The sequence below is a fragment of the Calypte anna genome, chromosome 2 (assembly GCF_003957555.1).
Source record: "Calypte anna isolate BGI_N300 chromosome 2, bCalAnn1_v1.p, whole genome shotgun sequence".
Lineage (NCBI taxonomy): Eukaryota > Metazoa > Chordata > Aves > Apodiformes > Trochilidae > Calypte > Calypte anna.
In genome coordinates, this window is record NC_044245.1 from 21,513,954 (window position 1) to 21,624,815 (window position 110,862).

General features: G+C 37.8%; 1 protein-coding gene across 1 annotated transcript; it reads left to right on the plus strand.

The window, feature by feature from the left end:
* Positions 1-6,188: 6,188 nt before the first annotated feature.
* On the plus strand, positions 6,189-106,904 carry ITGA8 (integrin subunit alpha 8). The gene is made up of 30 exons (XM_030445969.1): positions 6,189-6,479; positions 6,702-6,826; positions 17,502-17,602; positions 20,383-20,506; positions 22,730-22,791; positions 23,776-23,821; positions 24,787-24,912; positions 26,048-26,092; positions 29,066-29,109; positions 30,124-30,180; positions 30,365-30,417; positions 35,757-35,962; positions 37,552-37,743; positions 50,172-50,217; positions 51,392-51,499; positions 56,362-56,417; positions 56,903-57,057; positions 58,189-58,326; positions 58,800-58,867; positions 59,855-60,002; positions 65,878-65,970; positions 69,617-69,696; positions 72,600-72,680; positions 76,273-76,378; positions 77,804-77,962; positions 84,052-84,177; positions 87,458-87,571; positions 98,780-98,881; positions 104,967-105,089; positions 106,337-106,904. The coding sequence occupies exons 1-30, from the start codon at positions 6,283-6,285 to the stop codon at positions 106,421-106,423; spliced, it is 3,168 nt and encodes a 1,055-aa protein (XP_030301829.1). The 5' UTR covers positions 6,189-6,282; the 3' UTR covers positions 106,424-106,904.
* The last annotated feature ends 3,958 nt before the right edge of the window (positions 106,905-110,862 follow it).

Here is a 110,862-nt window from a genome sequence, read left to right on the forward strand (position 1 = left end):
GTTTCACTCACATTTTCTCACTCCTCTCTCCCAGCTACCAGTGGTTTTTACCTTTTCTTAAATATGTTATCACAGACACCAGCAGCTTTGCTGACAAGCTTAGCTTTGGCCACTGGTGGGTTCATCCTGGAGCCAGCTGGAACTGTCTCTGTGCCACATGGGGACAGTTCCCTGTGACTTCTTACAGAGGCCACTGCTTCAATCCTGTGTCCCCACTGTCCCCATCAAATAACTGAGCAAGTTTGATCAGAGCCTGTTTAATAATCTAACTTCTAAAATTACCACAACAGTCCCTTATTGAAGAACAAGCAGCAGTGGATCTTACCTGTTTTTGAGATTTATTTTCTAAAAAAATAATTACTTTTCTTAAAATGCTCAGCAGTGATAGGTATTTGCCTAAGCCAGTTTTGTGCATTGAGGATAACTGGTTTTAGGCAGACTTGCACTGACATCCTGGAAGGTGATGATTCACTCCTTCTCCTGGATTCTGGTGTCTGTCTTGGCTTGTATTAGAGTATCTCACAACAGAACATGCACTGAACCATAGCTTGAGTCTGTTAGAATGAACAACCTTTTTTTAGTCCACTGACAGATGTAATTTATTTTCTGTCTCAGAAAAAAGTAATACAGAAAGCGAGCTGATGCGAGATCTATATATAAACCTTCATCTGGATTAAAACTTATGTCATACTCTGGGGGAATTGAGCTGATGCTCAGTATGGTATAAGAAATCGTATCCCTACATTTTTGTTTTTCCTTCCTCCAGCTGTTTGAGGCCTGGCTTCTGGTTTACTTCACACATTTTTGGACTATAGAGGCTAAGTAACAATACTTAATGGAATTTAGCCAACTCATCTTACAGCCTCAGCCAAGGGCTGTCTTTTCCTCCCTGATGGACAAGATGGGAAAGATTCTGACTCTGTGGAAATTCACCTTTTGTCCTAGAGGAGTTTAGTTATTTAGAAGACATATTTGCAATACATGGGGCATTAATGTCACATACTTTTGATTTGCTTCCATGGGAAAATAAGCAGAAACCTATATAGTTTTCACAGGTTGTTCTGCTCTAACTGCTATATATATAAGCTAAATATATATATGCTACATATACATTTATGTATATGTATGTGTTCATACTACAGTTAGCAAACTGAGGCCTAGTCGATAATACCAGGGCACTCTATGGCACTCAGTACATGACATCCAAAGCAAATTGCTAATGCTAACAAAAGGAGATCACATGAACTAAATAGGCATTTAAATGACATTTTGAGTGATACTCTAGGTGAACGATTTTTATGTATTGCACAGTGGTTCAATTTTAATTGCCAGGAAAAGGTCAGTGTCTTCTGGGACACGAGGACTGCCCTAGTTGGCAACATGGTACAGTCAACAGACCATTGAGTGGGTGGTCTGGAAAACAAGAGTCCTCCCTCTCATGTCTTGAAGCCTTGTGAGACAGAAAAAATGTTCAGCTACCTGTTGGCGTCTCAGCTCTAAATTCACTTTCATAACAGAGAAGAAAAAATGGTCCTGGGGTCATCTGCTGAGAAATTATTTCCACTTCAATGCATACTGAAGTTTGCAGTTACATGTTCTAAATAAATTATGGAAAGACTACTTTCAGTGCCTCATACCAGCCCAGATGAGTTAAGATTTGTTAAAGCTAACATGTATTTTTGCTTTGTTAGATCTTGAGCTGTTCAAGGTAAGAAGCCAGTACAAACCCCAATGTAAATATCGTCTCATAATCCACATGAAGAGCTTTTTGAAACAGTGAATCACTTAAGTACTTGCAGGCTGCTTAGGGTTTTTTTTTTTAATACTTTTTTTAATACTTCTGTTGAAATTCTTGGCTTTATCTTTCAGAAAGTTATAACTTCCATTTATGTTACCCACCTGTATGCTTTTTTATTCTCCATCCTTCATGAGGATGAATTTAGGGCAGAGAAGTCCAAGATGGGCCTGGATGGAGCAGGCAAGTAATGTGGGAGTAAAATCCATTCTGGTATTGAAATGTCTGTGTCTACACAGGAACAAGACATTCTGCTAGTGTGATGCATGCTGTGGTGCATTTGCATTCCAAATAGATGTCTGTCTGCAGAGAGCCTGTGGATAGTTACTCTGCACGCTCTCAAGTGTACATGGAGCTGCTGAGCACATAGCATCAGGCATGCTCTGGAAAGCACCTTCAGGCTTTATTGTGGGTTGCTGAGTATTTTGCTGCAAGCCTGCTGACTGCAATAGCCTGGGAGGTGCAGCAGTGCTGAGAACACCCACAGCATCCCCTGCAGCATCCCTATTGTTCCACGCTTTAGGGTGCTCTAAGCAGCCAGTCTGTGCTGGCACAAAGGTGGAAGGCTGGCTCATTAGGTTATGGCTTACATTGATACCATGGGACTAAACTAATTCACTAATTCACTTATTCACTAAGTGAAGAAAAGTACACTATTTCCATCAGATCTCTTGAAACATTTTTTTCACAGTCTGTAAGTTTAGGTTGCTAGAAGGCTTAGTCTGCTCACTCTCAAATTAGCTATAATGCTTTTCACATACTAATTACTTGCTAATATTTTTAACCTGGACAGTGTTCACAGAGGAAAGGTTCAAAGCTGAATGCTGCACACCCCTTGTTGACATTTCAGCCTGAATTCAGATCCCACTGACTAGCATTTGGGCAAAGAAGAAACAGAACCTTGTAGTAGTGAAGTTATTAGTCCAAGGGGACCTAGCAAACCTTGAAGTCCAACTTAATGAGTTTGCTAATTCTTAACTGTTCTGGACACAAGCAAATACTTGTCAGGTTTTTTATTCCTAAATGCAAGAAAGCATCAGTACACAGATGAAAACCACAGAATGAACTAGACCACTTCACTGTTCTCAGATTGTACATGGGCTAAAACTCATCTGTTTCAGTTAAAAGGGACAAGCAAGTGCTCAGATCCAGAAGTTGGCAAGAACAAGGTTGACAAGAAATTCCTGGGTGTTATATAGCATGGTCACACCCTCATGCTTTTCAACAGGATAATCAATACAAAATACTGTCTGTGTAACAGTAATTTTAATACTCCAGTTACAGTTCAGGAGAAGGCTTCCTGACTATAGAAACAAAACCAGCTAACAAAGAGAAAAGGTAGGCTTTCCTGTGGGAATCAGACACTTAGACTTCTGTACAGCCATGTTTAGAAAAGTTTTAACAATAAGTTTGCCATTAATTTTTACAAGATTTACGTTAAAATCTCATAAATTAAAAAAAATATTTATTCTTTCTCTGCTTCATAAATAAGATTAAAGCTTCATAACAGTTTTCTATGAAACACTAATATTTCCATAGAAGCTTTGACTGATCTATTTTTAAGACTGGAAAGACCTTAACGATATATTAACTTCACCAACTGCATGTAAGTTGTAGCAATCCACACCATGAATCTTGTATTTTTCTGTATAAATTATTTGGTCCCACATCTAACCTTCCAGTTATTCTGTTGGGTAAATTACTTTTGGACTCTTGGCTAAATGTTCTTATAGAAGCTCCCTGTCCTGGCTCCAGGTCAGGTTTCAGAGACTATTAAGACTTTTCAATTAAATATTCAAAGCAGTTAATCTGTTTGGACACAGGTATGCTAAAGACTTTGGTCTTCAGTCTACCAAAAACTGGGGCAGCTGCTCACCTGCAGCAAGGCAAGACACAACATCCAATCTAAGGAAACCAAGACCTGGAATAAGCTTCCATTGATCAGAAATAGTCCATGTTAGTTATGGAAATACTGCAAATCCTGTGAAAAACTAGAAGATTTTTCATTTTGTTTCTCTCTTTCAATTGATTTGGGATACTACACTCATGTCTCCCTCATTAAAAAAAAAATTTAAAAAAAATATAGAGGAAAAGGGTAAGGGAGTAAGAGGATTTTGAAAGATATTTCCTTTTTTTCATTCTGCCCTGCTCTCTATATAAGTTTTAGCACTGATAGACATTTGAAGCAGTTTTTTTCCTTTTTTACAGCAATTTGAACCAACTTGGTTAGGTGGCATCCATTTCAAACTAAAGGACTGGTACAAGGGGAGCATGTGAGAACTGCTAATATTCTTGCTATGCCTCTACTGCATTTTAATTCTGTGAACACTCACCTGCCTCCAGCTGTGCTAATTGCTGAATTTTGACGCTATTTTGGATAGGTCTGTAGAAGATGGATACAGCACCAGAACATCCTGCCTCCTCACTTCCTGAATTACCGAGGTCTGGTGTGCTGAGTTCGCAGAGACCCTGTGACTCCATTGTGATGCTCAGCACTGGAACTGACTGTCATGCTAAAACCAGAGCAAGGCATTATTATTACTTAGTATAAGGTAATATATCTTTCAAATGCCTTCTGCTGCCTTACAACTCTATGACTTTTAAGAGCAGGCATTAACCCCACAAGTCACTGAGGTACTCCATGTATCTCTAAGAGATACTTGTTAAATGTAAAATAACAAAATAATGACAGTGGTGATGTTTCACTTTCATAGCAAGAGTAAAGTCAGTGTAATTGTATGGCGAGCAGAATGAAGGAATATTACAAGCCTGTGGGGACAGCTAAGGGTCACAGTTAATGCTGGAAATAAACACACTGTTCTATTTTCATGAACAGGAATGTCAGTCTTATCTGAATAATCATGCCATAAAGTACTTAAAATAAACACAAAAGTAAAGGAACCAGGACCTCAGAACAAAACGACTTTCTGTCAGCAGTTTTCATAGGTATGTTCAACCATAGCATGTTTATAAATGGGTTCTCTATTCTTCTGATTTTTATGATATTGTTTTAGACATGTGTATTTCAGGATTTATAAATTCTGAAAAGCAATACTTTTTTCCTCCCAAGAGAGCTGATTTAATAGAAAATAAAGTGTTTTTCCTTTTCATCCTACCTTTGAGTTGGCCAGAAATAATACCAACAAGAATACTGTCTTCTCACAGTGTGGCTGTGATGCCCCAGATAGCTTTGTAGGGAAAGGGAACGTTACAGGCAGAGTCAGTTTCTACATAGCCTTTACAAAAAACAAACAAGAAACCCAACCCAAACCAAGACAACAAAAAAACCCAAAAAACCCCAAAACCAAACCAGATAGAACACTATTGTGGGGCTCACAGGGGTAAAGCAATTTAAGGCAAGAGTTAGACAGCTTCATTATTAAATAGTTTTATTAAGAAATTATCAGAGGAGCTTTATAATTCAATAAATTCAATTCAATAACTCAATTCAATAACTCATGCAATAAAGCAGTACTGGATGCTTCTGTAGAAGAGGCATGGCACCTACTCCTGCATGGAGCTGTGGTCAGGGGATGTAGTAAGGTTTTCTTGGGTGCAAGTGTAAGGTGCACTGGCATATTAAAACTTTATGCACCCAGGCAAGCACCAACAGAGGAACTTGAGAGGATGCACCTCCTTGAGTGTTCTGAACCATGTGGGTTTATGTCTTCCCTGTGACTAGAAGGGGGTTTTGGTTGTTATTTTATAGCCCTACTGGCAGTCATATTGCAATGTGATGAAGGTTAAGTTTCCTTAAAGTCATCTTCAACCATCAGACTCTTGTAAATGCTGGAAGTCGAGAGAAATTCCAACAGAAACCACAAGCCCCGACTCTGCCACTCTCCCCTGCAAACATGGCTGCCCAGGTGTAGCCATGGGGTGAGTCTGCCGGACGGAGTTAAGGGGATATCCTCCATAGCATCCTTTTCTCCCAGCTTCAGCCCTGTGTTTTCTTCATGAAAATCTTCATGAAGAAAATCCTCATCACCCTTCCCAGATACAGCCTGGTTAGTGCAACAAAACCACCCCAGGCAGCACCTTCAGCCTCCATGGAGGCACCTTGCCCCGGCCCTGGCGTCGCTCCCTGCGCGGCCAGGTTATGGGTCCCCGACCCACCGCAGTGCTGTGAGGTGGCATGAGGGGGTCCCTCCGGCTGAAACGCTGCGTTGTAGAGGAACAGCTTCCCCGCCGAGCCACCGCGCTCCCGAGTCCCCTTCCCAGCACCTCCCAGACTCGCCGGCTGCCGGCGGCACCCGCGGGTGCCGAGCGCGGGCCGCCAAGGGGCGCCCGAGTGCACCTCGCCCCGCGGCGGCTGAGGCGGAGGGTGAGCGGGGCCGAGCCTCCCCCGCCGCCCCCCGGCCCGTCGCCAGCGCACGGCGCTGCCAGACCGCCCCGGCACCGCACGGCTGCCGCGCAGCTGCGCTCAGCTCCCCTGCCGGACGCTGCTGCCTGCTGCCCAGCGGGAGCCGGCCGCGGAAAGGGCGAGGATGCTGCGCCTTGTCCGCGGGGCCGGTCACTCCCGCCGCCAGCAGCGGCTGTCCCCGCTGGTCCTCCTGTCAGCGCTGCTCTGGGCACCGCCGCTGGTGGCCTTCAACCTGGACGAGGAGAAGCTGACGGTGTACAGCGGGCCCCCGGGCAGCTACTTCGGGTACTCGGTGGACTTCTACATCCCTGATCACAGCACGTGAGTGCCGCCGCCGCCGCCGAGCGGGCCGCTCCCCTCAGCCCCGGGTCGGGGGGTCCCGGCTGTGCCCGAGCGAGCGCCGCCGGGCTGGAGGGGGACACTGAGGGAGGCGGTGGGCAAACGGCGGGCGGGTCGCCAGGGTGACAGCCCCCGGGACGCTGTGCTTGGGGTTGCCGTCCGTCGGTCCGGATCGTCCCGGTGACTTCTCGGTGTGTTTCGTAGAGTCAGTGTCCTGGTGGGAGCTCCCAAAGCCAACACCACGCAGCCAGACATTGTGGAAGGAGGAGCGGTGTACTACTGCGCCTGGCCCGGCTCCCAGTGCCGGCAGATACCCTTCGATAACACCAGTAAGTCAGCTCCGGACATGGTGCGCGTTGCCCCCTCGCCCGCAGGCCCCTTCGGGCACAAGTTCCTCCCGCGCTCGGTCTGGCCGCGTCACTTTGTCACTGTGATCTGAATACCTGCAGTGCGCTAGAGAAATCCCGCTCCTGGGTGTCCGTATGCTTGGGCTCTGGTAGCGAAGGGTTTAGTGGTCACCAGAGAAATAACAGGAGTATGACCGTCAGGATCTGTGCGTAGTTCATCTTCATAACTGTTCCTTGTTTCTTTATTTCTCTCTTTCTTTCCATATCTCACACACTTCTCCGTATCCTGGAAGTCACAGGATTGCCAGTCTTAGCTTTCATTTTCAGCAGGGCATTTTCTGTCTGTGTGGATGGATGAAGTACATCTCATGGCATACTTAATTCTTTTCAGAAAGCAAGAATTTTATTTCAGAATATTGGAAGCTATATGCAAACTGATTTAGGCACAATGTAGATAGATTATACCCGCTTCCAGAATACCAAGACAGATGTTTCTTATTTATAGGGTACACACGTTTTAAACAATTCAGGCTGTTTCTGTTTTCTGTTGTCTCTTTATAGGTCTTGAAAATAATTTAAGCCTAGTGTTTGCAGGGACTTCAAGACTGGTTGTCTTTATTTTGGCAGACTTGGACAGTTTAATCATGAAGCAAAAGTTACCATTCTTTAAGTTATATTTAATCTTAACATTTGTGATCTATTTAAATACAAACACAATACAATTTTTTTTTTTTCTGAGAGCACAATTTAAATTGGAAGAGCTTATTTGAACGCGGCATGTAAGCAGTGCAGTTCTTCACCCATTCCAGCCTCCCACACATCCTAGTATTATGTTAGTGTCTAGGAACTCAGGATGACTCTGTCATCATGATGGCCATTTTTCAAAACTGGGTAAGAGTTGTTCCTGTTGGTGTATGTGACTACTTAGTCATGGCATTTAATGTGCAGCATATGGTTACATATAAATGTTACTGTATGGCCACAGACACTATGTATACAGTATTGTTATGATGTGCCCTGAGTGTACATATTTAAAATAAAATCAGTTTAGGAAGTATTTCTGTCTTTCCATCTTATGATGAGATAGTTCAGGTAACAGTATTGAAGTATGTTATCTGTATAAAATAATTTTAATAGAAAACTCTCAGGCCAAATGAAAATTTCATCACACTTTTTAAAAGGATGTTTTGAAAAATGAATGAAAACCTAGTGATGAAACCTAGAAGGATATCTGGCTTTCCTGTGAAAAACTCCAGAAAAGTTGACTGAAAAGACTCAGGACAGCTCTGTAGTCCTGGCAGAGATGTCCTTTTGCAGATGCCATGTTTTAAATAATGGCACAACCATGGGATGGTGAGTAGGTATATCAACAAATCTTTGGACTGTATCACAAAATTATTCTTCTTGTAATCTCCAAAGTGTGGTTCATTCAATCTACCTGAGACTGTTTTTTAATGTCCTCTGGATAGATGCCTGACTTCTAGACAGATGAAGGTAAAGCAGGGAGAGTCCGTTGTGTACATATAAATGTAGTGAAATGAGGCAACCAGGTGCCACTAATTCCCAGGGAGTGGCATGAGCTGTGTTAAGCTCACCTGTGCCTGATTAAGGCAGGCCCTAACTGCGCATGAGCAGGATTAGGTCCTGCCTTAATCAGGCACAGGTGGTCTTAACACAAGTTCATACCACTCCCTGGGAATTAGTGGCACCTGGTTGCCTCATTTCACTACATATAAATTCATTGTACTTGGAGGAGAGACTGCAGTATAGGTTTAGCAGTGTTCTTATGAGTTGTCTAATTCCTGTACAGAGGCCAGTAAAGGTGTCGTTTCACTAATACCAGCAATGGCCAGCTGCCTTCATAGACAGGGTCCCAGGAAGGTTTGCATAGCTTGTACCAGCACACATTCTTCATGGCCAGCAACGTAAGGGCTACCTCTCATACATCTTAGTTATTACTCTTTGCTGACTTATGGATGTTTATTTCATGATACTTTTTCTCTCTAAAACACATTACTTAAGTGAGTTTTCCATCTTTTGCTGTCTTCCCCCAAACAGAGCCATCCTCTTAGTCTCTAGGCTGGTCTCTAAACATTTCAAATAGTCTGATACATACATACACTTCCTTTTGAAGCCTTTGGCTGCTGATGTTTGGTGGGACCTAGAAAGTCCTTAGTAAATATGAGGGATATTTTCAGTTCATGGTTCTTTCTTATACAGATACCTTGTACTCACTATTACTTCTCCCTACAACATCACTCAGAAATGCTGCTATTCCCATTTTATATTTATAGCTCCATTTTTATATTTATTCAGACATAAAATTCAGTCTGGGTTGTCAGGGATCATACAGGAAATTGGTGATGGTACTGGGAGCTGACTTAGGATTTTTTCTTCTTCCTCCACTGCCTTAACCACAAGATCAGCCTTTCTCCCCAAGAAATCCACCCAATAATTATTATAAGACTGGAAATTCAGCTCTAGTAGCTTTAATTTTAAAGATTAATGCTCGTGCCTCATAGGAGATTTTTTAAAGTCTTGGAAAGCTTCGGGAATGTTTTCTGAAACAAAACAGAAAAACAACAGAGGCTGCTTCAGAGCTGGAAGATTTCTTTTAATTTTTTTGTGCGAACCTTCCTTTTTGAAGAACTTTTTTCTTTACTCTAACCAAATAATATCAGCTTTTCCAATTAGATTCACTTAGTACAATAAAAGAAAAAAATGCTGAATAAGTGCATTTTCAACCAAGATCAGAAGGAAAATTGAATGGACTTTGAAAGAGAGAGTATAATGTAACACTTAAAAAGCAGTGTGGCCCAACAAATAGATAAAGAATTTAGTAAATCAGCATTTAATGGAGGACTTCTATCAAGAATTTATAAAAGAAAAGCAGAATCACATATACTGTATCTCAAGATACCATGACACAGATATGTGGTATTACTAACTGAGATTTCCACTATTAACATAAAAATTCAAGAGACTAATGTGTCCAAGTGGTTGAAAACCACTGGTTTAAATTCTATATGATCATGAGGGCTCATGTCTTCCATTTCTGAGGGCTGGAAACACAAATGAAGCTTGGGTATGATGCATTCAATGGAAGTTATGCTATAGCATAGAGTGTTTGGGTGTTACTTGGACTTCTACTGCCACAAATAAGTGTGTAAGCAGGTACCTCATTGAAAAAAAAAACTTAAATAACTGTACCATTTATTTCTTTGTTTTCACAAAAACATTAGATCTAATTTCAAGAAAGTTTCCTTTATTTGCAAATGCTTTGATGTTTGTTTTTTTAACACTATTAACATCTCAGTCCTACTAGATTAAAACAGTGAGGGCATTGATTCTTACTCTGTGATGGCTTCCACTAGTAAAAATTCTGGATATTTTAGAATATGGTGGGAGAGATGTGGAGTTGCTTTGTACTAATTAATAGCTATCCTGATATTGAGATGTTTACTGAATAAATGGATCGATATGCCTTGTTATAGGTCTGTTATACAAACTAAAAAGGAATAAAATCTCTCTCCACAAGCATTTAATGCTTGTTAAGAAGCAATGATGAACAAGCTCATGAGTCATGGAAGGAAGCAAGAAAAAATGTGAAGCTGCTTATGAAGTATATCTTGCCTTAGATGGGATGCTTTTTCAGAAAGTGATTTGAGGGAACTAAATAAATGATAGACACCTTAGACTTTCTAGGTTAATATTATGGTGGTAAGCACTGAGCTAGAATGGTTGTCTTTGGCTCTGTAAAGACTTTTTGTTTGAAGAGTTTTGTTTTTCTCTGTAAATAATACATTTCTATCTTTAAAATAACTCAAGTTTTAGGTTAAAGAAAGATATTCTATATGTGCATGTCAAGGAGTACTGAAGGGAGAATGCAAATGCTAAGCCTAAGTGGACCTGACATCCTGACTGGTGAAAGACAACTGGGATGTTCCTTAGAGCATCTGACACTGCAAGGGTTGCAGATAACCTCCATGACATTATGCAGGCTGTGATACTCAGAACTAAACTCTATTTGTTGTGTCATATAAACCTTAAATGACACAAGACAAATCTTTATGGCTGGTGAAGCTCTGTTCCTCTTTCTTTACTTTTGGTTTTTTTGATGTTTTTTTTCCAGGAACCAAGAGTAGGCATTGCACTGGTTACTAATGCAGAGCCAACAGGAACATTCAGTATTCACACAATTCCCAGGGGATGATATGAAAACACCTTTAAAAATGTGTTATTGCTTCTGAGTACCATTTTCTAGCTGTCAAACACAGATTGGTTCCTTATTACTAGCAGAGTAATAAGGATGCAGAGGAGCAAAAGGGAATACAGTTTTGACATGCTGTAGGATTTGGGCTCATCCATCCACAAGCAAGTCATGTAACTGAACATTCCCACATGGGTTGGCAAGCGATACAGCCTCCAGCTAGGAAGGGGCTTTAGCAGGAACTCTCCATGTTTCCTGGTCTAGATACAGCACTGACTGCGGTCCCATGTTTGCAGTGCTTAAAAGCTCCCTAAACCTGGGTGCCAGGGCCAAGACTCTGGGAAGAAGCTGAAAGCAGTGCCCCTGAAAGCACAAATAATGCTTTAACCTGCTCCATTGCAGCAGGGAACTAAGATAAAGTACAATGGAAGGGCTTTTAGTATCCCCTTACTCCAGGAGATGCAGACTGAGGGGCAGAAACTCTTCTCACTTGTTGCCCTGCTCTGTAAAGCTGTCCTGTTGCATTGCAGTGTAAGGCTATGGTACTCTTTGAAACTCAATGAGAGGACAGGGGAACAAGTGTTGGCATTGTATTAAAGAGCTGTGGTATGTCTTTTCTCTCTTACCTACACAAAGCTTACTTCTCCTTTTCAGTGTCTCCATTATGAAATGAGGTTTTACTACTTTACTATTTCTGCTTTAGCGTCAAGGTAGAATTACCAAATCCTTGTATTTAAGCTGGATGCTCTTCCATTCAACTGCCAGGAGAGGTAGCAGGAGAGCAATATGAAGAGAAGTTCTCCCAGCTTGAATAACTGGGGAACTTCTGAACCACGCCAAGCATCTTGCAGCCAGAAGGAAATTTAAATGCCCCCTGAAGTGCACTATTGCATTTTAGATCTAATAAAAAGGTAATAGTTCATATTTCAGAAACTCATTAAAGTGGTCACTTTTAATTGTAATACTTAAAACAGACTGTAACAAGGTTTTATGTTTTAAATTAGCCCCTAACAGCAGAATTTGAGATACAACTTGTCCTGCGTTTCCAGAACCCATTGGGATTGTCTTTGCTGTCAGTTAACTTTACCAGTTTTAGTAAAACAGGTTAAATTTTTCTGAACTAGCTGGAGAAAATTTGAACAGCCTCTGAATAGGAGCAGGGGAGGGGGATGTATATCAGTTCTGGCCAAGCGTGCAGTTGATGAAAAACATGAGCTAATCTGGCCAGCAGTTGAGCTGCTTGTAACAGAACCCAGGTACTGTATAAGAAAAGGATGTATAGTGGGACTCCAGAGGTTTACTTACATGAAAAAATCACCAGCTGTAAAGATGGTAAGATTTTAGGGAGAACTTAGAATTCTATGATAAAACAGAATTTTTATCTCAAGAGAAAGTGCTGAGGGAGAATTTTTTGTACTTTAAAAGTTGACACATTTCATTCTACTATGCCAGTAAAACCTTATCTAGAGCCTCATGGTTCACTTGTAGCATTCTAATTTATTAATAGATTCTCATAGGTTTCTTTTATAAGTCTCAGCCTTATCTAGAGAAGGGGAAAAATACCCTTATCTGTGTTAGTTCAAACCCTGAGGTCTTCATTTGTTCTTGATCAGATTGTACTTAAGGAAAAAAATACCACTGGGTTTGATGATACTTTTTTTTTTCTTGATTCATGGAATGAAAGTCCAAATAAACCTCTCTAGATATGATCTATTAAATTAAAATAACTCATATTTATAGCATCCAAGGCACAATAAAAAACCAGAAGTTAAATAGATATTTGCAGAATCCGATAAATCTAAAAATAGAAGCAGCTTTTCTCATCATACCAGGGTTCTACATGTCCTTACTGGCTCTAAACAGCATTAATGTTGAAGGCAATTGCTTGGCTTGGTTCCCTAGATCATAATCTTTAGCTTTACAGTTGCATTCTGTCTCTCTGTTGCAGGTCTAGTATCAGTGACCCTGGTAATGTTTCTGACTTACTTATGCTTAGTAATGGGTGGTATGATTGGAATCCTTATGATGAAAAAAAAAAAGTACCACTGCCATGGTAATAGGGTTGACAGGACCCCTTCTCTCCCCTCAATTCCAGAATACAGGACCATGTATGGCAGTACAAACCTTCCCTCTCTTCCCTGCTGTAAAGGAGGACCATAATGATGCATCAGGGCTGATTTCAAAGTTACATTATGTTGCTCAGAGCCTTGTGTAGCCAAGTTCTTAATCTAACCAAGGATAGAAATGCCACAGCCTTTCTGGGAATCTCTTCCAATTCTTAATCACCCTCACCATGAAAAGTATTTTCTTTGTACCTAATCAGAAATTACTTTGCTGTAACTTCTGTCTTTTCCTATTTTCCTTTTGCTGCATACCTCAAATGGAAGTTCGGGTCTCTCTTCTCTCCTCTTACTGAACACTGGAGTAAGTGCTAACAGATACTCTTTCACTTTTTGTTCTTCAAGCTAAACACCTGCAAGTCTTGTACTGGTGTCTCAAAACTGTATGTAGTATTCCAGGTGTTGTCTCCATGTGAGAGGGATATTCACTTTCCTTGACTTACATATATTTATATAAATACGGAAAGGTTGAGGTATTATTCAACTCTGTGTATATATATTAACCAAAAAGAATTGCAGGTGTATTACATAGCCAAATACAGGCTTTTTGCTTCAATTAAATGTATTGTTTGCCCATGTTAAATTTGATAAAAATAGTTTTATTTGCTTTTGTTCATTTGAGTATTTTCAAATTATAATAGATGCTGCATTTTTACTTCTAGTTTTCAAGAGCTGAATGAATCACAATGAGCCACTACTGGTGTTTGCAAATAAATGCAGATCCTGATTACTACAACAAAGAAATATTTGTAAAAGTAATGTTTGATTCATGCCTGTTAACCAATTTATAATGTGCTGACTCAGTGAGAGGAGACCAATGCCTGTAGAAAGCACTAAATTGAGTCTTATATGTGCAAATAATGGATTTGCATTAACACTCCAAGTTCATGCTTTAATTCCTAAAAATTAATCACTGCACTGTTGTTCTTACATAGGTTTGCATTTTACTGTCTGGAATAAAATTTTTCTACTACTGTCCAGCTACTACTTTGGCAATTTGAGGAGCCTTCTTCTCTTTGGTAGCCTCTAGGTACCTCAAGACTGAAAGATTGAGTGTAGGAACAATGATTTTGAGGATCATGTTTCACCATTTCCAGAGCTGCTTCTGCAGCTGGATCATGGGACAGTACTAATGTATAGGAGCCTTGGCTCCTGCACTAGGGAATGAGATGCTTTGGGGTTGCTGAAATGTAGTTTAAGGATATCCTTGCATCTAAATTTATACATCTCTCTGCTCTGTGTATATTCCTGGTTTTCTGGTTCGTTGTCTGTGATACAGCCTTAGGCAGCACAATTAAGATCAACTCCAGGGCAGAGTTTGAAGCCAGATTTGTGAGTCATCCAGGCTGTTGACCATCTGGAACAGCTCCTGGGCTGGCTCTGAAGCAATCCAGCTGGTACTCAAGCACTCCCTGGACTGCTCTGTGGACAGGCTCAGGCGTTGAGCGCCCAGCCCAGCTGCTGCCTTGTATTTGAGCTATCCTTGCACAAGTGTCACGTATTGTAATACAAGATAGCCTGGACTTCTTCATAAAAGGGGCCAGGCATTCTCTTCCAGAAGAGAAGATGAATTTGAATCCAACCTGAATTCAAGCCAAGTTTTTCTGCTCGCAGAAATACATCTTAGCTTATGGGTAAGGTACAGAGCAGACAGTGCCCCCTCACTCAGTTCCCCATAAATAGTATAAGGAGAGATATTTCCCTGTCATAAAATGATATTGTCAGGATACAGATACGTTATTTTTTAAAATGCTTAGATAACACCGTTTTGAGGGATGTACCAAACCCAGAAATAACAACTCTTTTTTAAAATTTTTTATCAAAGTAAATTAATAGTTTTTGTCTGAGTCATCCATGGCTATCTACAGTTGGCAAAAAAATAAGTGCTTTAGGCTGCAATTCTTCTGACCTTCTTAGACATTCACTTTAGCAGAAGAACTGTGCCCTAGATCATGTGGTCAGTTGTAAGTGGATGACTAGCTCAGAAATAGGCATTTACTGTGGCATCATTCAGAGCTTTGTCAAATGAATATAGTCAGGGCACAGTAAGGTAAGGACAGTTCACATGTATTCAGACAAGTTAATTGTGTTCTTCATTTTGACAAAGTTATGGGGAAAGAAGTAGCTGGTTCACACCAATATGAAATACTGAGTGGTGGTTAAAAGATTGAAGTGTATTTTAAGGTACAAACTCATAAACTGGGGATATGACTCCATAGATCCAGCAAGGACCCTGAAAAAAAAGTGATTAGAGAATTTCTGTCAAAAGGGATTTACCCTAGGGAAAAAAATCTATGTATTAAGTTCTTTGTCTGTTACATTTTACTGATTATATTATAATGAAAATCCCATGCCACATGATGAAGGATTTATACAACACTATATGCTACTAAATAGGGTGGATGTGCATTTACAGTTCTTGCAGAAATTACTAAAATTACTAGTTTTAAAAGATAACTTCTTTTCCAATTTTACTATAATTTGCTGGTCTACAAATGTGCTGTTTTGGTGGCAAAGATGAGTTCTTTTTAGTTAGAATACTGGTTGTGAGCATCCTGACATCCAGACTAGCTGTAAGATGACCGTGGCTGATTTTCAAGCTTCAAATGCTTTGTTATTATCAAGGCCTTATATATGGACATTGATCATGTTCAGATCTGCTGGAGCATTAAAAAAAAGAAACATTTGAATCTTGAAAAAAGTCCAAATTGGTGTTGCCAACAACTAGGTAGAAGGTAGCAGCTCCTACAATGCATTGTGTTCAAAGTCACTGTCTCCTCCACTCTTGAAGTTTGGGCCTAAGTTAAATAAAATGTAGTTGAGTGATTTTAAATTATTCTTCCTGAATTTTTAGGATCTTATTTATCTAAGCATGGATTTCCATGCTAGCTCCTGTAACTAATGCAGCTCAGAAAGAAAAATTTGTGTGAAGGAAGCAGTTCTAGCAGAGACATTTCAAACTTTCACAGATTCATTCTCATTCGACTTAACCTTCATGTTTATTAGAAAAATAATAAACAGAGTATAAAAAAAAGAGACTATAACAGAGTATAAAAAAAATAGAGTACCTTTGTTCTCCAAATAAAATGCATTTTTCTTTCTAATTGAGTTTATATCTGTTACATTTATGAAGTTACCACCAGCTGGTCCACCATCCTAGAAAAGCCTTCTATTCCTGTCACGCAAATCCCAGGAAGTGTTGGCTTTTATAAAGGTGACAATTATACCAGCTGCATTTTTCCTCATGTTTTAAAAACTGCATGTAAATCCGTACAATATAATCTGATATTTTTTTCTTCCCTACATTCCAAGGTAGACAGTGTATGGTTTTATTTTCACTGAGAGTGAATAAAAAGGATTGATTCTTGAGAAATGTCTCCTGATACAAACCAGAAACAAACATAAGGGAATGCAGATACAAGGGGGAAGAAGTAATACCCTGCTTATGTATAAATTGAGAAGTTCATTAGGAATGACTGGTAAGGAAAGAGTATAGCTCGTGAACACATGGGAAATCAGTTTACTTCAGAGAACTGAGGGTGAAAGGAAGGGATGTCTGCTTTTTATTAAAGCCTGAAATGCATTCTAATTGGCCTGAGTCTTTGCCCAGATGGCTTCTCTTATGCTGACATCTGCAAGAGTGTATATAAAGCAACATTAAGAAGCTGTCTCTTGTGACAGTGTGTACACATGTAATTCTGTTAAAAACTAAGTCCTTTGCTATCTGTAGTGTTGGTCTTTGAATAAGCATGCTGAGAAATGTCATTTGTTTGACAAAAACTAATTATGGAACATGCTTTTTTTCACATGGAAAGTTTCTACCACCTATGAGAAAAATTCTTAGGGCTTTTCACCTATTTTTGTTGCCTCTTGTTCATTTTTCATCATAAACTCCAGGTAAACTCTTTTTTTTTTTCTTTTTTTCTTTTTTTCTTTTTTTCTTTCTTTCTTTTTTTCTTTTTCTTTTTTCCTTTTTCTTTTTTCTTTTTTCTTTTTTTTTCTCTTTTTTCCTTTTTTTTTCCTTTTTTTTCCTTTTTTTTTTCTTTTTTTGTAGAGGAGTAGCACAGGCTTTCTTCTTTCAGTGCTTGGAGTTTTTTTCTGAAGTTTAAGTATAATTATTTTGAATATTCACATGTGATTTTAAACAATTTTCCACTAAGCATTGAAAAGGTTGAATAACACTAGTATGCCCATTTTTTATTAAGTGCTCGGACAATGACTAGTGGATGCAATGTAACAAATAAACCTCTTCATTTGTCTATGTAATTCACAGGGTAATACTTTTTAAAATAAGCTGTCACCATACTGCTTTTTTTTTTTTTGTCAGACAACAGGAAAATTAAAGTCAATGGCACCAGGGAACCAATTGAATTTAAGACAAATCAGTGGTTTGGGGCAACAGTCAAAGCTCATAAAGAAAAAGTTGTGGTAAGTCTTACGCATTTGTTATTCTTTTAGAGATAATATTTATTTTTCTTGAATGTGTATCTTCAGTAGCTCTCTGTATGTAGATAATGGAAAGAACTGTATGATTTTGCATGAATTATGAGGCTGATGATGGTATATGTAACTCAGACAACAAAGATGTCCATAAAATCAAATTAACCTGATCAAATGAAGTTGATCCCACTGCTACGTGAAAATAGCAGAATGCCATATTATAATGAATATGAATTATTTTTTTTTAATAAGAAATGGACATATTTTAGAAATAAATAGTAACTGATGTTGTAAAATGTTTTGTATTATGAAGCTTTATTTGGAATGTTAAATGCAGAATTTAATGGAAGGCAAAAAGCTGTGCTGAAGTTAGGCTTTTTTTTTTTTTTTTAGTTAGGCTTTTCTCAGTGGTGACCAGTGATAGGACAAGGGGTAATGGGTGTAAATTGGAGCATAGGAGGTTCAAGTTGAATATTCGGAAACATTTTTTTACTGTAAGGGTGACAGAGCCCTGGAACAGGCTGCCCAGGGGGGTCGTGGAGTCTCCTTCACTGGAGACATTCAAAACCCGTCTGGACACGTTCCTATGTGATGTACTCTAGGTGGCCCTGCTCTGGCAGGGGGGGTTGGACTAGATGATCTTTCGAGGTCCCTTCCAACCCCAAGGATTCTATGATTCTATGATAAGTTCACTTACTAAAAGAAGGAAATGACCTGGTTCATGACACTTTTATTGTTTTGAACATCTATGTCGTGGCCATGGCACAACAGGTGTAAAAAAGTCATGAAAAAAATCTCCAAGATTCCTGTCAGAGTGCAGTGTCTGTTTTCCAGCTTGACTGAATGGTCTACCTGTATTGATAGAGGACCCCAGCAGAGGGGAAGTACTTCTACTGCTCAGTAAAGTAGTGGTGATGCTGCTCATACACTGACATTTTATGTTTGCAGTTTATACACTAAGGTTTACACTGCAATATCGCTGAAATAGTTGTGATAAGAATAATTAGTTTTATTAGTTTTCACAAAGCAGTAAGTTGTGTCTTGAGGTTTACTTAAAACTTCCGATTATTACTTCAGAAGTAATCATAAGGGAAGCAGTACCCAAAGGAAATGCTTTACCTTATATAGTAAAACTTGTGGTTAGCTAGGGGAGGATTTTGACATAAAGCTAATGAGTGAAATATCATTTTATTCTGTTACAGAGTTGGGTAAATGGAAAAATTCTAAAAAATTCTAAATACAGATGAAGATTTTTCACTTTATGTACTCTACTAAGCAACTGTTCACAAACTGAAATAGAATAGTTGCCACCATTTGGTGAATCTTAATCAAGGGAGCAGAAAACCTCATCATGGACTGATGGGCTGTGCCTGTAGTGACCAAACTATGTTATGCTCCTGATAACTCTGACTTCCTGAAACAGACATAGTCCACACTTCTCAGGCAAAACTTGAACAGTGAAGATAGAAAACTTTGTCTCTGAGATTTGTAGACTGAAAGGAGAGAGAAAGAAAATAGCAAGCTGTCAGAAACTTCTTTTTTACACTACGAATGTGATAGTAAACTGCATTATTGCAGCATTATGAACAGGTCAGTGTTTATTATTACACTGAGTTCTTGGTCAACCTGTTTTCCTTAATGTCAAATGTACCTAAAATCACCCTTGCAGGACACATACTCTTTGTTATACTCCAGTTTTGCTCTCTGGTATATTTTAATGTCTAAGGTCTTCTAGACAGGGGCATGTTGACCCAGTTCCTTAAACCAGTGTGCCAGAAGCTCTAACCTGTGGTAAGCTCTGAGTAGCACAGGGATTCATCCATCTGGAACTGATTGCAAAACTAAGGCTTATACAGTAATGTGAATAATAACTATGTCTTTCCAGAGGTAGATGGATTTCTGATTGGAAAATGAGACAAGGTAGGACATGAATGAAGGGTTTGTTTGTCTCTTTCAGAGGCAAAGTTGTAAGAAGGGAGGCAGTGTCTTCACTCTGTTCCCCCAGCCCCAGCAAACTGAAAAAATTTTAGAGCACAGGAACTCCTGAAGAATGACTTGTATATCTGACATCTTATCTTCTTTATTTTTCCAATTATCTGAATTAATTTTGATAATGCCTTTCTCTACATAACTTTTATCTATTTTATAATACAGAAGTTTAAATATTAGTCAAAACTTGCTTAGCAAAAACCTGTTGACTTGGAGACAGTTGAATGCATTATATATGTATCATCTCTCCAAAGGTTTGAACCAGGAGTTTACAAGATGGCAGACAGTCTGATGGTTATATCACATACAGTATCACACAGCACCCTTAGATTCTGCAGAGCAGAATCATAGCAATTCTGCTGGACGAGCCACTACCTTACTACCTGTCAGCACCAAAGTACGAATGTCTTCAGCCACATGCATGTGATCTGTGTCTTAAACTGTGGGATCAAGTCCTGTGCAAAGAGCAGGGATACAGCAAACATATTACTTGTGAGGTAGGCTTAGGGGCTATCCATAACATAGGCTTAAATGTGAGCTGTAGCCCTTAACAAATTTCACCTGCCAGGGGCCATAATTGAAAGATCAGACTGTGTTTTTTAGGTTATAATGAAACTATAAGAAGCAATGGTCCTGCATTTTCTTCTGTCAGTTTTGATCATTGCTATATGGATGACACAATACCAGAGAGACTGATTGTACACAGTTTATTAAAAGCTATTTGCCAGATGTGTGTGTGAGTGTGAAAAGTACATCTGACATAATTTCTGTTTTGGTAGGCTTGTGCTCCCTTATATCATTGGAGAACCCTTAAAGATAGCCCTGAGAAGGACCCTGTTGGCACCTGCTATGTAGCAATTCAGAACTTCAGTGCCTATGCTGAATATTCACCTTGTCGTAACAGTGAGTATTAATAAGAACAGTCCTCTGTTGGAAGAAGTGTTTCATTATTTCAGTCTTCACACAGTCTTGACTAAATGAAGTTTACTGCATGGCATTCCTGCATTGGATGAGGGTTTAAAGAAAAATAAACATTAAATTATATGGTTGGATTCTTTATTGTTTAATTGAAAGAGAAGAAATTAAATAAATTTAGCTTATGCAGTTATAGCGATGAGATAAAATTGGTTCGATTTAAATGGCTTTAAAATATAGCAAACAGATCTAGATAAGAACCAGACAGCATTTTAAACCAATTATTCATGCTTAATGATGAGTATAAATCTCTCATCACAGGATCATCTGAAGACCAGACTCTGCACAGAAGCACACAAGCCTGTATCACCATTCATGCCAATATAATCCACAATAGCTCATTTATGCAGGACTTACAGCATAGCAGAAGTCATACATTTTAGCACTGCTGTTCCACACTCTTCTCTTTGCTGTTCTGAGGGTGTGGTAGCCACCTGTGGGCCATGCTTCTTTGGGGAATAGTGGAAAACCACGTGTATATTAGGAACTAAGTCCAATTACCTAGAAGGCTGCAGTGGCATACATTAAATTGTATCAGTTCTTCATTAGGTTCAGCATCCTATGTCTAAGTATTTATTATGATTATTAATACTCTCATTACCCTAATGCTTCAAATTATTAAAGTCAATATGAAGTTTCCAGTGAATTTAATGAGCTTAGGGCTGGGAAGGGTCTACAGCAGTTTCTGCACCCACAGATCAGTGAATTTTTCTTCCAGTTGCTTTGCTAAACTTGGTGTATATAGGACAGAAAACATGATGGGCTTAACTATCCTTTCCAGGGGAAAGCCTCACAGCAAAGCTATGATGTTGTTCAGTTTAGCTGAGATGGGTAGCTATTTAAGTTGTACATGCCAGCCAGTAACACAAGAAACCTGAATGTAGTTCCTTGTCACATTATGCCATGTACAAAGACCCTGCTCTTGCATGTGCACATGGACTGATTTCAAAACACAGTTTAACTTTTCCTCTGCTGCAAACTGTGCTCCTATTTTCAAGTTTCTCATGGACTATTTTGCCAAGAAAGTAACAGCCATTTTACAGAAAAAGTAGACAGTTCACAGAATTAAAAGGTCTCTTTCCTGTGAAAACCTAGAGACAGGATCACATCATGTAGCTAGATTTTCCTGACATCTGATAGGTGTGTGATGGTGTGTCCATGGTATACTGGAAAATATTCACACATACAATAATGTAAGATATTTGCTTGTACATTCACTGTTACTCTGTGCCTTTTTTCACATTTAGTACACCTCTAAACTGAGTTGTGCTCTCAAGTCTTTCTTTTAAAGCCTAAGCCTTGTCTCTGGGTGGATAGGTACAAAAAAGAAGGTGAATCTGTAAGAAATGGTGACCATAAGACCTCTTTCACGTGATATCTCAGTGGGGCTTCACCAAAGGCTTTTGCTATTTGAAGAGAGAGTTCAAGTCACCACATCCCTGTTCTCTGTTTCCCAGTCCTGCAAGTTGCTAATCCTGAAGATTCGAGCACTCCAGCACTCATAGGAAAGCCTCAATATACATGCAAACACACTTCATACAAATATATAAGGATTTGGAGGCTAGAAACAGAAATGGACAAAAGTTGGAAGGATGTTCCTGCATGTACAAATGTACATCCAAAGTTATATTTCGCTACAGCCCTCATTGAGCAAATGTGTTTCAATTAAAGGCCTGGCCCTTGTGAAGGGGTAACATAGCAGGAGCGACAAAGAAGTTGTCTGAACATTGACCCATGCTGACCCATCCATTATGTCAGTATTTTTTTTAGTATGCCTTAGTAAACACTTATTTTTTGTGCTTATGGCAGAGCAGACTGTGGTGTCCATTCTAGGATTTCTTGTTTACTTTTGTAACTGCAGCCAAATGTAATCTGAATCCCTCGTTGTTGCAAGGGTCCATCCTTGGCAGTGGCAGAAGAAACTCCTGAGTAATTGGTGCTTTATTCATAATCTTCACTTGGGGGTTGCACGTTCAGGGTCCTGTAGAAGGTCTTGATTGTCTCTGATCTAAAAAAAAAAAAAAAATTGCACACATCCTTTCATGTATTTTTGTAATATTGCATTTACAACCTTACAGCTGCAGAGGTGCATAAGCTGTCTGCCACATGCACTATGAAATCAATAAAATGCTTATACTTTCATAATTGCAGGTAATGCAGATCCTGAAGGACAAGGCTTTTGTCAAGCAGGTTTCAGCTTAGATTTTTACAAGGTGAGATTTTGCTTCTGATGTACTTTGAGCATAATTCTGATATATCCCCAGTGTTCAGTCACTCTCAGGGCTCAATAGTTTATCCTTATGCAGTTGCATATGAAAAGTTTTGTGAAGTTTTTGCAATTTCTTTCCTCCTTCATAAACCTCAAACCTTCTGGTTTCATTAATAAATAAGTACTGCATTCAGCACCTGTTAGTATCTTTGCAGTGCTCCATTCTGGCTATTCTCAGTCTATCTTAATAAGGAATTATGCAAAAAAATGTATGTGCTTCTGTCTCAGTGTGCCCCACACACACTGCGTTCTAGAGACCTGACTTTCCAGCAATTGTGTGCAGGCACCATCTAGTCTTAAAAAGATAAAATAGCTTGAAAGGATGCTTTTGGAGGCAGACTACTTACTAAGGCCGTTTTCTTGTGGAAGTGAAAGAGGAAGTGCTCAAGAGAAACATTCACTCTACATGCCAAGAGGGTCCAGAAACAACATTGTGGTCCAGAGAATATACTTTGCCACTATTGTTATTATTTGTACCATTATTACAGCACCAGGAGCTCACACAACTTTGATCATTGCCATCGCTTTTGGTGTTCTGGAGCTACATTGCTACACTACAAATAGCTGTGGAGTAAAGACCTCACTGTAGGGTAGATGAAATATATTTCTCTATGAAGTATTCCTGTTATTTCACTGCATGTGAAGATGCTCTTTTATGCTAATGTTGTTTTGTTACAAATAATCAGCAATTTTTACAGTGCTATCTTAATGCTAAATTAAAAAAAAGGCTTTCATTTACATGAAGATGTCCTTAATGTTATTTAACTGAGGATTTTTCTGCACATCCATGCACCTCCATCCTTTCCTTTAACAGAGCTATTATCTTTTCATGATTCTGACACTCTTTTTGTCACTTTTTTTTTTTACCATGCATGCTTAATTTTGTCTTCTTTTGTTGTGTAATTTTATTCAATTCTGCTTTTTGTAGAATGGAGACCTGATAGTGGGCGGGCCTGGTAGTTTTTATTGGCAAGGTATGTTCTTCTGGCTGCTTAACTTGATCTAAGAAGTTAAGCATAAAGTATTTGGAAAATGTTTTTCTAGATTTCCATTGTTTTCTCAGCTTAAGATAACCGGTCCCTGGTCTTATTTTCAAAGAATACAAATCAGAACAATGGCTTTACAAGCAACTGAGCATAAAAACAAGTCAGGGAAAATTCAGGATGTAGGTTGTAAGGGAAGTGAAACAAATAGAAATAAATATTTTCTGTTGGCATTTCAGCACATTTGCAATTTAATTAATAAGCTGACTTTTTTCCTGGAATACTGCAATTTTAAAAATAGCTAATTTTGTCACAATATTTGTCACTGTTTCTGAACCAAACCTTTTATTGCTATCTGTATGTTTTAAGTTCATTTGTAGCATCACTGTAGTTTCCAAGATCTAGTTTCTCATGTAGATAAAACCTGACATGGTTTTGGTAAAGGGTAGAAAAGGTATTTTTTCTTTAACCTGTTTGGACATTATGATATAGCTGATTCCTGGGCTGTGCCTACCCACTGCTCATGTCAGCCTCATTGATGTGGGGTTTTTTTTTTGCATTATGATCAGAGGATGATCTAGTTGATTATTATTGCAGAGAATTCATCTTTGAATTTCCTATTCAGAAATTACTTCTATTGGACTACTACATTTGTACTGTACAATGTCAAAGGTAGCTGAGCCTGAAAATGATTGACTTTAGTTTGAATCAGCACCTTGAAAAGGGTCTGAAGGTGTCTTTGTGATGGTTCACTGAAGTCTCAATGCTTTGTTCTATTGACTTTTATGTAGTCTTGAGACTTTCAGAGTAATAATGGAGAAAGATTGAGAGATGCCTACTCTTTATGTCTGTGTTACATTATCCTTTCAGCCCTGTTCTGGTGTTCTGCTAAGCCTGTTTTGTAGAAGCTGGCTCTCCTTTATGTCCCTTTCACTTACTGAGTTGTCTGATTCCAGGTCAGGTAATCACTGCAAGCATCGCGGATATTATTGCAAATTATTCTTTCAAGGATATTCTGAGGAAGTTGGCACGAGAGAGGCAAACAGGAGTGGCACCACCCTCATATGATGACAATTATATGGGTAAGCTAAGCAGTATGTCTGTTAGCAATATGTTCCAAAAGCATGGGGCTTATATAAATGCAAAAACAAGCTCTAAGTTACCAGTGTGCCAGTTCTTAAAGGATTTAAACATGTTTTCCCTTAAGCACAACAGCAAATCTGTAGTTTACTAGTTATGTCAATGAACTTACAAACATTCTTAAAATTATGCACAGCAACAGAGTTTGAGGGTTGAGATCTTTAGTGATTCATTAGGTTTCTTCTTACTTGATCTTAAATAATTAAGCAGAAATCCAAAATTTTTCTATTTATATCTTCTTTCATTCCAAGTCAATAGATTGAGTAGAAAATAATTCAATTTGAATAGATAAAAAAATATACTAAAAAAATATAGTATAGTATTTCTTGAAGTGCTGCACAGGTACTCAATTTATTCTCATTGATATATAAAAGATAAAATTAAAGGAAGCAAAAGTCAGTTTGCTAGTTATTCTGTAGTCAGTCTATTTATTCTGTGATGCATAGAAAAAAGGCTCTTTATATTCCTTTGTACTGATGTCTAAGAATTTCCATGTTATTCACATGTCCCTGCATGTATGACAGGTTTTTACTTCACAAAGGTGCATCCATTCATCTCTGCCCAGGGGTTTGGAATTGCAGTCCCTGACACCATCCGAAAGTCTTTACTCTGTCAGTAGCAATCTCCCAGGTTTACTAAAGCTCCAGGAGGTACTTAACTACATCTTTGGAAGTCTATCTTCCATATAGAGCCAAAACAGAATAATCACACATTACAATAATGTATACCCATATAGATCTAAAACAAGATACACATTGCAGTTCAGTAATGAAGGCCTGAAGTGTGTCAGTAGCTGTTAGGGCAAACACCGTAGTACCTGCTGTTTTTTTCAGGTAAATGATTAACTATTAATGATTTAGAAGTTAGTTTTTTTAGAAAATAGATTTATTATACATTCAGACCTACAGTTAATTTGGTCATAATTATTTGATAAACAATTATTTTTTTCACACAGATTTAGTATACTAACATTAGAAAATTTGCATTCTGGTGATCAGATGAACAGAAAAATCTGATTATCCTCATATATTTTCTGAAACAAATAGTTTATTTGCTTGTAATTTTATCTTTGAACAGGATACTCAGTGGCTGCTGGGGAATTTACTGGAGATTCTGACCAAGGTAAGAACCTATATACCTAAATGGAAGTCATATGGCTGTGCACCTGTTGAATTCCTCAGTCTCTATGCAGGAACAGGCCTTTTACATGTTTGAAACACTGATGAGACATAAGCTACCTGTACCCTGTATTCTGAGAGGCAAATATTTCCTTAGAAGGTATAGCATAACAGAGCAGAATTTAAGTAACCCAAAATTCTGATTCTGTTATGGTATTGTGCCCATGCATTTGTTTGGCAGTGTGAGCTGATAAGTGGAGCCATCCAAGCTGACTTAACTTAGCCAGTTTACTGATCAGTCGTAGTGAGTGGAGCCAGCAGTGCAGTCCTGTGCAGTCTGTCAGTCCATACACAAGTTACTTACCTGCACAGAGCCTGCTGAGCCTCAGCATCTGGCCAGCCAGACGCAGTGTGGCTTTGAAGTGTCTGTGTATGCTGAAAGCACACGACTGACTGCCACATAAATATCACAGCCCAGGCTAGGAAATAACATTCAGCTGCTTCTGAACAGAGGCTTGTGTCTATACCAGCATGGTAGCTCTTGTTGGTGGAAGCAGCTCTTGGCTCTATGGAAGTTTCTTTAGTTCCAGTTCATTTCTCGAAGGGATGAGGTGTCTGAGACAGTTCATTAGCTGACCATTTTCATACACTATGTTTTCCTGCACAGGAATGATGCAGTAAGGAAAAGTTCCCTTGCTGCTACCCCAAGCCTTGTATTTAGCAACACAAGACCCAAGAATTTGGTTCCTTTTTTAAAAAAAAACTGGGTTTCCAGGGAGAGAAGGCATTCTACAGGAAGATGAAGTGTTCAGTTAGTCCTTTGAATTGAGAAAAGCTGAGTGCACATGAATGTAAATGTCCAAACATAGAATCACGCCTCAGAATTTTTAAAAGTTCTTGGATCAAGTGAATTTGATATTTAGAATAATTTGCATTCAGATAGCAACTCTCATAAAAAAAAGAAGCAGACATCTCAGACTTAAGCATTGCTTAAAGACATCACCACTGTCAAAACGTCACCTGAAATGTTTCATGATCTCTAAAACACCACCTTCTAGGATTCTCCATTCATTATTAGATAAAATTGAACAATGTGCACTGATGAACGGGTTATAACCAGAATTACAGGATTAATACTTTTTTAATGTGTAGAATGTCATTATATAACTTAAAATTCACACTGAAATTCAAGTTGTTCTCTCTGGCAAAAGGTGACACAGGATACTTATTAATTTCACATGGCCAGTGAAAACTTCCTTGAAAGGTGACAGCTCCAGTAGTACAGTTCTGTAATTTTATAAGGACCAAGTCAGAGCAATCCGTCCTGCAAGGGCTAGGTCAGTTATTTCTGGAATACCACCAAGGCTTGAGCTAAATACTGTCAGTACTTAAACCTCCCTTAATTGGTGTAGTGAGCTCATAGGACCAAGCACTGTAGGAGGAGAGCTAAAACTAAGCTGAACCTTGTCAGATTTTTAAGTTGTAAAATAAGTTCTATGGCTGTGTTAGAAATTGAACACTAATTTTCCTGTCTTTGCAAGTTGAATCCAGTGTACAAGAAAAGCTCCTGTCACAGCTATCTTTTTATTAGATTATGTTAAAAATTAATCAGTTATAAATAGAAATTTATTTAGCTTTTTTCAGTTGTTCTGAAATTGTAAAGGATTTCAAAACATATAGTTAGCTGAAAATATCTGTGATCCCTGGTGTTTCATACCTTAGGAGCTGTTTCTTGTGTAAGGCTGGTTGTCAGAAAGGCTTGAATTACTTAAAGGCTGGCTTTCTTCAGAGGGTGAACAGCTCCACAGTCTTACACTCAGAAAGTAGGTAGATATATTCTTCATTTCTGCAAATGAAACAAGCTCCTCACAACTGCTGCTTAATTCCTGCACAGTTTGTGTTTCCTGTTCTCTTCCCCTAAGGATTTAAATTTTGATCTGCGCACTATAGTGTGAAAAAAAGATGTATATCCCTGGGAATGGAAAACTGCATCCACCTTTTGGGGGTTTTGCGGTTTTTTTTTTTCCTTAATGCATACACACAGTTTTATAATGGCTGGTTCCTGAATCAGTGAGTCACAGGAATGATTGGCACAAAGAATTGCATTGTTGTCTGACCCAGCAATCATCTTGTGTCCTGTTCAATCCTTCATTACTATATCCATCCCTTCCTTTGCCAAACACATTCTAGCACAGTGGAGTACATAAACCCAGAGGGGGACAGAGGAATTCTAGGTCAGTACAGGAGGGTGTCGGAGGTGCTTTGGGATCTGAAGTTTGTGCTATTGTCTTCTGATGTCAGTATCCTTGTGAGGAAAGGTTTAGACAGCAAGACTGCAGGCTGTGACTTGGTTCTTTTCTTCTTTCCCCCTCCTCCCCACTTTTTTCCCACTGGTTCTTTAGGATTTCTCCATTGAGCAGAATTACATCCTAGAATGTTTCATGTTCTTGTTAAAAGGATCCTCAATGCCACTCACAAAATTTCCTTCTAATGCTTTTAGTTAGCATGTGCAGATCTTGTCAAACACATACATTGCATCAAGCCAAATAACAGATGAGACAAACTGTTGTGCAGGCAGAAAGAAAAGGAATATCTGTAAGGACAATTGTGTTTAGCTTCTGTACTCAAGCATGTGATACCACAACAGATTCTGGTTCCATCAATGCACAGCTGTTGGGATAACAAGCTAAATTGTACTGAGGGCTTTATTATACTGTACTATGCTAAGTAGGAGATCTAGGGAGAAAAAGATTGCTGGATGTGTGTATTCAACAGTTAGATACAATATTTCATGTGACTAGATGCACTGAATGAATGTCAAAATCTTACGAATTAATACCTTGAAGTGATTTTCAGTTGTTCTGATACAGATAAGTCAAATTCCTAAGATTTATAAGGAATAAGTGGCACGGGATGCATGTTGCATGCAGCACTAAGATAACATAACCAGTTCACTGATGATCATTTATCTTTTCAGAGTTGGTTGCTGGAGTCCCGAGGGGAGCACAGAATTTTGGCTATGTATGTACTTGACCCACATTTTTACCCTTTTACAGTGAGATGGCAGTTTGAGTATTTGGAAGACTAAAGGCTACATTGTATTTTGTGCCTTTTTGATCCTAAAATTTCTTATCAGAGAAAACTGCCAAACTGCCACTGCCTTTCACCCTCAGGCTTACCTTGCTTGGTTGAAATGTCTCACTGGTTTGGGCTTTGAATATTAAGCATTTAGTCTGTTCTGAAGTCTGTTTTCAATAGCCAGTTACAAGCATGTTTTGGGTATGACCAATACTGCTATATCCATCCAGGGTTGTCAGACCTGAGCTTACCTGTACCTTAGCATATTTCATGTGCAATGCTGTGTCCATGGTGGAGAAAAGTCCAAGTACAGATTATTCATACCCAGGCCTTATTTTCAGTGCTCTAAGTATAATACACTGATTACTGGGTACAAAGTGTCATAGAAGGGAGAAAACAATATACGTATGTAGGTGCATCTTTAACCCCATAGGAAAAAAAAGAGTCAGCACTAACCTGACTGGGAAACAGATATCCCAGCCACAAATCCATTCTCTAGTTTTGTGATCCAAAATACCCTCTGTCTCTGGAATTTACTCATAACATTTTTTCAGAGAAAAAAAAAGTATACATATGTTTTTATTTATGTATTTTTATATTTCTTTGCTTTAAGCTCATGTTCTCATGCCTAATAGTTTTAGTCACTGATGAACAGATAGCTTTTAATTTGTTGCTGTTTTGTATCCAGTAAGGAAGGAAAATAGTCTTTCCTCTTTTTTTTTTTTTTTTTTTTTTTTTTTTTTTTTTTTTTTTTTTTTTTGTGCGGACCTGGGATTCATAAAAACTTAGTGATTTGTTCAAGACTGTACAGGAAAACTGTGGTGAGACAGTAAAGAATCAGTGTCTTTTTTCTTGGCCACTTGGACCACCCTTCAATGTGTAAAATTGGTTTGCAGTGATGTTATGCTGTATCATTTCCATGTAGGCTTGAAACTTTCTGTGTTTTTCTGTCACCAGGTCTCAATTATTAACTCTTCAGACTTGACCTTTATCCAGAACTTCACTGGTGAGCAGGTAATGTCAAGCAACTACATGAAAATATTTTATCTCTAGAGGATATAATTTCATTAACATAGTTTCAAGAATATATACAATATTTTTTTAGAATTAATAACCATAGAAGCAAAGAGGATTATCAATTAAATTTCTAAAAAAAAATTTCTGATATGAAAGCCTATCTGTTGTTTTTTATTTCCAGATGGCGTCTTATTTTGGGTACACTGTTGCAGTATCTGATGTTAACAATGATGGGTAGGTTACCAAACATACTCAGTTCCACTGAACATTCATGGAAGCAATGCCTGATATTTCTTAATAGAGGTTCTCAGGTGCTTCGTACCTCAAAATGCTTCTCTTCGCTTCTCTGCTTTTCTAATTCTAATCATTCATATAGATTTGTCTTTGTGCAATCACACTGGCACAAGTAGTAGCAGACCTAGTTTGAGTGAATTTATCTTCCTTAATTCAAAGCATTTTGTCAGTGAGAATGTCCAAAATCTTAGGAAATATACTCAGGTAGAGGGGTGAATAAACAGTGCTGGCCACTGCTGGGAAGAGAGAGATGAAAGTCCAAAGTTCATTCTCCTGTTCTCAAAAGCAGGTAAGTCCTCTCATTTGTGGACCATCCACAGCTTCACTTCTTAATTTTAAAAGCTTTCCAATGTCATCACCTCCTTTTTTCAGCACTTGCTGGCTGGCCATCCTTTTCACTCTCTTCAAGACTAAAAAGTGTCTAATGGTCCATAATTGTTGTGAGAAAGATTGTTCTTGTCTGAGAGGGAATTCTGCTCAGCTCCTGGGGTCTAAGACACTCAGATATTTCAGGCCCTGTGGAATAAAGTGCTTGCTAACTTTTGAGTTCATGTAAAGTCTGATTAAATGTTCTAGAAGATATGACATTAGTAAGTGAATATTAATGCTAACTTTCCAGTTTAAATCCTTGAAGCTCAGAGTCTTGGAAGTCTGCATAGGATTGTACTCTGAGCTGTGGCATACTCTTATCTATTGCAAAATGCCTCCAATGTGTCTATTTTTTTTTTCCATGTGATTATTTCTTATTAGTTGCTTAAACATAGTGCATTAAATAATTATTCTGGGCTAAATCATTTGTTTCCATCAGTGACTACTGACCCTTTGAAGAGTGAGGAATACAAGAAAAGATAAATGTAACAAGGTGATAAACTGTTACTGCAGTTCCAAACCAACCCACCAGCCAAAGAAAAAGAAAAAAAAAAAATCCTTTGCTGTTTCTTAGGACAGTTTCTGTCATGGTACCAAAGTTTTTGAAAGTTCCTATATTTATGATATACAGAGTTAGGATTAATTTATTCCTGCCATAAAACATTACTCATGTGAAAGGGTGTAGTAACATTGTTCTAAGTTACAATAGACACTCATTAGACTTGCAGGGTACTTGTTCCTTAACTTCTCACTGAACCCAACTATTTCCTTTGCAGGTTATTTCCTGTGAACCATAGGGTTACTTGGCAGGTCAGGTATTTTCTGTGTACATCTGTGACCACAGTTTATGTCAATAATATAATCAAACTGCTGTTGAGACGTGTGTGGTCTCCCAGTCTATATCTTAAAAGAAATCTAATTACTCTCTCTGTGATCCAAACAGCTCACAGAAAACAAAACACAAAAAGATATACTTGATAAACATGTCTGAATAGATATGTAGTTTGTCTTTGCTGGTTTGCAAATAATAGTCAGTAGAAGTATTTATCTAAAAGTGAGAGTAAAACAGGGAGAGATTAAAAAAAGCAAAAGGGAAATGACCACTTCAGATTCCCTTATGGGTTGTTTCTTTTGTAGCTAAAGACAAAGGAGGTAGTGAAGATTTATCAGTAGGAAAAACCTGATTGTTATATAAAAATATATTAGGAATTAATAGGAATGGTGCTTTGCTGTAACAAGACTGAAGATGTGGCTAAAAGATTAGGCTTGTCCTAGGAAACAAGTTCTGTGGACCTTCTGTTGAACTGCTGGAGCAGGTGTTCCAGGGTAACTCTCAAGTTTATCTGCACTACATCAGGATTTTAAGCAGAATAGGGAAGTAGAGGGTATTATTTGAGCTACCATTCACTCACCTTTGGTAATAAGAAATCCACAACTAAACTTGACAAATCAAACTTTGCCATCAGTTTGAATGCTACATTTCTAGTAAAGAGGAAAGAAAGGAGAACACTTTTAATTTAGACTGAAACAGTCCAATAAAAATAGTGGAATAAACTGTTTACTGGTCTTTTATTTGGCCTATATCAAAGCTTCCCATAGTTATACTTTGACCTTGTGACATTTCCCATACTTCTCCTTTTTATTGCTTGGCAGGATACAGGGGAACTGCGTACGGTCTCAGCAGGTGGTCAGCTTGTCTCTTTTAAAGTTTTTGGGTTTTTTTATCAGAAGGGAAGCAATACTGGATGGTTACCTTTCTGTGCTGGAACAAAAATAAACATATGATTTATGTTAACTGCAGCCTCTTAGGCCAATAGTGAAATAAATATAATAAAGAAGTTCAAAATACCCCTACAGACTGAACTGCACTTTATGGTTTAATATTACTGTTCAGGGGCTTTTGCTTTGCTCCTGAGGCCTTTTAAACAGGATAATATCAACCTGAATTTGGCTCTGATTTTGTAAATATCAGCTCCTATAATTATAAGCCAATTGAAATATCCTCTCTCACCAACACAAATGAATAATTCTAATCCCATAGGAACATATAACCCTGGACTATTTGATGTCTAAATATTTAAGTTGTAGGGGCTGGAAAAAGCCAGGTCAGCAGCAATTGCTCATTTATTACCCACTTGGAAAGAAAACAAGAATAAGTAAATGAGGGTCAGAGAGAGCAGGGTAGCTGCTGTGACAGTGAAAAAACAAAACAAACAAACCCCAAACTCTAGAATTCCATGCTATTTTTCCAGGGGACATGCTGAAGCAGCTTGTGTTGACCTACAGAGCTCAGCACTGACATAGGAGGGGGGAAACGAAGTGGGTCAGGAAAGGCAGACTTAGTGTGGGTGGAACATGCCAAGACCTGGTAGGTGGGAAGGTAAACCAAGTGTTGTAGTTGTTCAGCTGGCTCTGCTGCTCTTAAGTGGTTTAGAAATATATCAGTGTAATTCAGATGGCTGCCTGCCTCCTACCTTTCCCTCCTCACATCAGAAGATGAGCCATCTTAGTTACAGGCTTCTGGGCTTCTGGCCCCTGCTCTCTGGACTATTCATGCATTTTGTACAATCATTGTACTTTATTGTAACGAAGCAGGTTTTTCTAGCAAAACAACCCAGCACTGTGCACTTCCAGCTGAGTTGCTGTTATCCCTGTACAAGCAACTCCAACTCCTGTCCTTCTGCTTTCTGTCTCACCTGAGGAATCTTGTATTTAGCTTAGGCTTCTGCTTAGAGAACTTTAGGTCACTGTGGATGATAGATAGTTTGCCTTTCTCTTTTCACCATTTTAGGCACCCTGGATACTGCTCTATGGACCAGAATTTTAAAGGTATCTAGGTATCTACTTATTTTACATCAATGTACTTGGAGCTTCCTGGCTCTTAATCTTTTGGTTCCTTACCACCATTAAAAAAAATCTTCCCTTTGTCTTACAATCCATAATTTGTAACATATTGACTGGAGCCTAGTTTTACTTTATGGTTTATTCTGCACATAACACCATTGAGTCCTAATTGTACTGGGAACACCTGGGCTGCAGTGTAATAAAAAAAATTGATGGTAGTGCTACTGTGTCATGCTTTTAGTGGATGGCATACATAAAATGACTTGTAAAAAAAAAGAGCATTCTTTATCTTTTTTTCGTTGTTGCTATTGTTTCATGGCAGCTGTTTCAGCTGACATTCTGTCCCAATCATGAACATCTTCCATTACTAGAGGAACACTTTTGACGCTTAGTGTGAAAGGAAAATCACACCTTTGATGTCAAGTCAGCATCTGCTTTCTTCCTTTTTTTGTTATTCATACCATGGGGTAAAATCTGATATATAAAGAACAGAACAACTGTACCAAAGTGACCTGGCATTTCAAATTACAGCTTCCTTTATGGAAACATAGTATAAAACTTAATAGGAAAATAACATTTCTACAAGTACTTTGTCACGATTTATAGAATGTCTGAGTTCAACAATGGGATTAAAAGGCTACTAGATGAGATATTCTTTACTAAATTCTATGGTAGATATCAGAACCATATTATATATCTGTGGTAAAGTAGTAGCTGAGCTATTAAATCGTAAGGGTTTTTTCTCTATCAGGATTGGAAAAAACAATGTAGTGCAATTTTACTAATTGGTTTAAATTAGATAAAGTCTAATTGGATAAAGTCTTTGTGAAAACATTACTTTTGTCAATATGATTAATTGAGAGCAGAAAGTCCTCTACAAATTTTACAAAGTTTCAACAAAGTTTCATGTTAAGAGTAAGAAGGGTTGAGTAGTACTAGTTATTTGCAGTAACAGAGTTCCTAAATATGAATGACCAATATTCACTGACTATAATAGGAATTGTCCTAATAGTTTATACAGGCTTCAGTGCTTTCAGCAATTAATCTGATACTATAATTTCATATCTCAGAATGATCTATTAAGAATATTTCTGCTTGTTACATATTGATCAATCTTGCTTGATTTTTTTTTTTCACTGTTCAGTGAAAGGGTTTTGGGTTTTTTTTTCATCTAGATAAATCTTGGTGACATGTTTTGAAACATCCCCATTTTATAACAACATTCAAAATAACCTTTGATTAGTCTATCTTCTTTTACTGATTGTTCTTGGAGCAGCAAATGGACAGAAGAACTTTTTTATCTAAACCTTATAGTTTTGTGATTTTATGATGTCCTTTCATACTTATGTACAGCAAACTATGTGAGCACTGAAACTACTCAACAGAAGTGTTTTCAGAAATAAGGCTTTGGCTTTGTCTCCCAGCTTCCATTTGAATTACTGATGAGAAATTCCCTGCTTACACAGATATATATTACTTCATGTATATTACTTCTATTACTTCATGTATATTACTTCAAAAACCTGCTTGAAAGTGGCTATTTTTGTCCTGTTGTTCACTTACTTAGGTATGTTTTTTAAAAGCTACATTTAATACTACAATTTGTCTCTCACTAACACTGTTAGCAGGATAAATCTACAGAATTTGTCCTAGTAACATAGATCCTCTCTGAGTTAAACTCTTGACTTCTGGATCATTAGCTACAAAGTATAGTGTTTCAGTGTCTGTTGTGGGCATAAATTGAAGTGCAAGAAATTCCATTTAAACCTAGGAAGAAATGTTTTTGCTGTGAGGGTGATCAGACACTGGAATCAATTGCCCAAAGAGGTCATGGCGTCTCCATCCATGGAGATGTTCAAAACTGGAGTGGGCATGGCCCTGGACAGCCCTCCCTAGTTGACCATACTTTGACCAAGTGTTTGGACTAGAAGAGCTCAAGAAGTGTCTTCTTTCCTCAGTTAGTCTATGACTATGATAATCATCAGCTTCCTGTTAAACAGATGTGTGAACTGTGTTGATTACACTCGCCCTTACAGTGACACTGTTTTTTTGTTTGACTTTTCCAGTTTAGATGATATCTTAGTTGGTGCCCCTCTCTTTATGGAACGAGAATTTGAGAGCAAACCTAGAGAAGTTGGGCAAGTTTATCTATTCCTGCAAGAAAGTGCTTTTCTCTTCCAAGATCCACAAGTTCTGACAGGCACTGATGTGTTTGGTAGATTTGGCAGTGCAATCACGCACCTTGGAGATCTCAATCAAGATGGATATAACGGTAATTTACATGTAATATAGTAATATGTCTCTGTATAGAATGTCTGTGCAGTGCCCGAAAAAGGCTTTTTAACATGTAACTGCCTTTGAAAGTCACATAATCCTAATGACACTGATATTGAGGGCCAATGAGAATCTTACCTATAGGAGGAGAGTCATACTGACTACAGGGCTATTTTTTACTAAATATAAGCATGTTCATTTAAATAAAAATATCTGTTGTTTTATGGCTATTATTGCCTTAAAATGTTGATTTGTTTAAAAGCAGAGTTCTTTCTTTAAATACTTGGATGAGTTTGAGAACTGAATGATGCTCAGTAAACAGAAAATTTTGCCCACAATGGAAGACTTGAGCAAGTACATGTGTATTGTTTTGGAATCAGACAGTGAGGAGCCATAGAATTGCACTGGGGTTCAGGATACACAGTATCTGAATATGAGCCTGTGGGTAGAAGCTACTGGACTGTGGCTGCAGAAAATACCCTCACTGGGTTGTCCTGAAATCCTACCATGGCCCTGCTGGACCCCAGAGTGCAGGCTTCCTGTTTCCTACCTGTAGCAATAGCAGATGCCCTCAGGTTCTCTGGGCAGGGCAGGTTGGTATCTCTGCTCTCCAGTATTCTGGTAAGGCAGGTAGGAAAGTTTGCTACTTTTCTCTGTCACTCTATAGAGAAAGTTAAGAAGGATCTAGAGCCAGAATATTAAACTGGGACTGAACATGCAAGTCACAGACCTTTTTTTAACTTTTTAAATTCTGCTTTATAGCTAAGGTAGAAATACCAGGTGCTTAAGTAAATTTCAATAAAGAAGTCCAGTAACAGCTTCTAGATCAGAACCTAAGAATGAGAGCCAGAGAAGTACATATCCTCCTCTTGTGTCTCCTGTTGTCTAGCTCAGCTGATGCAGCTGATGAATCTCAATCTAGACTCATGATTCTCTCCATCACATGCACAGAATCTAAGAGAAGCATTGTAAGTTCTTCCCCCTGGATGTCACAGCTCATTTTTTAAGGACTATAGTGCTTAATTGTGCAATGCCCAAGGCCTTCTGTCAAATTCCTGACTTGGAACTATCCCCAGTTCTCACGAAGATGTTGGCTAGGTGTAGATGAAAACATATTCCATTGTTCCCTTTTCATACTAAAGCACTGGATGTTTGAGAAGTGTGGGTTTTTTGTTTATGCTGAATATTTTATCTGGAAAAAGAAAATCTAACAGCTGTTCCTTATTAATGAGATTATAGAGGAAATCAAGAAAAAATTATGTATGTTTAAAGATCTGGAATTGGAAGCAGGCATTCGTTAGATGTTGGTTTATTAAAGCTTATTAAGTGCCCTGGAAAAATGGCAGAGGCATCTAGTGTGGACTGGCCATCAAGTACAATGCAATAACCCCTTCAAAAGATCATTTTATAAGCTTTTGTTGTGAAAGTTTGACATAGAAAAGACACTACAAACATTTTTCTATATTTGCCTTAAAACTATAATCCATACAACCGTGAAATTCATGTCAATTTATGTCTGTTTTCCTGCAAGGACTTAATTTTTGTTTTAATTATGCCCATTCTATGTGTTCTTTTATTGCACTGCAGACATTGCTATTGGTGCACCATTTGCAGGAGAAGACAGAAGAGGAAAAGTGTTCATTTATAATGGATATAGTAATGGGTTAAATAGCAGCCCTTCCCAAGTTCTCAATGGAGCCTGGGCCTCACAGTCCATGCCTTCGGGATTTGGCTTCACTCTAAGAGGAGATTCAGATGTAGACAAGAATGATTACCCAGGTACGATTTTTCCATTAAAAAGGGGGAATTTCATGCTTCCATTCTCTGGAAAATGTATCATGCCTAAAATGCTCTTTTTGGAAAACATAGGTCAGAATAATAGACTTTTTTTGATAGTTTTAGCTTGTTTTCCTGAGAGTTAAAATCAGACAAAACAAATACTCCTTTTCCTGTCAAAAGACATGATCAGAAAGGCAAGAAAGGGCTTTAATAGTCACATTAACATAAAACATGTGAAGTTTACAATAGAAAGCTTAACCCTTTCCCCCCACTTCCAAAAACTGAATGCTCTCAGCTTATTGAAATTGTAAGGTCTCCTTCATCCTGGCATTCTGTCTTAATTAAAAACATGTTGTGTTTTAGAAGAAGGGATTGACTTGGTCGTGTTGCTGAATTCTTTTGGCTGTCCAAAGAGACACTGAGCTATACATAGGTTCTTAAAAGCTTTGATTACATTACCGTAAAACAGAGAGAATGCAAAGACATTGCAAAGGCAGATATTTCATTTGGGCCTTTCTATCCCTTTTATGTTTTCATTATGCTCTAATGACTTTCCCTTTTGAGGTTAGCTTTGATTCTTTAGTAGTTTACCTGACATATATTCAAATTAATCAAGCTTGCAACTTAAATGGAGTTTCATTGGGGAGGTTTTCTAGCTTTTTTAAGAGCCATCTTTGTAGCATTGTAAGTAGTCTGGATGTTATGGCTCCTTTGTATGTGCTTGTGTTTGCTTTCTCTTTTAGAAGAAAATCTGTTCTGTTTCTTGTAATCACAATTCAGAAGGTTTAGCAAGAGTGTGCAGTAAGGCATCATATTTTGTTATTGTAAAAGGTTCATTTTCAGTAAAATATGAAGTCTTTACTTCCCTAACTTAATGTGAAATTGTTCTGGTTAGCCTGGGTTATTTCAAGGCCAGTGTTTTAAAAGTTGTACTGTTTCAAAAGTAAAAATGGTGATTTCCAAAAAGGCAAAAGTTGGATCTCTCTTACCTTTTCATGATGGATTGTAAAAACCTCTAAACTGTCTTTTGTCAAAAGCAGAAGAGGGTATCTGGAAAGGGCTGTTTAAAGTAGAAATTACGGTTTTACAAACAGAAAAGCTGACTGCAGAGTAATAGTGAGGCTATCACAAGACTGAAGTGAGAGGATCTTCAGCATTTGAGAAAAGAAAGGGCTTTTAAACACTGTTCTGACTTTTTGTTTGCATATTGTTGATGTTGCTATTAATAGTCTTTCATTGTCCATGACTAATGAGGTTCTTTTGGACAACAGAGCTCTTTATTGAAGTTTCAGCATTTAAACATTTCCTAAAGCACCCACAAGGCCCCCCAGCAAAACCAAAGAAAACAGGATATTGCATTCCTGACATTTTTAAGATGGAAAAGATAGAGGGAGGGAAGGGATAGATCATTTCAGGTCCTTATTGCGTAACATGGAGAAGAAAGAAGAGTAGAATTCTAGCTAGTGTGTTAGCATACTTTATGTGGCATATCTTTTAAAGTAAGCTGTGAACAGGTCTTGATTTTTCTTAATATTTACTTAGGAACTGCTATAATCAATTGAGGTATGAGATTTCTTAGTTACTCTGCTTATCATTGTTGGCTCCATTATGCATTCTACCTTTAACTGATATATTGTGATACCAGTTCACTGTGTGTTAGATGGTTGGATTTATTACATGAATTACTTATTTTATTAAAAAAAAAAATCTTCCTGCATTTTCTATATTTATATTTTCCCTCCACCCTCAGCTGAATATCTGGATGAGCAGACCAGAGTACTGGTGAAAAGCAGTCAGAAAATGACAGAAGAAAAAAACTTTACTGACAGTCAACCATAACTTCCCTAATTCACAAAAACCTGTAGCATCAAAACACAGCTGTAAAAATAGCACAACCATGGCATGTTATTAGCACAAAAATAGAATGCCTTCCTATGGGAATAAAAAAAAAAAAAGGTAATATTATGGGGAAATACAAGTCCAGGACAAAGATGCCAGCAATGAAGTAATCCTTCTTGTGTCAAAGAGCTTTTCTTCTTCACCTCCTGACGGAAATGCTGAAGGGCACCCTTTGTACAAGGAGGAAACAAAAGGGCTGAACTTGGAGGGGATAGGAAGGACATTTTATTTTAGATGTCAGCTGAGGGGCATAATATTTGCTGACTATAAAAAGTCTAGGAAGCTAACCTTTAATCAGTGCTTTCCAAACTACTGGTCATGAATGTGAAAACTAAGTGAAAAATTAGAAAAAAATCTCAATTTTTTCATTTAAGCTTTTTAATGTGTATTATAAAAATGCATATGTATATATGGTTATAATATATAATAAATAATATAATACATTTTAATATACATTAAAATAATGTATATTATAAAATCACCATTTTGTAAAAAGAAAAAAAAAGTAAAAAACATGATTTATGTTGGCTTATCACTCTCTGAAGTTCAATTTCCATAGACTGGGAAGTGAGAGCGATCTATAATGTCTGGCTGCAGGTATAACCCATGTATTGCCATAGTCTAATGTGAAATTCTACATGCAAGTAGCTTTTCCTTGGCTAGAGTTCAAGTGAAGACAAATGAGTTCAAAAAGGTATTATGCTTGCAAGAAGTTCAGGGCTGATATCAGTTTGTGAGGACTCATAAAACTACAGCTGTGCTTGTATGATTTACTCAAGCCCTTGTGCCCTACACTGTTCATGAGGCAGGTATATGAGAGGCACACAGATGGGAGTTACTCTGCCATTTTATTTTTAATATACTGTGTAGTATTTTCAGAGCCTATAGAGTTTCAGACCTTCTTCTTTAAATCAGACCATGTATTAATACTCTTGGAATAGGCCACTCTGGGTGTCAGAAGATATCACCTCCTTATGTGGTTTCTTACCAGAGAACACAGAGCTTCATGCTGGCCTTGCTGTATTGAGCCCTGGAAGCAGTGCTCTTAGAGACTGAATTATGATTTGGGGAACACAGTCCATAAAAAGTGAAGATGAATTACAGTGATTTTTTTTTCTCCTATTGGACTAAATAAAGTTAAGTGTTCTCTTGGTTGGGAGTTCAGTTTAGGCTAAGATGTACCTATTAGCCTTCTGGAGAAGAGCAGCCATTTGGCAGAGGAGGATACATCTTTCTCTCCTCACCCAAATCCCAGCATAAGCTCAGGAACAGAGAAGAACATAGGGAGCAGAAGAAGGCTGCCAAATACTCAATGCTCTCCAGTGGGTGAATTGGTTTCTTGTTCCTCCTCTTCCTGCAACTGCTAGCCTCCAAAGGGAGAAACTATCTCCTGCTTCCTGGTCTTATCTAGAAAAGACAGAGGAAGACAGGAGTTCCACAGAATCCCAATTGTGTAATAAATCTGTGAGAAAACTGATCACAGATTTAATGGTAGAGTAGCAGAGCAGGCAGGGAAGGGCATATGACAGTTATACTGCTGCAGACAAAAGATCTGTCTAGCACCAGAGGATGTCTCCAGCAGCCAACAACAGTTACACAGGAAATTGGACAGCTGTGATATGTCCCAGAATATTCACCCAACTGGTGAAGGAAGGTGTCTCTGGGTTAGAGGGGGCATCTTCAAATTTAGTAACCCTTGACAGCCTATTCCATCATGAATTTGAGTAATCAGTTGTAGAACATGTGAACTTTTGGCACTTGGAGCAATCTGTGTCAAGGGGCACCACAGCCTAAATGCATGTTTTGTGAAGAAGTTATTTTCATGGTATCCCATTTGACTTTTGAACGTTCTATTGGACAGTTACTTTGGATGTGCCATAGTTCTTATAGTGAAGGGACAGTAAAGGATTCTTCTTCAGCCTACTCTTATTTTACAGACCTCTGCCATATTTCTTGCCTCATTCATATATTTTAGCAATGCTGTGGAAGGAACTCTAATTAACTTAGTTGTTTCTTGTGCAGAGGGAAATTACACATCAGTCCAGGTGATGGTTCACTCTTGCCATCACTGCTGCCTCTTCTTCATACATTTTTATGTAAAGAACAATGGGTAAAGCATGACTTATATCTGGCTAAAATACTGCTTCTAATACAGATTTTACCATTGACATGGGTGTCAAATTTACCTGACATAAAAAATGGCTGTATCTTCCCTGTTGAGAAGAAAATCAGAATTAGTACTGTAATACCAAATCTTTTTTGTTCATATCAGTAACGATGTTTGTGAAAGAAAATACTGAGCCAGGGACTGTAGTCTGGCCTTGAGGCTACATGGCACAGCACACATCATCATCCAATGAAAAGCTCGTGCCCACTGAAACAGCATGGCCACATCCAGTCTGCCTTTTGGGAAGGTCCCTGCCTGGCCCAAAGCTATTCCCCAAGTCTTTGCTGGCTACTATCTGGACAGTACTAACTTGCACACACTAAAATCAGACCAGAGTCCATGCTAACAGTGTAAAATCTGGACCTTACCGACACTGTGCTCAAGGTCATGCCCTGACTTTATTTTCCTTTCACTTGTGTAACCACTCACTGCACAAAGCAGAGGATACAAACAGCTAAATGGCCACTTAGTCAACATCATACCTAAACCCAAAACTTTCTCTAGTTTGGTCCTCATGCAGATCATGTTGCTTTTCCTTTTCAGTGCAAGTCCTTCTCAGTGTAATGACCATCTGCCTTCAGATACCCTGGCATAGATTATCACTGTAACAGTAACAGATCTCTAAGCACTGTGAAAATACAGAGATTTTTCTAACCTTTCAATAGGAGTTTCTGTTATTAAGCACAACCCTTTTTTTTACATTTCCACATCTTCTCATTGAAGGACTCCTATAAATTGTGTCATATGTGTAGACACTCCAGATGTTACATACCTAGAACTGTTCCTTTATCAGCATAGACAGGATTGATAATATGATGGTTTCTGCTCTGCAGGCTCAGAGGTAGTGGGAAACTTTAAACCCTGGGAAGCAGCAGAGGCAAAAAGCTGTTCTGATACCAACAGCTGTATCACTCTAAAAACACACAGCTGGTGGTGTTCATCACCTTCAGCCCTGAAAAGAGCAGTTCTTCACCTAGCAGAAGAATTGCAATGCCAAACAGCAGTGATGGTGGTAATGAATGAATGGATGGATGCTCCTTTCACTGCAGTCATGTAAGAGTTAGGCAGAACTTGACCAAACTTTGGAGTCAGAAAAGTAAGGCTAGTGAGTGAGAGGGAAGCAGTAAGAGAAAGCAGATTAAGCGTGTCAGTCAAATAGACTGAATATACTAAGCCAGCTCTGTTTTTTTCTGATGTGAATATTCAGGGGAACAACATGCAGCTTTTCCAGTCTTCTGAGCATGACACTGACAAGCTTGTACTGTATTTACCTGAGACACTCAGTAGCTCTGCAGTGTATAATATGTACCTGGTATTTGAAGGAAAAAAAACAATCCTCTTGAGCCATGTCTACACTGGTAAAGTAAATATGCTGGTTTTGCTTCTGTGCTATCACTGAGCAGTCCTTGTCTGTACTACCAAACTCACCTCTTCCCAAAACAGAGTTCCTAGGGACTAGCAACTGCATAAGAGCCATTCTAATGATAACAACACAGACAGGGCAGGTTCAGCACACAGGGGCATTCTCTGGCACTAATTAACTAACAATGACATCATTGTAACATCTTTCAGAAGATGATCTATTTCACAGTTTTCTGATAATGTATGTTCTAAAGTCTTACTCATTTGAAGATCGATATCACTTATGCTGCAGTAGTAAATACTGACCTGGTGCCATTATTCTGGATTACAGTCACGTAAAGAAAATGAAGAGAATTAAGGAAATAAAGGGGGAGAGCAGTGTATGGAGTGAAAAAAGTGCAAAAGATGGGCTTTCTTATAAGTTTCAGTGTAAATGCAGTGTCAGTTGAGAAGAGTTCTTTGTGACACTTTTCAGTGCTGAGGTTAGGACATGCAAAGGAGCATCTGTACTGGCAAGGCCCAAACGCAGTTTATATACCCATGGGTTTCTCTGTAATTGCAGCTCTTCAAGGTTTGCCCAAGATACTCTGGAATTCCTGTCTCAGCACAACCGTCTCCTACATGGGAACATCTGAGCAATAAAACGATAACTTTTAATACAGTTTCCACTCCCCAGCAGATCTGAGGCTTTTTAGGGCCCCTTTGCTCCACCCTGAGCTTTATTTGTGGCATCAGGGCCTGGAGCAAGGAATGAAGCTTCAGCTTAGGCACGTAATTTGAACTGTAGTTTGTTTTATTTATAATTTTATGTATCTTTTCCTATTACCATAGTTTAGCCTTTACAGGAAGAAAAGAAAGCCATAAATGTGTTTAGCAGGAAAGAAATTTGTTTCTTTTGGCTTCTGGGCATCCGTTCAAAGCCGGTCCCCACTGACTGCTCAGAGTCTGTGATTATCTAGGTGATGGTGCCACACTTCCAGCTGGTTCATCTATCTGAGCAGAGCTCAGGCATTTGGAAGCTGTAAGGTTTCCACCCTCACATTTCAGCATATGTTCAGTTACTTGATGTCTGATTATAGCTGAGCAAATAGTTTATAATGAATAGCTTACTCAACTCATTAAGCTTGCTTTCTTCTTGTGGCATATCCTCCAGCAGACTGTGGTTTCTTCAAATGTGTTTTTGAACCAGGATGATTTAATCAGTTTCTGCTATCACTGTGGCTGGATTTAGAGCAGTGCTCTAGACGAATTTGCTATTCAAAGACTGCTGATTAGTTAATTAGTTAATTGCTCAAATAAATTATGTACTATTGTTTCTGCTCCCTGCCTGTTTAGATGCTTATGTAAGTCTTCCTTGTTAATTTATAGAGTTCCCCTGGAGTCAGTGCCACCGAAGCATCATCTTCACTTTTATACAAACACAGCTGTTGGTCTGTTCCTTTGGTTATTCATTTTAGTCAAGTCATTGCCAGCACAGGGGAATGTATAAAGGCATCTTCACGCCTTGTTATTTTGGACTCAGTTATTATCTTAACAATTGCACATAGTTAATATAAACATATTACTCTAGAAATGTTTTAAGAAGGAAACAAGTGTGATAATCAGACAAAATGTCCTTAGAACTTCAGTAATCCAGTCTAATCTTATTAAAATAGGAGTATGTAGCAGCTCCATCTGCTAAGAGCATTAACTCAAACAGCAGGAAGAAAACCCTCAAGTTTCTTTCTGACAGGCAAGGGTTCTTCAGCGTTCATAATTTTTTTGTGAACAGTAGGCACTGTGCCAATAATATCAAAAATCATAATCTTGTGATGATTAAGTTATGAAGCTGGTCCAGGAGATTATATCAGCAGGAAGCTGCATCTGCTCTGCTAAGAGAGGACTGCTGAGTATGGGAGCCAGAAAAAGGGCATGGGTTCTGCCAGCAAATGCAGAAAAGCTGAAATGGTTCTACTACTAATTATGTTTTCATGTGAATAATCAATCAAAATGTAGTGACAAGCCAAGAATGTCCTGCAAATAACTTAATTTTATGGCAAATTATTATATGTGTAATTTACAGGTCTAAGTTTCTAAAATCCTTTTAGGTACTTAATGAAATCACAATATTGTGCCCCATGGAATATAAGAATAAAGCAATTAATCCCAGTAAGAAGGGATTTACTGAAGTGACAGAACACTAACTGCTCTCTCTTTTGGATTTTTTTCTGCTATAATTAATTTAATAATAGCATTGTATTATGAAAGGGGCTCATTCAGACAAAATAGAAGCAGTGAAATGAGGTAGCCCCGGGTGTTATCCTTAACAGACCCACTACCAGAATGGTAAAAAAAAAAAAAAAAAAGAGGATCAAAATAATTGAGAATGGTAGGATTAGAAGAAAGTGACTCTGTTTTGGATGGTGGTCGTTTGTGGTATTTGCTAAAATTCTTGAGTAAAGTTGCCTGAACTAGACAATCCTGTATCCTTTTTTTAGGGTCAAGCCTGAAGTAATGTCCATTTAAAGGAAATTTTATTCTGGACCTTTTCTACTGTGATTTGGGAGTGTAGTGGTCTCTGGAATACTTAAAAAAAAAGAAATCTGATCGTTGGCCTTTTTGGCACCTGATCTACTGAAGGAAATAAAAATCGAAAAGGCTCACAAAGATTTTTAGGAGAGTTCTCGGTTATTGCAGTTTTCTCACTACCTTTTATGAAATTTCCACTAGCACCTGTAGTCAGAAAGGATTCTAATTGTTTTTCAGTTCCCATTTATGCTATGCAACTAAACTGACAGACTGCACAAAGTGATATTTAAAGCTGTCACCAAATCATTTTGAGTCCATAAAGTAACCGCTTTCCTGCGCTTGTATCCCAGTAGAGTTGCAGTGGGGAGGTGACTCAGCTACCTATTGTTTCATTTTTGGGTTTCTAACAAGTGAAGTGTGGGCCAATTATGAAGTCCTGCTTTAGCTCTTGTTCATGGCCACTGTCTCCCATGAACCAAGAGGAGATACCATGCCTGGAGAGTTTCTCTTGGGACTGCTGGACAGACTCCAACCAAGTGTGAGGGGCTGAGCACACTCCATGTTCAGAGTCCGTGGGACTGCATCTCTCACAAGGGATGGAGCTGGCAAAAACATTTGATCTAGTTAGTAAATTCACTGGATTGACACTGGATCTAGGACATAATTGATCTTTCTAATTCCTCCAGTTGGTTGAAAGTTTAGTCAGCATAATGAGAAGTTTATGCCCTTTATCACATGGTCTTTCAGGCTTGGCACAGGCACATGGCAGAAGGTGCAGGTAAACAGACCATTTTATAACATCCAATGTACCTTTCAGTGACATTTGTGAATGTTCTTTCCTTAAATTTTATGATTTTCTTTTCTCAGAAGATGAATTTTCTTTACCAGACATCTTGCAAGCCTTCCCCTCAGAGCAAAGTAAAATTTGAAATTCGCATGACTATTGTTTAACTTTGAACAGTGCTCCCTGACTTAATTGCATGCCAAAGACACTTGTTTCAGTATTAAGCTCTGTGAACTGCCAGTTGGGATTTTTGTGCATAAACCCCTCAATCTATGTTGAAACACAAGTTGAAAATTCTTTTGGAGTCACTCTGTGCTTGTTTTCTTAGTTTTTGCCTTGTGATTGTGGTCCCACAGCTCATTTATTCCACGACAGCAGTGAGGCAAATGCACAAGGCTCCTCCATACATATCTCTGCTTCTCTGAAGCTTAGCAACTGCTAAAGGATCTTCTCAATGAGCAAAGTGGTCATTTACATTAATCTGTGAGGTCCCTCAACTTCCTGAGAACATGAAGTATGAGAAAAGAAGGAATAAATGAGATTTTGTGTATTCTCTCTTTTTCTCTCTCTTTTTCTTTATACACATTTTAATCTGGGCTTGAAAAAACCTCACAAATGGCAAGGAGCAAAAGGTTTTCATGCACTTCAGGCTCTGCTTGGAAGGGTTGTAAGGAGTCAAGCTGGCTTTTTTTGCTATGTAATTTCAAATTGCTTTTAAGCCCTTATTTTTCAGCAAGTGACCTTTCTATCTTGTGTGCCTAGCATTAACAAGCAATGAATAAGGACAACTTCTCTCTATTTTTAGGAAGGGAAGGTTGCCAATTTTCAGATAATTTAGACATCTCATGGATTTTTAATAGAAATTAGTAGTAACTTTTCTTCTGGAGAACACACAACAAATTCAAACCTTCTGCTTATAAAAGCTGTATGATTTGATGTGTATTCCGATCAAAACTGGTTTTCTCCAGTAATGGATATTGCACTCCACAAGGCAATGAAAGAAAGAATTGAAACTACTGCTCTGTAACAAAACAAGTCGAAGCAAAACAAAATCTGTGGTAGATATTCTGATGATCACTCTGCTTGAATATGTAATGACTTGGTCCTTAAATTAGATTGTAGATGTCACCACTGGGTATAAGGATGTTTTATTGTTTACATATTCAGTCTTAAGCATGCTTTTCCTACTGAGTAGTTTCACTCCTTCAAGCTTTTTGGGTCAAAAATAAGTATGGCTTAGACCACAGAATAAAGGATGTGTCAGGAAAAATGTAAGAGCTTCTAAACTGGACTGAGATGAGCACTGTCCTGGCTGTCCTTAGGTTATGCTAAAACAGGGCCTTTGTGGTGGTCCCATGATTAAATAACACAAATTTTTTACTGTGTCTCCAAATCTTGCTGAGATAGCAGTGAAGAAAGACTGCTCATTTAAAACCATTTTTTGGTGGATGGGAATTACCATTGCTTCTCTAGACCATTTATCTTGTTTTAAAATAAGCTGGGCTCTGTCCCAGAGAAATCAAGACTTAATTATTAAACAGATGTACAAAATCCCTTTTAATATTAAAGTGGGGATGCTGAGATAGCACAGCTGTAGATACTAAAATTAAGAGTTCACTCACACCAGTGAGGCTAACTGCCTGGCAGCCTCATTCTTTTTACCTTCAGGTTCAAACAATCTACATTTCATTAGCTTACTCAAGTTGTGTGTTCAAGCTTTTCCCTTTGCTCATGAAGGGCTGGAGTGCTTTATATTTTAATGAAAGATCAGATTATGAAATCATCACAAGACCCTGATCTGGATAAGTCTTGGATATCTATCTGGTTTGTCTCTACTGTAGGAAACCCCTGTGTTGAAACCTTTGAGTTATCAAGTCTAGTACTAAATAGTACATATCCTGAATTAAGTCTGTTGCAAAATTATAGGGTAAAACATAATGGAAACCCCTTCCTTCTTGTCTTTCACTTTCTGGTCATAGCATAATGTTTCTTTTTTTATTTTTTTTTTCTTTAACAAAAACACCAAAACCCTGAAAAAAAAAGAAAGCAAGCACAAAAACAACAACAAAACCAAACTAAAACAAAACAAAAACAAGCAAACAAAAAAAACCCCAAACAAAAACAAAACAAAAGAAAACCACAAAAACCAACCCAATTGTTAATATTTTGGAGTTACCATGAGTGCTGCTATTGGGGAGCTGCCAGAGAAAGTTCTGGTTCCAGCAGCATCTGTTTTTTCCTCTTTATAGCAATGGGTATGTCTCAGTTGTTTATTTAAGAGGAAACTATCTTCAGGTTTTGATGCTGTGTGCAAGTTGTCTATAAAAGCTGCTAATGAAAATGACTCGTAAATAACCCAAAAAGGAGAGAGTAAAAACACTTATTTTCTTCTACCATTTATAAGGTTCCTGACCCTGAAAGATATTTCTCTAAGGCCAGTGGAGGGAGAAAAATGTAAATGTTGTACAAAAAAAGGATCAGACCCATAAATAAAGTCCATGTCTGCTCCTATTAAGACATTAATCAATGGGATTCATTGTAAGACAGGCTGTTGCCATGTAGAGTACTTGTTTAAATTTGTGAAATCCTGACCATCTGCCCACCCAGCTAATTAGGATCCAAGCTTTGTATTTGCATCATACTTGATGACTTCAGGCCTTCTTAAGCAAACCAGTGCTTACAATGAAAGCAACAAGTAAGGGTTTGTTTATAACTCTGAGTTCTGGTTTAATTTACTTAGTTCAGTTTAGGTTGCCAGTCTGTACCACCACAAGCTCTGTCGTAATCAAACTGTCTCATAACAACAGTGGAGTGAAAGAGGTGCCCAGATGGACACTGGGGGGTTGGAATGGAGCAAAGTTCTTTCCTTTTCTTAAGCTGTGCTCCAGCTAGAGGTAGCAGGAATGGTGATCATTTTTCCTCACTGCATTCTTCCAGCTTATCTCCAGCAGGCTTGAATGGTCCAGCAAGACAGTCCGGATCTTCCCAGAGAGCCCTGTGTGGAGATCCAGGCAAAAAGAGGAGATATTTGGGCCCATAAATTCCCAACCCAGGCCAATGTCCAGTAGGAAAGATGTGCCCATGGCCCGGTGTAGCACTCATGTTGTTGGCTACATCTGTTCCAAGTTATGACCTATGGGGAAAAAGATGGCTTTAGATGGATAACTGTAAGCCTTAGCACATGCTGCTACAATGCTGAAAGCATTAGAAACTATGAAATCAGCCATCCTCACACCTGTGGGTTGTATACACAGAGATTTAATGCTTAAATTAATGAATATATTACTTAAAACACAAAGAAAATTGTCAGGAAGGAACACCATACATTTTCAATTTGACCTATATGAGAATGATGACAACATGGTTTGCATCTTTTTGTTTGATGGACAATGAATGGTTTGGAATATATAGGGGTTAATGACATCTTTTTTACCTTTTAATGCAAGTTAGAAAGAAGTGAGATTGTGGCATGGGTGACCTGTTAATTAGATTGTCAATTATTGGATACAACCAAGACATTTAGGAGCCCTCTGACATTGTGGAACATTCTCTTTCAGGTCCACTGTTAGAAAAATTACTTAGAAATTACTTAGGAATTATCACATTTGTTTAATGTTACTTCCTTTATATATATAAATAATCTAATTTAGACTGGAAAAAATGTATGAGAGGCTTCTATGTAGTTCTGAAGTTGTTTTGTTTTTCCAGATTTAATTGTAGGTGCATTTGGGGCTGGAAAAGCAGTTGTTTACAGGTACGTGATAAATTTCATGTATTTTTTCTTTCACAGCTTTGGTGGGAGATCTTCAAATAAAAAAGGTCCACATTCCATTGTTTCCCTGGTGCAATGTGTAGAAGATGCTTTGTACAGATGATATATTAAGCATCTTGTGAGAAACAGATGCTCAAAAGTCATTTTCCATGAAAATTTCTATGCTTATGGGTCAGGATTAAAGGGAGCGCAAGGGACATTACAGTGGGGAAGGCTGCAGGCAATCTTACCAAGAAGACCAAGGGGATGAGGCCCTTTATGGAGAGATAGGAGTAGCCTCAAGCCCTGCTCCCCCTGGGGGTTTACCACACCGATACCCATTGGAGGGATAACACAGCAGTGCATAAGTAATCTAAGGAGATTCCTGGAATGCATCGTTGTTAACTTCCTTCTCCAAGTGACAGGAGCCAATGAAGAGAGGTGCAATGCTGGGCATTATTTTCACCAACAAGGAGTGGGGAATGTAAAGCTCAAGGGCAGCTTTGGCTGCATTGACCATGAGATGGTGGAGTTCAAAATCCCTACGGTAGGGAAGAGGGTACAAAGAAAGCTCACTACCCTGGGCTTCAGTGGAGCAGAATTTGGCCTCTTCAGGGACCTGGTTGGTAGAGTATCATGGGATAAAGCCCTGGGGCGGAAAAAAGCCCAAGAAATCTGGTTAATACAAGTTTTACCTCCTCCAAGCTGAGGAGCCGTGCATCCCAACAAAGAGAAAGTCAGCCAAAAAAGGCCTGGAAGAACATGGAGCTCCTAGACAAACTAAGGCATAAAAAGAAAGCCTAGAGAGCATGAAAATGAGGACAGGTAGCCTGGGAAGAATACAATCAAATTGTCCAAGCAGCCAGGAATCAGGTTAGGAAAGCTAAAGCCCTGATAGAATTAAATCTGTTCAGGGACATCAAGGGCAACAAGAAAAGATTCTCTAAGTATTTTGGTGGCAAAAGAAAGACTGGGAAAAATGAGGGCCATCTTTGGAATGGAACGTGAGTCCTGGTTACCTGGGATATGGAGAGGTACTTAATGACTTTTTTAATGAGTTTTCTCCAGGTAACATTTCCAGCTGCTTTGTGGCCATCTCAGTGAAGTGTTTTCTCTGCTGCAGCATAGATACTAATGTGGTCCTTCTGAATGCAGTGAAATTATTTCTGTCCCTCAGGGCCAGACCTGTTGTGACAGTGAATGCTCAGCTCATTCTGAACCCCATGATTGTGAATCCAGACAATAAAACCTGTCAGCTCCCTGGCTCTGAGCTTTTGGTGGCCTGGTAAGTTCTTGATTAGACAAAACACATCCTTACCTTCTTTCTCAAATAACTTGCTATTCCTTAATTTTCTTGCAGTTTTTTGTTGAACAAGTTCAAAGTTCAAAAATAAATAGACTATGAGTGCAACTAAAGAAATAATATATAGAACACATTGGTGCTTCATAAGTTGAGTCCTCTGATGAAAGAAATATGAAACAGCTCAGAAAAACACAGAAATATTGACCTGTCAAAACACACAGCTTTGTTGAGAAAATGTAACAGCAAAAGTGATACAAGTTGCTGATGGGCCCACCATATTCTGTGAGAGAGAGAGAGACAGGTATCTCAGTCCTTTGTAGAAGAGAGAAAATACCTGGTTGGCCATCCCAAGAGCAGTTCAAAGGGTGTTGTTTATGGATACCTTGGTCAGAGGTACAACCTTGGTACAGTACAATGTTGCAAATGCCTTTAAAAGAGGGGAAAAAAGAGCTTTTAAAAATTAAAATTAAAATTAAAAAATAAGTGCATTTTAAAATTTAAAAATACTTTTAAAAGTAGCATTTGATTTTGACAAGAAAAAGTACATTTGAAAACTTGTAGCTAATTAAAATAGTTTAGGATCAGTTACAAATATAAAATGTGTGCAGATCTCTTGGAGGCTATCTAATAGCACATAATGCCAAATAAAGACTCTTTTACTACACTAGAAAAAAAATCACTCAGAAAGCACCCCAGGAGCAGTTGATTGAAGAGGCTATTACAAATATAAGGTGCTGTTTAAAAGTGGAAATCATAACAAATCAGGAAACTAAAACCAAAACATACCATAAACACAGGCAGGCTGAATAAAAAATACTAGTAAGTCCTGCCAGAACTAGTCATACCATTTTATTTAAACACATTAGAGGCAGAAAACCTGCCAGGATGTGGGCTGGATGAAAAGAATATCAAGAATATCAAGCAAAGGAGAACTTCAGCAGATAAGGTGATTGCAGAAATTTTGTACTGCTTTTAAACCAAAAGTGGTAAGGGATTTCCCAAACTGGAGACATTCTTCATAAGATATAAGTTTTTCAAATCATCTCAAATGTAAGAGTCATTGAAAGAGTTCTTAGAACAAATTGATGAATATTAACCATAAAAAATAAACATGACCAGGAGCAGTTTGCTTAAGAGTGACAAAGGGACCCAACTCTGATATACTTAAGTGACAAAAATATGGGCTTTTAATGCATTTGATGCAATTTGTGACTCATGAAGTTCCTGAATCTACTGATTGTGAGAATCTGTGATGATGCTATCAACTTTTGCTGTATTCTTTTACACTTCATGATGGTTCTCATATTTATCATAGGGTTCTTCATTTCTGCATCTTGTGTAGAGAGCCTCCCATCTGCAGGACATGTGGCAGGCACTCAGTAGAACTCCGCAGTCCCAGAACTTTAAAAAGCTTTGGCCTTTCTGGAATAGCATCCAGGTCCAGAACCATCCTGATTCTTTTGATTCAAGCACTTTTTTTCATTATTTTTCTTTTTTATTTTACAACAAGCCAGAAGATGCTTGGTTCTTACCTCTAAGAGTTTTAATAGGAATATAATTTAATTTCTGCCTCCTTTATTGTAAAACACTGTTCCCTAAAGATTTGGTTCATATTATGAAATGACTGAAGAGCAGCTGCTGTTTTTCATGTCATAATTTTTCTTCTTAGTTGATATAAGCTTGTACTGTACACATGAAAACAATTAGCAGGGAAACTCCAAAAGGCAAAGAATTTCTTAGTCCCATGGGATAGATTTCTGTATCTCTTAGCCAGCTGTGCAGATTGTATAAAATGTCTACCAACCGACACTGCACAATTAGAATGAAAGGAAACCTCCTACCAGAAAAGTTTCAGGAAATGTGTGTGTTGGAATATTGTGGATAATTGTACATTTTCAAGTATTAAAAAAATACTCTTTTTGGCATTAAATAAATCGGAGAGCTAAAGCATAGAGAAAACATGCACAGAAAGTTGTTTTTATACATCATTCTAAAATAGTTGGTTTGAACTTCTCGAAATGTAATTCTTTCTCTGCTGTCTTTAAAATGTGGCTATTTCTAATTTCCCCAAATTATCAAATTTGGAACAAATTGATGCTGTTAAAGAAAATTTGAACAGACCTTTTTTTTTTTTTAGAGTGTGAAAAATGCAGGTTAATATCTGCAAAAAGGGGTAAATAAATCAAACATTTACATTTTTCAAAAGCTTTGTCCACATCATATGACTTATTAAGTCCAAGACAGGGTTCCAGCTATCAAGAGATCTGATTTATCTGTGCATTTCTGTTTTTATTATCATTTGAAATCTGATTATGTACTTCCCTTTATGGCTACCTTGAGCTTAAACTGTACCAGCAAATTTTATTTATTCTACTAATCACTCAGTTAAGATAGTCTGCAAATATTATTCCTCCCATTTGCCAATAAGCAAGACGTTAGAGATGCTACCTGAGTTACCAGAAGTTAGGTAGCACAGAAGTCCAATTATTGTTAAAAGTCAATTTGCAGAATGTATGTTTTGTTAGTGCTTTTCAGGTTTGGATGTCTAATCTGAGATGTGCCTTGCAGGTTTCTTTAGGGAACCCAGCTCTCCACCTTCAGTAAGCCCACTAAACCAGAGGCAAACTGCTTAATATTTCTTATTCTCAACTTTGTACAATCAAAAAATAGTATGAAAAAATTTGGTCACTTTTTTATCTCCAAATATTTATAATCTTGAGTAAGCTAGATTAGAGAAGTGAAACGTATGCCTCAAAGAAATATAGATGCAAATTTTCTACCAAAATATAAAATCCAAAAGTAATCATGTTTCTGCCCTTCCTCACTGCATCCTTTCTACTGTTAGTATTTTATTTTTCCATTGACTTAATTTGAAACTGGATTTGATTGGTGCCCCATTGGTACGGACCCAGGGGCTTTTATACTTTTCATACTTTGTTGAGATGAGCATGTGTGAGGTTTGCCATAGACTGTTTGCCAGCCTGACTCCAGGAGTCAGATAGCAAAATCATATGACCCAGAGTCAGAAGATGACCCAGAAGTCACATCTGAAGGGCTGATGGGAGGCGAGTGGTACAGGTAGTGTCAGCTGCTACCCAAGGAAGCCCATTGCTATTTTGCAACACTCTGCCGTGCTAGGAATGCAGCTGGGTGATTTGATGGGCTTAGCTTTAGTAGCTTTAGTTTTAACTTTAGTTTTAACCTTAGTTTTAGATGTCCAAAAGACAGTCATTTGAATTATCCAGCAGCCCTTGTGTTACCACAACCTGGCCATGTTGTGTTTCCACAACCTAGCCAGGGAGAGCTCCATGTTGGTCATTGTGGGTCACTGGGTTAGGCTTTGGAATAAAAAAATCAAAAAGCAGGCCAAGTGTCACATTAACATAATATAAATATATTGACTTGTTTTTATGTATTGTTCTTCATAGAGGAAACAAGGTGTTTAAAGGTCATTCATTAGTAGATAACAGCTTCTGCTGTTCTTTGGTAGAGGTTTCTGCCTCGCAGGTTGGGTATCAGCCTCACATAGAATGTAAATCCATAGCATTACAGCTTAAAGGCATTATTCACTCTTCCTCTCAGTGTGCAATCCTGTATGCTCAAATAACAGTGACAAGTTTAATACACGATGGCAGTTCATGAGTTTACATTTGAGAAAATACATTCTTAAGTTATGACATGCGAGATTGGCCCATGAAGCCTGATATCTAAATGGCATTTTATGCAATTATACAATCTTTTCTCATATTTGTTGTTCTTGTCCTCGTGTATTAGGAAATAATAGCTTCTTTATCTGCTAACTCATATATGTAAAGAAGTAGGAATATGACTGAATTTGCCATTTCTGCATGGAACATGAATCAACACTTGTAATGTCATTTGAAGGCTACAGTTAACTGTAGTTTAATGGCACAAGGCAATTTTTTGCCCAAGAGGAAAGCATTTAAGAAGGTCATGAGAGTTCCATGAATTCCAGATGTGGCACAGTCTCATTACATTTGTCAGAGGAAGCAAAGACACAATTAGAATGTGATTGCAGATTATTTTAATGATTATGTTACTGGTTCAGACTTCACTGGACGGAGAAGTTAGTATGTAATATAACAGTACGGAGGAGATTAAGAGCAACAGCTAATTCAGCTGTTTTTGTTTAACCTAAGCTAATTTCACTTCTTCCAATGCTGAACTACAGTCCTTGTTTTGCTGAGTCTTGCATATACAAACCAAAATATTTTCTGAAACCATGGCAATATTCTATAAGAATGACTGCTAATTGGGAACACTTGGAAGTTTTAGGAAGTCCCAAATCTTTCACACGATTAATGTTCTTACAATATATGGGGATTCTTTGTGAATAATGGTGTGGAGAAATAACTCCTTGTGGAGCAAGCAGAAATCAAGAGGATCTTTCCAGTGACATATTTCTTGTTTTGTCAGCCACCAGGGAAGTATGCCCTGCATATATATGCATATATGCATCAACAAGTGTCAGTTTAGCTGCTTCTCTAGTCATCCAGGATAATTCTTGAAAGCTTTTTAAAGATGCAATTCAGTTTTTTTTATTTATTTTTGTTTCTCTTTATATAAGCTGTATAGATTGATTACAGAGTGAAACTTTTCTGTAAGCATAGATAGTTTTTATGGGTTTAAAATTAATTTTTATTCTAAGTCTTGTTAGAAGATACTATCCAGTAAGATTATAAGAGGATTCTTCTATCAGTTGTTTAGTATAACTGCCAATCTATTACTTGCCTTACAGAGTAGTGGAAAAGACTTGGGAACTGTTGATTCCCAGGTCAGCTCTCATTCTGCTAATAATGACTTTTTTTTTTTTTTTATAATAGCTTTACTGTAAGAGTCTGCACAGACTTTGACGGTCAAAGTATTTCAGATCAGATAGGTAAGAAATGTTTTTTATTGCTATAATTTATTCTGGCCCCCTTCATTTCAGATGTATTTTGTCTTACACCTTGAAAAGTGGTAGGAGTAAGAACCTCCTAAGACTAGAGTTGAGAATATATAGATCCAGATACATGACACAAAGCTTGTATTATTCACTTAAAGGATTTTTATTCAGTTTAAACCATTTTCCTAACAAATCCAATAATATGCCCTGTTGAAGAATTTGCTCTTTCAAAAAAAAAATCAAATATTTGAAATAGATGGAAGTCCTGCACATGTATGACCTATAAATGAAACGAGGAAGCTTAAATTACACATCCTATATGCTGGATCAATAACTAGTGTGCTGCTAAGTACACTTAAAGTGTGGATTAGTTTTACCTGGGAGACTTTCTTTGAATAATTAACTATAATATGTAATGAATTGTTTACTCTTCTTTCTTTCCATGTTAAATAAATATTTGATTTACATGTATCCTTCAGTGCTGAAAGGTGAATTGCAATTAGATTCTTTGAAACAGAAAGGAGCTGTTAAGAGGACCCTCTTCTTTGATTACCATCAGTCACATCATTACTTCTCCATTGTGATGGAAAGACAGAAACATCTTCATTGCCAAGACTTCCTTGTTTATCTCAGAGTAAGTTGGTTAAAATATTTTGGCCTGTCAATCATCATTTGGTTAGTATCAGGGACTTAAAGACAATAACTGTAAAAAGGAGATACTAGAAAAGGAAGAACTGTTTCCATTTTTCTTAGATCTAAAAATAGCAGAAATGTGAGACAAGAAAGGCCTCATCTGGGTGTCCAGAACATTCTTCTACCTTGGCAAAATTTCCTGTTTAAATCTTTGGTTCATCTTTTGTCAATGTAATTACAGAAAAAAGTCTTCCTTTGAAGAAGAGTATATAGTTCCTCTCTGTACAAATACATTCATTACATGCACTTCTGGAAGTTCTGATTAAATACTGCATCTCCGGATACCCAAAATTCAAGATTGCTGTCAATATAGTATGCACAGTAGGATAATCAGCTGAACATGTTAAATGCAATGTCGGTTCAGTTCCAACAGATATTTTAAAGGAGTTTCACCAGCAGTATTGCATAAAACTCATAGCTAAAAATATTTTTAGGATATTTTAGAATGTTTCTTAAAAAAACTACAACCATGGAACTGATTTGTGAAGGAGAAAGGATCATTAGTTACTTGCAGCTGGAATTACCTCATGCTGTTGAAGCAGATTCCAAGGATGGTCCTAGAAACACAGTGGGAGATGAATGGTGAAGTCACAAGCAGTATGCAAGGAAGTATTTATCCAGGCAATAAAGCTGGCAGAGTTTTACCATTGCTAATCCATATAAATTCTTGGTTATGGAACAAAACAGCAATATTACCTCCACAAATCCACACATGTCCTTCCTCGGTTCCAAAAGGAAGGTGGGAAGCAGCTGACAGGAGTTGGTTTTGTGTGTCTCTTTTAAGCAGCTTCATTTTAGGCTAATGCTTTTAAAAAATCTCAGTCTACTCATCTTAGCCAGCTTCTTGCAGATGTGGGGCTGTGGAGGCAATGTGTTCTGGGCATTCCAGTGACTGCTGAGTCACTTTGCTTTCCTAATGACATTGCATATAGCCAGAATTAAGCCAGCAGCTGTATAAGAGCCATATCGTTACCTTCAATAAAGACTGAAGTCTGAATCTGTTGTCGTACCATACCAATCTGAAATAATTATATTAAACTAATTGTTTTTATTATGTGTTTGTCACTCACAGGATGAAACAGAATTCAGAGATAAATTATCTCCTATCAATATAAGCTTGAATTATAGTTTGGATGAATCTGGTTTTGAAGATACCTTGACTGTGAAGCCAATGCTGAACTATTACCAGAAAAACTCAGTAACAGAACAGGTATGAATTTTGTATGCCACATTCTCTGTATATAAATGTGAAAGCATTTACAAATACAATGTGTGTCAACTTCCATAGAAGAGAATATCATGCCCAGAAATGACACAACAAGCATTTAATTGATTCAAAATGTAGATTGAATATATATATAGAACCAGGAGTTCTTTAAAGGATTTCCAAAACTTTGTTGTGTTCATTGTTTTGATTGCATTTTGGAATATTTAAGCCAAGTTAGTGTGGAAAAGGGCCTAAAAGAGTATATTGTTCTGCTAAGGATGTAGTTGACAGTCTAAATAGTCTCCAGCTACTCATGTGGAAAGGAATTTATAGAAAGGAAAAAGAGATTAATTCATTAGGGCAATGCTAGGGATGTTTAAGACATTTAGATTAGTGATATTTAATTAAATTATTCGGACTTTGAAGTGTTGGACTGTGAATATTAACTGTATTATTTTTATGTTGCAACAATACAGGCCTACATTCTGGTTGACTGTGGAGAGGACAACTTGTGCATTCCTGACTTGCAGCTTTCTGCTATGCCGTAAGTAAAATAAAATAAATTATTCTGTGTATAGCAAAATCCAGAAACTTCTAACTGCTTTATCATAATGAAATATGTAGAACACAGTTCTGCAGTTTGCTATAGTTACTTGTTCTTACCCAATTTCTGGATTTTAATTTGTACGTCTGTTTCATCTAGGAAACCAAGAAATTGAGTCATATATACTTGAAAATATATCTTTGTCAGACAGATAAATTATGTTTAACATCTATCAGAGAAAATACAGCTTTCAAGTGTTTGTCGGGAGTGATTCTTCTTCTCTGAATGCCAGGAGATAATACAAATTGCTGTTCAAATGAGATTTTAAATTCCTTTATTTCAGTGTGCCAGTGTCTTTGAACGTGGGACACGGTTCTCGAGAACTGAGTATACAGTTGAGTAAATGCATTGCAGAATAAGTTTCAAAACATGGCAACAATTCTTCCTGTGAAGGAACAAATATACCATGCAGGACCAGTAGAGAAACTCTTAACAGTTATCTGACTCTGTACCATGAAAATCAGTACATAGCTATGAAAGGAAAGGGCACAGTGCTATTGCAGGTCTCATGAGATCTTCTGCCATTGTTCATTTTACAACAGGCACAAGAGGAAAACTGGAATCCCACCACCCTTGTGCCCTCCAGAAAGCAATGTTGATGAGATCCCTGTGGCAAGTGATTTCTCCACTAGATACTTCTTTCTGGTTAGAAAGTAGTCAGGCCCTGAAATTTTATGCAGTGAAATTTAAGTTCTTTAGTAGTTCACTTTGATGGTTCAAGGTGGTGTTTTCTCTTGATGTCTTTTATGCCTGGGTGCTGGCATACTTTCCCATGGAGTCATTTTTTATGAAAAATGTGTTTATTCTGTTTTCATAGACTATTTTTCAGAACAGATGCTATTAGAGTAAAATGTTCTTGTAGCTTAATCAAACATAAATCATAATTGTGTATGTTTTAACTCCTGACAAGTAATATGTTCTATATAGAGATAAAGATCAGCTAATAATTGGAGAAGAAAACTGTGTCATGCTCATAATAAATCCAAGAAATGATGGGGAAGGAGCCTATGAAGCTGAGCTGCATATAAAGATTCCACCTGAAGCAGATTACACTGGAGTTGAACGCAGCAACAAGGTAAATGAAAACCAGAATGTTAGTGATAATAAAGCAGAAGAACTGAGAAGAAAGGTAACCTACATAGGCTATTCCAGATGATAGCAGCAAGTATTAGGAAGGGAGGTACCATTGACTGTCAACTGTCCTTGCTTACACAGTCCAGGCTAAAGATTAGCCAGAAGATGGAAAGGCCAGGATCATTCTGTTCAGAGCCAGCTCAGGTTCAGCTCCTTGCTATTAACTTAGTTATAGTAGCACACAAATACTGTCACATTTCTTCTAAGTATTCACATCAATCAGATTTGGAAGCAGTAAACCCTGCAAATACCTGGGAACGATAGTGCAGAATCCCTTGAGTGCTTCCTACCGTCAATGCTATGGTACCAGCTCTCAGTCAGAGTTAATGAGCTCCATGAACCCCAGACACTTGGGCATCTCTATCTCATGTTCCCAGCACACCAGTGTTTTGCCATTACTAATAATACCCCAGTCTCTGATATCCTAAATAGTTGAATATTAACTGCAGTATAAACTTGAGAGAATTTATTTCCTTTGTAGTCAAATATTTTATCTTATGGATAGGCAGAAAAGCAGTTCCATCGTAAAATGTGCTGGTGTTCACAGAAGGACTAAGGTTGACTGAAGTCCTGCTGAGCTGTACTGAGCATACAGTGTCTCCTTTTTTGGTCTGTTTGTTTTTTAAGAGCAAAATCAAAACACTGCCTTGCAAACAAGCAGAGTGTCTATGGATTCTCTGTTGGAGAGCAAGTCTGAATTGCCTCATCTGCACATAAATCTCCCAAGCTGTTGCAACATGAGCTTGCTTTATTCTATCAGTGCCTGGAATGTTCAGAAAGGCCTCAAGGGTGAGAGTGGGAGAAAGCAAGTTAATTTCCATTCTAAAGACAAATGTTTTTAAGGAAGTTGAAAGTAACTTAAAAGGCATTTCCTTACTCTCCTTCTGTCAGTGTCTTTTTAATGGGCTTTTAACCAAGTTTGAAAAAAATTACAGGAATTAATGATGTCAACAAAGATGAAAATAAAGAAATTCTCTGCAACCTTATTCCTCAGAAGCATATCTTTGTGCACAAAACAAATAGGTAAAGCTGCCAGACAATTTCTTTTATTCTCATAGTGTAGCATCTTTTTTGGACTGTGATCTACAAAACTTAGATAGCCGAGTTCTCTTTAATATGCTACACCTGGTTATATTTTTCTTACGTTTCTCTTTAGGAATATTTGGCTCTTCTTTTGCCCATTTCCAAGGATGTCAGGGAAAGCACTTATTCCAAAACTCACAACACAAATTGTTTAGTATCTATAATTTCAACTGGACAGAAATCACTCAGGTTTTCATTATTTTAGAAATAGGGAATTGTGTAGTGCCAGAAGGGTGGTCTCATGGGGAAAGGAAGGATAAAAGAAATGGGAGATTCTAGTGCTTTGGAAGACTAAGAAGAATCTTGAATGGGTTCTGAAAGAGTCTTAATGTTCTTTTGCTTTCAAAAATAAGTTTTAAAAGCCCAGGAAACATAATGCAAGTTTTTTATTTTATTCAGATTTCATGGAAAATAGAATACATTTTTTACAAGACTAGTTCTGGATCTTTCTGAATTTATGTAAAAAATGTTTTGTTTTGCCTGCATTTACTTCCTTCACTACAACACGTAATTTATTTCTTATTCTCTTGTCATTATGCTCTCCCTGAGAAGGATCAAAACAATAGTCCTGCTAGCTATGTCATTCTTAGTGCCCTCCCTTCCACATTGCAGGTCTGATTTAAAAGATTGCACATGTTACTGAAAGCAAATTTATTTTTTCTACTGCTTTTAAAATGTAGTATGTATTTTTAAAACTACAGTCTTCATGGTTTTGTGGTTCCATTAAATAGACTAAAAAATTCACTCCTAAGTGCATTTGGTAAAAATTTATATTGTGATTTTATTCAAAAAGACTTGCTGGTATTTAACTGCTGGTGGAGGCTGGTTCTTGTTATGTATTCAGTTGCTTTTCTGTACTGCCATATGTCGCTTAAAACGGCTGTAAACATAAGAGTACAGTCTTTGTAATCTAAAAAGAAAATTTTGAGAGGAAAAACAAGTTTTTAAACTCAGATATAATTTTATAATCTTCTTGTTCTGATTTCTATTTATTGTATACTGTCTAAATGTACAAATTAAGTAATTTGACCATCTGTATAAATTTACAGTAATTAGAGCACTCAAACCAAGAGTTATCAGGTTTTTTCATTTTTTACCCCCAGAGTGATCAGAATCCTAGGTATCAAAGTTCATGTTACCAGGACAAGCAAATTCTTTTGGGGCCTAGTATAAATGAATATAAATGAGAGAAAAATTCAGTTAATTCAATGTACGAATCTTTTAAAAAGACATCAATTTGAACTGCTTGACTAAAGCAGAGAAGAAATTATCACACTGCTGTGCAGTAAACACTGAGGTATACAGCAGAAAACTCTCTTGGTCTGTAGGTACTCTGAGGCATGGACCCACAGACCTTTGGGATCAAATCATTGTATTATGCTGCCATCATTTCAATATAAATTTACTCATTCAAAGTAACTATACTCATAGAGTATATTAGGCTACTTATAGTGGGGCTACCATTGATTGAGTCTGTCTGCTAGAGAAACATATTTTTCCTTTAAGTGCTTCCTGTCCAACCTTTTTTTTTTTATTTTGGGGGGGGGGGAAGTTATTTGGTATCATTCGAATTACACTCAGAAATTGCTGAAGTCAAGAAGTTGACTGAAGATTCATAGGCAGGTGGATAGCCAAGTGAGTGCATGTGATCTTAAAGTTTGAGGTCAAGGATGTGATTTTGAAGTTTTGTTGATTCTTGGACATATTTATACTTCCACCTGTCAGAAGTTGATTAATGAAATACAGTGACTTACAGTTAAATCAAATGTGTCATATTGTAGAAACTCTTAGAAAATCCAGTGACCAGGTAAATGAGCAAATAGCCACAGTTTTAATTAGTTACAAGGAACTCCTGGGCTCACAATAGCTATCCATATGCAGTAGATGTGGAGTTACTGGAATTAGCTGCAATGAAAATAGATAACACATTGTATTACCTCACATTTCCATGGCCAGCAGTAGATCCAGGTAGTATACACATTCTTACACTACAATAGCCTGATTGTATGTTTGAAGCCAAAGCCATTGCCTAAATACCGTGCACTAATCCTTTGCCCAGTGAGAGGGTTCCCCATGTTGAGCAGTTCAGTCCTGCCTTAGTAGCAATGGCTGGAACCAAAATTCATGTGAAATAGTTGGTAGAAATAAATCAGGCAGATACAAAGCCCAAATAGGTATTTATTCCACATTAAAAACCATAATGTATTTTAGCATAACTGTCTCTGTGCAGGCCAGGAACTTCGGAGTTGTTGCAGATCACAACCAGATTTATATATTGCCATGGATAAAGACTGAGCCATTATTCCCATGCCTCTCCCATAAAACAGGAACAAGACCTGAAACATTCTTGTCTTACCTGCAAATTCTTGGAATAATACGTTGGCTAGCTAGATTGAAAGTGATTTGAGCTTTAAGAGGATGAACACTTATTCTTCGTAAATCAGCTAGATGAGAAGCTAGATTGTGGCACCTGGCACCTTATAAATCCACTTTTCCTCGGAAAATAAGATTGGAAGGTGTTGATCAAGGAAAGGGAGGAGGTGTTGCACTGAAGCCTGTTGTGCTTAACTATTCTGGTATCAATTAGTAATTCATCATGAAGACCACCAGTTTCAGCTTTGTAGGCTGACTGGATTACTTAAAGCATCCAATCATTTTCTTAGTTAAAATGCACTCTGGGAGCACACATGTTAATTGTTGGGGTTTTGCTTCTGCTCAAGACTGCCAAAAAGACCATGTGTTGCTATAAAAATATAAATTGCTACCAGTGGCAGGTAGGAGGGTTCTGTGGCAAAACCTTCTGTCTGGCTGAGTTACATGTGAACTCAATGATACTGATAGTACTGGGTGTGTGAATCTCTGCTCTTGCTGGCTTCCTGCCTGGTTTTAATTTTCATGTTTTGTACTTAATCACTTCAGAAAGGTGATCAGTGAAAAAACAAAAGCAATAAATCTCAGTAGTGAGAAAATACTACTGCAGCTGACACTTTGTCACATCTTCAGGCTGCAGAAATTAGCTTTTGTGATGCTGATCATATAAATTCTGTAATTCATTTTCAGTCTAAGAGCATGGCCTCCAAATTGCAGAAAGCCTACTTGCAAAACTCTTGTATTTGCTCAGGCTTTTACAGGACAAAAGATTGCTTGATAAGGGCTGATTTAGTCTGAAGTGATGTGCAGTACAATATTAATAAAGAAACTGCAAAATCTCAAATTTAGATGAATATTTAACATTTAAGCCTCAATTTCACACACCTCCCACTTTCAAATTAAAACTATAACTCTACACATCAAGCTAAAATGAATAATTTTCCAGACTGTTTGTTTTCAACTGTGTTAACACCTTCTCTGCTCCCATACATTGCTCCCTACCTCTTATTTACCAGCTGGGAAGAGTGTAAAAATCTGCCAGTCCCAACTCTGGAATAGCTTGGAAAGGGTATTAGTGCACTAGAGATGCTGAGTAACAAACTTTATTTCCTCCTAGCAAATTGTAAAAGTGTCAATTCAGTGAAGTGTATACTGAGGGTGTGCTTCACATAGGCTCCTTTTAGGATGTATCCTGTCTTTTCTTTTAATCTTGGGAAATTATTAAGTCAGCATTTCCATGCTGGCTTTTTATAGATAGGAATTAATTGGTTGTGGTCTGGAGATTTCCCAGCTCTTTTTAAATGGAAGAGCATGACCTTGCGCATATTGCTTAATCTGTGAAAATCACAAATAAGAGGAAGGGCAGTGGGTGAGCCTTACAGCAAAAAACTGGCTGCATCCTGCTTTTACAAAGCTGGTTAACTTCTGCACATAGGTTAAAGTATTTTCTTTTACTGAATATGCCTGAGAGAAAAAACAAAAATGAAAAAATCTCAAGCATTTTGTTTGCTTTTTCTTAATCTGTATCTCCTAACTTCCACTGTTCTGCCACGCTACCTCCTTTTTATACAGTCTGTTTTGGTTACAGATGATAACATAGAGGGAAAACTAAAGGGTTTAAAACCAAAAACCAAATATAAGATACATTTACATTGAGAGTTTTAGAGGGAAGTTAGGTGAGCATATCCTCAAAGTTGTCAAATAAAACTGCCTGAGAAATGTTAGGTATAAACTGGACTTCAAATGAATAGTTACTGGGAAAACTGATAATTTTTACTTATTGCTATAAACAACAAGAACCTTAATTTCTGATAATGTGAAATCATCAGAAACTCACATCTCCTTTGTTGTGAAATTATAAACACAGGTAACAGCTTATGTTTTTACAGAAGTATTTGAAGTTCTAAGTACTAACAATATGTTGGAAAATGAAGTTCTAGACTTAGTCCATAATAAAGTTCTGCCAATACCATGGTTTCATTATAGAGACTTACAGTGATGGATAATACAATTGTTGCAATTAGTGTGAGTCCTGTTCTCCTCACCCAGTTTTGCCTACTCTTTTTTCTCCACCGAGTTATAATGCCTCTGGGAATGATTCACAGCAACAATGCAGTATATTAAAACTAGAAACAGAATGATCTCATTGTGGGCTCTTAAAGTACTGGGAAACTCTCCTGTTTGTTTTTCCCTGGCATCAGTTTGTTCCATTGTCTGACAGAAACCAATTAAATATTCTGATAAGTGCAGTGAGCAGGTGTGTGAAATCAAAAGAAATGTCACAGTCAAAAAGGCATCACTTTCCCTACTGGATCTATTTCACTGTGATCTCTGACCCCTGTGTTGGTGTCCTTTTGTTACAGGCACTGCGTGTATTGAGCTGTGATTACAAGATGGAAAATGAAACTAGGATGGTGGTTTGTGATCTTGGGAACCCCATGGCAGCCGGCGCAAACGTAAGGGAAAACCAGATGCATTTTCTGATTGTCATCTAATTGAATTTTAAAGGAGAGCAAATGGAAAACTATTCAATTAGCAGAATGTATTCCAATAAGCAGTACCTAAAGCAAAGTATTTACTTGGACAGGAAATTTTTGGTGTTATAAGAGGCAGAACTGTGCTTTTGAAAAACTGACAGTTTGTTTTTCTAAAAGATGAATGATGCTGGAGCCTGTTGTTTTCTTCACTTACTCTAAAGAAAATGAGGACTCAGTTTAAGTCACAGAAGTTGCATTAGTATGGTGAGAAGATTATCCTAATCTATAATGTGATCTGTTTATTTCTCCCTTCTAGTATTCTTTCTACTTAAGATATAGATAGTAAAGAACAGGTTCTTTAGCCTGATTCTCATCTTGAGTGCATAAGGATGGTCTTAGCATTTATCACTTATGATGGAAATCTGGTTAGAGTCAAGTTTTCCTTCAAGTTATTAATGTTATCTAAATATTTTTCCAGTATAGCTATTTGTAAATCATACTACATATCAGATGGAATAGCGGTAGCTTTTTTTTTTTAAAAAAAAAGGGGAAGTGAATAATGACTGATGATGGTTATCAGATAAGGAGTAAACATAGACTGGGAGATTTAAAAAGTGGTATGTCTTCTGTAATTGTCATCACTTGTCCCTATTTCACATTCCTCTCTTTGAATACAAAGATATGTTTCTGCATCCTCTTTGACCCAAAATGCTAGCAGCATGAAGGCTTCAGGAATGCTTTTTGGTGGCCAGTAAAGAAGTACTGCTCTCACCTGTCTCCTTCTGAATTCTCACAGCATAACTAATCCTAGTTTTCTTCAGAATTAGCTGTAGGGCTGCCATAAATGCACATGACCAGTATTTGTAAGCAAAATCATAAACAGAGGCTTAAAGCAGCAGAATGAAACAGCAAGGTTTATAACATGTTTAAGGATATTTGGGTTTATAATAAAAAACGCAACCCTTGAAAATTAAGGCATATGAAGATAGATCACAAAGACAGATGGTGAAAGTGTTTGATAGTAGTGAGTAAAAGCTTGAAGCCTAAATTTATTTTTGAAGCCAACTCCCCTGGAAGCTTAGTAAAGGTGAAGGATTTGAGATTTTTCAGTCCAAATGTATTTATGATGGCAAATGTACTTCCAACAGCGAAATACCAGCCCTTTGTACAAATTGCATAGATCACAAAAGGCTGCTCTGATCTATTTCCAGTTTTGAAAATCAATTCTGGTCTGGCAGGAGATCAGTTACTCTCAAAACATTTGGTCCGAAAGGGGCTTCTTGTGAAAGTTGTGAGGGGGTGGGGAGGGAGGGGTGAGTGTAAAATCAAACATTGCTAGAACTCCAAACTGTTGGATCACTGTAATGACTTCTCAACACCCTGAGATCCTAGGATTCTTGAACTCTCCAAGATCATCTTCTGAGTATGAGGGTTATATCAGGAGTTTGTGATATAACTCATGGGATATTACTGCAGCAGACTAGAGTTGTCTGACCCTTCAAATCTTCAAAACACATTACTGTCATCAAAACTGGTACATACTCTGACTTTTTGAAAATCAAATCCCTTTATGGCCACAAAAATTACTTATTTTTTTTTTAGTAATAACTTTGTGATTTAAAAAAAATAATAAAATAAAAAAGATGAAAAAAATCCAGGAAGTCATGCCTTGTGGCCCAGAATACAATGTAAACATCTGTGATACAAAGTCACTGTCAAGGAGTATTCAAAGTATTTATTTATGACCTAGAATGGATCATACTGACAAGCTTCCTGATGCCTCTTCATCAGTCTCTGCAAGGGAGATCTAGATTTTACTATAAATTCTCATAAAACAATTCAGAAATTTTGGAACAGCTTAGAAATTTTCTGAAATAGAAATTCATAGAAATAAGGTTAAAAGACTGTGGGGGTTGGAAGATCTTACCTGTTTCTCACCTTGTACCAAACTGATTCTTCAAGTGCAGAGAGGCTTTCTCTGTCACATGTACTGCAAGACACTTCAAAAAAAGCTACCCCTCAGTCATGCAGCTTATTTTTAGATCCTGTCAAATGCAACAGATTAAAGTTTACCAGTAATGGCAGAAATATCATGAAGCTACTAACATGTAAAAAATGCAATTTTAAGGAAACTAGTATCACTTGGAAAATTTTAAATAACACTAAGCTGTTCTAGTAAAATGAATGTCCTATTAAAATAAGGAGGTTGAGTGATTGCTAAGTTACAAGCTCAAGGAAATTCAGCTTCTGTGGCTTCTGTGGGTTTTCATCAAGGGCATGTGAGCATCTCTACCCCATTATTACAAGCAGTGTCAATAGTCATACAGCCACTCAGAGGCAACATCTGCAGCTTGTTAGACTCATGCAGTAGGAGTGTGTTTCAGTATTAAGTAAGAGATTAAGCCTTAGGGGTATAACAGATCATCAAAATTTTACTTCGTGTCTGCTTATCTGAGGAAAATTTTGACTTTGGTTCACCAAATCTTTTTCTTGCTGTAAGTGGAAACAAGTTTATATAGACTGCTTAGTAAGAGAAATGCTGAACTGAATAATTGGAAATTGTCTCAGAGATTTAAAAAAATGTGTTCTATTTTTAAAGGTGGATGAAATAATAATAAAATAATCTCCACAAAGTACTCTTAAAAATAGCTTATGTTTCTAGTCCTAATCAGCTATTTAGCTTCTGTTTAATTTAATGAGCACTCTCCTTTCATTGTAAAGATTTTGCTTCCAGAAAGAGAGATTAGCTTATAACTATGGCATTAAAATGATCAGAATTCAAAGATTTAAATTTGCCTTATCTGTCACATTGACAATATTGCTTTTATTGCATGGGACAGCTGAAAGAAATAATCAAAACACCCTAGCAAAGTCTTGTTCTGGAGATGGATTGAGATTCACCACTGCAATAGAGGAAAGAAAGATGGAGGTTTAAAAGAAAACTTTTTCAGTTAAAAAAAAAATTTTAAAATAAGTGTTGGGGGAAAGGAGTTGCTTAACTGTCTGAAATGATACTGAATCTTGATCCCAAACATAAAACTCTACATTGGTTTGTCCTGTCTTGTTGCTGACAATGCTACTCCAGGTATGTTAAGGGAAGTATGCCAAGTAGACAATAATCAAACTGAAAAATCAAATTGCTACTAATTTAGCCTGGAGGAGAAAACCAGATGATCAGTCAGCCCCACAGCACCTGAAGCATGGAGCTCAAATGTCACAGCTATAGAGAGACAACAAGGGGGGGAGAAGGAAACTCTGGAGACCTGGTCAAAGGCATGCATGGATGGAGTCAGGGATGAGAGGTGCCAGACAGCTATAATTTTCCTTTAACTTGGCAAAGTAAAGCAAAAACTGACTGGATGTGGGAAGAAGGACCCACTGCTGAGTTCTCAGTAGTATCCTTCTCTGTTCCTTTTGGTCTTTCCTCTGTCCAGCCAAGTCTTCCATCTGGTGACACACAGGCAGGATGGTATGTTTTCCTGAAAACAAGTAGATGATATTTCATAGTAATTTTAAAAAGAAACAATATCCTGTACAAATCTGTTAAAATGCAATGTTCAACTGTGCTGCATTCATAATATGGAGAGATCAAACATTTTTAGTAATGTATTGTTTTGTTTCTTAGTTCTCTACAGGCATTCGATTTTCTGTTCAGCATTTTGAAAATGCAGATTTCAGCATCAATTTTGAGCTACAGATAAAAAGGTCAGATGTTTTTTCAAGAGTATGGTTATTTAAATTCTGAATTCCTAATGATACGTGAAGTGTAATATATAAAAAAGTAATTCCAACTACAGTGTCAGTATTTATTTCATGGGCTTTCCTGTGGTGGCTTTCTTCAGGAAGATCTGTGGAGTTGGAGCTTTGTTAGCTTTTAGCAAAATTCAAAATCAGTCTTAGATTTATTCTGAGTATTTTATTTTGTTAAAATTCAGGTTTTGTGATTTTAGTCAGTGCTACAAGGATCTTCTAAAGATTTGCCAATTTTGCACTTTTTTTTCCATTTCAGAGTTAGTGAACAGCAATCACTTTTAAATAAAGTTTTGTATTTAAAAACATACTATGCTCTGAGGAAAAAAATACATGTCACTTCTTCATGACAGTTTAGAAAGTAGGACAGCAGTTAAAAACTCTGTTCAACTGATTTACTGGCATGAAGAGAAAAAAGCTTTTTTTTTTTTTTTTGTGAGGGTAAACCTTTATCATTTTTCAGTTAGTTTCCTACGCATTTGTGGGAGTGAAATATTACTACTGGAGAATCCTCTGGTTTTGCTAGGCTGTACTTCCTCCTCAGGGACAAAAAAGCACGGGACAGGCTGGGTTAGGATAACAGGAAGAACAAAGCTGGGACTTTTTCAGTAGGTGGCAGGGCTTCTTCTCCATCTGTCCCCATCTAATACACACGGAAGCTCCTGATGGGGCCCTCCCTGCCTCACACAGAGAGGCTTAATTGCTAATGTCTGGCTTTTAATGAGGGCCTTGATCATGTTCACTTTACTAAATAACTGAGACATTTAAAATGTTTAAGTCATGTTTCTAGAATGTAACTCTTGAAGGAAAGGACATTTAGAAATTTGGGAACACAGAAGAGACTGACCTGCATGATCAAGCTTCCACACTCTCCCAGGGGTCTGGCTGGCAAGCTGGAGGCCATGCAGACTTGGACATGGGCTCCTCCAGAGAGAGACAGATGATGTAACATTTACCTTGTAGGTCCTCTGTCCGTACCACTGTTGACTATCAGGTCATTAATGCAAGCAATATAGTTTAAAGTGAGTATCAGAGGCTCTAATCAGTACCTTTTTATGCTGTAAAGTTGGGGAAGTCCAGAGATTTTTGGGTAGTTAGATCTTTCCAGGTAATATGAATTGAGGATATGTCACTTTCTTAGAAAAAGAGACAAGGCTTTTCTGAGGAATAAGCTTGAACTTCTGGAGATAGCACTATCTCGTGCTCCCATTGCTTACAGGAAATAAGCAAGAGGCTGAGTCATGGCATGAAATCTGATTGCTCTTCTGGTGTGGATTTTGCTAGGCAAGTATATGCCTCCTAGAGAAGATGTCCTGGCACTTCTATTTAAGCTATTACCCTCTCTACAAAATACCATAAAGCACAACCAAGATTTGAATAGCAAATATATATGGTAAAATTCTACAGAAAGTAGTACCATCATACAACTTGAAGACCAGTTTCTTCTAACAAATCAGTGATATGGTAACTTTTATACTTTAAGCAATTTTTGTATTTTTTACCTCAAAGCAAAGACTATAGAGGATTATATCAAAAGTTCAAATGGTGTTTGAGGGCAATCTGCATTGGTTTACAAACAAATTACAGCTACTCCTAATTTTAGTAATCTGTAACCAGAAAGCCTGAATCAAAGCAATGTTGCCCTTTACTCCTCAGTAGTCAGTCACTGGGAATGTTGGCCTCTTCTGAATGTGTCCATTTGACTGATTCTGCCCAGATGTGATAACAATAAACTGTGGGAGTAATAGAAACTGATTCTCCATGAAGCAAGGTAGTACTTGCCTGAAAAAAACCCTCCAAATTTAGTATCATTAATTCCATAATTAGATCATTCTCAGACTGTAATTATTTATGTTCACTGTATTCATGAATTTGAACCTGCAAACCTTTCTTTTAATGAATGGGCTATGGTCATAGGAATGGCCTTTTGAAATAAGAGAAACTACTTTTGCTACTAAGAATTTTCAATAGCAAAAGAAAATACAATGAGTGAGTGTTGCAAGATGAACCTCTCTTAGGGCACAGCGCTCCAAGGTCCAACCAGGTGTTCCAGCAGAAACTCACAAATAGTGCTCTGAGTCTATAGCCCTCAGGGTTGACTAGCCTGGATCAGTGCTACTGCTCCAAGAGCAACTGACCTCTCTGCTGGCTTGCTCAGGACTGAGCTGAGCCTGTGAGTTTGAGCCTCACCTTTTATTGGCCCCCTAATCCTGCTCATGTGCAGTGGGGGCCCACCCTAATCAGGCACAGGTGGGCTTAACACAAACTCATGCCCACTCCCTGGGGATTAATGGCACCTGGTTGCCTCATTTCACTACAAGTAAGAGCAGTAGGCTTTGAACATAGGGATTTGTTTTGATTGCTGAGAGGGATTAGGATTGTAAACACTGGATAGGGAAGGGGAGAAAACAAAAAAGGTAAAGAAATAGTTTATTTTGGTTCTTTTTCTTCAGAGAATGTCATGAAGAAGTCACAAGTTTGGAGAGTCAAAAAAGCAAATTTTATTTTAACAAAGTCTATCTTGTTCATTAATTCTGCCTTTCTCCCTTGTATTCTAGTAAAATACTCCTGTTCATACAGATAACAAAGATGAAAATTTTCTGAGCTAAATAAATTTGTATCATCAAATTCACGTGCAGTGTTCTTTAAAGGAGCCTTGAGTTGATTATATTATTAAACATGCGATGAGTTCAAATAATATAAAATTGAAATACCAGTGTCCTACAAGACTGGAGAGTAGCAATACCAAGCCATGCTGTAATATGTCCAATGGTTAGGCGTTGTGGTACTCAGTGCTGTATATATAACAACTTAGAATTCTTAGAACACTTTTAAACCCTTGTATATATCTTTTCCAGTTCTAACAAGATTAATCCCACCAGCAATTTAGTCAACCTCCATATCAACATCAGTGCTGTGGCTCAAGTACAGATCAGAGGGTAAGTATTTGACCATTTCAATTCCTAATGATAACTGTTTTTTGTTTTGACTCTTTCTGAATACAATAATCACCTGTAGTCAATCTTTTGTCATCTTACTGCCCCCAACACTTTATCCACCAAGATACTTGAAAATCCCCAGGGAGTCTCACCCCTGCAAGCCTTGCAGAATGGAGCTACTAAGGAGTTAGTAGGTCATGTAGGGTAAAACTACTCACATGGACTCCAGTGAATTTACTGAGTGTCTATGCAAATGCAGTACACTGTAGAATCTCACATTGTAGTAACACCAGTCAGAGCCAACAGTTTATTTGGACATTCAAATTGTGTGTGGATGTTACTAGTACAAAACACATCTTCTGGAATGATGAAACACATTATGACAAGGCATATACTAATGGAGAGCAGAGTGAGGCCTTTGGAGAAAGGATGAATAGGAATCAGCTATGAAAAGAGGACGACCAGCTACTCCTGTAATATGTTTCTGTCTGAAGCAGTTGCCTGTCCATTGATACTAGGGATACCAAAACTAAACAAGCCCAGGATATGATCAAAGATCTCTTTCTATTGCTATTTTCACATACAGCTTGGTTTCAGAAATAATAAAATGCAATTACGTGATAAGAGTCTCAGGCTACCCTGTAAAATCGTGGAACACGACTCCTCAGACATCCTAGAGGAAGCTGGCAGGATTTTATTTTAAAACAAATAATTGCCAAGAATGTTTTTTGCCTGGGATATCAGATTTCCTACATCTCCTCAAACTGCAGCTCTGGACCTTAATCATTCTCAGAATTGCATGGGGAGAACAAGAGGCACATGACCCAGCTTCACTGCCACAGTCAGGCTATGAGGTCTGGCTGGTACAAGAGGAGTAGATGTCTCTTACATAATTGCTCCTCAAGGGGCTTCCTTAGGTGTAAATGAATAAAAATACACTTATTTATGTTTTCATCACTTTATTAGAAAAATCTTACAAACATTTTTTTCTTTTTTACAAGCTTTTTGGAAACTTTTGGCCACAGTCACGTTATTTTTAATGAAAAGTTCTGTAATATGTAAATAGACACCAAAAAATTATCAAAACATACTCATTTCTTAAAAAGTACATGACCACAAGTGGAAAAATGCCTTGAATTGCTGCCTACAGTACTAAGAACAGGTCATTAAATACAGAGGAATTACATAACTGAATGACAGTTCCTTTGCTCTGAACTCTTAATTTTTTTATTAACTATAGCATGCATGTACAAAGGAAAATTGCCCAAAGCTTTGCTGCCAGAGTTTGCTAATTACTCAGAGATGCTGAAGCAAACAGCTCCAAGGGAATTATTTGCTCACAGTTTCCTAGATAAAAATAAATGGAACACTTTGTCCACATTTGGACTGGAAAATATCTTGCATTGGTTTCCCTACTGCACTGCACAAAATTGCATGAACTTGAACTGGAATCATTGTACATTTTAATGAGCAAGCAAGTAAGTAGTTATCAAATGTATGCATATATACTGGCACAGTGGACCCATGCAAATACTGCCTCTATGAGAAAGGGAGAAATCTTCAGTATTTTATTCAAAAGAGATTTAAGGTAATTCTTTGGACAGTTGATTCAATGAGCACATGCTCTGATAACTGAAATTTGATTGTTCTGCTTACTTTTTTTTTCTCTGAAAATATAGCAGTTTTATAGTTGTAATTGTTATTTCCCTCTGCTGAAAGAGCACTAGGGGAATGAGGGATTCAGGAAGGAAGTAATTTGGACTGGAAGGATTTGCAGCTGGCAGAATTCCTATGGTATATCCCACATAAGCATTTTCTGTAGAACGTAATTCCTTCATCTTATTTTTCAGTGCTCTTGTTTTAATTTATTATCTACATTTGCACTTTGTAATCCTCTGGATAAGAAAACCAATGCACAGGGAACATGACAGAAAATACCTTTTTTGAAACCTCATGCCTGCTTCTTTTTTCTGTGTGCACTTCCTGGTTTGCAGATATTTGTATTAGTCGTGTCTTGGCTTTTCTAGCAACACAGGGAAGTTCCCATTTCCCAACAACAATTATTAATTGAAATTCTTATTGGAAGCAAGGCCTTTTGTGAAAGATAACAAATCAGGCTAAGTACTTCATCTTTATGAATATGTTTAATTTCCTTTATTGTTTTATTTGGCTTGTAAGTTTGTTCTCTGGTATACTTGTTGGTACACAATGCTGGCCTTTTGAAGGCTGCAGAAGCATTTAGAGTTAGCAGGATAGCACAGGATACCCTAAATTTCATGAGCATTTGTTGTTAGCTGGATGGTATTAAATTTTTAATTCTCCAGTATCCCTTCCTGCTTTGAGAAGCTATATTCTGTAGCAAAGTATCTATCAGACATTTTCTTCATTGTATATGACGTAAGAGTTGGAAGCAGGAAAATTTTGTTTCTTCCTAAAGTATTTTAAAATGGCAGCATTTAAAAAAAAACAAAACAAAAGAAATCATCCAGTCTTCTGTTTTTCTACATCTGCAGTTGATCTTAGTGGAAAATTAATTAAAACCAGTAGATTACGTCCATTTTATCAAATGTTATATCCTGAAAAAAATAATTAGCAATACTGGTTTGACAGTTTAATGTCAGCAAATGTACAGCTTTGACAGAACAAGCACTGAAATGTTACGACTTTTCTTTAAGCAAAAGATTCTGGAAACCAGCAAAACTGAGTGAGAGTTTACCCTTATAAAGAGGGAGTAATATCATCTTAGCACCAAGAGTTACTAGTAGTAGTAACTGATGACCTATGTCTGTGCCAGAATGCACACACCATGCTAAAAGAAATTCTTGGGATCTGATTTCCCAACTTCTCAACAACTGAGTAAGGGTAGACTTGGCATCTGAATGGGACCCTTGCAAGGAACTTTCAGTTTTTATGGAAAATAAAGTGCTTGTGATGATTCAAATAGACATGCTAAGAGTACTTTCTTGACATCAGACAGATAGCAGATGGAAAGAAATTTACCAAATGTTGTCACTCTATTCCTTTTTTATGTTTGTTTTATATTTGACTGTGACTTTATGGAAGTTAATTTATCTATCTGTACCTCAGTGTCCCATCAGTAAAATAAGATAGGCTACTTTGCAAGGTGTTTTAAAGGAACAATGTCAGAGGTTATAAAGAATTTACAGTAAGGGAAGGAACATGCATAGCACTAAACATCTATAGACTTTAAATGGAAATGAGAAAAGACATTTATTTATGTAGAATTAACTCCACTTTTGTGGATAATGTATTCAGGCACCTCATCAGTGAGAATGATGTAAATGTTCAAGAGACAACTTTCCTCTCTGCACAGAAAGAGTCAGTCCTGTGTCTGGAAAGGACCATCCATCACAGGAAGTATGACACTAAATGCCCATCTAAGTAGTCTGTAAGAACCGAGTGGTACTTTATGGAAGCATTGTGTTGTTCACCTCATCTAATTCTAATAGTTGTGCCCAAATAAAATGTCCTTAAGGGCTTAAGTTTCTACAGTGGTCTTTATTCTTTTGCAAAAATAACACAGCTGATCACTGGTAACAGTTACTGTTTTAACCCATTTTATATATTACAGAGTGTCTCATCCCCCAACAATTATTTTTCCACTTCACAACTGGGAGCCCAAAGATGAACCTACAAAAGAAGAAGAACTTGGTCCTTTAGTTGAACACATCTATGAGGTGAAAATTATATGTCGTGACAGGACTTTATGCTTCTCCAACTAAAATCATGATGAATTTGGGTTATTGTCTGTATCTGTAGCTAGATAAAGCCACAAATGCATATATTCTGACTTCAGCACACAACTCAAATCTAATCTGAAAATTCACAACTCCAGTATCTCTTCATGTTAGTGGAGCAGATAGCAGTTTATGCTAGGAATCTGGTTTTGACATGTATAAAGATTTTGGGTGCTTGCCAAGAACTAAAAACAGTGTTTAAAAGCTCATTGCACTCAATACCAAATATTTTCAGTAACTTGACTGGTTTCTCATTAAAAGCTGTGAGTGCTGTGCACAGGAAGAAATATGTTTCCTTTGACATTTAGCTGTAGACATACATGCAAATTGTGACCTCATTGCTCAGACAATGTTCTGTGGAAAATAACTGTTCATGTTTGAAGTATATGTATTTCTGATTTGTATTTTTGTTGGGTTTTTTGATTGATGACTCATTGATTAAAAAAGAAGAGTTCAGGTCAGAAAAAAGTTCATTGTGTGAATTACATGGAATACAATCTTTGGAATCTGATGAATGACCTTTATTCTAGAGGGTCAAAGAGAGTACTTCACATATCGTAGTAATTCACAAATTAGCACTCAAGAAAACTTAAGCAAGTGATCTTAATCAGAAGTGTAAGGTTACAATTTGCATGACTAATACTGAAGTGAAATGAAACCAATTATAAAATACAAATTACTCATGAATAACTTAACACATTTCTCTAAACTGAAAAATCTCTAACAGATCTTCCTGTCTCAAGCATTTGGGCTGTTTCTGGAACTATGTATGTGTCTTAAAATACATTGAAGCTACAGTCACTGAAGATACCATTTTCATGGTTCATTGATATCAGCAAAGCATGAAAAAAGCCCAAATACCCACCCTAAACCCTTGACTGAAGAAGATGTAAGACTGAAAGTGGGTTTTTTTCTTCTGAATAGCATTTATCAGCCAGAAAAAATCCACATATTTATTTAAAAAAAGACATTCTCACATCTTTGGAAACTTTGAGTGATGCTTCATGGTATTCTCCTCCTTCAGGTCTCATGTCCAGTATCTGAGTTTTTCATATTTTTTAAGGTAATTTTAGCTCTCTCACATAGGAAAAAATGGGAAAGGTTATGGATTTCTTGAATACAGACTCAGACAAAAAAAAAATTGTTCTACATTTGCTGCTGGCTTTGTCACTGCCATGGAGAGGTCCTTTTCCCCTACCTTCCACAGATTCTCTATCGATAAATTTTTATTAATAATCTGTACATCTTTCCCAAAGTACTTAAAAGATATGGACAATAAGAATTTGAAAATGTCTCAGTGGTGGCTTCTGGGTTTTTTATTATTATTTACTGCCTGAGGAAGCACTGATTATATTTGTTTGACAGCTGCACAATATAGGACCAAGTGCTATCAACAACACAGTTCTCCGTGTTGGTTGGCCTGTATCCAGTCAAGAAGAATTCCTTCTTTACATACTTCATATTCAGACACACGGACCATTGCACTGCCAAACAAGCTCTCCTATAAACACAATGCAAATAAAGGTAAGTCAACCCCTTTTATTTCCATCCCTGTCTGCATTTTACTTGATTTTTTTCTGACTATACTTCACAGGGGGATAGAATCTGGGGGGAATTTTCCCAGTGACCCTGGGTAAGAAGCACGATATAGATAGTCTATCATGTTTCTAGTGTCACAGTTGTGTTGCATGGTGTGTGTGTGGTTTCTATACTTCAGCACTGCAGCATTCTATACAAGATAACATTTTAAATGAAAATTAGCAGGGTTTTCCTTGAGGGCCATTTTTAACATAGCTTTGAACAGATGACACATTTTTTTATCACTTCTCATGAAACCCCTAAAATTTGTGTGTCCAAAGTTCGCAGATTTAGAAATTCCTGTGTACAGAAGTGCTTAGCAGATGAACTTCCAAAGGTGACATAAACCTTTGTTATGCCAAGGGATGCACAGAGATCTTCAATTGAGTCTGATACAACCTAGCACTGATTTGTTTATCAAAAGGTCTTACATTTGAACCTGTTAGCAATGGAGAAAATCCTTTATAGCACAATAATGCAATATCATTAAATTAAAAGACTCAGACTTCTCAGAGCTGTTTATTAGACAGCAGGTATTATAACTTTAAGTCCTTTTAAAGACTGTAACACAATTTTAGTTTCCTGTTCCAGTACAAATAATTTACAGCTGATTTGGTTTTTTAGGAACATAGGCTAATTCAGGGTAGAAAAGATCTCAGGAGTACTCTAATCCAGCATCCTGCTCAAGCAGGGTTGGCTGGGATTTCAGACTAGGTTGCTCAGGATTTTATCCAGCCTGGTCTTTGAGACATCCAAGGACAGAGACTACAGAACCTCTCTGGACAGATTCTGCTGCTTCCTGATCATGCTTTGAGGGAATTTTTTTCCCTTCATCCAGTCTGAATCTCTCTTGTTTCAGTTTATGCATATTGCCTATCATCCCACTATATACCTCTGAAAAGCCTGGCTCCATTATAGTTATAACCTTCTCCCTTCAACAGCCTCAGTCCCTTAAAAGCTTTCTCATCTCTGGGCTGAACCAGAACTGGTCCTTCACTCTCTCCCCACAGGACAAGAGCTCCAGCTCTGAGCATCTCTGAGAGCCCTCCACTGAATTACACTCTAATATACTGATCTCTGTCTTTTGCTGAGGCTCCAAAAATGGATGTTGTATCTACGTGGTCTAATGAGTGCTGAGCAGAAGGGAATAATCACTTCCTCAGTGTCCTGCTGCCTTTGCTCCTGTTCATACAGCCCAAGATGCTGTTGGCCCTTGCTGCTGACAGGACACACTGCTGACTTGTTGGCAGCTTAGGCCAGGACTTTTCCTGCACAGCTCCTTCTTACTCAGGCAGTCCTCAGCATGTTTTGCCAGGGAATATTTCCTTGCACTAAGTATAGCAGAAGATACATAATTTTAATATATATGCTATACTTCATATTATGGTTAAGTTCAATATAATATGAGACACAATTAAGTTCAATATAATCTGTAAAATGGGAGTTATTTTAGAAACCTAAATATTTTTCCTGTCTTTAAGTGCTAATTATTTTAATTTTTCAAAGAACATACATTGAATATCCTACAGAGGGAAGCTACCAACTAGGACTCTGTGGAATGTACTCCAGAAATTGAAGTTTTCCTGTATTGGCATTTGATAAGAGGATTGATACAGTCTGCAATTATTTTCTGGCTTAATCAATATTAACTTGTGAAAGTTACAACTTTCTCAACAACATTACATGGTTTTGGTTTTTCTGCTGGGAAATTATTCTTAATAATTTTAATCATACCAGCAAAATAGGAAAAATTCCTATACCATTTTTTCATTAAGTGCTACTCCTAGGTATTGTTTGCCATCCAAGTGGTGTGCCTGTTCTCCTTTTATAGCAGAGCTGGAGATCTCACTTTGGAGGAAACACTGACAAGGTGAAGCTGAATAGAGGCCTCCTCAGTAAAGTGCTCTTATGCCAGCATCTAAAAGCCTGCTTTGAAATCTATGTTTGGGGTGGCATGTGCCCCCAAAAGAGCTTGTTTTGGCTCTAAAAGATTTAGTAAAATACAGCTCCACATGTTATCCCATCAAAAACAACATATCTGACTTACTAAGCATAACTGATTCCAGACACTTCTGAAGTAAACAACAATTCTTGAGTTTAACCAGTAGCCTGTTAAACATCTTGTAGGTAAAGCTGCATTCCAAATGCTAAAAGTGCTGCAAGTCTCTTGCATACCAGTGAGGGGTTTGATTTTGAATGAAAGGGAAACATCTTGATAGTGAAGGAGGTTGTTCACAACCAGAGGAGCTACAAGTCTTCAGTTTAAAGAGGCAGAGCTACAATATATATTTAAAAGAATATAGAAAACCTGGTATATATACCAATGTATGTATACATTATGGTTAGATTTTTGTGTTTCACCCAGGAAGCCAGAGAGGGTTAGGATTCCACCCTTTTATTTAGTTACTCCAGAGGAAGAAAAAGCAAATGAGCAATAGGGAACTGCAGATACAAAATGTTTCCATTTTTTACCCAAAACCCAGCATATTTGGGAGCAGAGGATATATTGGGGTTTTTTTAATTAATCTTTTCCACCCCTTTTTCAAGCTGAGCTACTGCATTCGTATTTGCAAGCCTAGTAGTTCAAAGCCACCAGTCAGGTCAGGTTGCAAGTATGGGAAAAGGAGTTCAGCATCCTTCATCCCTGACCACTAAATTTTAAGGTTCAATCAAGAAGCTGGGATGGGAGCACTACTGTCAGGAGAGTAGAGCTCCAGGGTAGAATAGTGCCACAGTATTTAATGACATTTTCAGGCAATGTATTTTTTTAATTTTTTTTTTTTTAGTATTTTGAGTTTTATTTTCCTTCTTGTAATAATGAAATATTGGTCCTTCTGTCTTAGCAGAATATGGTCTTAGATGCACAATCATTATTGCAAGAATTGAAACATCCTTTCCAAATTTCATCTTTTCAAAGAACTGATGAGCATGAATACACGAATCAGGTTTCAAATATGTAATGCTTATCTATTGCTTCAGAAGCGAAGCATCATACAGAGACAGTTTCCTTCAGATTTTGTACAAACAGCAGGATGCTTGGCTCAAATTTCCAAATAAGGATGAGGATATTATATGCTTGGCTCCTCTTGGATTTCAGAACCTAGCTCTCTTAGGGTGCTTTGTCATTTCAGTCTTTGAAAGGACTTATATTGATCAGTTTCAGTTAAAGCAGTGTATTCCTCCCCATTGCTGAATTTCTTGTCTTATAGAAAAGGTTTCCTTTGTGCTTTGTTGTTTGTTCTGCAAAGATGCATCAAACCTGTGAACATGTGTGAAAACCTTTATGTAGGGACTGTCCCTTTTCTGTAGTTCATCTTTCTCTGAGGGTGGTAAGGGATGTGAAAGGATAATGAAATTATGATTCTTTCAAAAGGTTTAGAAGAGGAAAAGGTCTGATCAAAAGTACAGAAGACCTTCCTGTGAGGAAGCACTCAGTACACTAGGATGCTTCAATCTAGAAAGGAGGTGACTGTGCACAAATATGATCCACAAGTGTCAGGAAGAGCCTGTGTGGGATTCACAGCTCTCTGCCTATCCCTGCACAGGAATGCAGTGTGTTTGCTGCACAGGAACTGGAGCAACAAATGAAGCCTTTAGAGCCAGATTCAAAACAAGCAAAAGGAAGTGGCAATTCATGTGACAGGTATTAGATGTCTGGAACTTCTTGCCAAGAGAAGTTGTCAGAGTTAAAAGTTGGCATGGTTTTCAGAAGGAACTGTGCAAATTCACAGAAGTCCAGTGAAGTGTTCTTATTCTTCTGAACAGGGCTCAGCTAGATAGGCCCTTGGCCTGAGCCAGCATTCCTGACAGGTTATGGGTTTTTTTCCCAGAATGATGGCAAAAGGTAATACTATGGAGTCAGTGCCTATAAATACTAGAGGTCTGGGCAGTGGTTTTCAACTATGGTAGATGATACAGGGTGACACACATGGCACATTCTTAATAGCTGAGCACCCTATGGAAGTGAGTGGGGCATCTGCTGAGAAAGCAGCAAAACACATGGATAAGGTACATCCACATGACTGACAGAAGCTAACCTCCTCCAGAGGCAGTGTCTCCTCATGGTGCAGAGCTGATCCTACTGTGTGTAATTCCTACTCTGGAAACAAAATAATACCATCCAAGGTATTTCTCTTGAGGGGTCACTGACACGTCTTGAGTCCTCTTCCAGAACATTTCTGGTGGAGATACTTACTGCAGCAGAGTATTACCTAGGTAGAAAAAGAGGAAAGCTAAAATGGGCTTTGAAAGAAGAAATGAAGAACTGGGGAAATCTGGAAATGTGCTCAAGATGAGAAGGCTCAGGAGAAGAAAGCAGTACAGTTTTCCCTGGTGGGGAAGCAGACTAGGTTAAAGAGAGGGAACAAGAATTCATTTCAAATAAGATACAGTGCATATGTGGCACATAAAATAGCTACAGAAATGTACATGCTACTGGCTCAAGAAGGGTAAAATAACACCTCTAGCCTGAATATCTAAGCACTGTAGTGATTCTGCTTTTAGATTGTTGCAGGAGATATGCGTGTTTTCTCTTAATCACCAAGGGCTGTTTTCAAACCTGTGCTGTAAGAATTCGCTACTGAAGATGATAATGCTCTAGAATCTATGAAAAAAAAATAAAAATTATCTAGTAGTCAAATGGAGCTACGTATGTATCAGTTGTAATGTATATTGAGGGCTTCTTCAAAGGCTTGTTATTATATTGTGGTTCTTTTAATTTGTCATTATTAAAGGGGCCTATATATGCTGATGAAAGAATCCTGGAAAGACAGTTCCCACATGTTATCACACTGAGAAGGGAAGATTTACTAGCTATTTAACTGTTCCCTTATTTCAAAAAACACAATGTTAACCTAATTAAGCAACAGGAAAGAAAAAATTGCTATTTTTCCTTAAGAGGCTTTCATCAGTTAATAAATTATAGTATTTTCCCTATTGCAGGATGCTTGTGACTGAATATCTCAGTCCATGTCAAAACAGTTCCTTCTTTACCCTTACAATTTGGATCAGATTAATGGTACAGATTTTGCAAATGCAGTACTATACAGCATGAGTCTGTGGAAAGTTTGGTGTGTTTGTTCCTATTCTATTCCCTTTAGTGCTACAGCATTTCTTACAGTTACAAACATTTTCTTTAGGAGTTTGTTTCGGATATTTAGGGGGTTTTTTTGTATTTTTGTAATTTTGTATTATATTTGTATTCAGAGGTTAAAGGAACTGGTAAGATGGGTTTGCTGTAGATCCTTATAATCTGAGGCCCTTAAATATTAGTCTTGTCTATGCTTAGGTGAGTTCCTGATCTTACTACAAACTTCCACATATATTTTACTGTGATTTTACATGACTGGATTGTCATAAATTGGAATTTATCTTTCCCTCTGTGGCCTCTCTGAGACTTCTTGAAAGAAGCTGTAAGTGCTCTGTGTAGAAATTAAAACACAAGCTGCACACAATAAAAGTAGTTTTTCATCAGAGAAAGAAAATCTGTGAAGATAAAGCTGAAAAGAACTCATTTGAATATGACATTATAAATTAACAAACTGCTTCCTTATACAAATTTGAGTTGTTAACAAAGTAAAATCTGTATTAATAACAATCAAAAGTTGTGTTGCTAGATTTCAGATATTTTATTATTATTATTTTGTCTTTTTAAAGCTGGATAAATCATTATATTTCAATAGGTAGATTCTGTTTTGAAGTAAAGACCAGACTTAAGTGCGGCAACCTTGAATTTATCCTGTTACAGGGATCAAAATCTGGCCCCTAGAGTCTTAACAAAAATAAGTACAGCAATGCAATTGAATCCAGTAAAAACCAAAAAAAAAATGTTATCTACTGTAATTCCTATAACTGGGCAATATCTCACTATGTTATTACTAGTCACTTGCCTAGCTGTAGACAGTATATTTGTATGTCTGTGATATTAATTTAGAAAACAGTGTTAATCCAAAATTCAAGACCTCTGAGAAAGGAGCAAATCTGTTAGAATCATTGTATGAGTATGTCATTACCAGTCACATTTTTTCTCTTTGCAGTTTGCTGTTCCAGAAGACACCCCTGAACTTGCTGCTTTTTTATATAATTCCACAATTTCTCATTACATCAGGAGAAGGGAAGTCACAGTGGCAGAACCTCACAGGAAAAACTCTGCAAAAATATTGGTGAGCTATATAAAAACTATGAACTGGGACTGTGCATGCAATATATCAAGGTGGCTGTTGATTTGACTGCAGTTTATTTACAGACTTTTAAATACCATTCTAAATGATTTTAACCTCTCTATTTAAAATTCTGTTTATTATGCATTACCATGCCACAAATTAGCAATTTTGCTTCACAGATTTTTACATTTAAGATCATACATGCCAAATCCTGGGCTGTATCACTGATGGCTGTTTATAGATAAACTTCTCTGGTCATGCAATGGCACACAGGGAAATTCAGCATAGATTTAGAGAATGAACAACTCTTCCACAAACCGAATTTTAGATTCTGACTTCTGAAATGTAGATCTCTTAATGTTAATTTCACCCCTAGCATTCTGGCTTTTCATAAAGAGTAGCTCAAATTAAAGTTGACATTTTCATGTAAAGTAACTGTTTTGACATGCAGATAATTTGTTGTATATTTGTTTCCTCCAATACGTGCCTATATAGGCAGAGAAAGGTAGGGCTCCCTTTACAATACCACAAGCAAGGCAAATGGGACAGGTCACTGAATTTTTAACATTCCAGACAATACTGGATCAAAAGCAAAGATCTCTTCCATCAAAATAATTATGATTAGTCAGCGTGGTACCTGAGTGTTTGGACATGGCTGTATTTTCAAAAGGTTGGTTTTTTTCTATTCCTGCATTCAGTGTGCCATCTTTAAGGGACTTAAGCGTTGTAGGTATCAGCTCCCCTTGCTCAGAGGCTGTGTTCTGACTCAGTGACCTTGAGGTCAGTTGTGGGATTCATGCAGTCAGTGTTCTCTATTTATTTTTCTAAACCTCAGGCAGAGTTTATTTCATTCTGTCCAGTCTTGTCCTAAGCTGTTTACTGCAAACTCATGTTTGAAATCCTTGACATCACTAGAAGTTGCTAGGAAGAGAACCTGACAGACCTAAGTATTTTGGAGTAATAGAATGATTATGCTGCTTCTGAAAGTTAATTTGTCAGTTTTCATAACAGGAAGAAGATAGAATCTGAAAGTAATGAATACCATAATGTTATTAAGAACAAAATCACAAATCAGCTCATCGTAAGCAATAATCGCTGATGATTCCTATATAATTCTTTCATCAACCTAATAGGCTGGGAAGAATCCAGTTCTGCTGGGGCTAAAGGAAAAAATGCCTGGGCTTTTAAAGACATACCAGTCAATACCACAGAACATTTAATCCATTCTTCAGTAATACCTTAAATATCAGTTATCTTTCTTGGTGATTAGGCTCATATGTTCACAGAATTGAAGTTAGTGCAGCAACTGAAAGCAGTTAATGGAATTCTTGCATAGTATGTCTGCATCTTAAAATACAAAGCAGAGATTTTTCAGCTGCTTGATGTAGACAGTACTTAGCAGAGTACTTAATAATACAATATTGTCACTGTAAAGAGTTCTTTTAGCTCAGTATGTTTTTCTTTAACAGGATGTAGGACTGGGAGGGGTAAAAATGCTTCCACTAGATAAATAGCAGAACTTTTTCGGAATAGGCATAGAAAAGCAGTAAGTCCTTTCTTCAGTTAGCAAGATGTCCCAATTCTGTGTGCCTTCAGCATTGCATACTACAGATGGAGAAAAAAAACCAATGTTGACACATTTGAAGTATGCATGGATATGAATGTTGCTCTAGAAAAGAACTAATTAGCCAGGGGTAATTCTTTGGTAAGATTTGTAAATTTTTTCTTTAAATCTTAAGTTACTTTCATTTTTTCCGAAGCATTTTCAAAAAGAGGAGAAATGTTCTGAGAGCTTCTTATTCTGTTTGTACTATTTATTAAACATTTGGGTTTTCTTCCACTAGTTCTGTTGTTACAGTGTTCTGAAAATCACTGCAGGCTAAATGCATTACTAAGGAAAGTAGAAATATGTGTTCATGTTCTAAAATGTCAGCCAAAAGTAGAATGTTTTGCATACTAATGATTTATTTTGTTAATATGTGCTTTTGGCTGTTGTGATTAATGAAAACAGCTCAACTCCCTCCTGCAAGATAAATAAATATGGTTGGAGGATGTTTAAATATGAAAAGCCAAATAAACAGATAGATTGAAATACTCATTTTAAAAAAGGTTTATAGTTGCAAGTTCCTGGGTTTACAGTTTAATTTTCAGGCAGATTTAGAAAACAGTGGCTAAGCGCACAACTTCTCTTTAACTTGTAATAAGATAGAGATTTATGGTCAAAGCTGTTTATTAAGATAGAGGATTCCTTAAGGGTGTTTTCATATCTGGTACATATATCATCGTCTCTTTTTCTGAAGTGTGGGCTTTGGTAGTGCAGCCACTCTCACTCTCCTGAGGGGAATGTTCTTCTGAAAATTCAGCTTTGCTTTCGAGGTCACAAGTCCTTCTGTCATGAACATCAATAAACAATCTGAAGGGAAGGATTCTCTTCTCTCTTACGAATCAATTAAAACCTCATACTTCCTCCTGAATTCAACCAGAGCTTTTCAGGTAAAACACATCTATGTATATATAAACCTATGCATTTTTTTACACATGCTTTTCATCAATTTTGTATATGAGCTTATTTCTTTTCTACATCCCAAACAACCACATAAATTCTGTATTTACCCCATGAGGCTCTGCTCATTCCCTTCAGTGGCTTCCAGTCACTTTTGATATCTCCTGTGACATTCTTCTGTCAGATTTCCAACAGAATATGCAGTTTTGAGTTACATTTGCTTGGCTGTTGTCTTCAACCCTGTGTATGAGCCAGAATCACAGCTCATGAGGAACATTTCATGAGCAACAAGCTTCAAGTAGAGCAACTAATGAATCTCAGTAAATATTTTGGCTGCTAAACTGTAAACATCAGTAAGAAAACCAGGAGAGCTAGAGGAGGGGAAAGATTTCAGAACATAAATAAAAATTTCAGGCATAGAAAGCAGAAAAAAAACAAGTTGAAATCACAAAATGACTGACAGAGATGAAGCACATTCTTCAAAGGATTTTTTATAAGAATTGTTCAGACTAGATATTGCTGAAGATTATTACTTATATTTTCATTACTACAGGTAGGTAGGTGGTATTGATTGGTGGTGCAAAAATAATCTCCCCCTTGATATGTAGTTCTCACAATGACTCATGGCCTATCTCATGTTTATCAGATTAAACTACCGATTTCAGGATACTTAACTCTTTGAGGGAAAGTGAATTTGTTTTACTAGCTTATAGCATTTGAAAGTGATTATACACCATTTTAAAGCATAGGCATGACTTCCCTTTATTTTCCACACAGAACTGTACAAATGTGAAGTGTATCCTAATTTCCTGCACTGTGGGACAACTGGAAAGAGGGAAGAGTGCAGCACTAAAAATCAGATCCCGGCTGTGGGCCCAAACATTCATGGAGGTAATTCACACAAAAATATTTCTGTACACAAAAATGCCTGCAAAATAGCTTATTTGACAAGATATTTAAGAATAAAAATTATGAAATTAAATGGCCCAAATGCAAATCCCTTCTGTTATAACATTCTTTGAAGGTAACATCTTACTGGCTCTGTTTTAGGTCACATGCATACTGTATACTTTCCTTTTCACGATCACTTCCTCTCAAATTTATGTCCTGAATCCTACTTGAAAATTACAAAATCCTTTTTAAACACCTTTCCTGGTTTTGTTTCTCCTTTCTTGGACTGTCCCAAATCAATAATTTCTTAAGTCTCCATGTTGTGCTCTGCTTTCATCACATCTTTCACAATGAAAGGTTAAAAAAAATCATTGTTACTCATTCTCCATTAATCTGGGGAAGAATAATGCATCAAACTCATATGACCTATAACACTCATGTATTGACAATCTGTGGTTTACCACTAAAAAAAAGGGACAGTGCAGACCATGGGAGAAATTAACTTCTCTGCAAATTCTTGCATTTTCAACTTCATCTGCTCTCAGAACTGTATCTACAGTGCATAAAGCAGAGGGATTGCACTGTGAGCTGTTGCCTTGCAGCTGTCTGTGTGTCTGTGTGTCTGTGGTTGTCATAACAGTACATTGAGAAAATTATAATTCAGTTTACTGTTACTAGGAAATAACTGCAGATCCTATCTTCATCCAACCCTGAAAGCTTGGGTATCTCTCTGTCCTTCAAGCTGCAGGGACATCTTTTGATGTAAGCTTTTTCAAAGGTCTTACAAAACTTTGAACAGAAAATAGAAGCATGTAAGCACCTCTACACTCATAGGAAAAACATGTATTGGAAAATATGGGAATTTTATTCAGATTTTTGCTAGTTCCAGTAAGAGTCTGTTTGACCATAGCATGCTGGCTAGTCCCTGGTAAGTTAAGAACTTAACTACACTAGTTCCAAGCAATATCACAATGAAATGAAACCCTCTGCACAGATCCCTATGTGCCAATTTTCTAGACTATTTACAGGTATTTCAGTGAGCTTTTTTTAAAGCATTAAAGTGTTTTTTTTCAAGTCCAGCTCAGTATGTAACAAGAAATAACTAGAAGATATTAAAGCTGAGTAGTAAGAAGCGGTGAGTATTTCTCAGAAGTTTTGGTTGTGGCAGAGAATGTACAACAGTTGGAACAAATTAGCTACAGAAGACATGAAATGTCCTTTTCTTAGGATCAATTAATAAAACCAGAATCATTTGCTAGAACATGGTCTTAGCCTGACAGGTTCAGAATAAGGGTAACTGCATAAAATTTAGTGGTGTGTTTAATGCAGGAGCAGTGGAACTCATCTAATTTAAAATTATTCTAAAACACTGGAACAGGCTTCCCAGTGAGCTTGTGGAGTCTCCTTCTCTGGAGACATTCAGACCCCACCTGGATATGTTCAATGTGACCTACACCAGACAGTTCTGCTCTGGCAGGGGAGTTGGACTCAATGATCTCTCGAGGTCCCTTCCAACCTCTAACACTCTGTGAATCTGTGAATTTAAGTAATTTGAAAGTTACATGCCAAACCTGGTTGCCTAACTGTAGCAATGGCAAGCAGAGTTCTCTTCCGAAGATGCTTTTTTTCGGCTGATTTGAAACACCCTTCTCTACTCTCCTGATCTGGATGGTGTAGAAAGGTCACAGCTGTGCCTTGGGACAAAAAGTGTCTACAGACACACCAGGCAATGACAGTACTGCAGTCCCTTTAGCTCCTCCTTGCTCCTTAATAAATCCTCCTTGCTGTTCCTGTACCTCCCTTTTCTCCATGAACTCAAGGAGATGGAACCTGCCACTAACCTGTGGGAAGTGGTGAGGATGAGCCATCCTGTAGGTCCCAGGGTGCAAACTCTTCATGGCAAACACTCCTACAAGTACATCTTTTGCTTACTCCACTGTCCTTATACATCCTTGGTATCAAACAAGGGTCTTTATGGTCTGTGATGTTTTTACCTTTTATCTGTGTCCTTAGGGAGCATTTCTGCTCCTTTCAGATACAAGCCTTGTAAAGAGTCAGGAGGCTCCACTTTAAATCAACAGATTTTTTCTAAGTAAAAAAAGGGTAATCCCCCAAGGGAACTGTTGCATCCTCCCATTTATGTCTAAGAAGCTGCCAGAATATTATGACCCCTGCTTCACATGTAAACTCATATAGCGAGAAGAGAAAGAAAGCAAATAGTGTGATGGGATCTGGTTGCCTTCCTCCCACTCACCTCAGAACAGTTTCCTTTTTCACAGCCCCTTAACAGACATACAAGCATCACCACACAAGACTGCAGAGCACAGTTTCCTAAAAAGGGCATAATCTGCTCTTAGTAAGCCTGTAAACTCTTGGTTTCTGAGGTTATTAATGAAAGTATACCTAAAATTGCTCTTAGCTAGGCTGAAAACTGCAGACTGAGGATTAAAATAGAGTCAAAATCATCAGGATGTGGTGATTCTGAACCATGAGGGACTGTTCAAAGGCCTGTTTAAACCCGACAGTCGTGCTTTTGTAAAGAACCTTAGAGGAAAAGAAACTGTCTCTACAGCAACATCCCAAACTCTTTTGCACGTGCAATTAATGTATAAAATCATAGTATGCCAAAGAAAGCAGGATAATGGTGACATACAACATTCCTTAACTGTGTTATAATTTAAAGAAAGATGAGATTATTAGCAGAAGTTTTTTGTGCTCATTAAAGCCAAGAATACAGTGTTATGTATTTTCTTGGCATTGATATGTCATTGCAAACCTGATAAGAATTTGATTGAAAGTGATTGATTAATGCTAGGATGAAATAATTCAGATTTCTCATTGCAGTTACATGGATCAGCCTGTATATTTGGTTGCCACAAAAGATCAGTCATGTATTGAGTGACTCCTTCCTCTTCTACTTAGTTTAACTGATAGCATCTGACCTCTTTGCCTCTTGACAGTTGTAATCTGTCACCTTAAAACCCAAACTCCCATAAGAAGTAACAGCTAAATGACGTGCAATGATTAGACATGTTTGAGTAAATAAAGCAGCCCAAATTTCCCAACCAGGCAACAAAGATAGAAACAGACATTGTGCAAAGGGCAAGAAGAATCACAGACTTTTTTGGATTAACTTCAAAGCCTGTCTGTAAATATGAACCCTTTAGTAAAGCTGACTTTGGATTTGGACTTGCTGATCAAGCAAATAATATCCTGATTCATGCAAAAGAGAAACAACCTTACATGGTTATGTTACGTTGTGTTGTTAGGGCTCTATTATGTCCCCATTTGTCTAATCATGATATTTCTGAGTCATCAGAGGAAGCTCCAAGGAGATCTTGCCTAGTGTTCTTTGAACTCTGATGGGTACTTTTTAATATAAGGGTCAAGAACTGGATAGTAAAACATCTGTTTTGAAAATGTATTTCTAAATGATGAATTGGTACCATCTGTCTGATTTGCGACATCGTTCCAGGCTCCAAGGTCTTTGGATATTTACAGCACTGTGGGAAGTAGAACTTTTCTTGTTCTTAACTGTTATTTCAGCCTTTATTGCAAGTTCCTTTCAAGGATAAACTCCTGGGAGAGCTTGGGGAGGCAGTAGTGTAAAAAAACCACAGAGGGTGTGCAAGGTTCTCAATAGGCTTGAAGTCTATTTTCTTTTAATGTTATTGAATTTGTTGTATTGTTTGTATTGTTTTTTGTATTGTATTTGTTGTATTGTATTGTTTCTCTCTTAACTTTTAGATATATCCAGGTACTTGGATTTGGCACCCCTGACTGCTTGAACTTTAATAGCTAGAAGGGAGAAAAATCTAGTTTTAATCTGAGAAAGCTGAAAAGCAACAGAAATGGGGCAGCCACACTATAATCGGGTGCTCTCTTCAAGCACAAAGCCATGTTTGGCTTCTCTTTTAAATACTTGTTATTTCAGTAATATTGAGCATGCACTGCTCCTGTTTCTTTTTCCATGCCCGAATATGGAAATATATTCTTGGCATAATAGAGATGATGAGTGCTGCAACACCCACATTTTAAGTGCCTGGACCCAAACTGGAATTGATAACTTAAAACTAAATTCCCAGGCTCCCTATACAGCATACAGAGACAATGAGCTACCTCACACAAATTGATTGGCACTAGCCATCAAGGTGGTGCAAGAGGGCTATCTCTTATCAGGAGGATAGGCACCCAAATTAGAATTAAGCAGGAATATTTCCGCTGTCCCAGAAGGCAAAATACAAAATTACTCAGAAAGTATCTACAGCTTTAGTTAAAAGACTTGAGGATGACTGAGCAGTATAGTGGTTAGATGATTCATGACTGGAAGACATGACAATTTTCTCCATAGCTTGACAAACCCCACATCTCTGTTGTATAGAATGATGGTGTTCCCTTCTGCTCAAGCTGCACCTCTACAAGGATGCAGAAAAAAATGAGAGGTCTGGAGGGGTATAGAAAATGAGAAAGAGCCTGATGTAACTCCTTTTTATTTTGAGTCATCAGCTAGAAGTCCTCCCAGTCCTCTCATCTCCCTTTGCCTTTATTGCCTGACACCTGGAGATGTCACCCCTGTTAGCTTGCTTGCTCTAATTGTACTTCCTTGATCAGAAATTTTGTTGAGGATCTCAATATTCTACTACTGGTGAACCCAGAGGTGGTTTTTAGTGTCCTCTAGGTAGAAATCCTCTAGGCTAGGTGATGCTTTTGGCACAAGGATCCATTTTAGCTGCACCAAGGCCATTGGGGGCTGCATGCAGGTAACCAGTGCTGTGGGTCTGTACAGGTTGTCCTCTGTGCAGCACGGGGGTGTTTGCACTCAGAACAGAGGTGAACTGAAGGAGGTGGTCCAAGGCAGGTCCATTTTATAGGCTTCTTAATTCAATCCCTTTTCTCTCTCTCCTCCTTACTATGGGAGCAATTGTTCCATCTCTTAAGTGGGATATGACTCCAAGGAACAATAGTTTCTAACCTCAGCACAGAACCTTTTCCTCTGCCCAGTGGAAAATATCTCAGTTAAGGGAAGCTTGCTCAGTCTTTTCAAAGCATGACTCTGCAGCCAGCCTGAATTCCCTATCTGTGATTAAAATTAGGGAAGCACCACAAAAGTTAGTGAGAAAGAGATCTTGATATCTCACTGATTGTCATATATAAGCTATATATGGAAGACTGGGTAGATTGTTTTAATTCAGACTGAGAATTAAAGGCCATAAATTTGATGCAGTGCCTTTCAAGCTACATATAATAACAAAAGAAGGAAGTCATCAAAGAAATTTGTCTTTGTATCAAACAACTGTTGTTATTTGAAAAAACAAAATGAGTAAAAAAGAAAACTTGGGGGGGGTCAAAAATTCTGCATTATACTGGACTTGATTGTTTATGTGGAATGAAGACTAGCAAGAAAGCGTCCTTGGCACTGAACTGGCTGGACATTTTCTGGGTGTGGGCTAGCTTTGTTTTCATTCATTGTTATTTAAAATAATGCCAAAATGTTAACAAGAGCAGAACAAGATACTTGCTGGATGTGCTAAAGTATAGGTAATGTTATTTGTATGAAGATATAAATCACTCAGGTTAGCAGCCACTAAAAATTTGTATATTAAAATGTTCTGAAATCACAACAAAATATCTGCCCCAATTATAATTTAAAATAGTTTATTGAAATGAATGTGAAATGTATAATATGTGAAGTGTCAGAAGTAAATGATAGAATTTACTGTACAGTAGATTTTTGTACAGTATTGGCTTTGGTCACAGGTGCATTAGGGTGAACATACCCTCTTGTTAGAAATAACACAAGTACTTTTTGACCGTCCTCAAGGTCACAGATGCATTTTTTTAACAACTTAGTAAAAGAAAACAAATAGTTGTATGACCTCTACTCTCAGCATTTATGCAAGCTACTTTATTTATTGGCGGTAGTTCAGGCTTTTGAAGCTATGGGTCAAGAGAGCAAGCTAATGAAATCCCAAAGCATATATTTAAAAGGTAACACCATATTGCTTATCCTCTTGTGTCTAAAATGTGCCAGACTCCAGCAGACACAAATTTTAATTTTCCAGAAGGAAACTAATTTTAATCAAGCAAATCCAGTATTGTTCTAGCAGCACTGAACTCTGTATGCAACAGAAGTTCTGGGGGAAAATTCCACCACAGCATGCAGCTTGCAGTAGAGGAAGTTTGTGCCCTTGGGTTAGGGTGAGTTCACTGGGCTACATCTAACTAGAAGAACAGTCCATAGACCACAGAGGCAGTGGAACAAAAGCCCTTCTGGGAAGTCTCTCCGGTAGTTCAACTCTTCAAACCTGTCAGGCTTCTTTAATCTGGTAAAAGTTTTGTTCTTTCTACCCTCAGTCTAGCTACCTGTGGGCCAGATATATCCCTGCACTTTAGTCTGCTCTCTAAGATGCCTCTATATGCCCTGAAGATGTTTTGGGGAGACTTCAGATCTTTGCCTGAGCTTCCTGCAGAAACCTTCAGCATTCCACTGGAGCCTGGAGAACTCTCCTTTGAATTGTCCAAGAGTTTTCATCACTTCCCTCATTATTTCTGTTTGTCTCAATGCTGCTTAGGGAAACATTACACTGAATATTTATTTGGAATTCTTTCCATCATTTCTGGATATTTCCACGTCTTGCAAATGTTAACAGAAACAAAAGCTTCAGTTTAAAAAATCTGTTTGCAGAACAAAAGCATGTAGAGAGAGAGAAGCCTTAATAAACACACCAGCAGGAATCTACCCCACAGGCAACAAAGGGATTGGTTGTGTTTTGCCTGCTTGCCAGGATATTGGCAAGTAGGTATCTCAGTGATGCTCACAAGAGCAGGCTCTTGCTTGTTCTACCACAAGGAGAACTCCAAAAGGCCTCTGTAACTAGGGCCAGGCTCTCTACTGATGGTCATCAGGTACTGACATTCACAAATATATAAATATCAAATTCCTTCTTCCCCTTGCTCTGAGCCATAATGAAGCCCTCAGCTTGAATTGCAAACCATAGGTTCTACTGTTTCCAATAAACACTGAATATTTAAACATGCACTATTTAAAAAAATATATGGTAAAGAAATGGTGTTTCTCACAAAAACTGTGAGAATTACAGACAAAGCTGTAGGAGAGACATCTGCTGTACCTCCAAGGTGCTAATACAATTAAAAATCCTGTTTGCAACTGATGCTGACCACAGTCTTTTGCCACAAATACATAATTCTTTGGAATCCGGAAAATATTTTCTAGTCTCTAATATTCTTCATTTCTATAAAGCAATGGATTTCCAAGCATTTTCCCAGCACTTCCAAGACCCTAATTAAGGGTCAAGGAGTGTTGATTGGTGTGGGCACAAGCCAAGCATTTATCCACAGGAAGAATATCTACTCTGATGTTCTTGTTGCTGATATAAGCTGAAAATGAAATAAGCCATGTATAGTAGGTGAAAGGATTTCTTTTCCATCACTGCTTTGTTTCCTTTATATGATGTTTCAAGAGAATTAATGCCTTTAGCCAATCAGGCTGCATGTCTAATGTCTGCTTCTTTGATTACATAACAACATATCCTGCTCCCTCCACTGCAGATAACTTTTACAAATGCTATAAATGACATCCATAATCCTGCTTTACGTGAATTCCTAGAATTCGAAACAAAGATTTTTTTTCAAATGCATATAATTTCAAAACTACAAAATTGTGCTGGGATTTTGTTTGAGAACCTTAGTTCTGTAGAATAAAAGATGAAAAATGGCTTGGGTCTAAAAATGGAAAACAATTAGGGTGATAAGGAAAAAAATTTTTTCTGAAGACAATCTCATGGATGTTTAGGGCCATGAAAGTGTATTAAAAATACTTACTTGCCAAGCCTATTATTAAATCAGTCTATTTTTTTTCATTTTGAACACTGTTGATAGAAAAGGTAGTTCCCTTTCTTTAGATGCCATCTATGTTAAGTTGGTGATTTGACTATCCTTATCTAGTCATTTAAGGCAGTTTTCTTCATATTGCTTATACCTAATATAAGCCCTAGTTTTCTGATAATAAACACTTGTCTGCTCTTAGTATTTTAAAAGAGCAAAATTATGGCAAAGCCAGATGAGTTCCAGAAGGCAATAAATGTGTCATGTCATCGGTGAATACTCACATATTTGAAAGGAAAACTATTTTTTAGAAAGAATACTGTATAGACAAGGTGTATACCAGACGTACAACCCTGGACCTCAGCAGAGCAACTTCAGCCTTTTCAAGGATCTGCATGGAAGAACTCCATGGGAGATGATCCTAGAGAAAAGAGGACTCCAGAAGAACTAGTGATTCTCCAGGATCAACTCCGTTAAACTCAAGAAGTGTCCATCCTGACACTGGAAGTCAGGAATAGAAGAATAGGTGACAGGAGGCGTGCCTGATAAACAAGGCAGTCCTGTTAAAACTCAGACATAAAAAGGAAACAGAGGTGGAAGGAGAGTCAGTTGACGCAGGGCAGGGGCTGGATGGGGAATACAGAGAGTATCCTAGAATGCAGGAACAGAGTTAGGAAAGTAATAGCCCACTAGGAGCTGAGCCTACCAAGGCACCTAAAGGGTTTCAGTGAGGTTTCTAAGTTGGCAACAAAAGGAAGGCAAGGGAAAGTGGGGGTGTTCTGCTGAATGGGACATGGGAAAGGCTGATTTAATGCCTCCTTCACTGGTCTTTACTGGTAAAATCCATATACAGTAATCCAAGACCTCTGCAACCAGAGAGAAAACCTGCAGCAATGAACATTTACCTTCAGTGGAGTAATATCAGGTTATGGGAACATTTAAACAAACTGGACACAAAAAGTCCAAGGGACCTGACAAGATACAGCTACAAGTGCCAAGGGCCACAATGATGATTAAGGGCTTGGAGCAACTGATCTGCAAGGAGAGACCAAGAGAGCTGGGACTGTTCAGTCTGAAGAAGAGTAAGCAGGATCTTATCAGTGTGTATAAACAGAGTAAAGAAAACAGAGCCAGGCTCTTCTCAGTAATATCAAGTAACAGGACAAGAGGGAAGAAGTAAAATTGAAATACAGGAAATTCCATTTAAAGATAAGAAAAAACTTTTCACTGTGAGGGTAGTCAAACACTGGAATAGGTTGTTTCTAGAGTTTGTGGAGTCTCCATTCCTGGAGGTATTCAAAACCCAACTGAACATGGCCTTAAGTATACTGCTTTAGTTGACCCTTCTCTGAGTGTGTGGTTGGAGTAGAGATCCCTGTAGGGACCTTCCAGCCTCAACAGTGCTTTGAAAATTTTGACTTGGGCCACAGTCATCCAACTACATCCATGGTGGCTCACAGGTTTAGATTATGTTTACAAACAAACCTTTCTCAATCAGTGAAGGAAAGAAACAGGAGCCCATATTATCATAAGGTCATCTGGCCTCAGCCTTTGCTCCACAAAACAACTGAAAGTGGAGAAAGATTTCTTGGACAGAGTTTATGCCTTTGATGCAAAGAAAATCCCCACCCAACAGGGAGGAGAAGATGGTGCAGCATCCCATAGTAACTGAGCCTCTTCAATGAAGCAGAACTCCTAGATATACAATAATTAGAAGGAAGGGGAAAGAGTTTTACAGAAGGGGTTTTAGGAGGGGACAGCAACATTCCAAATATACTGGACTTTAAGAAGCTGATGCCAAAATTACTTCACTTACAAGGCTCTGTCTTTCTGTAAATCAGTTATCAAATAGTGTGTTGAATTCTGCTCATGGTATTTCAGAAAGGATAGCAAAAAAATATTAAGGGCTTCAAAAATATTCTCTCTTTCAAAAGAAAAAACATTGTTAACCTCAAGAGCCTAATGCAAGGGGATATAGTGATATTCATAACCTGTAGCCCTTATCTAATGTTTTTTAGAGCATATCAAAATGTTTTTTTAAAAGGACAACTTTGTTGTTATCCCAACTTTGCGTGGACTGGGACCAGAAAATCAGTTGCAGAGATGCAATTAGAAACAAGTTTCCGGAGTTGCAAAAGAACTTCGTAACTCAGCCTTCCTTCCTTTGAAAAAAAAAAAAAAAAAAGACAAGAGGACATAGAGCCAGGATCTTGTCTGTAGCAAAGTACCATTCAGTCAAACAGAAAGATGTCAAATTCAGAGTGAACTGAAAGACTTGCTTGATACCTGTTGTACTTAGCCTTCAAAATGTATGTCCGGAAAATCTTTCTATCGTAGTAAATGTTGCAACCATTGAAGTTCTTTTAAGGGCCATACACTTTCACATGTCACTGTTTATGCCAGTGGAGAACAGATTTAGGCAGGTATTTTTCATACCAGCACTCAAGACAGTTTGCACTGTGTGGGAGATTGTTGCCAGGGTCAGCACAGCAGTGAGACACACAATTGGTCAGACGTAGGGTGTCAGTGCCTACCTGGCTTCCAAACGAGGTGAAAGTACTAATTAAAAGTCACAGCATGAGCTATGTGCTGTAACACTTTTTAGTCTTAGACCAGGGAAGGTCATGCCTAATCTAATCTATTTTAATTTAATTTATAAATGTATATTTATTTATAAATATAAGCAAATATAAATGAAAGAGGATTGACAGAGAGATACATTTTTTGTCTGCACATCATTTGGTTTGTTGAAGAGCTTAATGAGAGCTACACAAATATCTTACTCCTCAGCAAGTAGTTTCCTATTGCAGTTGCACAATATACTGAGAAAGCAAGGTGACTTGTTCTGGGGGTTTGAGCTCTATTGCAATAGGAAATTGGATACAAAGATCTTTGTTCCTATTGCTGTTCTTTGGGGGGAAGGCAAAACCATTCCTTTGATGCCATCAGGGGGCACGACCAATATGCAAGTCTCAATGTAGGCCTGGAAAGCTTCTCAAGGTACTCAGGTTTTTGTTGGGCTTAGTGAGCTTGACACCCCATAAACTCCCCCCTTTCTTTAAACTTTCCCATCTCCTATTTCAGAAACAAATGTGAGAAACAATTGTGTGTGTGTCTTTCTGCATATCTACCCCTCCTTCTCCATGTGAATCCATGGTCTTTGTATTTCAGCTTTATGCTGAATTATGTATTTGTCTCATGGACATGTGCAGGTTCCAGGATTGCTCTGTTGTTTACCAGAAGAAACTTATCTTTGCTTTGGGAAATCAATGCTCTGCATTTTTTTCTTATTTTTATTTCTCATAATGATTTTAAATATAAACTTGATTTTTAATAATTTCTTCTTTTTTTATGTAATTTCAGAGAAAGAATGATCTCTATACTCTTTCTTCCAATGTGTCCTTCAAAGTTAAGAGCATGCCATATAAAGTGCAACCAGCAAAGCTCCCCGAGGGAAGCATAGCAGTAAGTAACTGAAAATATCTTAGTGCTAAGCACATGTATTTGGTCATTCTCATCACAGCTATGAAAGTTTTCATAGATGAAAATACTGAGATAAGTCTTTCTCGTATTTCTAGTGTAAGTTCCTGAAATAATTCCTAAAGAAAATACCTTAATTGATTTCTGTGGCAGATTTTTTTATATATGATACTAATTCAATTTTTAAATAATTTCTTGCTGCATTTATGTGCAGACTGTTTTACTGCAATCAAGATAGATTTTTAACCCAGAAGAAAACAACAAAATTGTTGTATAGCAAGTATCTTAATTACCTTGTCTGGGATAAAAATATGTGAAGGACAATTTTGTGCAAAAGCCAAAATCTTGTTTCTATCAAGTTTGGAGACCTCAGTATTCTCCCAGTCAGCAGATATCTCACACAAGCTTTTGGATTATGTATGGCAACTTCTTTCTAATCTGTATTAAATTTCTTTGATACCTGGTTTTTAGGTTTGTATGCTTCTTTAGGGTTTCCATCTCACATCACATCAGGTGCAAGATGAAATTACCTGGTAGTCCCTACAGATGTGATACATAGGATACTGAAGCACTTGTCATATTTGTAAAGCAAGATTTGTATGTCTGATGTTGGATTATAACATGAAAAATTAATCTTGGAGGCATAAATTGGATTTAATTGTTCACTGGTATCAAAGCATTGAGACTGGGGAGCAATCTAAAGGAATCTGCTTCTTACAGTCTCTAATGCTATGGTTTAAATTCACTCTATTTTGTAATTAGTGATGGAAACAAGTAAAATATGAATGCAAAAGTTGATTCTAGTATGAGAGTAATCTGAAATTTCCAGACTTATTGTTCTCTTCTTTATAAAGTTTATAATTTACATTCCTTATTTTAAAAGTAAGCTCAGTACAAACTTTTGCAGTTAAATCCTGGTGCGAATACATCGTATCAGTCTGTTGAGAGACAGTAGTAGGGAAAAGAATATTCTCCTATATGCAAAACCAAAGTAATACCCTTCACAATTTACATTGAGTAAGATAATTTAGGGAATTCAGGCTGTAGAGTTTGTTTTGAACAAGCACAGACTGAATGGTTGATTGATTCTTGCACTGGGAAGACACAAGGTGAAATCTTGGTCCTACATGCTGAGTTGCTCCAGCCTCTAACGTCAGGAGAAGCATGATTTCACCAGAAAGGTTTGGTGCTTAATGCCATATTCATCCAAAAGGTTCAAAGGCTCCAAGCTGACAGATATACTCCAGCTCTTTTTATTTTCCTGCAGCATGTGTTCTATACCAGAAACACATGTTGTGCAGAGCTCTATCGATAGTGGTGCCTTCATCTGAACTGAAGAGCTTTACTCCAGGTGAGAGCCTGCTGTTCTCAACAAGTGTCAGATGATCTATCAAATGATCAGATAAGCATTTTATTCTCTTACTCCAGCCAGTATAATGCTTGTTATTTGCAGCCGATGATTTACAACAAAATGCCTGTAATGGCAACTGTAAAATGCTGAAAAATTATAGCACTTTTATGTTGTTTCATATCTGGACATGGCAGTGGATGATTGCCAGCTCTACAGCTTGGTGTGTTCAAGCTCTTTTGATGTTCCATTTGGAAGAAATATTTGCTTGAAGTTAAGCAATGCTTAATATTTTTGCTCCTTTTGAAAAAGGTCGCTGTCTGTGTTTTAATTTTCCAAAAATTTATTTGGAAATTTACAACTTTCATTCAGACTATGCTGGGGTGGAAGTGGAATAAAAATTTTGAGATTTTAAAATCAATTGTCAAAAATATATATTTAATAATCAGCTAAGACTTTACAGTTTATATAGTGAATATATTCTAAAAGAACAGAGCATATGTCCTTCATTTAACTCATACAGCCAATGGGTTCCAGCTTTTCAGGCTGATATGTATATTTCATTTCAATGCTATAAATAATCTCATACACATCAGTAACCTACATAGTCATGTATGTATGTGCTTACATATTTGCAGCACTGAGGTCTTTATTTCCATTATCATGGAATTTTAAGTCTGTATCTTGAACAGAGGATCATTATCCATAGATGCATGAGAGGTTAAGTAAATTTAAGAAAATGTAAATTTTCTATAGTAAAACATCAGAGTGAAAACGGCATCAAATACTAAGTTAAATTGGAACTTAGTGGAACTTAAACCAAAGTCCACTGAAATCACTAGAAATACTTCTGTTCCTTAGGCTCAGAATCACAACAATATATTGTACAACATGTTGAATTTCCTTGCTAACAGCTGTATCATTCAACAGAAAATTGTCATTTTGAATTAGAGGTATTATTATGATAAATACTACTATCCTACTTGATGATTTTCTTCTTCAAGGTGAAGTAATACTTTTTACTAAAAAAGCATCATTAGAATAAGCAGTATTTTTTTCCATTTTCATTTATGATTCTTAAAACCATTTTGGAGGTTAATAAAATAGGATTGCTTTTCTTAAATGCTTGATGGCCTCTTCAGACAGGATGCCTTCAGTATGAACTGTTTGACCACTGCCCTACAGTGAGCAAAATTTACTTCAGACTAAAGCTTTGAACTTTTTTTTGCTATTACATGGATTTTATAGTGTGTGCTTATAATCCTTATGAAATATATTTGCAGAAACACTTGTAAAGTGTAAACATAAATGTCAATATTAATTATGACGCCAAGCTCAAGGGAGCTTTTACACTATTTTGAGAGGGTTTTTTTCAGAACGTTCAAAAACATGCAGCAAAGATCGGATGCAAAGATGTAGGAGTATTAAAGATTTCCTGTTTCTCAGTCTCCCAAAGCAAAACAAGTAAAGATTAGAGGAAGGTCATCATGGGCAGTAAAAGGGGCAGCATTAAAAACATAATTAATTTAGCTACTGTTTCTTAAAGTAGCAGATTAAACAATACAAAAGTCAACTTTATTTTTTAAGTGTTTTTTTTTAAAGGAGAAGAGGGAAATAATAGCTTTGTGAGAATCTCACTAGCACCTCATGGCATTCTGACCTTTGATTCTGGATATTTGCACCAGTAAATTCCCATCTACCCACACAGGACTGCCAATGAACCATCAGTTTGCCACAATGCTTCTCTCTTCCAGTGGAATCAAAGACAATATTGAAGCTAAGCTGAGCAGCACAAATATCAGTGGCAAAAAAACTACTTTTTTTTTTTTTTTAATGCTTAACTTTGGCACATTAAAGAAAAGGAGAATAAAATGTCCCCTATAAAACACTTTCATGAGCAACAAGTGACTTTCCTGGAGTCAAAACACTGATTCTTAAGGTAAGACTATCAGACAGCATCCATGTTAAGATGAGCTTGGATTTTGTTTCCAACAGCAGACAGACGTAGGCTCTAAGTCTCAAGTTGGCTTCACCCTCATCTTGGTGCTTGAGACAGATGGCATTTCTTGGCATCCCTTTGCATACAAAAGGTGTGAGATGTTTCAGCAGTTGTGAAAGGCCAAAATTCATGGGGCTCCTCTCAAGTCTGTGTGGTGTGCTTTTCACCATTCTGACAGAGAAGCAAACAGTGTTTTCAGTGTTCAGTATAAGAAAGTTTCTAGCCCCAAATGGAGAAGAAAGACAACTGAAGTACTTTCTGAAGTACAGTGCCAACACTTGTGTAAAAATTCCACTTCTTCATACTGGCCACCTTAGATGAAAATAGATAAATCCTTCCACAAAAGTTCCCTGGCTCTGATCCTGCAGTACTAAAACTACCACGTGGAGAAGAACAGAAATCCAAGCTGAATAATACAAAGTTGTCTTAAATCAAAATCATATGTAAAACTGGTGTGGGCAGCATGGGGTGGAGGAGGGACAGTCTTCTGTGGAAATGGTGAAACAGGCAGGCAAACTGGAGGGATACTTTGTTGCTTTCTTCCCCTCCAGCTTCTGCCTCAACTCTGTGGGTGTTCAGGACTTGCAGTGTCAAACTGTTCACCAGGAATTGCATTAGGAGCCTTGAAAGTCTTTGTGTTGAGTATAAAACAAGGAAGCCCAGGGGCATTACATTCTGTTGGTAATGCACACAGGCAGGAGTGAGACTGATGGCTACATGTAAGCATCTGCTCAGGAAATAAATCTCAAGCACTTAGCACAACCCTTCCTTGCTTTCAAAAACAGGAGACAAAGAAGTATTCATGGGAAAAGGGTGTGAGTGAGGCAAGAGTGTTTTAAGATTTTAGCAGGCAAGTATTTATTTCATTAGCCATTGGTCTCACCCCTGCTGCAAGAAAAGAGAGATGAGGCAGCTTTGCAGCAGCATTCTGCTTGATACAGGATAGGTCTAATTCTGCTGTGTTTTACTTATTGCTGATAATCTAGGGATTATAAACGTGATGCTCTGCACTTCTATAAGATTACCATTTCCTGTTTATATTTCAACATTTGTCAGGCTCCAGCTGAGCTACTGGAATTCCACTTTATTGTCAGTAAAGGCAGAACTGTAGGAGCAAGAAAGGAGGGAGGATTGCGAACTCATCCAGAGCAAGGGAGGCTGAGCATTGCTACACCACTCATCACTGGTTACAGTGTGTCCTCAGGAAGACACAGATGTCCTTGTCTAGACTCCTGCTGATAGGTATGACAGGAAGACCTAGGTTGCTTTACTAGTTTCACAGCATAAGAGTAAAGAAAACACAACACACAAATGCAGCAAATGTTTAGGAAGTGATGCATAAAAGATGACATGGAGTGGCTATATAGGTGCTTGTAGCTGCACAGACTACTCTCAGTTTTATTGAAAGGCTAATGAAATCCATCCTCCTTAATGAAATAGACAGTTTCCATTGATGTCAGCAGGATACCCAACAAGCTTTGAGATCTAGATTGATGCCACCTGATTTTGAACAGTGAACTGAAGCACATTAGTTAAGAGCTTATTTTCGGTGCTCCTGTGCAATCAGTCAGCAGCCTTATGAGCAATTCCGATCCTAAACAGCAGCAGGCAGCAGCTGAGCTCACCCCTGTCTGAGAGCACCTGTGTTGATGAAATCATTGCCTTCATTTGGATGAAAGAGGTGTCCAAGGAGACAGATGTTGTCCAAATACTATCTTAGAAATTTGTAAACCAAAAATCTTTCCTACTGAAATACTTCCCTGTTCTGATAATTTCCATATTCAGGATGAACACATTTTCAACAGACCATCCCTATACCATCTCATCTATAGAAGGCCAGCAGCTTGCCAGGGTCTTTTTGTTCTGGCTTGTTGATGTTGTAACATGGCCCACAGCCATGATGCTGACTCCATTTCCTGCTGCATTTATCTCAGTCACGTTATGCCACCTAGGAACTTGTCTCAAGCTGTCAATAACAGGAATAGCTAAATCAAATTTTGGCAGGCAAATAGGTCCTTCCTTGGATTTGGTCTCTGTGAAACTGGAGTCAGTCAGACTTTTTGTCAAACTTGAGAGGACAAAAAGCCATGAGTTTGCTTTTTGCTGTTGTTTCTAAATATTTAAGATGATTGTGGTAAGCGGTCTATCACTTTACAGCTTCAGCTTTACAGTAATATGCTCACAAGGACAATGCACTCAACTTGAGTTTCGTTTGAGTTTTGTTTTGGACTACTTAGATGAAATGGAGGTTATAGAAGAAATGGATACAGTGTCAGCAGAATTAAGAAAAATGTATCTGATATCTGTTGTGGTTTGAATTAAGAGAGTTCAGGCTGAAATCAACCACTGTTTCAGAGTAATTCAATGTAAGTCAGTTTTAGTGGCCTAGGCTGTATCACAGCACACATAGCAGGATTTTGCTCCTTGAATCTTCTTAAGCATCTGCATGGAAAGGTATTTCTTGCTACTATTAAGTTAAAATTATTTGTATGTCTGATATGACAAGAGCATTGTATATGTCCAAATCCCATTTCTAATACTTTTCATGAACAAGTGAAAAGGAACTTGCAGCAAATGAAGCCAACATGGCAGAATTCCAAGCAGTTGTGTGTTTCTTATCTGCAAAATGCCATTGAGGTGAATGCTTATAAACTTTGTATTCTACTGTCAGATTTGCTTTACTTGCTTATTTTTGTTCATTTAGTGTATTGTTTTCATTTCAGATCAGAACATCTGTCATTTGGTCCACTCCAAATGTATCTTTTGTAATCCCTCTATGGGTTATAATTCTAGCAATACTTCTTGGACTACTGGTACTAGCTATGTTGACCCTAGCTTTATGGAAGGTATGTTGCATTATTACTGTTGCTTTAAAAAAGAAACCTGAAAATTCTAGAAGATACCAACAGATAAGAAAACGAGCAGCTAGAATTTTGTGTTCTTTGAGAGTATGGAACAAAAGCAACCATACACTTGTCTTTTTTGTTTTGGCATTTCTGACATGCTAGTGTCACTGACCTTTATGCAGGGAACTTGTTTTCAAAATCCCCCTTTACTATTGATGTCTGTTGTAAATGGGCATACAGAGTTTGGCTCTGTTTCCCAAGACCTATGATCCTCTTTTTCAGGATGTTTGGGTTCAAAAAGAAGTGACTCTAACTTTGTTTTCTCTGAATACTTCAGGAATTTCCAGTTTTTGTCAGCATGCAACAGTACTCCCAGTCTTGAGAATTCATTTTTAGAAGGTTTCCTTTTGTATTAGTATGTCATTTCTTCTGTTTTTAAAATTTTCTAGTTATGTGTTGGTCATTACCCTTCCTTCACAAATTTTAAGACAAGTTACTGGAAACTGCTATATTAGAGTTTCGGTCCATCCTCTCAGTTCACATTAAGAAAAAATAAAATTAAAAAAGTAAGTCTTACATTAGGATATAACTCATCTTCCCTGAGCTGCGTAAATGTTACAGATTACATGTCCAGCCTATCCTAACTTTCTTGATTCACCTAGTAAGTTAACAACAGCAAAAAGCTCTATCTAAAATGTGGGACGATGAGAGGAATTACCTTTTGGTGATACTCTACTTTGATGTCTTGTGAAGCTTAAATAACTTTCAACCTTTCAACCAAAAGGGTAACTTTAAGGCAATTAGTTAGGTGAGAGGAATCTTATCTTTCGTGGTCTTTAATCTAGGTCACATCACTGTCTTGTGCTCATTTCCAACACATATTGCACCTCTGTTATAACTACCTGTCAATCTCAATATCTTTTCTGAATTAGTGTCCTGCTGAACTGAAATTAGCAATTTTCTCATTGTAGTCAGCCAGTGTCAGCATTCATACCAACTTTACATCTGCACAGACAGTTTGCATTTGTGTTTATAAAGCTGTACTTTGGAACTCAACTCCTGGCATCTAAAACTTTCATTTTTCATAGGGGATGATTTGAATAGAAATTAAAAAAAACTTGACAGTCTTATCAGCCTGCTGTAAATTGTACCCACCCTTTCAGGTTGACTGAGTGAAGATTCAAACAGAGTCTTCCTGTGGTTGTCTTACCATGACACCTTTTGTTTCTCTTGATTGCTTTCTGCAGTGTGGCTTCTTTGACAGAGCCAGACCTCCTCAAGATGACATGGCTGACAGGGAACAACTGACAAATAACAAGACTACTGATGCATAGAGGAGAAGAGTGACAGTTCAAGTCAGAATCCTCTCTGAGACTAGAAACCCAATGAGGATTAATTGAAGGATTCCTTCCACCAGTCTTCCTTTCTGCAAGTGACAGTGGTGTCATAATCTGATCTATGCAGCGTTCTGAGAACATGCCACATGATGGCCATCCTTGCCAAAGAAAGCAGCTTTATTACTGCCTTACAGATATACTCACCGCTGAACAGAATGTTTATCCCATATTCCAGCCAGTCCACGTTTCAGCAGATGCTTTTGAATACATGTGGTACACTGAGATGCCTCCAGAACAAGCCCAAATCTTCCAGGGAGAGAACGCCTGCATTGCTGTATCATCTAGAAAATGGACAGAACAAAACTTCTGAATGCTACTGTGTCATGAAGAATACCTTTGACACCTCCCTAAGAATAAGAACTTTTATGAAAGTATGGCTCAGGGAGACAAGCAATATATCAGTACTGTGAAAGTACTTCCAAAAAACAAAGGTAGTCTATAAAGAACTTTGTAGATGGGGCACAATTATTTATTTTCCACCTTTTCAGAATAAGTATCTGATATAATCATCAACTTAGATTTTGAGACAAGAAAGTAAAAAAATAGAAATCATGTACTTACCTTGCATGTAAATAGAAAAGTAAACCCATTGTACACATAGAACACATCTTTCTTGGCTACAAGGTGTTTTGCAAAGCTGAGGATTTATGCAGCATTTTTCAAGATGAGATATGTGATGAACAACTGCATGTTGTATCTCTTTCAACCCAAAGCTGGCAGTATCAAACTAGATCCATGCCCAGTATCGTGCAGGGGATGGGTCACACTTCCATTGCATTACTGATGACTGACACCTGTACAGCTGACAGGATACAGTCATTTGTGAAACACTGAGGTTGACACAGCCACGCTGGTGATCTTGAGAAGACTTGGGCATTTTGGGCTAGGATAAATTTTCTTTACCATTACCCTCTGTCTTTGTTGAAATGGCCTCTTAAAATGGAATGGCCCCTGCCACTGTGTCTTCTGTTTCATTTGTTGTAGATATTAATAATTTGTTCACCCTAAAAAAATCTTTTTTTTCTTTTTTTTTTCCTTTTTTCCTTTTCTTTTTCCTGAATTTTGTTTTCAGCAAAGTTTAGGGCTGAATAAAATTATTTCTTAAGTAAAGCCTTGCAGGGAAGGCAAGCAGATTTTTTTTTAATGCAGAAATATATGACTGCAAATAAGCATAAACAAAAGGAAGGAAAGATACTAAGACGGAGAAAAAATAAATATTTAGGATATTTTTTTCCCTTGGATTGAGGATTTTGAATAAGAGAGGCTTCACTCTTTTCTATCAGCAAATGGTCCTTAGCAAAGGCTCTGATTTGTGCAAATTTGTGTCTGAAAGCTTGAGTCTTAGAGTGCTGCTGCCAGTGGCTGTGAAATTAGCTATACTGTGTAAACTTCAGGAGGTGTTCAGGTTCTTCATTTTCTGAAGCATACATCACACTTCCCTTGTAGTGAAATGAGGCAACCAGGTGCCACTAATCCCCAGGGAGTGGCATGAGCTTGTATTAAACACACCTGTGCCGGATTAGGGCGGGCCCCCACTGCGCATGAGCAGGACCAGGGGACCAATAGAAGGTGAGGCTCAAATTCACAGGCTCAGCTCAGTCCTGAGCAAGCCAGCAGAGAGGTCAGTTGCTCTTGGAGCAACAGCACTGATCCAGGCTAGTCAACCCTGAGGGCTATAGACTCAGAGCACTGCTTGTGAATCTCTGCTGGAACACCTGGTTGGACCTTGAAGCGCCGTCCCCTGACAGAGGTTCGTCTTGCCACATTCCCTTCTCCTGAGCATCTTTTCTTCCTAGTCCATCTTAGCTGCTTATTTGGCAAATGGTCTGATCCATTCTGCCACTGCTTGGCTCCCTTTGGAGCCTCTAACTGCCCTTCTGCTAAGACTTCAGGACAGGACTGGCCATGAGACACTGTCCCTTCTATCAGTCTGACAGGACTTTTTACAATTTTACCCTTTCTTGCTTGCAGGCTAACCTGTGAAATCCAAGCAGGAGTGAGGGAACTTGAGCAGGTGTGTGCCATCTTCATCTGTAAGGCAAATTTGTAGCACAACCCTTATGGAGTCTGTAGCTTGTCAGATGCATTGGTCTCATAAGACCTGATGAGAGGAGGAGACACAGAGGAGGCCTGGCCACTTCCCCATTTCTTTTTCCCTGATAGTGTTAACAGCACCCTTCCCCAAAATGAGTTTGAGCTGAGGCCTTGTAGAGCAGAGGGATCAGGTGATAAATACCACCACAAAGCAAGCACACGTTGCACACCTTTGTATCTATACAGTCCAGGCAAAGTTATACTCCCATGAAAAGACAGGGAGCTTTGGACATTTGTAAATAGTGAATTGTTGTGTAGCAGCTTCTGAAAGAAGATCAGCAGGCTCATTGCAGTCACATCATCTGCACAACTCTTACTCTGATGAAATAAGAAGATACTAAATATAGGTCTTTTGTATGTGCAATACTTTATATTACTTATATACCTGAAGCATGTTTACACTGGCATTTGTGGTTTGTTTTTTTTTTATTGATTGATGATTGCAATAAAGAAAAAATAATAGGAAAAAGAAGGAAAAAACCAACAAGCACAGCTCTGTTCTGTATTTTCTACAATGTGTTTTCAATCCTGCATTGCTCTGAGGATGGGACTAGGTGACCTAGTAAGTTCTTTGCAGTTGTGACATGTATGGTTTGCTTTTAAGCAATTACTCTATTTTAACGATGGGCAAAACATGTTCAGATACTAAATTTAAAACAAAACGAGCCTCAGTGACTGCTAAGCCTGGCTGGAATCCATCGGCTGCAGCTGTGTAATGTCACTGGAAACCAAATTAGAGGCACATGATCTAACAAACAGTTACTTTGAGCAAAACTTTGTTTTATATTTCTACATCCTTCTAGATTAAACTTCCCCCATGGAAATGTCTGGAGCCGTGTGCTGTCAAGGACTGTAGTTTTGGGTCCCCGCTTTTGTGGACAGCTTTGGCTGCAAATTGCAAACAGCTTTGCGGAGGAGATGCTGGGTTTCTGTGCTTGCCAAGAGTGTTTATCCCCTGGGGAGATTGTATCCTGGATGTGGACACTAGCAGGCAGTTGACATAATCTTTCCCCCCAGTATATTAGTAATGTGCTGCACGATAACCTCTGCTGCGTCCCTACATGACTGAACTCTTGTTTCAGTGATGTCAGCTTTGTAATGAGTTACTAAATGCAGCTTTCTGTAAAAGTAATTCACCCTTACACTTCCAAATGTATGTGGTGAGCTGCTTATTGCTGAGAATACAGGAGCAGTCCAGAGAGCATTAAAAAACAGGAAGCTACTTTGCAAAGTAAAGTTTTTTAAAACTTTATTGCTGTGACCACCACAACAATCTGATAAACAGAGAGATGTTCTTTTTTTTATTTCAAAAGGTTCTTGCTGATTTTGAGAAAGGTTGTCTGGTTATTTCATCCAAACAGCAGACCTTTTGAAGTATCAAGTGTACGTTCACATTTTATAATTTATGAAAATTTCAGAATTTGCATAAAAGGGATCAGTACATTTTAATATATTGTCACTTACAGATTTAGTCTTTAAAGGTATGTAGCAAATACAATTTTCACTTAACCACAACTTTGTTCACAAAATGTTTGGCTTGTCACTATTCTATAGCTCATTTACAATTTTTTCTGTCTTCTCCAGCTCTTTTGTCCTGACAGCTTTTATGTTTTTCCCCTATTACCTGGATGATTTTTTCATCCATTAGCAAGAAGGATCTTCTGGTGGCCATGGCATACAGAAACTAAAAAGCTTTTTAGGAACTGACAAAACACCAGGGGAGAGAAAGTCCCATCTGGCCATGGCTGTGGTATTCCACTACGTTGTAGCAAACTATTTTAATGAAATACCATCTGACACACTGCCTTTAGGAATTGGTTATGAGCGAGTGTTTTATTTATGATTGTTGGCAAAGATCCACATTAAAATGTAGTGTAATGGTAGTGCCTCCTGACAATAAAAAGTCTTGAATTTAGCTTATTCAGGCACCATGATGTGACACAGCAGGAATGCTTTTAATATTGAAGGACTGTTCTTGTTTTGCCTGTATGTTGTATTTGAGGGGCACTTAAATGTTCAAGATGCTGCCCTACTGCACACAGTGATTGTTAGAAAAGAAGAATGGAAGTAATTGTTGAAGTCACTTTTCAGATGGTTTCATTTCATCTACGTAGCTGATGGACCAGATTTCATTTGGTTGTGTATTGTTCTTTGTTTCAGTAACAGTTTGTAAAGTGAACTTCAGCAACTCTTCCCAGCGCCAGACTGCCTCAGGCAGCATTGCTTTTCCAGAAGCAAGCTCAGGATAACAGCTCCAGAGCAGAACTGAGGATGCTCTGTGA

Bases quoted from the DNA above. Each gene is read 5' to 3' on its own strand.
- ITGA8 (XM_030445969.1), top strand. From the start codon at position 6,283: ATGCTGCGCCTTGTCCGCGGGGCCGGTCACTCCCGCCGCCAGCAGCGG. The intron at 51,500-56,361 runs GTAAGTTCTTGA...TTTTTATAATAG, and splicing joins TCTGAGCTTTTGGTGGCCTG to CTTTACTGTAAGAGTCTGCA. The intron at 98,882-104,966 runs GTAAGTAACTGA...TTTTCATTTCAG, and splicing joins TCCCCGAGGGAAGCATAGCA to ATCAGAACATCTGTCATTTG.